We start from the raw sequence: 144,179 nt of genomic DNA on the forward strand, positions 1-144,179 counted from the left end.
GTAGCTTATTGGATAAACATTATTCAAGTCTTTTCAAATATGTGGAAGTAATCGCGATTGGGTTTCAAGGAACTTGAGCGTGGATGGATAGAACATCGAGGCAGTCAAAGGTAGAGGGAAGAATCTTCTTCAACGTGATAGAAGTGGTCATTCTTTAGCATTTACCACTATACCCATCAACATTTATCTGTCTTGTATGTGTTCTTTTTCTTTAGAGGACACCTATTATATTATAGTGTGTCCTTTTGTAGACACTATATTTTGGCTCCCCAATGGAGGTTGCTTATATTTGCCCTTTCTATGGTAATCGATACTATTTCATTCTAAAATAAATAAATGTTATCATTCTCATGAAATAAAGTAAAATCATAATCTATGTTGTTTTATTATTGTTGTCTTATTCTTGCTGCTTCTTGAAGTTTACCCAAAACTCAATTTCAAAAAGGCCTCTTGGCCTCAATAGACATGTGGGTGTGCAATTGGATCAAACAATGTAAGTTTGGCCCAAATGTGTGCTTGGCCAAGTGGACTTTGTTGTGTCTTATGACATTACTTCTTGCCCCTAATTAGCCCCTTCCTAGTGATTAGCAAGTTTCTCTATAATGAACACAAGTACACCCCATTAGCCACACATCTATACAAAAAATCAGTTGAGCCAAGAAGAACAAGTATTGTGTAAACAAAGAAAGCTCAAAGAAAGGCAACCACTTGAACTAGGCTTCAACAAGATTGAGCCCCAAATAGTTGTTCCCAATAAGTAAAAGAGAAAAAAGATGATTTGGAAAAATATTAGGCGATCTTGACCCCCCCTCCCCCCAAAAAAAAAAACTATTAGGCATCCTTGATTTGTTGGGAAGCAATATTTGGGGCATGAAGAGACATTCCCCAAAAACAAAATTGAAAAAAAATGGCCAGATGGCCCTAGGTGTGAGTAGGCATGACTTTTGGCCAGACGGGATCCCTGCTCACACCTAGGGCCATCTAGCCATTTTTTTTCAATTTTGTTTTTGGGGAATGTCTCTCCATGCCCCAAACATTGTTCGGGAACAGTATTTGGGTTCCCCAACAGTGTTTGGGGCATGGAGAGACATTCCCCCAAAAGAATTTTGAAAAAAAAAGGCCAGATGGCCCTAGGTGTGAGCAGGCACGACTTTTGGCCAGACGGGGACCAAAGTCGCGCCTGCTCACGCATAGGGCCATCTGGCCATTTTTTTTAAATTTTTTTTTTGGGGAATGTCTCTCCATGCCCCAAATACTAGTCCCCACTAGTATTTGGGACATCGAGAGACATTCCTCCAAGAACATTTTGAAGAAAAATGGCCAGATGGCCCTAGATGTGAGCAAGCATGACTTTTGGCCAGACGGGGACCCCGTTTGGCCAAAAGCGGTGCCTGCTCAACCTGAGGCCATTTGGCCATTTTTTTTCAAAATGTTTTTGGGGGAATGTCTCTCCATGCCCCAAACACTGTTGGGAATAGTGTTTGGGGCATGGAGAGACATTCCCCCAAAAAAAATTTGTAGAAAAATGGCCAGATGGCCCTAGGTGTGAGCAGGCACAACTTTTGGCATCCATTAGGTGGTGTATTTTGGCACCATTGGGATTTATTAAGTAAATAAAGACTCATATCTAACTGAACCTACATAATCTCTAAATTCAAAGATCATATACCTGTTGATTTAAAATCCCAAACACAACATGTACATCTATACCTCATCCACAAGATCCCAAAGACAACCTACTACCTTTTAAAGGAATTCATTCTAAAGGAATCCATGCCCCATCAGTTGTTTTCAAGATTTACATCTACACCTCATTGACAAGATCCCACAAACAACCTAGCTACTCTCATCCATGCACAACCTATTGTTCTTCATCATTGACTCATGTAGTAATTCAAAGTTGTCCTAGCTAACTAAATACAAAAATTGACCTAAAGTAATACATTTTGAAAGAATTAATATGATAATTTACAGAACAAAATATAGATATCCAATGTGGTATAAAAAATTTCTTGGTATATTCAATCAAATCATTTTTAGCCAATGTACATGAATGCTTCCATTCAATGAAAGATAGTATTACATACATGTGCCTTTCCAATAACTTCTTGATCTATAAAAGAAAATAATAATCATTGTAAGGCATGCCCCATTGTTGTCATGAATTCACTTCTCATAGATATTATAGTAGCGGTGCTTGGCATGTCCCTAAATGGTCAATTTTGATGCATCCTGACAATTGCAATAAGTAAATCATTAGTATTTCTTTAATTTAATCATTAACTTAGTATAGAAACCAGAATATCTACAAAATAACTTCAAATCAAACAAAGCCTAGGAATCAAATCAAATCTTTATTATGTCCACTACATCATGATCCATAGGAATCCATTGGCTTTTCTCTCTCTCTCTCTCTCTCTCTCTCTCTCTCTTTCTCTCTCACACACACACACACACACACACACACATAGCATGGGAATCCATCTCTCCCTCTCTCCCTCTCTCTCTCTCTCTCTCTCTCTTACACACACACACACACACACACACACACACACACACACACACACACACACATACACACACACATACACACACACAAACCCACAATGCATGGGAATCCATATCTCTCTCTCTCTCTCACACACACACTCTCTCTCTGTCTCTCTCACCTCTCTCCCTCTCTCTCTCTCTCTCCTCTCTCCACAAGAGTCCTCTTACCCTCGTTCCCATACAAGCCCCTTTTGAGCAATCCCAAAATGAAGTACTCCTTCAAAATGTGTCTTACATCTGGTCTAGGGGAAGAGGAGCGCTTTACAAATATGGAAAGAATGGGAGAAAGAAAAGAGGAAGGCATTGGGAGGACAAGGCTAAGAGCAAGAAGAGGTTGTGAGGATGATGAGAGGAGGCTAAGGATATTGAGAGGGGGAGGATGAGTGGAGGTTGAGAGGAGGAAGAGGTTGAGAGGAGGAGGTTGAGGGGAGGTTGAAAGGAGGAGGAGGAGGCTGAGAGGAGGTTGAGAGGAGGAGGAGGAGACTGAGAGGAGAAAGAGGCTAGGAGGAAGGTCGGGAGTCAATGGGGATAGTCTGGGGGGCCTTTTGGGAGGTGTTTGGGGAGTTAGGGACACTTTTCAAAATTTTTGATTTTTTGGAGGGAAAAAAACTTGTGATTTTGGGGGCACACAAAGTGAGGGAGGAGGGTAGGGGGACCATGAAAAAGTCAAGGGGGGGAGTAAATACCCCAAGAGGTGGTGGGGGAAAGAGGAGGCAAGTGGGAGCCTAGTGGGGACCAAGGGAAGTCTCTCCACCAATGAGAGGCCAATATGGAATCCTCCATTCTTTTAATGCCCAAGCCTTCCCATTGGTTGGTTTACTAATCACAAATCTTAAGGGACTAATCCAAGAGGCCCTTTTTGAGTCCAAAATTCCCCTAATGATTAGCCACATTCTAGATCCTCTTCTTCATAAGAATAAATTTAGTTTTAGTCTACCAAGTATGAAAACCCTCTCCTTCAAACTGATCTATCTTATTTTTGGAGGCCATAGGAAAGGTCTTACCAAGACTAGTATCCCTTTACAATTCAAAAAGAACCATCACCATATCTAGATGCATGTTACAAGCAATGAAATCTGAAAAGCCAAGATCCTTTGGATATTGATAATAGTAAGGGACTTGGGATTTGAGTTAGAGTTTAGTGACCTTCCTATTGGTATATCTAGGAGTCTTCTTCTTTATCTTCCTAACACATGGAGTGTTGCTAGAACCACAAGAAGAAGGCATGTTAAAAAACTCTCTTTCCATGAATACAAAGCTATCAATACAACAAGTACAATGTTTGTACACAACATTGCTTTGGCTTCGCTCACACATATGTAGCCTTATTTTCAAAATTTACGGACCGTATCACCCTTGACTCTATCTTTTTATACTAACTCCCTTCTTGACATTTGCCATTGATGATACCTACAACATTTACAAGCCTTGTCCTACTCATGTTAGGTTCATTGGGATGACTCCTTTGTGACTGTGATTCTTATCCGATTGGTTGACATGCCTATAAGTGGATGTTACAGCACATTATTTTGGTCCTACAACCATCCTTTCACTGTCCTATGCCACACCCTTTAGGTGCAACACAGTGTGTTGCGGTTTGGGTTCACACTGCTTCCCACTTCACCAAGTCCTTTGGCCGCCATCTCCTCTCATCAGTCTTCATAGGGCTCAGTTATTTTCCTTTGGTTTGAGTTTGAGCCTTGAAGTGTTTGTTCCAAGGTTCAACACTTGCCTTGGCTCTATATCAAGTCACATCCTCATGGCTTTACTCTATTGATCAATTTGGCATTGCTTCCTCGATTTATTGCCAGGGGGGAGGCAAACCCTAATCCTAACCCTAAGGGGTATTCATGTATATATTCATGTTTATGCTCAATACAACATAGTGTACAAGTAGCTATATCGTGTGCACTCCTCTCTCTCTCCCATAGTATTAGAGACGATGGTGCTCCCACTCCTTTCATGAGTGTCAAGCCCTCCTTCTATGAGGCATCTTCCATTGAGACAGTTTTCCATTTGAGAGAGTACACAATCCCTTTCTCTGTCAAGGTGGTAAGCCCTCCTTTAGAGGAACCTTTGTTACTTCTCTATCTCTCATCGTAGAGCTCTTCTCCATCCCAGATTTGCTTCAAAAAGCTCGCCATTCCAAGCCATGAAGAGAGAGTTAGGCTTCTTCTAGTCTTCCTCCCATTTGAGTTCTTATATGAGATTCCTTTTCAAATTCTTGAGAGAAATTCTCAATTTCCTTGAAAGAATTCAATAGTGTTGGTAAACTAAAGGTTCTGTAAGGCTTCTTCAGAGGAATTTAGTGGGTTTGAGTGTTTTGGTGGAAGGTTCATTCTCTGTGTTCTGGTTCGAGGCAACCAAGGTGGATTTAGCACCACCAAATGAATCTCCAGATGCTTCACAAGCAGCTGATCACAGCCAGCGAGCTCCAAAGCCCTCAAGAGGCTACCACCAGCTCTCGGGCTATCCAAAGAAGCAACAACGGCACCTCTATCTACATCGAGCTCCGTCAACAGCTAGCCCACGGGCTACTAACAACAACGGGTAGCAGCAGCTAGCTGGCCAGCCTCCATGCAAAACAACGTCCTCCATAGCCAAGCTTCAACAGCAGCTCCTAAAGCGCTCAAGCAGCTCCCGCGACCTATAGACTCGATTCTACAACCGGACAGCAAGGCAGCCTACAAGCGACTCAAACCTCTATCTACATCGAGCTCCGTCAACCGCTAGCCCACGGGCTACTAACAACAACGGGTAGCAGCGGCTAGCCGGCCAGCCTCCATGCAAAACAACGTCCTGCATAGCCAAGCTTCAACAGCAGCTCCCACGACTTATAGACTCGATTCTACAACCGGACGCCAAGGCAGCCTACAAGCAACTCAAATTTCTGACTCCACAAACCTCAAGCGGCCAATCTCTGCAAGCAAACAACCCGCGATAGCTGATGCAACTTACACTACAGCCTTCAACGGCTTTCAAGCAACGTCAACCAACACCAGCGCCAGCATGCAAGCAAACAAGATGCCAGTCTCCAGCAACTACCTACGGTGCACAACCAATGCACAGGCTCCCGGCAAACAAAAAAAGGCCAGCAAAATGAGGCAAGCGACTCAACTCTATAGCAACAGGCTATAATGGACGGCCGAGCTCAAGGAGAGGCTTCCTAGCTCCCATGTCCAATGTCCGTGGCTGCCATCGACAGTAGAAGCAGACCTCCACGGCCACGGACATCAACAGATGGGGCAACGAAGCCCACAACTCTAGCAACTTTCAACCAAGCTCTACGAGGTGCCCAGCAGACAATGAGCCCAAGCCTCCACATAGCCAAAGTGCCCATGCGCTCTCTACCACCCGGCCTACAACGAACGCAGTAGCACCTAATGGAAGAGAGCATTCCATTGACGACCATCAATCTCGCAACCCAATGCTCTCTCGCAACCCGATTTCATCGGGATCAAAGTTTGGCCATCCTTCCGGGAGCCATAACTTTTGATCCAGGTGGAATTTCGCGGTGATACAAAAAGTAAAAAAAGATTGCCAGATTGTGCTCTACGCATTGAGCACCTCACATCTTCCTTTTGGCTTTTCCATAGTTCAGATTCATTAAATCCTCATCATCGGAACCACCTCTGGATCCATTGGAGTGTACCCAGCAGTGCATAAAAATGAACAAAACTAAATTCATTTTGTTGCATTTGCGCTTCGACGTGTAGTCTAGCTGTAGACTCATTTCCATAGAGAAGATCCAACTCCACCAAGCTAAGTAAGCCATTGGTGCATTACCCAACTAGTTCCCATCGACGTCAGTCCCATCGGATCTATCATCGGGTACACACACACATCTGACACCAGTTCATTTCTCTTGGCATTTGGCAGTTCATCACAATTGGTGTCACTTGGCAGAGTTATCCCTTCTCTGATTTAGGATTGTTGCACATTTTCACGCACACATACCAACCATGTACAGTCATTCATTGACTATTTTCTGGCATTGGTTCCTCCACACTTATACATTAGCCTTGTACAACCTCTTGGCTACTCCCGACATGTAGTTGTCATCATTTCACTATAGGCTTGATCCTTGGCACACTAATACATGCCACGGCACATTGAGCACGGAGAAATATTGGTAGTGAAACTCAAGATTACATTAACAAATTTTGCTTCTTATTATCCCTACTATAATGGATTTGTAGATAGTGTTAATGGGGATGTTATGTAGAGCTCCTAGGAAGATGGTTTCCTCTCATATGAGGAGGGAGCTATCAATTACTTTATGGCCCTATGGTACATCCTTCAACGACATTACCTTTCTTAGTCAACAACATTTGTGACAGATTTGGAGTGCCTTTGGAGGTACTCATGGATGGAGGGACAAGCTTTAGAATGAAGTGATGGAAGCTTGGATGGCCAACCAAATTAATACATTTTACTATATTCCTAGTATAATGGATTGGAGAAAGCTTTAATGGGACGTTATTCAAAGCTCTTAAAAAGATGATTTCATCTCATATCAAGAGGGAGGTAGGGAACTACAATTTCTTTATGGGCCCATCAGACATCTCTAAGTTTTCATAAGTCACATCCCATTTCAAATGGTGTATGGAATAGAAGCCCTTTTCCATATTGAATTGGAAATCAAACTTTGAGAATGCATTGTCACAAGGAGAGAGACCAAGAAGGAAAAATTATGGCAGCTAGAGATGATGCAAGAGGATTAAAAATGAACATTGCAAAACTTGAAGACTTATCATCAATAGAGGTTAGCTTGGCTATAGCAAAGGACCCGGAAGAAAGAAGAGATCAAGCAAGGGACTTGGGCTTGAAATTCAACATCTTGATAGTGGGCAACGAGTTTGTTCCATGGTGGGAAGAAGACTTGCAAGTTCAAGAAATATCCAACCAACACATATAAGTGAAGGGACTTGGAGGGACAACTCCTAGGGTGGGAACGATGTGTGTGAAAATTTTGTTGTTGGGCACATGTCCTCATGCAAGGATTATTATTGTATGTGTAGGCCATTGGTGCTAAAGAGTGGTAAGACATGCACAACTATGTTAGGTAGAAATTGGGCAAGCAAATAAGGCTAGTAATAGATTGCCTCTTATTTGCCTTATTTGGCCAGCTAATCTTTTTGGAAGGTCCTAGTTTTGGAAAGACCTTGGGGAATACTTCTTTCTGTAGTGCCCGATTTTGAATGTGGGATGCTTGATCTAAAGGGCCATCTTGGTAAAAAGTTGATTGTAAAAGCATGTGGACTCCCTCTAATAAAAGTGGGAGGTGTATGAGTTTGGAGAAACACATGCAAGCAATAGTAGGAGCACTCTTGAAGTATTCATGTTTATGTTGAAAACATCTCATCCTCTCTCTTGTTGTTGAGAGCCTCTCCCATGATTCTTCTTCTCTTGCATTGTCCATTGAGTATTTCACATTGAGAGAGAGAGAGAGAGATTGACATCCTCTCAAGAGGCCTCATGGGCCTATGAAACAAATACAACCAAAAGAAGTAACCACTACATCTAAGTAACCACAGCGTTAAGGGAGTGCACAAGGCATTCCAGTGAGTACATATAGCATGGAGCATATGATTCTTGGGAAGACAATTGACGTCCATTCAGCATATAGCATCTAGCATATGATTCTTGGGAATGCATATAGCATCTCCACAATTATTATCGATGAAGATAATCAACCTTCCGTTTAGCATATAGCATCTAGCATATGATTCTCGGGAATGCATATAGCATCTCCGCAATTATTCTAGGTGAAGATAATCGACTTTACATAAGTTTAAGATGAAGAGTCTTTAAGTCTAGACTTGAAGCCTCTATTTACCACATTTCCATCTCTATAAATATCCCATTTCCTTCCTTTTGAGCATCATTCACTTTTGTCTTGGTGCCTCTCATATTGTTAGATTGCTCGAGAACCTTGCTCTTTCCTATCTTGTTGTTGAAAATTACTCATGCTTATGCCCCCTTTTCAGTGACATAAGACATACCTTTCTTATTTTTTCCTTGATATAGTAACCTTTTCTCCCAAGCTCTCATCTCGACACACTCGCCCTCAAGCAGTCCCCCTACACATAGAATCTAGGTATTGGCAACCCTGGTTTCATGTTCCTTTACCTACCCATACACCTCCCATGTGCTGATTTTGTTGTCTATTTGCTGTTGTAATTTCTTTTCTTAATCAAGGTGGTAACCATATCTTGTACCTTGTTTAGAAGTTGTGATGCAGGGTAGTGTTGCATTGCATTTCTACATTAGCTCTTGGATTACTTCCTATTTTCCATGGCAAACAGTTTCTGGCCTCTCTAAGCTCTTCTTGTAAAAAGTAAATCTGCTCCTATGTGAGCTTCCATGGTTTATTTGCTAGAGTGGAGGTGGAGGGAGCAGTTACAAAGATAACCAAAAAGGGGAACCTTAAGTAAGCCTGAGTGGCGGCAATCGTAGAGTGGCGCTGGGGGGGGTTTATGACAAATTTTTTTGCAACGAGTTTAAGAGCTTTTCTACCTTGTTTAGAGTCATATACATACTAGGTGATATCAATTGCAACCATCAAACTTATAATCCATAGTCTATTGCGATGAATAGTTTAAAGAAGGTTACAAGGGACCTCCCTTTGGTGTGCTTGCAATGCAATGTTCAAATAAACTTCATGATCTTTCATACCCTACCATAAGGTTCTTCAATCAAGAAACGTAGTAATCTTAAGGAGTATAAGTTTTGATAGATACAATCCTATGTATTGCCAAGAAGACATCAGCTATACCTTGTTCAATAATGTCAAAACTTTTGCATTCTACTCACCTCAACTAGTGTTGGAAGTTAGAGGCCCATCTCAATTGTCAAAGAATATTACTCTAGCTGTAGATGTTGTAGGTCCTCTTCTGAGATGCACCACATGTTAATGACTATCATGAATCTCAACACCTTCCCTCAAGATCAACATCATGAAGTAGGCCTTCCCTCAAGATGATGATTCTAGGGAATCGAAGAAGGACTTAGCATTACATTCCATCACACCCCTTTAATGGGAATGTCCTTCCTCCGCAGGTCGGAATGGGATCGGGTGTTTTACGTCTTACTAGAGTGCCCGGACTGTGGTAGAAAATCTTTCAATTCCGTCGTCTCCCGGAAATTCTCAGTACATATGGCGGAAAACGCTTTTCACAGCATCAAACCAAAGAGCTAGTCGGTGTTTCTCGAATAGCTCTTTACCGAGTAGTTTGGTAAAGATGTTTGCAACATTCTCTTTGCTATCACAATGCTACAGTGTGATGTCACCAAATAACACTCTTTCTCTAATGAAGTGCTCTCTGACATCAATGTGCGAGGGGCACTCTGTATGGTGGGTCCACTGGTACTCATCTTCGTGTTCTTGGATCTTTGCGTAAAGTGTGTCTTGGTAATTTTCCTTGTAGCACCTATACAATGCCAATATGCTCTAGACCCCAAGCTTCAACATTACAATCTTTCTCAAATTGAGATAGAAGACCATCACAAGTTCTCTCTTGCTATACAAGCACGTAAAGTCAACTCCTTACTTGCAAGCCATTACTTCACTAAAATTTTCCCTCTCAAAAAATGGCCATGTGAGTAAGTTTGTCCATTCGAACCAATGACACAAAACCCCAACAACCTTGAAAACGTCATTGATCCTCAAAGAGAGAAACTACTCAAACATGCAATGTCAAAAACTTCAATACTCAAAACATACACATAAAATTGTGTAGGCTGAGGAGAGAAGCTTTAGCCAAAAATTCGGATGACCAAACACAAAATCATACAAAATGAGATGGTTACTCATCTCGCTTGCATTCACATCAAAATATTGAATAGCCTACTCAATTTGTGTGCATGTTCTATGTTGCAATGGTCTCGTGATTTCTTAGCATGTGATTTCATGTATTATTTCTTAGCATGAGATATCATGTATTACTCTGTGATGAGATATGTATTATTCTTAGCACGAGATATCATGTATTTCTTTGTGTGATGAGGATGAACTTGGTGACTCCCTTTGGGTGTGGAGCACCGCACATAGTTGAGGAGTGCCTTCAAAATGAGACACAAGCATCCCATGAGACAACCCCTTTCTACCATGTGCAATGCCGCACATAGTTAAAGATCTTGCACATAGTGGAATTCTAAATAGTGTGGAATCCATATGGTCCTCAGAGCTCTAGGAAGCTAGAGCTGATAAGCTATTAATAACCTATCTCTATTTGATTCTGGTTTGGTGAAGTGTTTCAAATATAGCATCTAAAGACACTTCGTAGATCATTGAGGTCGTGAAGGTGAATCCATGATCCATGCCTATCATTGAGGTCGTGAAGTTGCATCCATGGTGCTAGCCCGTTGGGAGTTCATGTAATTACACCTTTCCCAGCTAGGTTTCTTTTCTTTCACTAGTTAATCAAAATCTTTATTTTTTCCGTGAGAAAATTAAAACAAGTTGAACACATTCAAGAGGCCTACCTGGCAAATTGAAAGATGAGCCGGAGTAGCAAAAGAAGAGGAGAGAGAGAGAGAGAGAGAGGAAGAAAATGATGGGGCCATAAATGGAAATTTAGCTTCTTAGAGAAAATGCCATCAATGAGCACAATGCCGAAAGGCAAATGTCCTATTTTCATGACTCCCTTCTACCGTGTGCGGTGCCGCCTACACCGAAGGGGCAAGGTTGGAGGTCAGTAGTAGTCAAATGCGCATTCAATGTAGCCCTCTATGAGGGAATGCATTGCACCCCGCACGCCCATCTACGTGCACGAAGAACAACTGAAATCATAGCAAACTAAGAAAGTGTCAACAATACACAACAAACAGCAGGGTCATCGCCTCTAGCTGGAAGAGTGTCCACAGATGCCAGAGAGAAAGAGTGTTGCAATTCTTTTGGAAGACAGCTTTCATCCTACCGAGTTCATGGCGTGTCCAGTGCACTATCAAAAGAGAATTGGCATGGATTTTGAGAAATAGAAGAAGGCAGTGCGGAGCACAGGCGGCAGTGAGAAAGAAAAGGAAGCAATAGTGAGGGGAGAGGAAGGCACTAAGGAAGGAAGAGCTCTCTCACGGTTGCAGGTTGTGAAGGAGACAAAGGAGAGCGATCGATGATGCGTTGCGTGAACGGAGAGCAACTTGGGAGGATGAGATTGAGCTGAGACTAAGAAACCATTCGACCTCTATCTTTTCCAACTCGCCCTTTCATTGTGTGCGTACATCTTGTTGCTACGACTATCATACAAGGAGGGCGGCCTCTCTAGCGTGTGCAAAGACCCTTCAGCAGGCTGTGTGAGTGTGCACCAACAAACAAAAGTAAGGAGGGTGTCTGACATAAGAACGAGAGTTCTGTTTGGATGTAAATGTCCTCTGTTGATCTTGCCTTTCTTCAAGGCAGTCAACTTTTCCTTTCTTGTACAGTTCTTTTTTCTTTTAATACAATTTTGAATTCCCCCCGCAAAAAGAAAAAAAGTTAAAAGGCTCAAGCCCACCATGGTAATCTGGATATACGTGTGCTATCTCAAACCCAAATGCCACGTGAAAGATGCTGATTCATGTCAACTTTGAACCGATTGGCTTGCAAACACTCCAACATAATTAGGACACAAGGGTCAAGAAAGAACTCTATCACAAAGGGCCGTCTCTCTGTAGTGTGTGGCACCACACACAACTGAATGGCCTATAGTGTGCAGCGCCACTCACATTGGAGGGATTAATGGAGGGACAAATGGAGGATCAAGGAGGGATGGAAGGAGGCGGCACCACAGTCTTGCTCTTCACATGCTAGCCCTCCTTGTTTGGACCTCTACATTGTAGCTCCTCTACCACAACTCCTTTGTATTGCTTCCTCTTAGGCTTGCCTTGCTAGCTTCACTTTCAAGCAAGCTTTTCTTTCTTTTAACATCTATGTGTCAACCTCCTGTTGGAGCCTATGTTTGTCGACATTGTTTGTGTTCTCTGAGATGCAAATATGAGACTTAGCTATGTGCAGCTTCAAGGTTGACCTCCACTAAGCCCCTTCCGGAGCTTTGTTGCTCTGTGAGTCTCCCTCTCTTGTGTGAACTTCTTCCCGTCACCCTTCCACATTCAATTGAGCTCTCAAGATCTTTTAGTTTGGCCTTCTCCACATGCCTCAATCGGTCACTGAATCTCCTCTTCAGATGCTACACCAGCAATGACACGCCTCTCATCTTTCTCCCCCCCCCAATGACACCCATCTCACCTTTCTCCCCCCCTCCCCCCTTTCCCTTGTTATTGTATCAAAAGTTCCCCAGAACACAGTACCTCCATTAGGCCAAATGCATACTTTATGAAACATCTCTAATTCTTTCATTTAGAGTCATTAGACATGAAGCTTTGCACCCTGTGAATGGTGACATCCATTGCAATTTTATTCGGCATGACAAGGATGAAGGGGTTGATTGTAGCTTTGTTGTAAACTAGGTTGGCATGTTCCATTGGGAGGTGTTGAAAAGAGTGAACTTAATGACTCGAATTCAACTCTCTTAAAGATACTTCTTTTGGTAAAATTTATGGATTGATGCTTTTTTATGCTTCCATACCACCAAGAACTTGGCAAATATTGCTTATGCATGCTCTCATGCTATTTTGTGAGGTGAAGTGAACAAAGTGTGCTTGATCTTTCCATTAAGGTAAGTAGCAATTCTTGTGCATATCAAGGGATTTTGAAGACAGCCAAGATGCATGATCTTGTTTTGGAGCTGGGTAAATGGCTAGGAAAAGAGTCTCATGTTGTGAAAGATGCTCGCTACAAAAAGGTCCCCTTTTCTTGAGGTGATGCTACATCCTCATGAAGACGACATGCCTCCATAAGACGTTGGAAGTAAATCACATAGAGAGAACCTGGAAAGCATGGGTGCTTTGGATGATCTTGATGATGACTAGTGCATTATCTGCTTGTGTTGATTTTGAAATTTAACTGGCATTTGGTTTTGGGTTCAAGGGAGCCTTCATCTTGTCCTCATGCATGCACTACTTTGATGTGCAACATATTGCTAATTTATGCAAACTAATTGCAAGGGTGTCTTGAAACATCACATATTATCCTTGACCCCAACGGCGTTGAACGATGAGCTAGTGGTTTGAGCGAGTGCTAAACGACAACCTACTGAAGCAGGTGTTGACTGATCGACGAGCTGTTGGATGGGTGGACACTACACGACGAGCTACTAAAGCCGGTGCTGAACGACAAGCTACTGGAGAGAGAGAGAGAGAGAGAGAGAGAGAGAGAGAGAGTATTAATGTCCACGGGAGACCAACAGGTCTATGGGACAGCAAAAAACCATCTAGTACATCTACTTTAGGGAGGGCACATGGCAGCTCCCAGGAGGGAGAGAGAGAGAGAGAGAGAGAGAGAGAGAGAGAGAGAGAGAGCTGAAGCTCATGTTGTTGTGCTAAGGGCACGCACATATCGATTGATACACAAGTGGTGTTTTGTTGCTCTTGGTTTTGGGCATTGAGGACATGCTTCTTTCCTTCCTGCTTCATTTACTCTTGATCCTAAAGGCCCAACAAGGCTTACTACGGATGTATGCTTCACGATCCATCTTTTCCCTCACAATATCTATTTCAGGCAAGTGTTGAGATGCTGTCCTTAGCAATTGAGGAATTGAATACATTGTCTTGTAGATCACAATTATAATGCTTACATCTACACAGTATTTCTTAAGTCTGATAAACTATTGTGTCGTTCTATTTTTCTAAATAAAACTAAACACAGAGAAGATTGGAAAAGGTGCTGTATAGTGAAAAATGTGTAAAATTTGCAAAACCACCGGTATTGGTCAAATTTAAAGAAGCAATGAAGATGGGGAAAAGTGCTCTATAGTGAAGAATGCGTAAGTTGCAAAACCACAAGTATTGGTCAAATTTAAAGAAGAGTTCGATTCGGAGGATAACCTTAGAATACCAAATATACCCATGTCCTTAACACCACAACTATTAAAAGCTGCCCTAAATCAGTTACCCTTTAAAGAATCTTGATTGAATCTCAGCTCTTCAAGAAGCCTTCCAAACCAGCTCTGGCCTGCTTTGGATCCTTCCCTACTCCTTAGAATATCTTGCAGCCTGCCGTAGGAAGGTTTCTCCTTCTCGACAGCAACACAGTCACTGCTTCCAACCGAATCCACCACAAAGACCTGCCAAATTTGACATTCAAGCACCCCGAGAACCACCAAATGCTGAAAATATAAACTACAACCCAATGTATGTTCACAAATAGAAATCTTATTGACCACTAAAGGAAGTCACCAACAGAAACATTGCTATGCAATTCCATGCTAAATTTCCTTTATAATCGAAGAAGATGAATCTCCTACTTACACATGTAAATTCTGTTTACATTGCCAATAGATAAGGCGAGTTTCTAGATTTGGATGCTTTAGAGGGAAAGCAAATTGTACCACAAAAGGATCCATATGCAAACTTAAATAGAAGAATTTCACTTCTGCATACCCGTGGAAAGATTTGCATGATCTAAGGGAAGAAATACACAAGATGCACCATGGTAAGTGCCCCATCTGATCCAGCTATAAATAATTCAAATATTGGACTTTATAAGAGTAAACTCTTGCACATGTATGAAAAATGAAACCAGACATGGGAACAGCAGATCATGCTCACCCCTACAACTTCCACATCACTACATTTTAAGGATTGGAGCTTCACAAATCAATTTTGTGCCTATATAATTCCACATGAAAATGTACATGTGCATCAAAGTATTGAATTGAAGATTCATCCCGAATACCAATAATAACCTCAATACAAAGCTTGACAGCAGCTGCAACGTTTGCGAGATTCCTCTACAGCTGAATATTTCTTAGGTATGAACATTGGTTCCTCAGCTCCAGGGAAAAAAACTGCATTCACACTGATCGCAAAGCATACAGAAGCTTCAGGCCTGAACAATTAAGCAGTTTACATCCAGTGGACCCTGGCGAGTGGATATCAATGCCTTCTACATCTTGGGAATATATGACATTGATTGGCCACCAAATTGAGCTCTAGGCCATCTTACATGATCCCCGTTGGAAGGCTCTGAAAAGGATAAGGTGCTTGATTGGCATGAAGGAAGGCTGTGGCAGCCCTATTTTAGAAAAATGCAGTAGCTATGGGCAGAAGAATGCCGTATGCCAAGGCATACAAAATGCTGGGTGCATAATTTGGCACACAGAATAAGGCTGAATCTGAAAATTCAGAAATCCAAAACCAATCAAGGTCCATCATGACATTAAAGAGGGCCCATTTATGCTTTGAATGTAGTGACAACTGGGCCCCTGAGCATAAGAATGTATGCAAGATGAGAAGCATTGGGACATCCAAGGTTATTATCATAAAAGAGCTGTCAGGTAAAGAGGAGCAGCGTATGGATGCCCCTGCGATCCTTCTTGCAACTCATCATGAGGCAAACAATGCCTGACATGGAAGACACTCTTCAAGTTACTTTATGCTGCACAGAAGCTCCACAAGCAATGGGCCATCATCTATAGGTCCCTTGGTACATAGCACTTGCCAAGTCCACCTCTCCTCATCTATCGGCTACGAGCCAATGGGCAATTTTTGTGACCAACAAGCTAGAAGAAGTATGAAATATTCTTTGGGTGGCGGCTAGTTCATAGACGGGACCAAAACCTTGTAAGGACCTCATGCAACACCAGCTGCTCAAACTAGTGACACTCCCATGATGATCTCCAAGACAAGGCATCCAATTGTAACCGCCTGCCACTACGGGTGGCGTAGGAGAAGAAGGGCATCTCTATTATCACTCTGATTGCCCATTTTGGGATGGCCAAAGCCACTCACCTGGGTCCGACTAGGTGCCTCTCAGACGCTTGTCCTCTCAAAATGATAAGCACCATTGAGAGTACTCCTCTCTATACCATAGCGCCACTGAGAGTACTCTCTATAAGGCCTGTGGTCAACGGGCCATCTCCATCCTCGACCAATCACTCTAATCGACTATCATGCAATGGAGTCCGAGACCAATCTCCATCCTTGACCAATCAACGGGCCATCTCCATCATCGACCAATCACTCTAATCCTCTACCATACAATGGAATCCAAGACCCATCATCCCTAAGATCTCTGTCCTCGGGCTCAGACTCCAGTTGAAGCAAACCTTCAAGGCCAATACTCAAGGAGACAATAGACATAAACATGTGAGAAGAAGCCTAGACACCTAGCTAGTTTCTCCATGCAGTGGAAATAGAAATAGATATGGTGTATGCAACGGAAGATTCTTGAGAACATAGAAGGGAATGCTTTATCCAACTTCACACTTTTATGTGTCCACAAGAGAGAGCTCACAAGCACAGTCCTGGAATCTAGACAAAGAATGCTTCTTACAGAGAGCTCCCACAAATATCCCAAAATCTGCAGCAATCCGCTGCCCTGGATGCTCTGTGGTAATCACATGTACTGCTCCTACCAATGCCCTTGCCTTCTTAGGTTGTGTGCTCCTCCGTGAGCTTCAGCAATGACCATATGTCATGGGAGTTCCTCTGATTGCACCCTCTTGCATAGAATGCTCTTCTAATGGATGTAGGTATGCACTTGTTGATGCTACACAATGGGTAAGGGCTTCCTTGAGACTAAATTGTTGAATTGCCGCTAGATGGGGCCTTTTATAGGGCTGGAAAGACAAGCCCTTCCACCGACTCACTGACCCGGTATGTGAGTCTATAGATCGAGCAGAGTGTTGTACAACTGACTTGCTGCCTACAACTTGTGAGAAAACAAGAGAGAGCAAGAGAGCAACCAAACGTCTGAATAGAAGAGATAAGAACAATGTACAAGCCTAAGGTTTTGTCTTAGTGACAAAACCTTATCCTAACTACTAACTGTAGTAAGGTGTCCTGACTGTGGTTAGGGGAGGGGAAAAAACCTCTAATGAGGGGAAAGTGCCCCTAACTCACTTATTGGTCGTACATTGGTCACTACCATGAATTATGGCGATAATTCCAACACCCCCTTGCAGTGCCAATGTGATGATGTACAAGGCAAGAATCAATCACCAAAAGGAGAGAAGTTTAGGGCACTACGAAATGTCTCAAACTTCTCATGTGGAAGTGCTTTGGCGAAGATGTGCAATATTGTCATGTGTGGAGACATAGATCATACTAATCTCCCCTGCATGTAACTTGTCTCTGACATAATGATAATGAACCTTAATGTGCTTCGTGCGAGCATGAAACACAGGATTCTTTGCAACTACTATAGCACTCTGACTATCAGTGAGAATTGGAGAAGGACCCTCCAATGATAGATGAAGATCAGCAAACAAGCGGGGTAGCCACACACACTCAACCGTTGCTGTGAAAGCCGCCCTGTACTCAGCTTCACATGAGGAAGTAGCCACAAAAGATTGTTTCTTACTAAGCCAAGAAATGCAAGCATGTCCCAAGAAGAAATAATTACCACTTGTGTATTGCCTAGTGTCATAATCTCCAGACCAATCTAATTCACTGTAAGCATGCATCTGCAATTCACCCCCCCTGAGGAACATCAAGCCATAAGACTTTGTGCCTTGCAAGTAATGGAAGATGTGTTTTACAGCTTGCTAATGTGCTGTCTTTGGGCTGTGCATATACCTGCTCACCTGTGATTCTGTAAACTAAATATCAGGCCATGTATTGCACAAATAAATGAGGCATCCAACAACCTGACTGTAGAGTGTGGCATCTACTGATTCACCTAGATCATACATAGTAAGCTTCAGCCTTGGCTCCATGGGAGTGGCTATAGGCTTGTAATCTTGCATGTTGAAACAATGCAAGAGCTTTCTCACATACTTGGATTGAGACATAATAATGCCACGTCTCTCTTGTATAAAGTGGATCCCCAAATAAAAATGTAACATGCCCAAATCTGACATGTCAAATGTAGCTTTCAATTCAGCTTTGAAATCTACAATTTTTTCTTCATGTGACCCTGTGAGCAGCATGTCATCTACATAAAGAATGATGACCAAAATATCCCCACCATACTTCTTGATGTATAGGGTACTTTCAGTTGGACTATTATGAAGTCCCTTGCTGGTCAAAAAGGGATCAATCTTGGAGTATTTTGCACGTGGGGCTTGTTTCAACCCATACAAAGCTTTATTCAGCTTGCAAACTTTATGTGCATTACCCGAAATTTCAAAGCCAGGACGTTGTTTGACATAAACCTCTTCCAATAAGTCTCCATTAAGAAAAGTTGTTTTTATATCCAACTAATGAACATTCCAATCAAAATATGCAACCATAGCAATAACTGATTTGATAGTGGTCATCCTGGAAGTAGGAGCAAATGGCTCCTCATAATCAATGCCTTTCTTCTGAGCATAGCCTTTTGCAACCAATCGTGCCTTGTACCTGTCAATGGACCCATTTGACTTTCTTTTTACTTTGAAAACCCATTTGATACCTATGGCATTCTTTCCTGGTGGCAAATCCAAAAAGTTCCGATCCAAGTCTGATTTTTCTCAATGGACTGTAACTCATCTTGCATGGCATTCTCCAATGCACATTATCCTTAGCTTCTTCAAAAGTATCAGGCTCTTCCTCAGCAAGAAGAGTATCTGCATAAGAAGGTTCTCTGCCTGGAGTAGTACTCCAAAAAGAATGTTATGGGTGTTTTAGTCTTTATAGTCTTTTTGAAGTAGTACTCCAAAAAGAATGTTATGTGTGTTTTAGTCTTTATAGTCTTTTTGTAAATCACCTCTGGTCACCATATGATGTAGGCCATGTGATATGTGTTTGGTCTATCCCATTTTTTGTAAACCTTGACCCTTGGGCACCCTTGCTAGCATGAGATCCTAGCCATAGATTTATCCTTGACCACCATGAGATGGCATGAGAAACTATGTGACTAGATGTATCCTTGACATAGCAAGAGGCAAACCCTTGAGGGGGGGTATGTTGGGATAAATGTGATCAAGGGCTTGCTCTTAGGTGCATGTGTGCATCTAGGGGAGTCACATGTGTGTTCAACAGAAAGAGCCCCCCCTTCGTGTCTTGTTGCACTATGAGTTCTGCCAGGCAAAGGGGCATCAAGTTTACTCTCCTTGAGAGTTTGAAGCAGCCAATCGGAAACAAATTTGACTGCATGTATTTCTATAATATCTTGCCTAAAAAATCTTCCATTGCCTGTGGAGGAACTAAATCAGTCGGTGGCTGAATCGAGGCATGTGGAACATGAGGAGCTTGCTTCAAATTCTAATGTTCAGCAGGGATGTCAGATGCGGAACCCAAAGCAACAAGTATTAATCCCTCAAAAACATCATCTAATGTAGAAGAAGTTGGCACATTAAATTCAGCTTATGTATGTGCTGAATTTTCTGAAAAGATTACATCTCTGTTGACAAAATTCTTGAGTGAAGCAGGATTGTAGAGACGGTAACCTTTGCTCTCCTTACTATACCCAACAAATATGCATTTAATTGCCTTGTCTGAAACTCAACAGACACATGGGCATATGCAACACATCCAAAGATACGAAAATGTTCCATTGAAGGCTTTCTCACATGCCAAACTTCATAAGAAGTCTTTGTTTTCAAAGCCTTAGTGGGAGCCTGATTCAAGACATAGTTGGCACACGTGAGACCCTCAAGTCAAAACCTGTGAGGCAACTTTTTGCTTGTGAGCATGCATCTATCCATCTCCAGAGAGTTCTATTCTTCCGCTCAGCATTGCCATTTTGCTGAGGGGTAAGCCTCACTGTAAGCTGATGTGTGATGCCTTTCTCTTTCAAATAAGCCTCAAATTCATGAGACATATACTCCCTCCCTCTATCTGTGCGTAGAATCTGAACTGTGAGGCCTGTTTCATTCTCAACCTTTGCTACAAAGTGTCGAAAATGCTTAAACACATCTGATTTTTTCTTTAAACCATAGATCCAAGTGTAGTTTGAGTAGTCATCAATAAATGTGACATAATTGAGATAACCACCCAATGCAGGAGTCCTCACGGGACCGCAGATATCACTATAAATGAGCTGTAATTTCTGAACAGCTCGTACTGCACCATCTTTCTTGAAGGAAAACCTGTGAATCTTCCCAAGTATGCACCCTTCACAGGCATGAGGAGGAGGTGACTTTAAAGGAGGCAAAGCATCAATCATAGAATGTTTTTGAAGTGTCATCAAGCTGCCAGAACTCATATGCCCCATATCTAGCATGCCATAACTCCGCATTTTGCATAACAGCAATGGGAGTAGAAATTGCAAGTGCATCATCTGATCTTTTCTCAACTGGAAGTGATATGTTTGGTGGCACCACTATCAAAGTAACAATTTTTCAATGTCTCATTGACATTGAAAGCACATGAATCCTTAGAAGGATCATAACTAGAAGTCAGAAAAACATAAGAGTCATCCTCAAATGTGTCTGTAATATCTCGAGCAACCACCTGAAAATCATGAGTGCAAGTCAAAAAGGCATACTCTTCTTCCACTAAGTTGGCTGAAGCATCACCATCATCATGTGCATGAGGAGCTGAATCTGTGACAGCCATACTTGAATCCTTTTTCTTTTCCTTGGCAATTCTTTTCTTGCACTCTCCTATGTAGTGACCCGGCTTCTTGCAATAATGACAAACACCCCTTCTCTTGGGCTTCTTTGCATCATTCTTAGCCTTGTGAGAAGGCTGTCCAGAATCAGCTTTATGCTAATGTGAAGGATGACATGCTGCTTATGCTGCCCCTTCCCTTTGGGCTTGAATTTCGAAAGCATGGCATGCTCACCAACCCGTGAAGCCATGTTCTTTCTGGTTTGTTTTTCCTGCAACAAAAGCCCTATCTACTCATGAAAGGTGAGAGGGTTTCCACCCCTCCTCAAAGACAAGTTCAATGAGGTGTGAAAACCAAGATAAGACTCAAAGAGAGAATTCAAAGTGGTAGTGGCCATCTCTGAATCTGGAATGATCTCATCAATATTCAACAATTGCTCTCTCAAATCTTGAAGTTTAGTGAGGTGCTCAGACGTAGAGTCACCCTCATCCATATGAGTATGAGTCAACTCTCTCTTCAGGAAAGAGACCTTGGCATCGTTGCGGGCTGAAAACATACTTTCCAAAATATCCCAAGCTGCCTTTGAGATCTTGCATGACCGAATGTGCGGAATAATAAACCTTTTGACAAAAAGGGAGATAGCTGAAAGTGCTTGTGCATCAAGTGAATCCCACCTTTTGTGTTTCTGTGTGGGAGCCAACACTACAGTAGCTGCTGCACCTAGCACTTGTCCTACACCCTGAACTTGACCTCTACCCCTTCCTCCACCTTGTTGAGGAGTGCCACGTGCAACCACATTCTCTGGCCGTGTCTCATCCCCATTGACATAATCCCATAAGTGTTTGCCAACTAAAATATTGTGTACCATAAAACTCCATAAGGAGTAGTTGGCACCATCCAACTTATCCTCCTATGTGAGGACACCAAACACTTCATTGGGATTGTTTTGGGCCATAACTGCCAAAGAAAACAAAATGCAGCAAATGTGACAAAAGTGCCAAGAAAGCCAATCAAAGGCTCAAAATGCACCCCAAATGTCCTGCAAATGACTAAAAACTACAAAAATTGCAAATGTCTGCAATGTCACTCAAACTGAGTCCAAAACTGCTTGCAATTACCTTAAACACTAAGAAATTGGAGCCCAATCACAAAAGCCCCAATTTCTTGAGGAAATTGCAACCAGAAGAGGGCAAATTGACTAAAAGCCCTAAATGTTGCCAAAATTGCACTTTGCCTACAAAAGCCCCAAATTTTCTCAACACCTACAAACTAAATGCAGTATTTGCCCATGAATACAAAATGCCCCAAAATTCTGTAGCAATTTCTTGCTAGAATGGCATTTGATTTCAAGTGCTTCTTCAATCCTGAATAGGCTTCCTGACAAGTACGCGGGTACAGGTGACGGCTCTCGTGCGAGCTAGCAAGAAGTACGGATAGGCAGCCCGTACAATGTACGGCTATACGGAGCTCAAGGAGCAGGTGGTATGCAGCAACAAGCTGTGGACAAACGGTCCATACAGTGTACAGATTGTACGGCGTATCTACTCTACGGCATGGCGACACGTACATACAATGTGCTGGAGATCAACTGCAGGCACGACAACGCATACAGACGATGCACGTCGTCTGTACGCACACGTCTGCCCGCATGTACGGAGGCCTGCTATATGGATCTGGTGTAGATGGCCTAGGTGGCGTGACTATACGGGCAACGTAACCTTACGATGGACTTGTACGGGAGCAGTACGGAACAACAGTAGCAACGACCTTCGCACGTGTGGGTAGGAGTAGTATGGCCGACAAGCGTTTGTACGAAACAACAGGAGGAGCTCAAGTAGCTCGACGTGCAACAAGAGCTTGACCAACAAGTACCAATGCAGGAGCTTAGCAAGGCTCTAATACCAAATGTGAGAAAACAAGAGAGAGCAAGAAAGCAACCAAACATCTGAATAGAAGAGATAAAAAAAAAGTACAAGCCTAAGGTTTTGTCTTAGTGACAAAACTTTATCCTAACTACTAACTGTAGTTGGGTGTCCTAACTGTGATTACCGAAAAAAACCTAGGTGGTTTATGCCTATTTGGAGATTGGTACCCTAAAAATAGGGCACGCGAGCCAGATTTAGATCTCATGTGAATTTTGGACTGCATGTAAGGTGGATGCAGTCTGCATGAAAAGAGTGCATACAAGGGATTGCATGAAAAGTGCATCCAAGGCGTGCGATCTATTGACAGTCTCTATAGATTGCGTCAGTTTTCATGCATGCAAACTTATTTTTTATTTTTTATTTTTTATTCAATGAAAGGACTTCTATAAAAGGCATGCAAATGTTGCAGCAGTCCTTGTGTGTAAACCATGAAAGTGAATTGCATGGATCAAAAATTGCAAGTATTGCAAGTAATGCCATATTTTAGAAAAGTGAGAATTATGCTCACATTTTTCTTTTAGGGACACAAGGAGGAATTGAGTAAAAATCAATTCACTAACCACGGGTATTTGCCTTAGGGAATCTATCCCTCCTTCCGACACACACATGCGCGCGCGTATGTGTGTGTGTATGTGTGTGTGTGTGTGTGTAGACACACACAAAATTTTTTTTTAAAAAGTGAAAATTGAGTTACTTTATATTACAAAATCATCATCCCAGAATAGGACGAAATACATCAAGAGAAAACCTCAATAAAAGACAAATAGACACACACACACATATTCTCTTGTATTAATTCAGCCCATCTACCCTTTCTTCCACTAATAATGCCCATACCTAGCATGAAAAGATGTTTTGGGTACATGTTCTTTTCTAACTCATACTTAGTGATATACAGAATTTAGTAAAATATTTAGCACCTTGCAATTGATCAAAGAGTTCATAAATGTGGGGCATAGGATATTTGTCATTTTGTTTAAATCTCAGTAATCTATGCATAAGCGTATAGTACCATCCTTGTTCTTTACCAATAAACTCGTAAAGACTTAGTTGAATTCGACCATTTCTAAGATATTCAACTAGCTACCTTTCTATCTCATAGTCCTACGTTTGACTAAGGGTTTGCAAACATGGGTAGATCCAGCAAATATCTATATTTTATTATCTACTTCTCTTTCATGGAGTAAACCATCAAAGCAAGTCAAATGGAAACATCTTTAAATTCAACCATTAAATCATTAAAAGAAACTTTATGCTTTTCAACTACACCAAGTAAAATTTTACTCTTTTCAACTAAAGAAATTGAATTATCAACAAAAATAAAAAAACTAATGTATACCCCGCATTCTTCTTGATATAGAAGTTGTTTCAATTCCTTTGAACAAATACGTGATGATAAAATCAAGTTCATTTGCTTCACACACAGGCCCAAATTACTGCAGTACATAAAATGGAACATAAAATGACAAATATGGAAAAAGAGGCAATGTAGTCATTCCTCAAAACACTTATATATTAACTAAACTTTCAAATATATAGGACTTTAGACTTCTTGCTCACGCAACCACGTCGCGCCTCAAAACCACTACTAGGACTTCCTACCAGTAGCTGCTCACACCAAACTACCAGAAGAAAGGAAGCACACAAGTGACTCTCATTGAGATTAATAGATTTCACCACATGCTTGCCACCTAGAAAACCGCCTTTGTAGAAGCCGCCTAAGACAAAAACACATGGAGCCTACGTGCCAAATGGTTGCCATGCACCGCCATGTCTTTCCAACCAATCAAAACCCATGCAACACGTGAATCATGCACCAATCAACCTTCAAGAACCACTACTAGGACCTCCTATGAGTAGCTGCTCACACCAAACTACCAAAAGAAAGTGAGCACACAAGTGACTCTCATTGAGACTAATAGATTTCACTCGCCGCCTGAAAAAAGAAGAAAGGAAACTACCTACTCTCCATCTTTGTAGAAGCTTTCTAAGCCAAAGACCACGTCGAACCTCTGTGCCAAATGGTCACCATGTATCACCACGTATTTCTAGTCAATGAAAACCCATGCAACATGTGAATCGCACCAATCAGCCTTCCACGTCATCCTCCGATCAGCCACTTCATGCTGCCAATGATCAACTGATTTTCCTAACCCGTCCAAAACCTTAGCTAAGAAAGAGCCCCCCACCCAGATATAGTAGCTACACTTTTTGGCGGTATTTTGTCTCATAGGCCTCCTGAAGATGTTAATATATTTTTCTTCCTTCCTTTCCCAATCCAGAGGTACATGCTTCAATTTGATGTGGAGGAGTTGGTGATATGCTTTTTGTCTCATAGGCCCATGAGGCCTCCTAAAGACATTAATATATTTTTCTTCCTTCCTTTCCCAATCGAGAGGTACATGCTTCAATTTGATGTGGAGGAGTTGGTGATATGCCTCTAGGAGTTGCAGATTGAGAATCTGATAATTTTGAAACTGCTTCAATTAGAGTCTTTAATGAATCATTGACAGACTCTAGCTAAGTTTCTATATTAAGAGTACGGTTTTCTAGTTTTGTGGACTCGGAATAAAGTCGCCATTATCTACTTCCTCCAATCCATAGAGTCCTCATGGATATCTTCTATAAAAAAAACAGATTTCCTTTCCTCACTTTTCACATTTAGCCTTTCTTGGTCTGGACTCACCATGGTATGAAATTTTTTTTTAATAAATAAAGAAAAGGCTTTTATCTAGACAGAAAAATGCAGTATCTACTTCCTTGTTATTTGTTTGTCTCTCGAAATTCAAATTCGGAGCCAAAATCGATACTCTAATGATATACGACCTTCCCTCTCAATCCCGCTCTCAAAGTCAATCCTTTTGATCTCGAACTCTCATCCTTTCTTCGAGGTCAAATCCTGAAATCCACCTGATCGAACTTTGCCTTGGAATAAAAGAGTTCAAGATACAAGAGATATGTGTTTTTTGCGACGAAAAGGGAGAGGGGGAGAAAAAAGGCTTTATGATGTGGCTTCTTATATTAAAAAACTAAGGTCTACTTTGTTATGACGTGGCTTCTTTTTGTCTTCCTTCGTAAACCTTTCTCACTAGCAGCACATCAAAACTACACCTACTTAAATCTCGTTTCCTCCTCCCCTTTGATTAAGTAATGAAGGATTGGTTATAGCAGATGGGTGATTCAACTCTGCAATTTCCCATCGCCAACCTTGTCTTCAGACTTCCTGGGTGATGGTGGAGGCAATCGGACAACATGGGTTATTAGTTTGGCCAATACTTTATCTACCTTCCACTAGAAAGGCGTGCTTGCTGAATACTAATTTTACTGTGTGCTCATTTGGCTACTTTGCGTGCCGGAAGCATCATCGTCCTTGTTGTCGGCAACCCTATTGAAACCTATCATGCTATGTAGGAGCTCTAGAGAACTTGAGAGTGTGTTATGCTGGCAGTCGCAATCCTTCCACTCTCATTGGCAGTCACATTCCTTCTACTCTCATTGGCAATAAAAGATATATTGTTTGCAGGAAAAGAAAAAGCGATGCAAACCATAGAGGGCTTCTTTTTTTTAGTTCCACCCAGCAACAAATCCCAATGCTCCCTTTAGTGTCATCCTTTCTCTTAGTATTCACACATGGTTTCCTGTCTCGAGACCTTTCCTTTTGGAGCTCTCTCTAGAATTCTCTCCCATGCCCCAGTGCTTGCCGGTTTGCTTGCTTCTTTGGTGCCATGTGTCGTACAAGGGAACCCTTCCATAAACACCCTCTCATGTCTTTTTATTGCACCTCCTCATTAATGCTTAGGCCTAGGATTAACCCTACACCCTAGCCCTCCAATTTCTATTGATGCAAGAACTAACAAGCCCTCATGGTTTCCCCCTATACTGTGGCCTTGCTATTATAGTTCACCAAACAAATGTAGAGTGCATCCAATATTTGATGCTCGTTATTCGAAAAAGTGACTACGTAAAGGAGGTCTAGTAGGAAAAGAACTTCATATTGATTAAATTGAGCCCCATTGCATCCACATGAACTAGAAAGAATTCTTGACACTAAAGAAAAGAATATATGTCATATGTTATTCAAGAATATTTAGTAAAGCGGAAAGATAGTAAAGTGGACAAATGTTCAACAAAAATGTTACATGGAAAGTTGTAAGCAAACTCAAGAAACAGTTTCCTAACATTGTTGTTGAGGACATCAACTCCTCTTAAGAGGGAGAAAATGTTACATCAATGATAGTATGATGTAACATTACCCATAGAAGAGAAGCCTTAGGTTAGAAAGATAGGAGTTAGACAGTGGTCATTGGTTAGTGGTGACCTTAAGACCTAGTAGTGACTCAATAATTACCAAGGAATGTTGTTCCTTTCATAGTAAACTTGGGAATGCCCTTCTGCTCCAAATGACTATTGGGAATGCCTTGGGAATGCCAAGCATATGAAACGGCCAAGAACGTCTAAGGGACATCTAGGGATTGCCTAGGAAGTGTTCCCTAGGTCATTCCATAGAGATCAGCCACTAAATGATAGTTTTCACTTTGTAGGGTCCAAGGAGTTCTTTCTTCTTGTGTACAACTTGATAATTGCTTGCCTTTGATGACCTTGTTTTTTGTATGTCATTTGGCAATCCATCATCATTATTTCATATATATTCTCAAGCCTCTTTCACCCTCTCTACCATCGGTAATTGAGATATTCCCATTTCCGACCCCTTGGAGTCCCATTCCTCTTCCTGAGGGGGTCGGTGTTCTAAAAAATGTTCCCTTTCTAGCTAGTTATGGTTAGGACAGCTAGGACCGTTATCACTAGTCCTAGGTCCTAGCTGCACTAAGTGTCCTAAGTGGACTAGTACAAGAAGGTGGCCTCTTGCATTAGGAATGCCAGTTGGTGCATCAAGCAGTTTCCAAGCATGGGCTCCTACTTCATTAGCCATGGCTGGGAGAGTCTCCTATGGTGTTGCTGAGTGATGCATAGTTGCATGTGCTCCAATAACTATCAGCAACTGCTACCACTCAATGATGGTTTCTTGCATAAATTCTATATATGCACTTTTCAATTGGGTGTGAGGTTACTCTTTGTGATATTGAGTTGCCAGGGTAGATTGGATTTTAGGTTAGGCTGTGTATGTGAGTATGATGATCTTGTAAGCTCTACAAGGATGGTCAGCCTTGCGAGCATCTGATAAGTATACAAATCTCTCGTTCTCATCTATCAAAGTTTATATTTTTCATAATAACACCCTTCAAGATTGATAAAACACGGAAATTTAATGCCAGAGACAGAATTCAAAGAGTGAAACAAAAAATCTGTTCATGTGGTTGAGAGACTATGAGTTGAATATATAGAAATCTTGTATTTTAAGAATAACGCTATAAACTTTGTTGCTCACTACGTCTAAGCTCAAATAGAAATTCCAAATTTCTGTTAAGAGAGTGCATATACATAGAAAGACCACCTTTTCAAGCTAAAAAGCACATGAAATGGTGAAAGGTACATAAAGAAAACAATCATCTCATAATGGATTGTTTTGCCTGAAACATGGGTCGGCAAAACAATCCATCAACTTTCCAAAATGCCTTAATACCTCCTTGAATTTGCTTTAGGTCAATGATATCCTGAGACTAAGTTGCATATAAGAGTGTTGAACTAACCTGCCAATGTCCAGGGTAGCACTTCAAGAGGCGCACATCTTCTCCTAATATTCGCAGTCGCTTTAAGTAATATACGATTGAGAAGCTCCCAACAAGCTCTTCCCTTAGTCTCCGCTGTTCTCCAAATCCAAAATCTGACACCACCTGAACATGCATCATGTGCCCAGTGTCTTAAAGTGTTCAACCCAAATTCAACCCAAATTCGTTAAAGCTTCCATCCGGCCTTAACTGATATCTCATTATGAATGCAGTAAAGTACCGTTCTTTGTCAACGTTGAATTACAGCACCTCTATGTGCTTGAAGAATAAGCTAAAGCCACCCCATGGACAAATGTATCAGCAAAGAGAAGGGCCATGTCAAAAGGGGTTGGTTTTAAGCTTCTTTGAGTTTAACATCACCTTTGTAGTCAAGTCCAAGCCAGCAAAGAAGCCCCTCGCTACCAATGACCAACTCACATGCTCAGTATGAGTGGCGTATGACCCCTAAGTTTATGGCATAGGTCAATACACTATATATATTTTAGCTTTAAATCTTCTGCTTTTGTAAATACCACAACGTTGCACTGTAATTATCACCTCCTTTCCATTTCTAGATACTTTTTTGATGTTACTTAAATCATTTCAAATTAGATCCTGAATCATGCCACAGCTCATAAAGTAAAAGCATTCAGGAAGTGCAGTTGTAAAACTCAGGACGGCCATCTGCAAGGTCAAGCATATCATACTTAGAAGGGATTAGCTGCAGTGACGTGCCCAATAAGGGCCGACAAGAAGTGAAGTAAGTGGGATAGATCAATGTATAAACACAAGATACGAATGTAGGGATGAGCATACATTCTCACACATAGGAGCATACATTTGTGCAAGTGTATTTGTATTGAATATCTGTCAAGACTGTTGCGAGACTGCTGAATTGAGGGGCAGACTCCATCATGATATAGGCTGGCATTTACCAAGAATGCACAAATATGAGTCCTCATTCCTTACTGCATGTGCAGTCAATTTGATGCCACCCAATAAATTTTATGCGAACATGCAGGTGATGTGGCATGAAGACCCACCCCTTATTATCAAAAAGAGGATTAATCATGTTTAGCTGTATAACTTGAACCTCACAAGCTAATTAACAAACAGAACAATACCTGTCCCATTTGCCATTGTGGATTGACTAATAGCAACGTTTGACCTTCAATGCCTGTCAAATCTTTCACCTTCTCAAGGGAGTCTGCAGTTGGAAATAGCACTAAAGCAACCTGCAAAAGAAGTATCTTTTAATCCATGAGAAAGTGGAAAATAAAAAGTGCAGGAAAAGATGATATTATTGCCATTAGTGGAATTTATAATAATACAAAATTTCAGGTAGCAGTACACTTGCATTGGATTGTAAATCCATGACATGATTCCTAATTTTATGATTCACACCTTAGGTCATCATCTGTACACATCCAGTTATTTTCCAATCACACCCGCTGCCCTCCCTCCCCCGCCCCCTCTCCCCCACCCGCCCCCCTCCCCCTCCCTCCCCCGCCCCCCCCTCCCCTTCCCCCTCCCCCGCCCTCCCTCTCCCCCCCCCCCCGCTGCCCCCCCCGCCCCCTTCTCCTCCCCCGCCCCCCCCCTTTCCCCCCTGCCCCCTTTTCCCCCCCCCTCCTCCCTCCCCTCCCCCGCCCCCTCCCTCCCCCGCCCCTTCCCCCACCCTTCCTCTAGGCCCCCCACCCCCTCCCTTCCTAACCTGCCCCCTCCCTTCCTCTCCCCCGCCCACCTTCTCCCTCCCCACCTTCAGCCCCCTTCCTCCCTCCTAACCCGCCCCCTCCCTCCCTCCTAACCCCCCCCCCTTTTCCTCTCCGTCGCCTACCCTCTCCTTCCCCGTCAGCCCTCTCCCTTCTATCCTATCTCAGCTCCCCTCTGCTTCTCCTCTCCGTCCCTTCCCCTCTCTCCTACCCTCTCCTTTTCTCCTCCTTCCTACGCCTGTTTCAGGGCGTCCTGGGCAGTAGTTTCACGGACGGAGCTTTGACAGTGTTGGAATCGGCCTTTTCACTTCGATTGGCGAATGGATCCCCATTCAGCCAATCTCCATCCACTTCCACCGGCCGCAAGAACCGTCATTTTTTCAAAAGACAAGTTGCAGTAGCTCAAGAAAGATGTGGAATTAGAGGGCTCCACATCACTTTTCGCCCGCATCTTTGGGTCACATCCTTCCAAATCACAGGCTAGAGACTGGATGTTGGCGGCGTTACCAGGAGATCTCGCCCCACACCTCAGGGATATTCGACTTCTGGGACGTGGATTCTTCCAAGTGATTTTCGACTCCCACAAGTCCACAGCCCTTGTTCTCAAAGCTAATCCCCTAGCTTTGGGTTCGAGGAGGATTTTTCTTTTGCCCTACACCTTGGGCTTCGATCCGATCGAGGAGGACAGTCAGGTCACATCACTGTTCATCAGGTTTCCTGGTCTTCCTCAGGTTTACCATTGACTTCTTGCTACTATCGGAGCCACTTTCGGAGTGGTCACTGAGATTCCCCCCCTTCCTGGCATGCCTTCTTCCTCGGCAGAGGCAGTCAGAGCGGATGGGGTGCCTTGAGTTAGGGTCATTGTCTCTGACCCTAACATCTCAGATGACCACATCATGATTCAGCGTCCAGATGGCTCTCTCTTTGGACAAAGAATCGAGATTGCAGGTAGACAGGATCAGTGCAGGATTTGCACGACCCTTGGGCACTTTGCTAGAGATTGCCCAAGGAAGAGAAAAAGACCCAAGAGGTCTTCTAGTGCGGCTCCTTCACGTACTACCCCATCTGCACCTCCCCTGCGGCCTGTACCACGCACTCCAGGACTACCAGGAGCAGCAGGGCGCCTTGCTTCACGCACCCCAGGACCACTAGGGGCAGCAGGGCGCCCAAAGCCTGCAGCACTCCTAGTACCACATTGGAGAGTGGTCAGAGTGGCTCCTTTACCTCAGGAGGAGACCCTTGATACGGTTCAGACAGATGCCATCTAGACTCCAGAGGTGGATGCTACTGCAGCCCCAGATACTTCAGTTTCACATCAGGAGGGGACTTCAGATGCACCAGTCCCAGTCATTTTCATTTCTGATCACGAAGGGGCTACCGATACTTCTCCCCCTCAGACTGTTCATGCCACAGCTGAGGGAGTGTTTGCACAAATGAGGACTATAGATCCTTCTTCAGCCCAGCCACAGGCCTCCTCAGCTCCCAGCTCCAGATCTGCTGATAGAGGCCTAGCAGGTCCTTCTCCTCCTTCCTCCACGAGTGCAGGTCTTCTTCGCACTCCTCGGCCAAACTTTCTTCTCGGGAATTCTTTTTCGACACTGGCTGATTCAGCGACTTTCATGGATGATGATGAGTTTGTGCCCTCCACCTTAGGGGTCCCGGTCATTGGGATTCCTTTGACAAGGCCTCCCCCTCAGCAGGTGTAGGGATCCTTTCACTTGTTGAGTTTCCTGCCCTCAGTAGGAGTGTTTCGGCCCAGGGGAAGCTGGTCTCCTCTACTAGGTCGGGTAAGCCTTTCCATCCAGCATCCTCCTGTCGATGAGAATAGTCTGCTGGAATATACAGGGCCTAGGCAAAGTTCCACACCGTTGCCATAGGCAGCTGATCCGGAATCAGCTTCATCCACGTGTCATTGGAGGTGCTATTAATATCCTTTTTATCCAGGAACACAAGTTGGATGCCAATGATTGCTTTAAGTCTAGCAAACTGCTTTCTCGTCATACTTTTTGGTCGCCTGCCTTGGGCACCAAGGGGGGCACTTCTATTTCAGTTTCGCAGTGGGTTCTCCCCTTGGTTGTTGGACACGGAGTCATTATTCCCTCTAGAGCTCAGTGGATTATTCTCTTGATTGGAGGGTGTAAGGTTGGTTTCCTTAACCTATATGCCTCCAACATTAGAGGGGAACGAGTCTTTATGTGGAAGGATTTGCTCTCCTGCGCCCCCATTGCGGATTCATGGGTGATTGGAGGTGACTTTAACATGGTTGAGTTACCGTTAGACAAAAAAGGGGGTAGAGAAGGACTTCACTCTTTGGAGAGAGCAGCTTGGGATGCCTTCCTTTTTCACTACTGTGGCAGAGATAATTTGTTGGACGATGCCTTTCTTATTCAGTCACAGTCCCTCCTGTTCTGTTGGTCGAACAAGAGGCAACAGATGCCTATTCATGCACGTATTGACAGATTCTATGTAGATGATTGGGCACTTGACAGAGGTGGATCGGTATGCATTGTTGCTAGGATTTCCACTTCATACCACTTTCCTGTTGTGCTGGCTATCTCCGAGCCTCACTTGAGAGCCCGATCTGCCAGCATCAGGATTCCAAATGCCTTGTACACAGAGGAGGACCTTATAGAGGCAGCCCTATAGATATGGGTTTCTCATGTCCAGGGTGGGCAGCCATTGCCATCACAGGTAGCTGCTGCCCTTTCTGGTATCAGCGACTTCTACCTCTCAGTTGCTCGTACCAGGAGACGAGATATTCTCAGACGTGAGATTGGTGTTCGCCAGCAGTTGGCAGCTTTGCAGAGGGAAGAGTAGAAACGGCCTTCAGATGCTTGGATTCAGGAGCGCCTTGCTGCAGTAAGGGCTCATCAGCAGGTATTGCTTGATCAGAGAGCAGAGTATGCCTTTCATGCACAAGAGTCCTTCTGGATTCAGATGGGTGGTAGAGTCAATAAACACTTTTTCTCTACTCTTGGCCCTAGACATAGTAGAGAGAGTGTATCCCAACTCTTTGACTCACATGGGGTTTTACAGACAGATGCTGATGATGTCTTGCGCATAGCTTCAGATTTTTATGCCGCCCTTCTTAATGCTGATCCTGAGACACGGGATAGAGAGGATGCTAGACAGGTTATTTGGCAGAGCATCCCTTTGTTGGTGAAACCGGATATGCATGTTTTGCTTGATGCACCTTTCACCAACACAGAGTTCAGGACTGCACTTTCAGCCCTTCACAAGGGCAAGTGCCCAGGTTCGGATGGCCTTACCCCCTCTTTTTTCATTGCATTCTGGGATATGATTGGAGACTACATTACTTCAGCCCTGCAAGGTATTTGGGACTCTGGTGAGATGCCCAGGTCGCTTACAGAAGGTCTCATCCACCTTATCCCGAAAGGAGGTTATAGAAATCTAGTGTCCCAGTGGAGGCCTATCATACTTCTAGGGACTTGTTATAAAATTCTAGCCAAGGCAATCAGCCTCCGATTGCAGCCCCTTCTCCCAGATCTTATTCATGACACTCAGACGTGATTTGTGCATGGCAGGATATAACATTTTCTCTTTCTGAGAACCCTGAGAGTGGGCCATGCAGAGCGGCCAGAATCTAGCCATTCTACTTTTGGATTTTGAGAAAGCTTATGACAGAGTAGATTGGGGTTTTTTGGAGGGCACCCTTCTACGTTTTGGCTTTACTGATGCTTGGATCAAAGGTGTTTCCTCCTTGTACAGATCAGCCCACAGCCAGGTACTTATTGGTGGGGTAAGGGGTGAGAGATTTCAGATTTCCAGATCAGTCCGTCAGGGATGCCCCCTTGCTCCTTTCCTTTTTTTGTTCGTGGCTGAAGCTATGAGTATCTATGTTAGATCTCAAGCTGATATCATTGGGCTGAGACTTCCCATTAGAAGGGAAGAGGAGTTACTTGACAGTGAGTTGGCAAATGACACAGCAGTTTACTTGGATGCCACTCCACAGACATTCACTTCTTTCAGGACAGCATTGGATTTATTTTGCTTGGTGGTGGGGGCGCACATAAATTGGCATAAATTTTGGTCAGTGATGAGGACACTCCAGTTTGGGGGCTTGACATAGGATTCACTTGGGTTCAGAGGGGTGTGCCTGTCAGGTCAGCTTGGGTATTTCTTCCACGCAGCAGTTTGCTCTCGTGTTGGACAGCATCAGGAGGAAGCTCCTTTTTTGGAGCTCAGCCAAGCTGAATCTTGCCTCTAGAGTTGTGGTGGTCAACCAGGTCCTCTTGGCCATGGCCTGGTTTGTTTGTTCTTGCTGGTGCTATTCTAGGGACTGAATCACTCAGCTCAGGAGACCGATCAAAAATTTTCTTTGGAGTGGGCTTGATGGCACAGCAGATACCTTAGCCAGGGTGGCTTGGGAGACCCTCATCCTCCCTACACAAGAAGGGGGTCTCAATATTATTGATCCAAATTTACAGTGCAGAGCTTTACTATGTAAGATGGTGGTGCGGGGACTTATGCCAGGGCAGGAACCGTGGAAGGCCTTTCTTATTAGCAACATACAGAAGTGCGCACCTTCTTCAGGAGGAGACTAGATGAGCAGTATTAGGTCGATCTTCACCACAGAACACCTCAGATCACCTTCGTCCCCTCTCATGGTTGCCATTCTGAAAGCATGGGCCAGTTTCAGGAGCACTCTTCGGAGGATTCCTCCTTCCTCTCGTGAAGAGATTGATAGGCAACCCATCATGTGGAATGACAGTATTTTAGATGATCATGGCCGACCACTTGGTGCCTCACTCTACATGCAATGGTCCAGGTGGGAGAGGGGACCTGCATCATCTTTGGGGTCTTTGAAAGCTTTCCGCAAACTTCCAGAGGAGACCAAGTCTCAGTTGACAGGACATCTCAGAGAGAGTGCAGGGAGGATCTTGCAGATTGAGGCAGCCCTTGCAGAGGAGTGGGTGGACACAGATGATATGCCACTCACTTGCTCCACTTGGGCAGGTACTTTTACGAGAGGCGGTGTTCCGCTTCAGGTTTTGGCCTTTCGAGATGCACAGGAGGATGCTTTAGTTTTTACTATGTAGGATGGTGGCAGATTGCTCACATCCACAGAGGACATCTTGCTTGAGTCTGCTTTTCAACCTATCAGGGTTGTAGGTCTTTTGGTGTAGGGATCACATTCAGAGTGGTTCCTCGACCCAGACCCCCGGCTACTCTTCATCGAGTCTTGGAGGCTTTGGCTCTATGGGGGAGTTCCCATTAGGTATTTGCAGTGGGACCCTGGAGAGTGGGAGTGGATTGACACAGGGCATCGAGAGAAGAGCATCCCCTTCTTTCGTTACACGGTCAGTAATGCCAGGAGATTTCAGCTCAGTAGTAGAGGTTGGAGACCTTCCAGAGTTCCTCATTGGGAGACTTTTGATATCACTGCGGATCTGCAAAGGTGCTTCTGGAGGAGACTCTGGAAATCCCACAGGAATAGAAAGATCACTCTCTTCTTTTGGCTTTCTATCCATGGTGGGATTGCAGTAAACCTTCAACCCTACTTGCCCTCGTTGCCTCTCTGCTTCGGAGACTATTCAGCATTGTTTATGGGGTTGCAGACAGGCGAGGATGATTTGGATGGGGGTAGCCACGATTTTCAGTCACTTTGCCCACTCCCCATTCTTTATGACATGGGGCTCAATGGCTTGGCTTTCTCTTACATGGCCTCAGGTATTCTATGAGAGAGTTGACTCCTCTCGGGCCATTTTGGTTCGACGTCATCAGATTGAGTCCTATTCGTTGGATGTGGTACCACACCTTCCTTTTACAGATGTACATGCCTCTGTGGATACGTCTTGGGAGATCTTAGCGAGCATAGCATCCTAGCATATCTGGAGAGCTAGATGCACATAGGCTATGGAGGGTACTCAGGTTCATCCCTCACACACTTTGGCTAGTATCTGGACACCGTACATACTTTGATGGCCGTATGGATGAGTATACAGGGAGACTCCCGTGCAGCCTCAGCTAGGAAGGCTTCTTTCTTCAAGGAATGGAAGGATTCTCCTTTCTTCTCTGAGACTCCAACAGGGTTGAGGTGGCACTTTCAGCCTTAGCCTTGGTTGTTTTCCACCTCACTTTGAGGGGGTTTTATTTATCCTCATGATTTCATGATGTTGTATTTCTGCTCAGAGCTTGCTCTAGCGAGTTTCTTTCTTACTTAATAGAAGTCTCTTTTTTGCCCCAAAAAAAAAAAAAAAAACCGAACTGTCCTTCATACTTTATAGAAGTCTATTTTGGAAGGAGGGAAAAATCAGAACCATCATGAATAGCATCCACAACAAACAGGTCCAGCACAAAATTATCGAGAGAGAAAGAAAGAAAGAAAAGAAATTTTATTAGAGTCTTCGGAAGACCAATGGGTCTATGAGACTGAAAGAAAACCTGATACAAATCACAGTAAGGGTGGAGCTACTGAAACAAGCATCATCACCCGTGCTAAATTCCTAAGTATGATCATACATAATCAAATTCATATGGATGTAACAATGAAAAGAAAAGGACTGGAGCGGAGCGGAATCCTCCGTATGTCACGTCGCCTTGGCTAGTGCATAGCCGGTGATGGGACGCTGGCGCCCGTCAAGGGGTGCCATGCGTCTCGGTCTCCTGGACAAGGCTCGACGCAAGACCAGAGCCACCGTGACTCCCGTGGGACGTATGCCGGGTCTAAACAATGACGGAAGGTCCTCCGGAGTGATCTGTGTGTCCCCTCGATGTCTCATGTGTCGTTCTGCGATCGTCGGGTCGGGGTCTCTGTCACATCTGCGGCTCGAGACTGGACGATCAATGTCACTCGATGGGAAGAACTATGTGATCCTCCTCTGAGAGATGTCTGATGATGTGGCCAAGCCCCGTCGCCTGAGTAAGTACTCTTTGCGTCGGACGCCCTCGTGAATGAAGGCCGCGATGCATCTCTGATCTGGGTAGGTGAGGAATCTGGAAAGGAGCCCGGAGCCGTCTCTGAAGAGGCAGTGGTAGCGACCTCGGATCTCGTAGTACACTGGGCACCTGAAAATAAAATGCTCCTCCGACTCAACCTCCTGACAGTCGCACAATATATATGAGCGATGCTCCCTAGGAATCCCCTCTGCTCTACCGCTCTCTCTCTATGCAGAGGCGGTGTGATGATACCCGAAACTGTCCGATGGAGATCCGTAGTGAGTGAGGCATATGAAGCTCACTGTACCCCGGTGGTGTGATGAATCCCTCCTCCGAAATACAAAAACAGTAATCTCTGTAGAAACTCAGCTTCACTGGAAGCTCCCTCGGCTCCAACCAGGTCCTAAAGGTGTGCAGTTGCAGGAGATCTTCTCGAATGATCTGGTTGGTGTGTGGCCCGATCGGGATGGTGGGTGGGAGTACAAGAGGGGCATCTAAACTGTACTGAAAAGGAGGTATCCTATCGATGTGAAACCCTAGTCTCACAAATTATCTGTGAGTCCGTGCATACCAGCATCGCTCGTCTCCCTCTGTTGCCAACCTCATGGAGGAATCAAGAGCCAACCATGGCAACCTCTGTCTCCCTGATGTGCAATCCCCATATGATCTAACCCGATGTAGATATGTGATGGTCTGAAAGGCTGCATCTAGCTGGAGTGGAGAAGCACCAAACTCGGCCTGAATGATGTGATGTGGTACAGACAGTTTTCCCCGGATCATCCGTGAGAGCATGAGGATCTGCAAGCGCTCTACCCATGTCCACTCTATCTCTGACATGTCAAGCCCCCAACAAGGGCTGCCATACATACCGGCTGGTCGGACCAAGGAGTCGAAGAGAAGAGCCTTGGTCCGAGGGTCCTGGAAGTGGGAGTGGAAGCATTGTCTCTCTAGCCAAGCCAGTGAGGCGTATCCCCTACTCATTCTAGCCTGCATCGCTGGTCTCATCATGAAGATCGGGCCGGAGAAGATGAACCCCAAGTAAGTGTATGAGGATACGATCTCAACTGGTGACCCATCGAAAGTGAACTGCTTCCGTTGCATGTTTGTTCGAGAGGGGTTAAAGATCATGACCTTAGTCTTGCCAAGGTTGACCTCCAAATCATGGGATAAACAAAAAGCCTGCAGTGCATCCAGGTGTCGCTAGAGCCCCTCGGGTGTGGATGACAAGAGTGCCACGTCATCTGCATAAAGAAGAATCCTGATGATGATCTCGACAAGTGAGCAACCGGTCCCTCCGACAGGAGGTCACAGCCATGCACACTGTCCCAAGTAGTACCCTGGTGGTCGAGGCACAGATTGCGAGCATGCAATCTGCTATTGAGGAGACTTCCAGATGGGTTGACGTGGCCAAACGGGAACCCACAAGGGTAACCTTTTCAGCTACCCTCATGGAGCAGCAGTAGAGAGCCAATAAGACTCTCAACATCCGAGTACGCGGGATCCCACGCACTAAGGCTACACCGATGGTAGATGCGACTACGTTCGTGGCCGCTACCCTGGGTATGGCTGAGCATAGGATAGAGAGGGTATGGCGGGTAGGGAGAGATCCCAACCAAGAGCAACCCCTGATCATACGATTCCATGACACTCAGGCACGACTTTCAGCTCTACAACGTAGGTCCGTCCTTCGAGATCAGCCAGCGATCTCTATGGATGAGGACCTCACACCTCTATAGGTTGAGGAGAGGCGCTCTTTGCTGCAGCAGCGGGATCAGGCCTGGAAGGAGGGGAAGTGGACAGTGGTACGAGAGAGACGACTTCTTACAGGCCCCCGTAGGACACTTGCCCCCTCCGCTACATAGGGAAGCGGGGTCTATAGACTCAGATATCCGAGACCCTATCCTGCAACATTTAGAACTGTAATGGTACCTTATGGTCAGAACCAAGGAACTTCTCGGAATCCTATACAAGCCACGATATAGTCTTCTATACAAAGACACATCAAAGTCCAGAGCACCCTCTTCCAATAGTCAGCGGATATACATGGGAGTCTGCCTACAGAGATAAGACGAGGGGTATAGGAGGAGTTCGAGGTTCAGGTGGAGTTGCAGTCCTTTCAGATCCACACTTCGGGGGATCATTTCAGTAGAGCAGAGAGATACACATTCCATATTTCTTTGGATCCGGATATGACACATGGACAGCCGGGATCTGTTTGTCGCAGTTTGCTACTTCCCCCCGGAGACCTCCCACTTTGCTAGAGATATTCGAGGTGATGATGAGACATCCCCATTTGCTGCCCTCACATCGTTGACTTTTCTAGCCGCAGAGAAGTCCTTCTACTGGGGGACTTCAACGCGAGGACAAGGGCCCGTCAGGTATCACTTCTTGACTTCAGAGATGATTCTACTCTACTGGCAGATGTTGACCTTGAGGAGGCAGGTATGCTACGGGTTTTGGCTGACAGGCGAGGTCCATTCTCATCTTATGGGCAGGCCCTATTAGACCTAGGCAGGATACATGATCTCATTATCTATAATGGTCTTGACACATGGCCCGCTTCAAGTGGTTTCACATGCTTTCCACATGGGGGGCGCTCCAGTGTTGTTGATTACATCATGGGATCCCCTGTCTTCACATCTCGCATTACTAACTTCACTGTAGCACCTCTCCCCCCAGGGGCTGATCATACATACCTTTTCTTTCGCATCTCCACCTCCCTTCGCACAGCATCTTCCACCCCACTCAATGCTTACTCCACCTACCACGATCTACGCTTTGATCGGGATCACTCACCTTCTTACTCTAGCTGTCTGTACATACTTCTCCACTTATATTGACTTCATACCCCTTTTAGAGGATCATGCTGCCCTTGTCACCCGCTCACTACACGAGGCTGCCATTCACGCTTTTCCCCACACCACCCGCTACACCCGCCCACCACCCCCTCGAACCGTACCCTGTAATAGTTGGTACGATGATGAGTGTAAGGCCTTACGCCGTCAACTCAGATTCGGAACCAAAAACAGTCTTCCAAGCACACCAGATATGCTATGTGAATACCGTAGACTAATACGGAGGAAGAAACTAGACTTCATTCGTCGAAACGAGGAGGAGCTACTGAACATTTTGTTTAGTAACAACTCTAAGGACTTCTGGCGGAGATTTCTAGAAGGACGGTCCCCACCGCCACTCACTGACACCCAGATCTGGTTTGATTATGCACGCACACTTTATGACATCCCAAATCAGCCAATCCCTAAACTCTCACACATGCCTCGTCCCACATCCTGCACCCTCTTCACTAGAGGAGGGGTAAAGAATGCCGTAATCAAACTTCATAATGACCGAGCGAAGGATCATGAAGGGCTATGCACTGAGTTCATTGCATATGGGATTAACCTCCTAGCCCTGATCTTAGCAAAGCTTTTTAATGAAGCAATTTGTTTGGGATTTCCACACACTTGGACCATTGACACTATCTTACCCATTCACAAGGCAAGGGATCCCATGAGCCCAGAGAACTACAGGACCATTATGATTGGACATGTCATGTCCAAGATTTATGCATCAGTACTTGACTCCAAGGTTAGCAGACTTGCAAAGTGTCGAGGACTTAGAGCAGCAGGACAGGCCAGATTCCGGCGTGATCATGGAACCATGGACCACATTCTCACGCTCAGATGTATCATCGAGGAGGCGAGGTCACAGAAGCAGAGGGTTTATTGTTGCTTTGTGGATTTCCGCAAGGCATTTGACACGGTCCCGAGAGCCTGCCTCATACGGCGCCTACAGGACTTGGGTTATGATCAGGAGATCATTTGGGCTGTCATGGCACTTTACGAGAGAGTTTCTGGCAAAGTTTGGGCAAGATCCGCGTGGACAGACGAGATCATGAGTACCATCGGGGTCAAACAAGGGTGTCCTTTGACGCCTACCTTGTTTGGCCTCTACATTGACGAGCTTGAGACAGTGATGCAGACACAGGGGGGTGTAGGTTGCTCTCTTGCGGGCACGCTGATCCAGATTTTGCTCTATGTAAATGACCTGGCTCTCTTATCTTCCTCAGCAGAGGGGCTTCAGAGACAGCTAGACACAGTACAGTCCTTTTGTGAGTCCCATGATTTGAAGGTCAACCTGGGTAAAACCAAGGGCATGATCTTCAATACATCTCGAGCCATCATGCGTCAGGAGCAGTTCACATTTGCAGGGTCATCTGTTGAGATAGTTTCATCATACACTTATCTTGGGGTTATCTTCTCCGAACCGAGCTTCGGACCGAGCTTCACTATGAGACCCGCGATGCAGGCACGCTTGAGTAGAGGGTATGCCTCATTGACCAGGCTAGAGAGGCAGTGCCTTCGCTCACACTTTCAAGATCCACGCACCAACGGGTTGCTTTTTGACTCCTTAGCTCGCCAGCAGGAATGTACGGCAGCCCTTGTTGGGGGCCAGACTTGTCAGATACAGAGTGGGCCCGTGTGGAGCAGCTACAGGTTCTCATGTTATCACGGATGATTCATGGTAAGTCATCCGTTCCTCACCAGATCATTCAGGCTGAGTTTGGGTCACCCCCTTTACAGCTAGATGCTGCATTTCAGGTCATCACATATCTGTAGCGAGTTAGGGAATATGGGGATTATACCGCGGGGCGTAGCAGGCTACCATGGATAGCTCTATCCTCTTCTATGGCACTTGCAGCAAGAGGAGATCCGAGGTGCTGGTATGCACGTACTGAGAGATGGTTTGAGCGACTGGGGCTCCACATGGATAGACTACCTCCCTTCTAGTATAGCATGGATGCTCCGTTCTCTCCCCTCTTATCACACAAGGTCAACCAGGTTATCCGTGAGGATCTACTACAGCTACACACTTTTCGGACCTGGTTGGAACCGAGTGAACTCCCAGTGAAGCTTAGCTTCTACAGAGATCACTTCTTACATATCACAGCGGAGGGTTTCATTGACCCACCAAGATACACACAGATTCACCTACCCCACTCGCTGAGGATCTCTCTTAGGCAGTTCCGGGTCTCTTCACACAGACTTCGCATCGAGAGCGGCAGAGCAGAGCAACTACCCAGGGAGCGGCGCATGTGCACACTGTGTGACATACAGGAGGTTGAGACAGAGGAGCATTTCATCTTCAAGTGTCCTGTGTACTATGAGATCAGAGAACGTTTCCACTGCCTCTTCAGGAAAAGTTATGGGATTTTAGCCCGTTTCCTCTCCTACCCAGACCAGCAGTGTTTGGCAGGTTTCATTCATGAGGCACTTAGACACCGCGAGAGGATACTTCGAGTACGGAGACAAGAGCAGACTTCTTCCTCGGTTGATCCCTCTCAGAGCTCTATCATGGAGTTCTTTCAACTAGATCACATGGACCCCAACGAGATGAGGCCTCAACATGACCGTGACCCGGAGCCCGTGACCCGACAGCTCAGACAGAGGGTCGACACATAGATCACACTTGGAGACATTCCCTCCTTGTTTAGAGTCGGAGCCCGACCGACGGGGGTCACAATAGCCCTGGTTAGACGTAGAGCTACAACCAGGAGACGTGCCAGGAACGCACCTCTGAGTGGCCGATAGCACTCTATTGCCGACTTCATGCCTCCACTGCCTCATCCATCCTGATATCTTGCTGTTGCTGGGGATGATGATGATATTGATGATGATGCTGAGATTGATATATAGTCGACCATCGACGTGACTATGTTGTACTTAGGACTTAGTACTACCATTCTGCATTTTTTCAATTTTTGCATTTTGCATTTTGCATTGGTATGGATGCTCGTTTAGTAGATCCACTACCACATCTCGTTGTATCAGGATTTTCACAGTCTCATAGACCCATCGGTCTTCCGAAGACTTTAATAAACTTTCTTTCTTTCTTTCTTTCTTTCTTTCATCGATGTAGAGGCCAAACAGGGTCGGTGATAAGGAACAACCCTGTTTGACCCCTATGGTACTCAAGATCTCATCTGTCCAACCTGCGCCGGTCCGAACTCGGCCTGAGACTCTCTCATAAAGTGCCATGACTGCCCAGATGATCTCCTGATCAAATCCCAGTGTCTGTAGGCGTGTGATGAGACGAGCTCGAGGTACTGTGACAAAAAGAAGAAAGAAAGATTTTGTATTAACATCTTCGGAAAGCCTTGTGGGCCTATGAGACAATGTATAAACAGAAAAAGAACTCATACAAGCCACTATGGGATTAGGAAAAGGGCTCACTAGGGGCCCTTGCTGAGTACTCTACTAAGAAACTCAAAAACTCAAAACTAGAAACTCAAAAACTCAAAACTAGTACTCAAAACACAAAAACTCAAAAATCCTGAGTTGACAACAGATGTGCTCAACTTGTCATCTATGATCCTAGTGCCATATCAGCTCTCCATGGATGAAGGGGTACGAAGGCCAAGAGGTTCCTGTTAGAGATCAATATCCCCACCTGTGAGCCCCCGATTGGAGGCAACAAGAGGGGGCATTAGATCATAGGGGGCGCGAGGGACTGCTGTACAGCAGCAGGGTAAAAAAGAGGCTGTGTGGCAGGGCCTAAAAGTGCAGGAGCAGCAGGAGATATGGGCCCCCTGGCAGACCCTTATATAGGCTGCCGGGGGGGAAGGGGGGTTGGTCGGGGCCAGCAAAGGGCTGACCAGCAGGTCGGGCAGCCAGCAATAAAGGGCTAGCTAAAACCGGCCTGTCCAGATGCCCTGAGGCCTCGTATCTCTGCGCGAGTGCTGACCTCACCATCTAACACTGATGCATAGATCTTGGACATAACATGTCCAATCATGATGGTCCTGTAATTCCCTGGATCCATGGGATCTCCTGCTTTGTGGATGGGTGTGATAGTGTTCAAGGTCCAGGCTCTGGGGAATCCGTGGCAGACAGCTTCATTGAACAACGTTGCCAGGATGGGGGCTAGAGTTTTGATACCAAAGGCGACAAACTCTGTGCATAGGCCCTCATGATCCTTGGCTCGACCGTTGTGAAGCTTGTGCGCTGCGTGGGTGACTGTTATGCTCTAGCCGAGATAGCATGACCTCGGATAGATCGGTGGGCATTTTCTCTTAGATGACCAACTTTTGTAATAATTAATGTGCGTAATTGAAATGGTCAAGAGACGTAACTGCCAAGGTCCTAGGTGAGGGTGAAATGGCATTGACTAGGTAGTTCTGAGTGCTAAGGCCTAGGTGCACCTAAATGTGCAATAATGCCAAGGGGCAAGTGGTCTTAAATGTGCCCAAGAGAGGGGTAAAAAGGTGCACCAAGTGGAGAGGCTAAAATGATGACATTTGGCAAGGAGAACTATCTAGGGAAATGAGGGTCTCATGGATAAGCATGAAAAAAATAACGAATTGATCTGATGATCTGCTATCCATGAGAGTTTGGCTGGGTGGAACAAACGAATGCCATCGCCCGTGATTTGTATCCACGTAGGAATAGAGCTTCGTGAACAAGAGATAGGGTTTATAACATTTGGTATCAGAGCAGCGTGGCTGTAGTTGTGGGCAGAGAAGAATCGATTTCAAATCTTGAAATCGCGACTGGTCGAGGGGGATAAGCAGTCCAAGGAGGTGGAAGATTTCGAGTTTTGAGGCGAAGCAAAATCAGGATCGCTTTCTGCTAAACAGGAGTAGCATGGGGAACTTGACTATCTGTTCACGATGAACAGCTGTTAGCGTGGAAAAACAGTCGCAGGTGACGGGTAAACGAGGTTGTCGACGTCTGCTCGAATTCGACGGGGTCGTTGGAGCAGGTTCGACAGGAAGAGTGAATCGTCGAGCAATCAGTAGCCGAGCAGGGAGTTTGAAGTGAAGAACAACAGTATATCGCGACTGTTTTTTTTGGACTTGAAATCGGGATAGTGAGCAGAATTGCGACGTGCATAATTCAAATTGATGCCAGCACCTGTGTGACTTTGCTGAGAGCATAGGAGAGAGAAAATCTTAGGCTGAGCCTAACATGTGGTATCACGTAAGGCAGCGCAGAGGTGACGTGATCCGTCGAATATTACGAGACCTCCTCTGATCGACGCATATTTCATCTCGCGAGGTTGAGGGGGCTGGCGCAGACCCTTGTAGCAAGTTCTCTTGCAAGATCAACCTAGGCCTCATATCGTCGAATCGTTTGAAGAGGAGAAATCAGGGAGCCCTTTCTTTCCATGCAGTTTTTTTTGTTTTTCATATGGTCCTGTTATTTCTGCACCGTCGAAAAGAAAAAAAAACCAAGAAAGTAGAACAGAAGTGAAGGGTGTATATATTGGTTATTTGGGTTTTAGAAAAGACTGAAAAAAAAAAAAAAAAAAAACCCCATCTTCCATTGTGAATCTATGGAGGCAGAAGGGCAGAATTCAAGGGTGAATCCTAGTGAGTCTAGAGTGCAGTCTACACAACAGATGTCACATCAGGCAGCACCTACTTTGATTGGTAGGATTTCGTTATTAGAAGATGCTTTACAGCAGATTATGAACCAGCAGCTTCAAGTGAATGCTGGTCAAAATGAGATCAGGGAGATGGTGCAAGCCTTGTTGGCTAGACCGTCTAGAATTGATAAGGGCAAAGCTCCAGTAGAGCCAGAGCCCAGTATACATTCCTTAGAGCGCGCAAGGGTCAAAGTGCCTGATATCGCTAATTATAGACCGGAGAAGTACGCTGGTCGGATGACCGAGCGCAGCTCTGATGTGATCGAGGTTTGGTTACACAAGTGGGAAGAAGCCTTCGCCATTTGTGAAATTAGATCCGATCTAAAGAAAATCCGCGAGGCCACACACCTGTTTATTGAGGCAGCGGACAGATGGTGGATAAAGCAACAGAAGGATCAAGTTGCTCCAACCACCTGGGAAGGGTTTAAAGCTGAATTCAAGAAACACTTTCTCCCACCTGATGAAGAATCCCGAGCTTGGGATGCTTATAGAAATCTTCGTCAGAGGAGTCTGTCAGTGGCAGAGTACACTGACAAATTCAGGGAATGTGTCATGAAAATAACAGACCCTCTCCCTATGTCGGTTCAGTTAAAAGACTATATCTATGGACTGAACGACAAGATCAAAATGGAAGTTCGGGCTAAGTATGTGACTACATTAGATGAATCTATCGCAGTAGCCCTGAACTATGAGGATGCCAGAGGCAGATCTGGTGGATTTGTGCAGGCAGGGACTCAGTATGAGTACCCGAAAAAAGGGGGATTTCCGAGGAAATGGGTTTCAAAGACAAGTGTCTCGCAGCCAAGTGGCCAAACCAAGCAGGTGAAGCCGGTTGAGGGACCAGTAAAAACAAGTACCACCGTTGGGGTGAAAAGGAAAATAACTCCAATGGCAGCCCGGGCTTGGTCAAAGTCCTCGTTGACCCCTGAACAAAAAGAGAAAGCTAGAAAAGAAGGATTGTGCTTCGGCTGCCTTCAGCGACATCAGTGGAAGGATTGTCCACTGAATAAAGACCGTCGCACGGCTAATATGATAATATCTGAATGCGACGTAGAAATGCAGGAGAGTCCCAATGCGGAACACATGCAGATGCAATTGGCGGGACCTTCTCAGAGGTTAGTACCTTGTTTGTTATGTGTATCTATTGCTAAGTATTTACAATTTAAGTTGATGATATGGCCTCACTAATGGTCAATGCAATTTGAATCCATCCAAGGTCATACCACATTTATACTGGTTGTGGCAGTAGTGAGGGCTGGGTCTCCCCCAAAAAAGAGCGACATTTTTCTAAGAACGTGACTGAGCCATGTGACCCCTCCTATTGTTTGCTCATGATTTTCTCACTTGATATCAGAGCCAAGCTTGTTAACTAATAAATACAAGGTGCAGGTAACGTCAAAGAGTGGTGCAGTCAAGGTGGCGTCCAAGCACAAGCTCCACACTCTCAGTGACTTCAAAGGCCAATTCCTGGTCCTCATTGCCACTGAACTCTTTTTACGTGGATGGAGCCTCGTCAGATCCATGAACAATCACTGTATTTTCCTGCCTTATTGAAAACTTTGTGTAGCTTTGTTAAATTGATAGAGACCATTAAAAAAAGAAAATGCACCTTCTCAGTTTCCCACACTCCAACTGCATCACCTTCATCGATGATGTATCTCTGAAAAGCAGTATCTTGTGAAAGATCATTCGTATCAGAGAGTCCCTTCAACAATGCTGATACAACTGGAACTGCAGCCTTGAACTGTTGTTGGATTCCACCCTGATAGTGCACAAGGTTATGATGCATTAGAATATCTTTCAAACCAATGATCATTGCAACGTACGTCAGAGGGAATTCTTTTCAGCACAAAGTCTATTTAGCAGCACCCAAAGTCTTGTGAGAATTTATACTGCAATTAAAATAATATTGACACAGCTATATTTTAATGCTTACATACTGGCCAGTCATCAAGGTCGGTGGCTCCAATCAAGGGCAGTAACAGCTCCAATTGCAATCTTCTTAAGCCATCTTTTCTAGCTTGTTTGCATGCAAACTGGGCCTGATTTTGTCAAACCCCAACATCCAGAACAATACAAGTATCAATGGTTGTGACTCTACCGCAGCTGTTATGCTATGGCACATGAGAGTTGATACTAAATATACACTTTGCAGATAAACATCATCAAGGCCTGCATAGTTTCATGAACCACATAAGAATGTGAAACCTAACACGTTCCAGATGCATAAACACCATACTTTGGAGTCTTGAACATATCCATCCAATGAGCCTTGAAAGAATAGATTATGCTGAAACAAAAACCACATGAGTACCTAATTCTATCATTGAACACACTCATGCCCTAGCCTCCAGCAAAATCCTAGATGCCTTGCATTGAGTACATGAAATAGGTGCATCGTCACCCAAGATAATCATATCACTATCACAGACAATTAGAAACAATGTGTTGCTGAAAGCAAACCTGTTCTACACTTTCTTCGATCGTCAAAGGTACTGAGAATTCCCTTTTTCTTACGGATCCTAAACTTCCAGCCTGCAATCAGGACACACATCACATGTAATATAAAAACCAGAGCTGTTGACACTACAAAAACCTGTTCTATACTTTCTTCGATCATCAAAGGCATTGAGAATTCCCTTATTGTTACAAATCCTACACTTCCAGACTGCAATCAGGACACACGTCACCTATATCATAAAAACCATAGCTGTTGACACTAGATATACAAATTTTTTTAAAAGGGAGTGCAAAACTCCTCTGTTCTTGTCCCCTAGCTATTGAAACAAATGCCTTTTAATTCCAGTCATGGATTTCAGCACCAAGGTGACATAAAAACCTGAGTGGCAAAATGATCCATTAGAAGGCAGATGAGGCCATGCTTGGCACACGTAAACAGAGCTCTATGTGGATTCAAACAGGTGCTTAAAGACTGGTTGTTCAGTAGGGACTGCATGAATATGTTGGGTAGAGACTGGTTGTTGGGTAGGGACTGGAGTCATATGTTGGGTAAAGACTGGTTGTCTATAGAGCTAGCCACCTGGAATATTTATACATTCTAATATTGCTGATTTTCGAAAACAATAGTATTAAAGAATCCTTCTCGGATAGCCAAAAGATGTGTCGAACTGCCAAAGCCACTGATTGCGAAAACTAAATCAAAAGAATGGGATGAGAGTGTAGAACGCAAGGTTCTACCCCCAATCTTCATGTACACTGTGAACCATATACTTCCCACGTCAATCTCATCAGTATCTCAATACCACAACCTTGAACTGGTAGAAAAACACTATAGAAACATCGAATCACCATCCATCTCAGGCAGAAACCTCCAATAGATCTATCGACGCTGTGTGTGAAGTCCTATAACAGAGAGCTCACGCAAACACTCAAACATGTGATCAGTAACATGTGCACAAAACTAAAATAAATAAATTAGATGAAAATAAAAATAGATGGAAAAATGTGTCCATAGAAATGAAGACTTGTTACATTCTCTCCCGTTGATAGGACAAAATCTGTATCAAGTTTTTCAGCACTGTATATAGCTGTGGGTAGGCACATAGTTGTACACATCTAGAGTAGGTGTGGGCTTTTGGCATTTGTGGATTTTTCTTTCACAAGCATGATGGACTAATGTATAGTTTTTTGAGACAATAAAGTATGTTTTGTAGGGACTTCATGGGAAATGATGAAATGCAATGTGGTTGTACCACATCTCCAAAGCAAGGGTGTCCAGTGTGTGGTCAAGTAAAAATGTTTTTGGGGTCATGTAAATCAAGTCATGAAGGGTTTCTTTATTTTATTTTCTTGAGTCAATGTGCACTGGTATGTTACAGGAATTTGATATGTTTTGGTGTCCATGTCAAGGGGCTTTTCATGTGTGTGTACAAGGGTGCATGCAAGCCTTAATGTGCATGCTAATGTGTGTGGAAATTGTGTGACTAAAGGTCCAAAATGTGCATTTAATGTGCCTTGGGGGGATATTTGCATTTTTTAAATGGAAGAGTGGTAAATTCTACGTGATGATGTGGCTGGAAAATCTGGAAGGGAATGTATGCATGCAAGGTGGCTACGTGATCAAGGATTGGGGATGCTCTGGCTGACGAGTGGGCTGATAGGTGGGATGGCGGCCACTAGAGAGTGCTGGAAAACATTGATGAGTGAGAGAGATCGAGTTGGGGGGAGAGAGCGGAAAAGGAAGAGAGAGGAAAGGATCTGCTGGTCGATGAACGGATGGTTCATGGGCTTCAAAGTGTTGTACAAAAGCAGTGCGTCAAGGTGTAGAGGGTGGTGACGATCTGAGAGGGCGATTGGGCTGTGTATGGGCTGTCAACAGGGTGTGATGATCTGGGAAAAAAAAAAACCACAAGGCTGATGGACGATTAGCTGAGCAGAGAGCTAATGGGCTGAACGACAAGAAGTACGAGTCGCTTACTTTTTTGGGCTGTGGGTTTGTTACCTTTAATCACGCACAAGTGTGCAGGCTGCATGGGGAGCTTAGCTGGAACAGAAGACAGATTGGGAGTTGTCGCTGCTAGAAGCACTCATGATGTGGCTGCTTACAATTCTGAGTATGACGTACAGCTTCTGTGCAAATGCAATAGTGACTGAACGGAAGTCACGATAGGGACTTTGATCGTTGAGGTTTCATGAATCTAATGACTCGATGGATTAGCATTCTTGGGGGTTCTTTGTGCATGAGGATTCTGTACGAGAAGCATAAGTACGAGCTGTTTTACTTATACAAGCTGCTGGAAGGAGGTGTTGTAGATACATCATGTGTGGTTGATCTGTCGTACAAAGAACGACTGTGTATGAACAACTCTTGGTTGACACAGAGCTACAACAAGGCAAAGCCTTCTTTCCCCTCTTTCAAAGAGTCTGTGTGTTCCTCTGTGTGTGTTCTAGTCAGATTGTGTGGGGGATTGACTTGTTATTTGTCTGCTTTGGATATCTGCTCTGGAACTTGGTTCATAAGCTCATCATCTACGAGCCCACATTGCAGCTGATCCCTATGAAGTCTCAGCTATCTGACGTGGTGAAGTACATAATTCATGGTTGTCTTTCCTTTTTTTTCTTATCATCTTTTTGGCGATCCTGCTGGGGACTGGAGGAGTTTTGAATTAAGATTGGGTACTCAAGACAAAACGGCCCAGAAGATTGGTTGGGGAATGTTGCTTGAATTTCTGTGTGGTTACGGATTGAAACTATGAAGACAAAGCCTCGCATGAGAGTGATTCATTGTGAGTTATGTGGGGAGTGTGGACACAGGAGAGATAGATGCCTTGATGTTGAACTTGGGTGATACGTCTCCGTGGTAAGGTTCAAAAGGCTTTGAAAGTGATTGCTCTTAAGAAGAAGAATTCCAATCAGATGCAGGGTAGTTTTCTTCAGTAGAGTGATTATTTTTGTTTTCTTTCCAGAAGAGGTTGGGTGGTATTTCTGGTTGGAAGTGTGTTTGAGATAAGTTAGTCAAGAGGAGAGATGGCTCATGAATTTCCTCAATTTCACGGGTTGCCCAATGAAGACCCAGAGAGGTTTTTAGAGTGCTTGGAGTTCACAGCTCTTATTAAAGACAGGAATGCTCCAGAAGTCCTTCAGATTCTATCCTTTTGTCTGTTGGGAGAAGCAAGAACTTGGCTGCAAACTTTCTCTGCAAGGATGCGTGATGATCAGGGTGCTCACAAAAACCCGACTTATCCAGAGGTGAGGACAGCTTTACTGGACAAGTTTATGTGTGTTAGGGATCCTGATGGCATTTGGAGAGAGCTATGTTTATTGCAGCAACAGCCGACTCAGTTAGTGGATGAGTATGTCATTAAGTTCACTGTGTTGTGAAATAAATGGCAGGTGGCCTTATTACCTGAAGTTCCTCCCAGAGTCATAAAAAAGGATAGGTTTGCTGCTGGTCTGAAGCCGGAGATTAGGATAAAGATTGAATGCAAAGAGCTGGTCACTTATGAGAATGCTCTCAGGGTAGCAAAAGAGAAGGAGAGGAAGCAGATAAGATTGTCACAAATGATGCAAGAGATGCCAATGGTTCAGCATGTCCCTGAAACTATCTCTCATGTGAAGCCAGAAATACAGAAGTCTGAAGTCAAGGAGGAGGAGAATATAAAAGAAGAAATTCGTGAAATGTCGGAGCTTATGAAGAGTTTGAGTTTGAATTTGATGAACAATAGGGGAAGAGGTAGATCATCGGGTGGTTATGGCAGAGGTAGCATGCCTTCTTCAAATAATTCAGGCCCATGGCAGGCAGGACGAGGTCAAGGGTCATTTGCACCTTGTGTCCAGTGCTTTAATTGTGGAAAGTGGGGACATTACAGCACACAGTGTGATAAGCCTCCTCGTGCTGAAGGTGATGTTCATCCATTGCCAACAGGGTTAAATAATAGGGTGAATGATCATAGTGTAGAAGTAAAAGATGCAGGTCAGCCTAGTGCCTCTGGAATCCGTAAAGCCACTGCAAAAGAGAAAGGGAAAGGTAAGGTAGTTACATTTGGCTTATTCGAGTTCGAGGAAGTTAAAGATGTCATGCCATTAGGGAAAAGAGATAGAGAAGAGGAGGTTGGTCCGAGTGCAAAGAAGGGGAAGCAGTCTGAGGAGATGATGACCTACCAAAAGAAGAAGAGCACGAAGCCCAGAAGGAAGTACAGAACTGCAGATTATCCCATGGGGAAGGAGCACGGAGATCATGATTTGGTGGAAGATCTTTCAGCGAGGAAACCGGACATTACATTTGCCCAAATGATTGGTCTATGCCCAAAGCTTAAAAAAGAATGGAGGCAGGCTGTAAATCCAGCAAAGAGGAACTCTCATAAAGGTACAATTAAACTGATGTTTGTCTCAGAGTTGCCAGATCTTTTACCTGCTGTAGAAGCCTGGCATAAAGGAAAGGGTTTTGCAGAGGCCTATATAGATGGGGGTGCACAGATTTGTGTGATTACCCACGCTTGTGTAGAGAGATTAGGACTGAAGATATCCCGCTCCTCTAGTTATTGCATCAGAATGGCAAACCACTCCAAGGTGAAGACTTTAGGGATAGTACCTAGCCTGGAGGTTGAGGCATTCAGTGTTTCATGTCAAGTGGATTGTCATGTGATGCCTGCGGGGTTGGGAGCCTATCCTTTGATTCTTGGAAGGCCGTGGTTGAGGAAGGTAGGTGCAATTCAGAATTGGCAGAGAGGAATCTTTTCTGTACAAATTGAATTTCGATATGGTAAGCAGGGCTGAAGTTTCAGATTCAGCAAGTGAAGAGGAAGAGAGAAGTGAAACCAGCAGTGAGGATGAGAGCTCGGTGACTTCAGAAAGTGATGAAGGAACAATAGCATTGGTGGATTTGGTAGATGAGGATCAGATTTTGATTGAGCAATCATTGAATCCTGATCTCAATGTTGAGGAGAAAGAAGAATATTTGAAGATGTTGCAAAAATACCCCAATTTGTTTATCACCTCTTATGAGGAGATCAGGGGATTTAAAGGGAAGCCTCTGAGGATTGAGCTGAAGGAAGGTGCCAAACCTGTTTTTCAGAAAATAAGGAGATTAAGCCCGGAACAGAGAGAGGTGTTGAAGGAAGAGGTAGATAAGCTTCTCAAGGCAAGAATAATTTATCCTGTAGTTCACTCTGATTAGATAAGTCCTGTGGTCATAGTGCCAAAAGGTGTAGACAAATGGAGAGTCTGTGTCGATTACAAACCTCTGAATGTAGTGACAAAGAGAAACCACTATCCTCTGCCTTTTTTGGATGATATTCTTGATAAAGTGGCGGGTCATGAAATGTACAGCTTGTGTAACGGATATTCAAGGTACTTCCAGATAGCCATAGCCTAGGAAGATCAAATCAAGACTACTTTCATTACCCCCTGGGGCTGTTTTTGTTACAGGAAAATGCCTTTTGGAGTTACCAACGACCCCTCGCACTATCAGGAGAATTCAAATCTGATTTTAGCACCTTTCCTGGATAAATTTTGTAAAGTGTTTAGTGATGACATCTGTGTCTACAGTGGAAGAAGGGAGCACTGTGGCAAGCTGGATCAGGTATTTTATGAGATTGATAATAATGGTGGTCAATTAAATCCTAAGAAGACTCAGTTAGCTCAGACCAACATTAAAATATTGGGGCATATTGTATCTGAAAATGGGATTGAGCTAGATCCAGGTGAAGTAAAAGCTTTAGTTATGTTGTCCTCTCCTGAGAATACCAAGCAGTTGCATACCTTTCTCCAAAACATGAAGTATTTGTCGAGATTTATTAATATGTTGTCTCAGATTTTGTATCCTCTTCAGCAGGTGGTAAAATCTGAGCCTCTGAAATGGATGACAAAGAGTGAAGAGGTGTTTGAGGCAGTTATGGGATTATTCTAGGACTTTTTATGTGAATCCGTCTATAGGACCAAATGCTATTGGTGCTATTCTTTTGCAGCAGGGAGAGGGTTCCAGATATATGAGGCCAGTCTACTATGCCAGCAGGGTGAAGAGTGAAGTAGAGAGGAAGTATTCAGCGGCTGAATTGGTCCTAGCTAGCCTCTTGTATGCCTATAGGAGATTTCGGTCTTATCTATTGTCCAGGCCTTTTGTGGTTCTCAGTTCACTACTGCCTCATATGTTGAATAGTACAAACATCTCCAGGAGCATGATTAAATGGATAGTAGAGTTACAAGAGTACTCTTTTACCTTCTTGGTTGAGAACTCTACTAGAGCTTCCTTGGCTGATCTCCTCACCTATAAGGAAGGACCTATTTTAGTTAGAGATGTGGAGAAGAACACTAACATGAATGAAGAAAAAGTACTAGAGGATGCAGTTGTTTTACACTTTGATGGATCTTACAAAAAAAGTTTAAATAAAAGTACAGAAGGAATTGTCATTTATGATCCGGGAGGGAAGGAGATTCGGAAAATGGGAATTCAGCTCGAAGCCAGCAGTAATAATGAAGCTGAATATGCAGCCCTCTTCGAAGGTTTGAAAGTATGCATTAGTCTGGGTATTAAGAGACTCATGATTAAGGGAGATGCTCTGTTGGTTGTGAAGCAAATTTTAGGTGTCTGGAAGGTTAAGCATGTTCATTTGAAGAGATAGATAAGCACGGTGAAGAAACTGTTAAATCAATTGGATGCCTGGACACTCCAGCATATTGAAAGAGGTAAGAATGTAAATGCACATGATGCTGCGCAGGAAATTACAGCAGCTTATGTTGATGCAATAGGAGTGCAGGAGTCCTTATACAAAGGAAGGGAGACATTTGCTTGTGAGGAAAGCTTCCTGTTAACTAGTAAAGTGCCTAAAGAAGTCCCGAAACAAAGAAAATACAGATTTATTAAAAGCTGTACTTATTATTGTCTGATAGATGATGTTCTTTACATGAAAGGTGCTGGCCCTCTGGTGCTCAGAAGAATTCCCTGGCATGAGGAAGTTTTTCATATTCTACAAGCTAATCATGAGGGAGTATGTGGAGGACATTTTGCTTTCAAAATCATGCTGAGGAAAATACTTACAGAAGGGTATGTGTGGCCATCCCTCCAGAGAGACATAAGACATTGGTGCAGGTCATGCCTACAGTGTCAGCACCATAAGAATAGAGTAAAAAATGGCTCATATCAACTTGAGGATTTGGATGGTCAGCAGCATAAGAATAGAGTCAATGGCTTCAGACTAAAATAATACTTTCATAGGATCATTAGTGTGGGCAGCTGTGGACCTACTGTGATGAAACCAGACAAGCCGAAAGAACTCACGGATGAGGATATCTCTGAAGAAATGCAAATCTTACATACCCCTATCTGCAAGACATGAATGTCTGCAGACTGGGGGATGGGCAAAATGATAGGACAAAACCTGTATCAAGTTTTCAAGCACTGTATATAGCTGTGGGTAGGCACATAGTTGTACACATCTAGAGTAGGTGTGGGCTTTTGGCATTTGTGGATTTTTCTTTCACAAGCATGATGGACTAATGTATAGTTTTTTGAGACAATAAAGTATGTTTTGTAGGGACTTCATGGGAAATGATGAAATGCAATGTGGTTGTACCAGATCTCCAGAGCAAGGGTGTCCAGTGTGTGGTCAAGTAAAAATGTTGGGGTCATGTAAATCAAGTCATGAAGGGTTATTTTATTTTATTTTCTTGAGTCAATGTGCACTTGCATGTTACAAGAATTTGATATGTTCTAGTGTCCATGTCAAGGGGCTTTTCATGTGTGTGTATGAGGGTGCATGCAAGCCTTAATGTGCATGCTAATGTGTGTGGGAATTGTGTGACTAACGGGCCAAAATGTGCATTGGGGGGATATTTTGCATTTTTTAAATGGAGGAGTGGTAAATTATACGTGATGACGTGGCTGGAAAATCTGGAAGGGAATGTATGCATGCAAGGTGGCTACGTGATCAAGGATTGGGGATGCTCTGGCTGACGAGTGGGCTGATACATGGGATGGCAGCTACTGGAGAGTGCTGGAAAACGTTGATGAGTGAGAGAGATGGAGTTGGGGGGAGAGAGCGGAAAAGGAAGAGAGAGGAAAGGATCTGTTGGTCGATGAATGGATGGTTCATGGGCCTCAAAGTGTTGTACAAAAGCAGTGCGTCAAGGTGTAGAGGGTGGTGACAATCTCAGAGGGCGACTGGGCTGTATACGGGCTGTCAACAGGGTGTGATGATCTAAGAAAAAAAAAACACAAGGCTGATGGATGATTGGCTGAGTAGAGAGCTAATGGGCTGATCGACATGAAGTACGAGCCGCTTATTTTTTTGGGCTGTGGGTTTGTTACCTTTAATCACGCACAAGTGTGCAGGCTGCGTGGGGGAGCTTAGCTGGAACAGAAGACAGATTGGGAGTTGTCGCTGCTGGAAGCACTCGTGATGTGGCTGCTTACAATTCTGAGTATGACGTACAGCTTGTGTGCAGATGCAATAGTGACTGAACGGAAGTCACAATAGGGACTTTGATCGTTGAGGTTTCATGAATCTATAGGTGGAGGGGATGACTCGATGGATTAGCATTCTTGGGGGTTCTTTGTGCATGAGGATTCCGTACGAGAAGCATTAGTATTTGCCGTTTTACTTATACAAGCTGCTGGAAGGAGGTGGTGTAGATACATCATGTGTGGTTGATCTGTTGTACAAAGAACGACTATGTGTATGAACAACTCTTGGTTGACATAGAGCTACAATTTGTCAAAGCCTTCTTTCCCCTCTTTCAAAGAGTCTGTGTGTTCCTGTGTGTGTGTTCTAGTCAGATTGTGTGGGAGATTGACTTGTTATTTGTGTGCTCTGGATATCTGCTCTGGAACTTGGTTCATAAGCTCATCATCTACGAGCCCACATTGCAGCTGATCCCTATGAAGTCTCAGCTTTCTGACGTGGTGAAGTACATAATTCCTGGTTGTCTTTCCTTTTTTTTCCTTATCACTATAACTAAGTAGTTGTCCTCAACTGGAAACTACTAAGTGGAAAGAGTCCACTGAAGTTCCTGTTCATAAAGTTGAATCAAGTGAGGGTACTCAGAAAGATAATGTCGGTCTACACCCTTAGCATTAGTTGTCAGGTAATTCTGAAATTTTAGAAGATACTTGTGTTCATATTGACCAGCTTGGGTACAATTATCTGATGAAAAAGTATATGTTCTAGTACTACAATTTCATCTTCATCAGTAAACTCCGCCTGAGGCTCATCCAAGAAAGAGGCCAGCATAGGTCCCTCATAATACTTTAATGGACTAACATGCAAAGCATTATGGATCCTCTAATAAGGTGGTAAACACAAGCGAACAAAAGCATCATCGATCCTGTGCTCTATCTGAAAAGGACCAAAATAGCATAAAGCAAGCTTAACACTGATAACCCGGGTACTTGCCTTTGATTTAAGCCTTGCTTTATGGGATCTCAGCAATACCATTCACTTACTTTATACAGGTTACAACTAGCAAATTCATTTTTTGAAGGCACTTTTGGAGCAAACTTTAAACTGAGCATTTTTTTGTTGCTCCTGTGAATTTTGGAGCTGTTCAGCTGAGGCATTACTATGCTCTTTTCCAGAGCAGCTTCCTTCAAACGAACATTTAGAAGTATTTTGGCATTGATTTCTCAGCTTGTGAACTTCCACCTCAATGCATCAGGTGTTGGTGCCAAGAACTTGTGGAACATTATTGCAGTATTGAGGTGAGACCTCCGTCACAAGCACCTCCTGCCACTACACCGCCATGATGGGTGGTAGTAATGTTGTTAGCTCTTCATCATCTACCACTCTTGCCACCATGCCTCCTAAGTTTAGATCGCATGGGATGGCAGAGATGCTCAAGCTCCAAGCCTTGATTGCATTGTCGTTAAAGAGGATGATAATCCCTCACATCAAATCTTGCGATACTACAAAGGATGCTTGGGATAAGTTGGCCTCATTGTATCAGATTCACAATGAAGCATGGGTTGCATACTTGCATGAGAATTGGATAATTTGAAGATGGATGAAGGGAAGATGCCTAATTGACTAAGGTCAAGGATATCAAAGAGTAGCTAGCCAACATTGATGAGGTTCTGCCAGAGAGTCAGTTTAGCAAAGTGGACTTCCTAACTCATATAAGAGGTTTGCTACCACATTGAGGTTGGTTGCCATGGGCAATCCCAACCATTAGAGCTTTGACCAGACGGCCACTCTCTTGTTGTAGTAGGAGCAAAGCTGTGCTAGTCAAAATGCTTCTATCTTTGGTGATCAGGCTTTTGCTACCCATCATAAGTGGAATGCAAAAACAACAAAGCCTAGTTGTAAACCCAAGCACAATTGTGGTGGTATTGCGGATGCCACGCTCCATCTATCCCACTTTGGTACCATGACAACCAGGTCATTTGAGAGGATCTCTTACAGCTACACACATTCAAGACCTGGTTGTAGTCGAGCGAGCTTCCAGTAAAGCTCAGCTTCTATAGAGATCACTGCCTTCACATGTTTGAGGAGCGCTTCATTGTCCCCCTAAAGTAGCATTGAGGATCTCCATCGGGTAAATTTGAGTATCATCAAACTAACTTTGTATCGAGAGAGGACGAGCTAAGGTAATACCCAGGGAGTGTCGCTAATGTATGCTTTGCGATCGACAGGAGGTTGAGTCAGAGGAGCAGTTCTTACTCTGATGCCCCGTGTACTACTAGATCCATGGTCGCTATCATTATCTCTTTAGAGATGGCTTTAGTTGCCTCTCTAGACTCCTTTCGTATCTAGACCAGGGATACCTCGCTTCTTTCATTCATGAGGTGGTTTGACATAGAGAGCACTTACTTAGGATACAAAGACATGCCTTGGATACATCTCCCCCAGACAAAGGGCGGCCTTGGCATCATAGATCCAGAACTGCAGAGTCAGGCACTACTTGGCAAGTTAGTCATCCGCGGTCTGACCCCAGGAGGGCAGACGTGGAAGCTCTTGCTTCAGCATGGTCTCAGCGCGTGTACCCCCCAGAGAGGGGGTGATTGGCAGCCATCTATCCAGTGGATCTTCACTTCTGTCCCATTGACTCAGCCCCGCTCCCCCTTCCTCCGTAGCCTCGTCTTGGTCTGGAGGAAGTTGCGACACAGCCTCTCCCAGGTTCCCCCTAGCTGCCGAGAGAAGATAGACAGACAGCCCCTGATCTGGAGCAGCCAGGTGACAGATGATACAGGTCGCCAGCTTGGAGAGAGATCCCATATCCCTTGGGCACTCTGGGCGTGTGGGCCCGCGCGCTCGCTCCGGGTTTGGAGGGACGTCTACAGCCAGCTGAGCCCAGGCGAGCTGGCAGCAGTAGTAGGTACGGCACGTGGGATCCAGGCTCGACGAGCAGAGATCAATGCTGCCATTCCTGCAGGTTGGAGGATTCCCATGGTCACCAAGCAGCTCTTCCCAGGAGATGAGAGGTGGCTAGGACAGTTCACACCCTGGGGCATTCCTTTGGTGGTTGCAGGCTTTTCTCGGACTCCTCGATCCACTTCTTCTCCGTCGCCGACGATAGCCGCCTACAGAGCAGAGAGGCCGTGATCGACCCCAGCTTCCCTAGCAGCGCCTTCGCATCGTAGGGCTGCAAGGGAAAACGCGCATATAGACCCCCTGATTATGCAGGACCAGGACTGGAGACTCTGGATATGGGAGGGCCGTTCCTTGACAGAGGTGGAGTGGGACCCAGGGGAGTGGCGCTGGCCACCATTGGAGACCTCAGAGAACCCTACCCCCTTCTTCTCTTACAGTGCGCGTACTGGTAGGCGTGCTCTTGGGGCTCTCCAGCCCGGGCTACCCACACAGGCACATAGTTGGTATGCCCAAGGGATATCTCTGGTCTTTCTTCGCACATTCTGGAAGACTCTTTGGGCAAGCTGGCGGCCGAGGAAGATCTCTTACTTTCTTTGGATGGTGGCACACAAGGGGCTACTAGTTGGCAGCTGGCTGAGGCAGATGGGGCAGGAGGGTCACTGCCAGATGTGTTTTCAGGAGGAGTCGTCCCTGAAGCACTGCCTTTGGAGCTGCTCGCATGCGCAGACAGTTTGGAAGGGAGTCATGGGGATCTTAGCGAGGGCTGCACTCGAGCTAGGACCAATCACTTGGGGAGCCGTTTGCTGGTGCAGCACCGAGATGGGACATCACTTGGCTTATGAGTTCTCTAGGCAGGATCCAGTCTTCTTCATCACGCAGGCCACCTGGGCATACATGGACAGCTTCCCTTGGCATCTGACAGAGACAGATGCAGGAGCAATGACTCGGCACCCAGTTTGGGAGATCATAGGGAGCATTACAGGCTGGCATATCTGGACTTCCAGATGCGCGCAGACCGTAGGAGATCAGGCTTCTTCTGCTACCCAGACCCTAGCAGACATTTGGAGCACGATCATTCACACGCTCAAGGGTCCGTGGGATCAGATTCAGGGGGACCCGGGCAGGGAAGGAAAAGAGACGGCGCTTCCTTCGCGACTGGGACCACCGGGAGTTGTTCTTCCAGCACTATGCTCAGAGTCTTCAGTGGCATTACGCCCCCCCACCGTGGTTGTTTGTCCACTCTCCGATGATTATGCCCTGAGAGGCTTGTAATTAGCATTTTGGCTCCTCGGGCTGTATCCATTTTGCGATTGCAGCTCGCTGGCCTTTCGGCCCTCTTGTACTCTCGCTTTCAAGTAATATAACTAGCACTACTTTTTGCGCAAAAAAAAAAAAGATACTCATTTGTGGCATAAGCACTTCGGACATTTGAATTTTGGCAGCCTGGTAAGATTGAACAGGATACGGTTGTTGATCTCCCAAAGAAGCATGCATTGTCCAAACATGTTTGTGAGAGATGCCTACTTTGGAAAATGCACCGGTCTTCTATTCCAAAAGACCGGAGTGTTGGTGCATCTCATAAGTTGCATTTGGTTCAGAGTGATGTGTGTGGACTATGTGGACAACATCTATTGGGGTTATTCTTACTGTTACTTTTGTGGATGATTCACCAAGCATACTTGGGTTTACCCATTAAAATCCAAGTCAGATGTCTTTGCTTGGGGCTTCACCTATCTATAATCAATAAGTGAGTTCTAGGTCTCCAATTTGTATAACTTTATTTGCTATTAAGCATATGTATGATTCCAATGTAAGCCTTATCACAAATATTTGTCTTGGCAGGTCTTCTCCAGAATCAGATTGTTGCATGTGCCATTCCTATGGAATTATTGATGATGCCACTACAGAACCTTTTATTTTGAGCATTGTTGGTCGTCACTTCTTCATAGGGCTTTATGCCCTTTTACATTATTGCTATTGCAATTGTAGGTGTGGACCATCGGGGTTTATGCCCTTTTACATTGTTGCAATTGTGGGTGCGTGGACCGTACTAGGAAGTGGGCTCAGAGCATGGTCATTGAAGCAGAGTGTGGCGCCAATTAACCATGATTGCTAGAGGCTGATAGCTACCATTGCCTAACGAACGAATGTCATTATTTGAGCTTTACTCCAATAATCCTTCAGGAGCTGAAATGCCACCTTGTTAATTGCAGATGGCCCTCCTTCAGGTTAGTCTTTGTGTGATGTGTTGGCCACTACAAAACACTGCACCTCGACAAGCTCACTGCTATAGACGCTTAGCCTATCTAGATCTTTATATGATTGCAACACTGCCATGTGAAGAGGTCATTGCCATCAAATACTTTGATGTGTCGACCATATTCTTGTCAATAAGGCATGCCGAACTCTGTTGTGCAAATTGCTACTACATCAATCAGCTTTGGCGGCAGTAAATCATCGCTCCCATCTTTTTTTAAATGTTCACTTACAACAGGTCGCCGCTCTAAACTTTTTGGAGCTACGTTGAGTGCATTAAGCTTCTGTCAATTACAGTACGTCACCGCACTCTAAACTTTTTAGAGCTGATTCGAGTGCTTTGACCTTCTGTTCACATGCCGCTGCACCCAAGGGTAGATCTACCTTAACGTTTGCAACTCAATCACAACATCAATAGCTACTACTGCCAACGATGTCCTTGTATAGCTATTGCTAGAACTTGTACTTGTGGTGTGTATCAACCAGTATGATGTACTCTAGTCGGTCCCATATGCCAAGTTGAGTTCAAATACCTCTTCCTTAAATATGTGTGCACCTAGAAATCTAGAGGACTGCTGAAGAGATTGGTATTCACAGGTCTACTGCTCTCCCTCTCAGGTAGGATAGAAATGCACACACAATTAATGAACTTTGCAAATATCTGGCTACAATGCATGAACTCAAAACGCAGCAACTAAACTGGAAAAACCAAAATGATTCTACATACATAGCACATGCTGAGGGGGTGCCCTTTTACCTCTTTTGCATGCCCAAAATGCAAGCACTCAAAATTGAAGTGTGTCGCTTAGGGGAGCAAGCAAAGCTAAACAGAAAGACGCTCGGCCTAGCAGAACATGTGATCAGCCATCAGCAAAGGTGCTTGAGCAGCTGCTGGTGGAATGACTTAGCCAGCATGCCCTCAGTCCAAAAAAAGCCACTGCCTAATCACGCCTCAACACTTGTTTATAATTCTTTCAAAGATCACCTCGAAATGCGAGCCATTGTAAAAAGTCTGGTTTTAACTGCTGCAGCTGTTCTGCTAAAAAGTGTACAGCACTTGGAACCTGTAGGGATCTGGTCCTAGTACACTAAACATTTCAGGTATCCTCGAGGATTACCTTAATCATTCAGATTTAAAGATACTGTTAAACCTATACAACACTCCAGGATAGCAAACAACATCTATTATTAGCTCGCTCGCCTGCACGTAGACAGGAATCCACAAAGATAGAGCTGCATCCTCCAAATAATGATTTGCTTGAAGGAACACTCATGAGTTAAATCTATTGGCCAAGAGGGTGAAAAACAGAATCCAAGAGGAGAAGAAGAATCGATTGAGAGGTGCCTTAAAGAGGAACAGAAAGCATGGAGCACTGCCTGGAAAGGGAATGATAAGGAAAGCAGTTAGAGACGAGGGTGTGCGCGCATATACGAGGCAAGAAAAACGAGTGGCAAACTAGCTCGCAAGAAAAAGTAAGAGTGACAGTGATTCTTTGGCATGCAAAGGAAGTCGGTTGATCCAATAGAATAGGAAACCAAACGTAGAGATTGGCTTAGGTTACAAGCTTTACTGCATACAAGAGCACAGTCTCACAGCAGCAGCAAGGAGATGCTGACACCCAAGGGAGTCTTTTCTCACGCAAATAAGGTCAGCTAGATGAAGTGAGCGCATAGACAAGACAAAGAGATCTCCTCTTGAGTGGACATGGCAAGAAATGGGATCGAGTCTCTTTGCAAAAAAAGAAATGGGATTGAGTCAGCCCCCATGGGTGGCACCATCTCCGTCACATTGGAGGAAGAGGAAAAGGGTCGACGCATGTCAAAAGAAAGAAAATATTGGTGGAAGGGCCACTAAAAGCATGTCACATGAGCACGCACCTATGACTTTTGTATATTCTATTCTTTGGGTTATGGATCACCACATAGAGCAAGGCTTGGTGCTTGGGGGAAGTAGACAAAGGATAGATGCTCTTTTTTAGTGAAGAAAAATGATTTGTTTATTATGTCATATCAATGGATAAGGTACAGAAGTAACCCAGACTGGGATTCACCCGGAAACCCAAAAATGGTGAACCCAGAGCAAGTGTACTGAAAACCCGGAGTATATAGAATGGGACTTAGATACATTGAACTCGAGACAGATGCACCCGGAACCCAGAACAGATGGACCTGAAACTAGAACAGAAGGACCCTGGACAGATGGACCCGAACAATGAACCTGCAATAGATGTACCCAGAACACTTGGTGAACTTGGAACAGTTGAACCCGGGACAAATGGACCTGGAACACTTGAACCCGAAACAGATGGACCTAGGACTAATGGATCTGGAAAAGTAAAACCTGGAACAAATTGACCCAGAACACTAAGATGAATGGACCTAGAACCCGGAATAGATGGCCCCACAACTCGAAACAGGAATACAGAACAAGTGAAAAAGTGCACCCATTTCCACACCACTAAGAGAAGACATACAGCCCTTAGCAAAAGGTGGATGTAAAAGGGCGCTCAAGTTTTATGGATGAAGATTAAGCCACATATCCTTCTAGCACATCTCCACAAACTTGCTTCTCTTGAAGCCGAAGCTACCTCCATTACATAAGGCACACTCCTGCAGGCTTGTCCTTCGCCTAGGGCAAAAAACCAGCCATAAAAAGAACTCCATCGCTTCTCATGAGCAATGACTCTGAAGGATTTTATTTTACAAATTTTAAATGTAATTCATCCTCATTCAGCTTTTTGGCTGAGCATGCACTCATATCACCTGAGGTTCCCACCCCCCCAGATTCTTAATGGCCAAGCAGATGTCCGCCGCAACTATTTAACACTAGTGCCAAAGTATGTGTAGGAAGCATAATATGCAATCAACTTTTTAAAGCATGTAAATGTTACTATAAATATTAAAATTTTGGCAAGACAATATTACTTCAAATTTTCAATTTAAAGATTCAGAGACATTCAACTTTCACATTGCATTCACATGCTATACATAAACGAAATTTAAAGTTTGAAGAATCCACTTGCATCGACACAGAACTGGATGTAATGAGGCCAACCCCCAATCAGATCTGGTTACATAACTTCTACAGCCCTATTAAAGGAAATAGGAGATACACAAAAGTAAGTAAAACTTATTCTAGTTAACCAAAGTCAACTTTCTTTGACCAAAGTCAATCTAATAAAGATTCCTCTTTATTTCTTGGAAGAAGCACCAATTGGTGACATCCCCTCGGCTTCTCATCAGTTGCCCTCAACTAAAAAGCTTCTTGATACAATTGTAAAACTTGAGGATACTCTGAAAAGAACTCATTCACCCACTTCGCATCGAATGCCGAATAGTTCTTGAACTTGACAAGGTACCTGCGGGTAACCTTGCCTCTAGGGTACCTTTTTCTCTATGTGATATACAATCTATTTTAGTTGGAGGATCTCCCTTTCTTCCACTTCTTGTGGTCCTTCTTGAACTGGTCCTATGAGTTCTGGTCCTTAATACTTCTTTAAAAGACTCATGTGAAAAGCATTGTGAATCTTCCAAGTCTCTAGTAGCTCTAGTCGATATGTGACTTCATCTATGGGCTCACTAAGGAATGGCCCATGTATCTAGGAGACAACTTTGGATATACCTTTTCTTTTCCTTTCATCTTTCTAAGCCTGGCTTTCTCAAACTTGAGGAGTACCCAATCTCCTTCTTAGAGGTTCATCTCCCTCCTATGCTTATCTGCAGCTTTCTTTTGCTTTTGCTGTGACCTTTCAATTGCTGTCCGAACCTAAGAGAAGGCTGTATCGAGGTGTTGGACACATTGATCAGCTGCAAATATCTCGTCCTTGGTCCTAAAAATAGGTGGTAAACCACCTTCCCATATATTACTTTGAAAGGGGCTTTTCCTATAGAGTTGTGAGTGGGGTGTTGTATGCAAATTCCACTAGTGAAAGATACTTTTGCCACTCAGATTTCTGTTCAGAAGCATAACACTTTAAAAGGTCTAGCGCCATGGAATTACCATTCTCTCTTTGACCGTATTTAGGCATCCCATGGTGCTGGAAGATCTGTGCCATAAATAACTTGGCCATATGGTCTGCCTTGATAGTCTTCCTGACTGGAATGAAGTCAGCTTGCTTGCTAAACCTGTCAATTATGGTCCATATGCCATCATTCTTGTTCTTTGATCGTGGAAGATCAAACATAAAATCCATAGCAATAGTCTCCCGTGGCCTCTGTGGTATCAAAAGCGGCATTAGGAGTCCTAGAGTCTTTTGTTTGTCGCACTTAACTTTTTGGCATGTAAGATAATGGGTCACGAACTTGTTGATATCTTTCTGCATTCATGGCCAAACGAAGTACCTCTCAATAGCTTGGGTAGTAGAAGAAATACCACGATGACTTGCATATGGAGGGGCATGACATTCTTCCAAAACTTTGTTTGCATGCTCTTGGTCACACAAAGGTGATCATCTTTCATGAGGTACCCATCCCTAAGTGAATACTGGCTGGATGATTGTCCTTGCTGAATGTTCCTCATGATCTCCCCGAAGTCCGAATCCTACAAATAAAGATCTTTCATTTCCTCGAGGTCCTTGTGATAAGCTATGGTGACATTGTTCACATGGGGTCTTCTAGATAAAGCATCTACTACTCTCGTTTGGACTCCTATAGTGTGGACAATCTGAAAATGAAACATGGACAAGAAGTTTGCCCACCTTATCTGCTTTTCGGAGAGCTTAGTCTGTATCAAGAAGTACCTAAGGCTCTGATGATCCGTCTAGACAGTGAAATCAGCTCCAAGAAGATAATGCTTCCAAATAGTAAGGGCATGAATTACAACCAGCATCTCTTCTCATAAATACACATATACCTCTCAGCATCACACAGTCTCCGACTCTTGTAGGCCAGAACATGACTATCCTCGTGAAGAGCAGCTCACACACTCTCCGCATGCATCACAATCCACATAAAGGGGTTTGTGTAGGTCTAGAACAACAAGGGTCAGCTCAGTTGACACGACCCCGCAGGATCTGACCCTATCACTGACCTAGAATCTCGTCCTCAATACAACCAAAAACATAGCGCAGGTGCCTCGACCCTCCGGACCACCCCCGAGCACGTGGGCTACAGCTCGACTCATCCATAGGCCCGTATCTAACCCAGGCGTCCCATACCACCTGAGCCCGTCCATAAGACCTTCGATACACCACCTATGATCCGCCATGTAGATGGCCACAGTCCCGGCCTGGGTCCAAGTCCCATCCATCAATTGAGGAGCCCTCAACTGATCTCCACAATCGCACTGGCCCTCCCTCTATATAGAAGAAAACCCGCTATAGATAGCACAATGCTATGAATAGCTCCCTCCATATAAAGCAAGCACTATATATGAATCAATCTCTATATATAGCAATCTCGGCTAAAAATAGCCATCAAGTCCTATGCTATCCCGTAACCCATGTTAACCTGCTATCCAACCCTAGGTACACCATGCACATGACATACTCCCCTTCCTCTAAGAACTCACTCCTGAGTTCACCAAAAACCCCGAAAACTCTCTGTGAAGATGAGTCATGCCAATAACTATACTTTGACTATCAGTTTGAGTGTGCTATACTTTCCATGAGATTCAAATCAAAGAAAATCTAAGGCCAAAGCCACAATCTTTGATAACCAACCCAAGGAAACTAAATCTCTCAATCTAAACAAGGTTACGTATCATCGAGTATTCTCCTCGAGAAATCAAGTAACCCTTGAAACCACACAGTTAATTCCGTTGACATATCCGTACACAAGCATGGTAAATCTGTACCTGAAGGTAAATGATTCTATCAACCTTATCTATTGAGTATCCTTGAACTCAAAATCTTAGGTTGAGATCGAGGAATCATTGTTCGAACAACCCCATCAATTAAACCCCTTGAGGTCAATTTTTGGGTTGCAATTTCTATCAACCCTAATGTCCTGAATTACTTATTCAGAGCGATTCCGTATTCAGCGTAATATACGATGCTGATGATCATGCGCATCCATAATGGTTAGTATTCAGAAAATCCCTCAACAGAATACCCTTGTAATTCAAATTCTTGGGTTGAAATACATGACAAACTTTCCATCGCAGAACAATTAGGTATCCGTTCATAACTCATGATGGAAGAATCTTCATGGAAGTATCAATGGGCAAAATCTTGACCAAAGATATGGTCCCCTAATCTATCCTTGGAATGCCCCTACACGAGGATAATCAGTAAAAATTCAATTGGCTATATGCAGTCAATGGTACTATTCTAGACATGTATAGAGTCAACCATCATAGGAGTAAATCCTATGTGATCCCAAGACTACGGAAACATACTATCCGAAATCTCTTAAAACAAGATCCACTAATGAATATCCTGTATAAACTTGTGCACAATAAACCGCTCTGAGCACAGGATCATCCAGTTCTTAGGATCTCTTATCTAGGAACACCAAGTTCCAAGCAAGGCACTGATAGACCATCATCAAAAGATATGTGGTAACCCTCCCTGAGATTCAGTCTAGACTATGGAGCTCCAGGGTTGAGCCCAAAAAATACATGGCTTCTCTCAGGGTAAAGAATCTTAGTCAGCCCTCGTAAAAAATCTGATCAGGTTGCCCCCAATTGAATTCAGCCTACTTGTACTTCACCCTAGAGGTCCTTGGGTATTATTTCATGCTGGATTATACCACCACATCAGAGAATCTTAAATGTAACATACCTTAGTGTCCCATACCACCAAAGTATACTGCAAATAAAAAACTCAGTGGACAATATGAGTAAATCCGGTGGCCAATCCCTCTTCAACTCAGATGATCCCAGATTGAGTCAGGGTGGCAAATCCATTCTCAATCCTTTTCTTAATGTGATTATATCACCCCCTTGTGTTATAATATCCCAACCAATAGGTCAAAGAAGAAAACAGCAGGTAGCATCCCTAACAACTCTTGAATCCTGACTATCCACGACCTTGGGCTAAAAGAGTGAGAATTAGAATGACCCCGCCTTTGGACATGATTCAAAGAAGGTATCCATCAAGACTCATCCTGGTCTAATCAATAAGAACCTTCATACGTAACTCGAAGAAACATCATAACTCACAATCACATCGAGATCAAAACTTCAAATAGAAACCAAACAAGAATCTACGCACCAAGATTCAAAAAAGGGAAATCTAATTGTCTTAGTTAAGTCCAGTTTAAGATGTAACAAAGTCTCAGGCATCCTCAATGTACCATATATCTAAAAAACTGTAAGATATATGGAGTAAAAGTAAACATTATATAATTTGAAAAAACCAATCAAATTATAAAGGCCACTAGTTACAAATCAAACCCAAATTAACCAAAACTTGGTCAATTTAATAACAAGATAATTTACAATTCATACAAAATTGGGAAGCTTCTTGAACCAAACATGGTTCAAAAGATCCAGTCGAGCCAAAAATAATTGGGTGTCGGTCAACACTGAGGATGTCAACCTCTTCATCGCTTCTCAATAGCACGGAAGCGGTATAAAGACTTTAAAACAAGCTATCTACATTTAGAACAGCATGAGCCTTCTTCAATATATTTCTGGTACTGAGGGGTTTTATAGTAGTGAAGAGCTGCCCAGAGTTCATCCATCAAGGAATCCATCTCTCGTAGCAGGTCATGAGGTCTACGAGGAATAACCTCCGATGTAGCCTCATCCTCCATCTCAATAAAACAGTAATCCAACGTAGGTGTCTCATTACTTTGATGTCCTTCCATGGCTGGAAAATATCTCGCACGGGAGAGTGACTAGAAGAAAAACAACAGCGTCCAAACACGTGCTCTTCACACTAGCAAAAGAGAATCTGGTGTTGTGTGGAATCAAGGAAGAAGGCAGGTAGAGGACAGCAAGAAAGATGGCGGAATCTGATAGGCTGATCTCAGACAGAAAGAGGGTGGGGAATTTGCCTTCATCCGTTGAAGTGCTGAAGTGAGAGAGAAACGGGTATATAAATAGCCAGGAAGGGCCATCAAAAGCTAGGCGAATTTAGGGTGGGTGCTTGATTTAGAGCAAGTGCTTTCCTTGCTAAAGAAAAACAAAAAAACAACCTGCTTTTTTAACCAAAAAACAGTCTCGCTTTTAATAGATCCGGACCCGCTTTTCTCCAGCCAGCCAAAAATAGCCAAAACACGCTAAAATCAGGCCATACACTCCTTCCCAAAGAAGCGCCTGCCCCAATCATATCGCCCCTGTCTCTGATGCCCGAATCTCCTACACAAGCCGTTCTCTGGCTTATGAACACCCTCTCTTTCCTCCTACTTCTCAACTGCAACAAATCTAGGTCTCTAGGGTAGGAATCTCATCCTTGAGAACCTAGAGCGAATTCATTCCCTAACCAGCCCACTCTCACGCGTCCCCACACAGCCAATCACATCAACAACCCAAGCGTGGGTAGTTATAGGTCAGAAATGATCCATCCTCATATCTCTTGCTGAAAGCATTAAGTCTTCTCATCGCCTACCCTTCTCAGGGAATCACAATTTCCAAACATGTAGCAACCGAGAGAGAGCACACAGCCTATGGACTTCTATTTCTTCCACAACTCTCCCAAACATGAGCGCACATCATCAGCCAACGATTCAGCCCATACATGAGCGGAAATTCAGTTTTGCAAGAGCAATCTCAAAAAGCGTACCTGGAAGACATCCTTTCTGCATACCTCGCGTTTAATTCAATCGTGATAGGACGGCTGTGATACGAAATGACACCACCCCGCAGGATCTGACCCTATCACTGACCTAGAATCTCGTCCTCAATACAACCAGAAACATAGCGCAGGTGCCTCGACCCTCCCGACCACCCCCGAGCACGTGGGCTACAGCTCGACTCATCCATAGGCCCGTATCTAACCCAGGCATCCCATACCACCTGAGCCCGTCCATAGGACCTTCGATACACCACCTATGATCCGCCATGTAGATGGCCAGAGTCCCGGCCTGAGTCCAAGTCCCATCCATCAGTTGAGGAGCACTCAACTAATCTCCACAATAGCACTGGCCCTCCCTCTATATAGAAGGAAACCCGCTATAGATAGCACAATGCTATGAATAGCTCCCTCCATATAAAGCGAGCACTATATATGAATCAATCTCTATATTTAATAATCTTAGCTAAAAATAGCCATCCAGTATGGCATGCCAGGTATGGGCACATGAGCTATGGCAGCTTAATGACACTTCAGAGGCATGATATGGTTGATGCATTACCTCCTTTGGAGTCACCTCCTCCTCATGCATGTGAAGGTTGCATTCTTGGCAAAATGCATAGGCTTCCCTTCAAGAAGGATGGTACAGTGAAAGCTACAAGAAAATTGTAGCTTATTTACAGTGATGTCTGCGGTCCCATGAGGACACCTACTTTTGGGGGTTATTTCTATTTTGTTACATTCGTAGATGACTTTACCAACTACACTTGGGTCTATGGTCTCAAGGCAAAATCAGAAGTGTTTATGCATTTCAAACACTTTGTGGCTATGGTTGAGAATGAGACAGGACTCAAGGTGCAGACACTTCGTATAGATTGAGGGGGGGAATATATGTCTCATGAATTTGAGACATTTCTGAAAGAAAAAGGCATTATGCATCAGCTTACAGTGAGGCTTACACCTCAACAGAATGGCAAAGCTGAGCGGAAGAATCGCACCGCCATGGAAATGGATAGATGCATGCTCACAAGTAAGAAGTTGCCTCACAGGTTTTGGCTGGAAGGCCTCATGTGTGCCAACTATATTTTAAATCGGGCTCCTACAAAGGCTTTAAAGACAATCACTCCCTATGAGGCATGGCATGGGAGAAAGCCTTCAGTGGACCACATCAGAGTTTTTGGTTGTGTTGCATATGCCCACGTGCCTGTGGAGTTCAGACACAAGTTGTCAGATAAGGCACTATTTTTGTGGGATATAGTTCACAAAGCAAAGGCTATCGTCTCTACAATCCTGCTACATGCAAGATTTTTGTCAGTAGAGATGTCATATTCTCTGAAAATTCTGCACATACAAATGCTGAATTTCAGATTCCGTCCTTTTCAGATGTGTTTGAGGGGATGCTTCCTATAGCATTTGGTTCCCCCACTGAAACTCAGAATTTACAGCAACCTCTGCCAGCTCCACAAGTACAGCTTCAGCCCCCAGCTGAATTGGTACAACCTTAAGGTATGGATAAAGTTGTCAGGCAAGAAATTCAAGAGATACATGCAGCCAAAACAGTCCCGCATTGGTTGCTTCAGACTCTCAGGGAGAGTAGGCTTGAAGCTCCATTGCCTGGCAGAACTCGTAATGCAGTAAGGCACATGGAGGAAGCTCATTCAGTTGAATCAGCTTATGCAGGTACTCTTCTTGATGAGGAGGAGCTTGAGACATTTGAAGAAGCAAAAGATAATGTGCATTGGATGAATGCCATGCACGATGAGTTGCAGTCCATTCATAAAAATCAGACTTGGGATGTTGTGGATTTGCCACCAGGTAAGAATGCCATAGGTACACGGTGGGTTTTCAAAGTCAAAAGAAAGCCAAATGGGTCCATTGATCAGTACAAGGCAAGGCTGGTTGCAAAAGGATATGCTCAGAAAAAAGGCATAGATTATGAGAAGACTTTTGCTCCTACATCCAGGATGACCACCATCACGTCAGTTATAGCCATGGCTGCAAATTTTGAATGGAATGTTCATCCGTTGGACATTAAAACAGCTTTCCTTAATGGAGACTTGTTGGAAGAGGTTCAGGATTTGAAATTTCAGGAAATGCACTTCAGGGATGCAAGCTGAATAAAGCTTTGTATGGGCTGAAACAAGCCCCACATGCATGGTATGCCAAAATTGATGCCTTTCTGACCAGCAAGGGGCTGCACAATAGTTCAACTGAGAGCACCCTCTACATCAAGAAGGATGGGGGGGATATTCTGGTCATCATTCTTTATGTAGATGACATGCTGCTCACCGGATCAAATGAGGAATTGCAGATTTCAAGGCCCAATTGAAAGCTACATTTGATATGTCAGACTTGGGCTTGTTACATTTCTTTTTGGGGATCCAGTTTATTCAAAAGACACGTGGCATTGTTATGTCTCAATCCAAGTATGTTCAAAAGCTCTTGGACATATTCAAGATGCATGATTGCAAGCCTATGTCCACTCCCATGGAGCCGGGGCTGAAGCTTACAATGCATGATGCGGGTGAATCAATTGATGTCACACTCTATAGTCAGGCTGTTGGATGCCTCATTTATCTCTGCAATACACGACCTGATATTCAATTTTCAGTTTCTCAAGTGAGCAGGTATATGCACAGTCCAAAGATTATGCATTGGCACACGGTAAAATGCATCTTCCATTACTTGCAAGGTACAAAGTCTTTTGGCTTGATGTTTCCCAGGGGGGGTGACTTGCAGTCTAGGACATGCTTGCATTTCTTGGTTGAGCAAGAAACAATCTACAGTGGCTACCTCCTCATGTGAAGCTGAGTACAGGGCAGCTTTCATAGCGACAGTTGAATGTGTTTGGCTGCGTCGTTTGTTTGCTGATCTTCATCTTTCATTGAGGGTCCTTCTCCCATTCTCACTGATAGTCAGAGTGCTATAGCAATGGCAAAGAATCCTGTGTTTCATGCTTGCACGAAGCACATTGAGGTTCACTATCACTATGTCAGAGAGAAGTTGCATGCAGGGGAGATCAGTATGATCTATGTGTCAACACATGACAATGTTGCAGACATCTTCACCAAAGCACTTCCACGTGAAAAGTTTGAGGCATTTCGCAGTGCCCTGAACTTATCTCCTTTTGGCAATTGATCATTTCCTTGTACATGACATTAGCACTACAGGGGGGTGTTAGAATTATTATTATAATTTAGCAGTGATCAATATAATGTAATAAGTAGGTAAGGGGCACTCATTCAGAGGTTTTTCCCCTAACCACAGTTAGTTCACTAACTACGGTTAGTGAAGGATAAGGTTTTGTCACTTAGACAAAACCCATCCCACTGTATTGCTCACTTCTTCTATTGCAAGCACTACGTTCAGCTCTCTTGCTCTCACACTCTCTTTTTCTAACACAAAAGCCACTCCCACCCTTATTTCATTGCGCATTGGGCCAGCTCCCATCTTCACCTGTAAGCATTTACCTCCTTGAGATGAGTGGGGCCAATTGGCTGTCTTGGCTCAGCCAAACTTGATTCCATATGGTTTCGGAACATGGCAATTCAGCCACTAGATGGCCCAGTCAGAGGCGTCCGACGATGACCTTGATGAAGATTTTGTAAAGACCAGAATCTAGGAATTGGAAGTTTTGAAGAAGATCCCATGATCTCGGCATCTTTTTGAGGGTCCACACTTGTCTAAACCATGATTGTTCCTAAGGAAGCAAGCGGCACCATTCCCGTAGTCTAATATCTTCCTGGCACTGGCACAATTCAAGAGAAAGAAGAAGGAGCTTAAAGTCCCATGGAAAATGGAGTAAGAAGCATGGCCGAAGATCCCCAAGTCCCAGCCCACCCTCGATCAATGGCTCCTCTTCCTCCTCCTCCTCCTCCTTCTCCTCCTCCTCCTCTTCCTCCTCATCTTCTTCTTCTTCCTCTAGAGAACGTTCCTGTCATGGACGAAAAAGAAGGAGATCCTGATCTAGAAGCAAAGATTTCAAAGAAGCATGGCCGAAGATCCCCAAGTCCCAGCCCGCCCGCCCTCGACCAACGGCTCCTCCTCCTCCTCCTCCTCATCTTCTTCTTCTTCTTCTTCCTCTAAAGAACGTTCCTGTCATGGATGAAAAAGAAGGAGATCCTGATCCAGAAGCAAAGACTTCAAAGAAGGTGGTAAGTCCATCAAGTTTACCACTTTTGATGGAAAGTATGGAGTTAGTGAAAAAGCTTTGTGATTTATCTGCTAGTGATATAGCTTTCAAAACGGGATGCTACCGAGAGAAGTCAAGGTTGAAGATAGTAAGTCTACATCTGACAAACAACGTCAGTGCATGGTGGGGAGCTCTTTTGGTTGTAGATGAAGCACTAAAGAAGTGGAAAGATATCAAGAAATAGTTCTATGAGCACTTCTTGCCTAAAGATTTCTACAATGATGTCCACACAGCTTGGGAAAGTGCGAGTATGACAGCTTCAGATACTATCGAGGCTTATAATCAAAAGTTTTGGATGGCTTATCTTCAAACCACTCCCTTCAAAGATGTCTCAAAAACGACTAAGCTTCGAAAGTATAGGGTTGGCTTACATCCTAGTATCTGTGCCCGACACCTTGTGGTTAGAACTCGAACAACCTCTTGATGTCCGACATATCTTTTAGGGAGAATCAGTACTAGTAACTCCACTTATTGGCAAGCTGAGAATTCATGTGCAGGATTAAGTGGATCAAGAAGATTTCTTTGTTCCACCTTTGGACCGATTCGATGTAGGTTTGGGAATGCCTTGGTTCCATAGAAAGGGTTTCATCTTGTGATGCCAAAGAGAATGCTTGTTTTCAAGCATAGAGACAAAGGAGCATCGGATTGTTGCCAAAGGAAGAGGAGAGACCACTAGCAATAAAAAGTTCTATTTCTGCTTACATGATTTTTGTTAGAGAAAAAGGAGATAAAGTAGAAGCTGAATTTTATTATCACGATAGAGAGAGATTTCAGTTTCTAGATACTTTCAAAGATTTCTTTTCAGATATTTGCCAAGGGAGCTACCTCCAGGGCTGCTCGAGGATCACACCGTTGAGCCCCATTCCAAGAAGTCATCCCCCAAATCGTCCACCCTATCGGGTGAGTGCAGCCCAGAGCAAGGAGATCATGGAACAAGTACAGGATTTGCTGTCCAATGGACTCATCCGACCCAATTCTTCTCCTTTTTGTTTCCCAGTGTTGCTAGTCTAGAAAAAGGATGGGTTATATTGAATGTGTATAGACTATAGAGCTCTCAACAAGATGACCATTAATAACAGGTTCCATATCCCTCGCATGGATAGCATTCTTGATAGATTGAAAGGAGCCACGATCTTCGACAGGATTGATGTGAGTGGGTATCATTCATGCCTTTTGGTTGACAAACGCACCAACCACTTTCAATTGAATGATGGACCGGATTTTCAGGTTCTACAGGCATTTTACAAGTACTTTCTTTGATGACGTTCTAGTATTTTCCAGCTCTGAAGAGGAACATAAGAGGCATATCGCCGCAGTGTTCCTTTCTAAATGGGATCCATTACCTTTGTCATATCATTTCCAAGGAGAGGATTCAGATGGACACACACACACACACATATATATGTATATATATATATATATATATATATATATATGTATGTATGTATGTATGTATGTATGTATGTATGTATGTATGTGTATATATGCATATTTCTAAGATTAAAGCCATTCATCAATGGCCAGAACTCAGTTCAGTACATGAAGTACGCAATTTCTTGGGACTTTGCTCCTATTATAGGCGATTCATCTAACACTTTGCTGATATAGCAGCCCCATCGCATGATTTGACTAAGGAATGCGTAGTCTTCAGGTGGGAAGAACGGTAAAGGACAACTTTTGACACTCTTATGGAAAAGTTAACAACTAATGTCATGTGCATGGTGTACCTAGGGTTGGATAGCAGGTTAACGTGGGTTACGGGATAGCATAGTCCACATTCTGCATCGCAACAGTGGGAGTGCTAACTAATAATGCAAGATGGGATCTTTTTTAATATAAATCAAGCTGAAAAAGACGCCTATACAAAGTGCCAGACAATCTGAAATCATATTCATTTTCTTTGTCTCTGACTGCACACTTGTCATCATCAAAAACAACCTGAAATCCTCCTCTATTGAGTGAGGACACTGAAAGCAAATTCTTCTTTATACTTGGCACATAGAGTACATCTGAAATTCTGAAATCTGTGCCATCAGTGGATGTGAGAATAATGTCTCCCACTCCACACACTGAATAATTATTTGCACAAGTTACCTTCTTCTTGGTGGGTGAAGAATGCAGCGTTACAAACAGATTTTTCTTGGAAGTAATGTGCTTTGAAGCACCACTATCAAAATACCAAGTATGTAGTGTTTCATCAACACTGAAAGAGCATTCATCCTTTGAAGGATCGTAACTGCAAGTCAAAAAAGCATATGGGTCATCATCATTAGTGGCTGTAGTATCTGAGCTACCCATTGAAAAATCTGAAGTGCAAGACAAAAAGGCATAGTGCTCTTCAACCAAGTTGGCTGCAACATCTCCTCCATCATGGCAATGTGGACCTGATGCATCTCATACAGCCATACCAGAATCCCTTTTCTTTTCTTTGGCTATTATAATGACCTGGCTTCTTGCAATAATGACAGATGCCCTTCTTTTTCTGCTTGTTTGTATCACCCTGTGCTTATGTGTGGGCTGATGGGCATGTGGCTTTTGCTGCCCTTTACCTTTGGGCTTGAACTTAGAGAGCATAGCATGCTCGCCAGCCCCGGTTGCCATATTTTTGTGTGTTTGTTCCTCCTGCAACAGAAGTCCTACCAACTCGTGAAAGGAGAGAGGATTGCTGCCCCCCCTCAATGACAAATTTAGTGAGGTGTGGAAACCGAGATAGCACTCGGGAAGAGAGTTCAGAGTGGTGGAGATCATCTCTGAATCCGCGGTTGCCATATTTTTGTGTGTTTGTTCCTCTTGCAACAGAAGTCCTACCAACTCGTGAAAGGAGAGAGGATTGCTGCCCCCCCTCAATGACAAATTTAGTGAGGTGTGGAAACCGAGATAGCACTCGGGAAGAGAGTTCAGAGTGGTGGAGATCATCTCTGAATCCGGAATGACTTCATCAATGTTCAGCAATTGTTCCCTGAGATCCTGAAGCTTTGTGAGGTGAGAATTCATGGAATCTCCCTCCTCCATATGTGTATGGGAAAGTTCTCGCTTCAGAAAGGAAACCCTGGCATCGTTCCTTGCTGCAAACATACTTTCAAGTATTACCCAAGCTGCCATAGATGTCTTGCATGACCGAATATAAGGTATAATGAACCTCTTGACAGAAAGAGAAATTACTGAAAGAGCTTGTGCATCTCTGGAGTCCCATCTTTTCTGCTCTGCTGTGGGAGCTCCTGGATCGGCTGCTCCAATCACCTGTGCTGTATTTGTACCTCTACCCCTGCCTCTAGCTGTAGGAGTGACAGGTATAGGCGTTGTATCTGGTCTTTCTTCATCTCCATTGACATAATCCCAAAGATTTCTACCAACCAAGATATTGCGAACCATGAAACTCCACAAAAAGTAGTTGGTGCCATCCAACTTATCCTCCTGTGTGAGAACCCTGAACACCTCATTTGAGTTGTTTTGAGCCATTTTCACCAGATAATCTCAGAAAAAATACAGCAGACAGACCCGGTGAAATCCCTTCTTGGGATATAAAATGCACAAGTTAAATCTACAAAGAATAATATGCCCACAGTGACAAATACTGTCACAACCTGTCAAAGGCTCAAAATGCACCACACTGCTCTGCTCAATGCCCCAAAAATCTACAAATAGAATCTGCAAAAAGTGGCAAAAGTCTGCAATTTGACTCGTACTGAGTTCTCGTACTGAGTTCATAACTATTTGCAAACTTCCAAAATGCCCTTTTACCAACAAAATTGCAACCCAAATGCAAAAGCCCCAATTTCTTGTGGGAAATTGCATACAAAAGAGGGCAAATGATCTCAAAGCCCCAAATGTCGCACAAATTGAATTATGCCTACAAAAGCCCCAAATTTCACTGCAAAATTGCAGTGTGATTGCAAAAGCCCCAAATTTTGGACAACCTGCAATGTCTGCCAACAAATACAGAATGCCCCAAATTCTCTGCAAGATCTAAGCCAAACAATGGCTATCTGCAGATAATGCCTGCCAGAAAACAACTGCTCGAGTACCTGCAAGAATATAACTTGCACAAAAGTGCGGATGCCAACCAAAAGTACAAAGGCCTGCAAAATGTACGGAAATCCGTACGTACGATGTACAATGTACGAAAGTATGGAAACCTGTACGGTTGTATGGACGATTTGCAAGTGCCACACGTGCAGCGCAAGGCAACGGTATGGAATCGTACGATGGTACGGAGTGTACAGCGACTGTACGAAAACGACTGTACAGACAGCAACGTACAGACGAATACAGATTTGACGCCTGCAATACGAAAGTCAAGCTACTGTACAGACAACGAGCTGCTGACGACGAGCTGTAGTACGGAAGTCCATACGTTGTACGGCACAGGATAGTACAGCTACACGAACGGGATCTACGAGCAGGGAGAGCTTGCGGGCAAGGAGCAGGGAGCAAGGCAGGGAACTAGGAGCAGGGTCTTGCTGCTCTGATACCAAATGTTAGAAAAAGAGAGTGTGAGAGCAAGAGAGCTGAACGTAGTGCTTGCAATAGAAGAAGTGAGTAATACAAGAAGTGGGATGGGTTTTGTCTAAGTGACAAAACTGATTTGTGATCAATCCGAAAGCTCTGGGCTGGGATGTTGGCATCGAAACTCTCTGTTCTCCAAAATTGTTGTTGTCTTCTTGGTCTTGGGACCATTGTCACTACGGAAAGTGACAATTCTAAGCTCTGATACCATTGAAAGGTCAACCGGACCCAGATCGCTTGCAGTAAACAAGCTGCAACTCTTCTAGTTAATTCGTAGTTGTAGAATTCAGATCTCAACAAGAGGAATCAATTCGCAGCACTGGTAGTCAGTTCGCACTTCAGCATAATCATCACTTGGAAGCTAGAAACTCCAAACAACGGCGGTAGAACTCAATAATTGAAGCTGGAACATAATTTACAATGAAGGAAGGGTGTGGGAGATGGAGATGGACCCAAAAATAAGGGCTGGACCCCCCAAAGGACTTTATTATTGCAATCGAATAGCTTTGTACAACTGGCTTGCAGAGAGAGCATGAGGCTCAGTACAATTCTCCCTAAACTCAGAGCTCAAGGGATCTTCTTTTATAATCTAGGTCTACCTTGTGCTTTTCCAAAAGCTAGACCTGCTTTTCTAGCCTGCAGGCTACTTTTTACAAAAGCTAGCCTTTACTACTTTTGTCCATAGAGAAAGCGCTTTCCTCCAAGTGGGCCACCTTTTATGGGCTTTTGATCCTCGTGTGCCCACCATAAAGTGGTGAAACATCGGATTCTTGGTCTTTTGCTCATGGGACCTTTTTTTTGGTATTTCCCCTTGAATTTTGGGCCGTTTTGCTCTCTTCTTGGTCCTACATAGTCAATAAACATTATCCAACAATTTAACCCATTAGTGGTTAGTCAAAAACATGCATTCTAGTTCTTGGACTAATCCTAGTCCCTTGCAGCCATCCCCACAATTCTCTTTTACCAATGCAAAGCAAAGTAAATTAAATTTATTCTAGTTAACCGAAGTCACCTTTCTTTGACCGAAGTCAATCTCATAAAGATTTCTCTTTATTTCCTGGGAGAAGCACCAAATGGTGACAGTAGCAGGTCAATGCGAGGGTATGCTCTTTCATTACCTTAAACTATACTCCTCAGATTATAAATCATGTGAAGCACATGACGGTAGCCAAAGGGATACGGGAACACTTGGCGTCCTTGTATAACAGAAGTTCTCCCATGAAGAGGGATCTCTAGAAGTTCAAATGAGAGTGTTGCATCCCGCAAAGTCGTCATCCATGCGGGAACACATCAACAAGCTCCAGGAGCTTCAGCAAGAGATTTTTTAGATAGGAAAGGAGATGAGGACATGGTCATTATATTGCTTTCCCAATTATCTTCCTAGTACTCCGCATTTTATTCGTCCTTGATCACCAGTGAAGGATGAATCCGTTGACTTGGGAGGAGTTGGTACCTATGGTACTGAAACAGGAGGAGCGTTTTCAGAGTTCTTCCCAAGATAGTAGCTCGGAGGCCTTGGTATCTGGGCAGAAGGGAAGGAACAAGAAGACAGATGCAAAAAAGGAAGCGCTCAAGGCTTCACGTACATGTAATCACTGTGGCCAAAAACGTCACTACTGGCGGAAATGTCCTCAAAGAAAAAGTGAGAACTATCGAGCGGATGGAGAAAGCTAAAGCAGATTCCGAAGCCATCACCTAGATTGTTCATGTCTTCTAACAGCACATGGTCGGATGTGCTACCAACAGACATTTTGGTTTAAGATGGAGGATTGCTTGCTTGTGTGTGGCAACGGTACCTACCGTATGGTGTAGAGATGTAGGAGTTTTATTCGAGGCAAGCTTCTAGGCAAGACCTTGAGCCACATGAGTTTTTTCCTGGCTCAAGTGGCCCTATGTATACCATTTTGTATTTGTTTGGACGTTGTGACATGGCAGACCTAGAGGGGGTTTCCTATTGTTATGCTGAACTATTGTATGATGAGCTGCTAGAAATCCGGATGGGTTGCATGATTGCTAGTGCGAGATTCTAGACACTGCATTTTTTTAATCCTACTAGAGAGCACTTGGATGCCTTGTTGTTTCTGGAGCACATGGTTCATCGATTTGGTGTCAGTCAACCAGATTGGACCTTAGACGGGGCTATATAGCTCAATGATGCAGTGACCATGTAGGAAAGAAGGTCTTACAGCAATTGTAGTATCAATTGGATCGTGATATTAATACTGGACCAGATAAGAGGAGTATGCCATGTACATGTTGCCCTTGGAGCTTGCAATTTTGGATTCCAGCAAGCGGTTCGTGCTGAGAGGGGGACTTCGTCCGATGAGTACCTGCTCTATGGAAGTCTTCGGTAGTGGTGCTTCACACAATGGATCGACATATGCTCCAGTGGCACACCCAACTTCCTGGAGATGATGCTACATCCACGATTGAGAGGGGGTCTTGAGTAAGCATCTCTTGATGTAGAGTAGGAGTGAGGACCCTTGTTGTGGGTGTGCCCGCCCCATGTGAGGTTTGTATAGCAGGGGGTTTGGCTGTGTATCTGGGTATGTGCCCCTCCCAAGGATTCTTGGAGATTCCAGCCTGTTCCAGGCATACGGAGGCTGCTCCATGGAGCTGTCATCATGCAGAGGATGCTAAGGCCTGCGTGCTGTGATTCCTAGGCTGTGCCTAGTTTGGGCCAACGCGGAGGGTCAGCGTGGCTAACCCTCTGTTGTAGACCCAACCTGTTTGGTCAGGTTCCTAGGGCTCATCACCCGGCCCCTGGGTAGGGCTGGACCGACCTGCTGGTCGGTCTCCCTTTGACAGCCTGGTCGGCCTTCGTAGTAGACCGACTAGAGGGGGGTTGGGGATACCTATATAGGCCCCCCCTTCCACCCTTGTATTCATCTCAGGTTTCACCCAGCGGTAGAGGGACTTTTCCTGAGATCCCTTGCAACCTCTCTCTGTCTCCAAGGTGCAGTTCAGTTCTTGTGGTTTGTGGTCTATCTTTTGTTGTTCAGTTTCTGCTGCACTCTCTTTTTTTTTAGTGAAACCATATATTTCTGTGTGGGAAACCCCAGAAGAGGTAAAAACCCACCATGTAGTACAAAAGTAAAAAGTTTTACAAGTAGGCCCCTTGAAAAAGCCACGCGGGTGGTGGTACAGGTCCAGTACCTATTCCTCGGCCTCGTCAGGGGGGTGGTACAGGTCCTTCACCTGCTCCTCGACCCCCACCTCCCTTAGGCACACGCGACGCTTTACAGTGGGTTCCAGTACGTGTGCAGGTCCCTCCTTCAGTTCACGAGGGTACCTTAGTAGACTCTGCTTCACCTCGAGCTGTCCTTCCTGTCTCACCTTGCACAGTCCGAGACGCTGAAGCTTCGACCTCCTCCCCAGTTGCAGCTTCTTCCTTAGATCCAGCACTGCCAGATGTTCCTCTTGAGGACGGAGAGTTTTCCGCGGCTGGGCAGACACCGGGTAGAGAGCCTTCCTCACTCCCTCCCTTGGACAGGGGGAAGGGGATAGCTTACACTGTTGATCCTCTTCCCTCACAAGGGATCCTTCGTACTCCGGTGTCTGGATTGCTCCACAGGAACTCGTTTTCAGCCTTGGCAGAGAGTTCAGATTTCCCAGAGGAGGAGTTTGTGCCCGCTACTTTTGGGGAGCCAGTGGTTGGATTTCCTATTGACAGGGCTTCTTCTTCAGGTGCCAGGATTCTTTCCCCTATTGACTTTCCTCCACTGGGTTCCTTCCCTCCTTCCTCGAGCAGGAGGTCTTCCCCTGTTGAGGGGTTTGTTTCCGCCACTAGGTCGGGTAAGGTGTTCCACTCTACATCCTCCCGTCGATGAGGATTATCAGTTGGAACATACAGGGCCTAGGTGGCGTCCCACATCGCCGCCGTAGACAGCTGATCCGGGATCAGCTTCATCCAGGTGTTACTGGGGGTCCCATTGATATATTATTTATTCAAGAGCACAAGCTGGATTATAGAGATTGTGCCAAGTCAGGCAAGTTGCTTTCAGGACATACTTTTTGGTCGCCTGCATTGGGCACTAGGGGAGGCACTTCTATTTCAGTTTCGCAGTCGGTTCTCCCCTTAGTTGTTGGGCACGGAGTCATTATCCCCTCTAGAGCTCAGTGGATTATTCTTTTGATTGGAGGGCGTAAGGTTGGCTTCCTCAACCTATATGCCTCCAACATTAGAGGGGAACGTGTCCTTATGTGGAAGACTTTGCTCTCCTGGGCCCCCATTGTGGATTCTTGGGTGATTGGAGGTGACTTTAACATGGTCGAGTTACCTTCAGACAAAAAAGGGGGTAGAGAAGGCGGACTTCACTCTTTGGAGAGAGCAGCTTGGGATGCCTTCCTTTTCCATTTCTGTGGCAGAGATACTTGGTGTGATGATGCCTTTCTTATTCAGCCACAGTCCCTCCTGTTCTCTTGGTCGAACAGGAGGCAACAGATGCCTATTCATGCACGCATTGACAGATTTTATGTAGATGACTGGGCACTAGACAGAGGTGGATCGGTATGCATTGCTGCGGGGGTTTCCACCTCAGACCATTTCCCTGTTGTTCTGGCTATCTCAGAGCCTCACTTGAGAGGCCGATCTGCCAGCATCAGGATTCCAGATGCCTTTTACACAGAGGAGGACCTTACAGAGGCAGCCCTACGGATATGGTTTGCTCATGTCCAGGGAGGGCAGCCACATCCTTCACATTTAGCCGCTGCCCTCTCTGGTATTAGCGACTTTTACTGCTCAGTTGCTTCCACCAGAAGACGAGTTATTCTCAGACGTGAGATTGGTGTTCGCCAGCAGTTAGCAGCTTTGCAGAGGGAAGAGCAGAAACGGCCTTCAGATGCTTGGATTCAAGAGCGCCTTGCTGCAGCGAGGGCTCATCTGCAGTTATTGCTTGATCAGAGAGCAGAGTATGCCTTTCATGCACAGGAGTCATTCTGGATTCAGATGGGTGGTAGAGTCAATAAACACTTTTTCTCTACTCTTGGCCCTAGACATAGTAGAGAGAGTGTATCTGAGCTTATTGACTCACATGGGGTTTTACAGACAGAGCCAGATGACGTCTTACGCATAGCTTCAGATTTCTATGCCACCCTCCTTACTGCTGATCCTGAGACACACGATATAGAGGATGCTAGACAGGCTATTTGGCAGAGTATCCCAGTGTTGGTGAATCCAGATATGCATGTTCTACTTGACGCACCTTTCACCAACACAGAGTTCAGGACTGCACTTTCAGCCCTTCACAAGGGCAAGTGCCCAGGTTTAGATGGCCTCACCCCGTCTTTTTTCATTGCATTTTGGGATATGATTGGAGACTATATTACTTCAGCCATGCAGGCCATTTGGGACTCTGGCGAGATGCCTGAATCGCTTACAGAGGGCCTCATCCACCTTATCCCAAAAGGAGGTAGCAGAAATTTATTGTCCCAATGGAGGCCTATCACACTTCTGGGGACTTGTTACAAGATTCTGGCCAAGGCTATCAGCCTCCGATTGCAGCCACTTCTCCCTGATCTTATCCACGACACTCAGACGGGATTTGTGCATGGCAGAAGTATTTTTGATAACATTTTTTCTTTCTGGGAAGCTTCAGAGTGGGCCATGCAGAGTGGCCAGAATCTTGCCATTCTACTGTTGGATTTTGAAAAAGCTTATGACAGAGTAGATTGGAGTTTTTTGGAGGGCACCCTTCTACGCTTTGGATTCACTGATGTTTGGATCAGAGGTGTTTCCTCTTTGTACAGATCAGCCCATAGCCAGGTACTTATTGGTGGGGTAAGGGGTGAGAGATTTCAGATTTCGAGATCAGTCCGTCAGGGATGCCCCCTTGCTCCTTTCCTTTTTTTATTCGTGGCCGAAGCTATGAGCATCTATGTTAGATCTCAAGCTGACATCTTTGGGATGAGACTTCCTATCAGAAGAGAAGAGGAGCTGCTTGACAGTGAGTTGGCTGATGACACAGCGATTTATTTGGATGCCTCTCCACAGACATTGACTTCTTTCAGGACAGCATTGGATTTATTTTGCTTGGCGGCAGGGGCGCAGATAAATTGGCATAAATCCAATGGCTTTTGGATCAATGATGAGGACACTCCAGTTTGGGGACTTGACATAGGGTTCACTTGGGTTCAGAGGGGTGTGCCTATCAGGTATTTGGGCTGCCAGGTCGGCTTGGGTATTTCTACCACGCAGCAGTTTGCTCCCGTGTTGGAGAGCATCAGAAGGAAGCTTCTCTTTTGGAGCTCAGCCAAGCTGGATCTTGCCTCTAGAGTTGTGGTGGTCAACCAGGTCCTCTTGGCCACGGCCTGGTTTATTTGTTCATGTTGGTGCCGTTCTAGGGACTGCATCATTCAGCTCAGAAGACCGATCAGGAACTTGCCGTTCTAGGGACTGCATCATTCAGCTCAGAAGACCGATCAGGAACTTTCTCTGGAGTGGGCTTGATGGCACAGCAGATGCCTTAGCCAGAGTGGCTTGGGAGACCCTCATCCTCCCTACACAGGATGGGGGTCTCACTATTATTGATCCAGATTTACAGTGCAGAGCCTTACTTTGCAAGATAGTGGTGCGAGGACTTATGCCAGGACAGGAACCGTGGAAGGACTTTCTTATCAGCAGCATACAGAGGTGCACACCTTCCTCAGGAGGAGACTGGATGAGCAGTGTTAGATGGATCTTCACCTCAGCACACCTCAGATCACCTTCATCCCCTCTCATGGTTGCCATTCTGAAAGCTTGGGCTAGTTTCAGAAGCTCTCTTCGGAGGATTCCTCCTTCCTCCCGGGAAGAGATTGATAGGCAGCCCATCATGTGGAACGACAGTATTTTAGATGATCGTGGCAGACCACTGGGTGCCTCACTCTACATGCAGTGGGCCAGGTGGGAGAGGGGACCTGCTTCTTCTTTGGGATCTTGGAAAGCCTTCCGTAGGCTTCCAGAGGAAACCAAGTCAAGATTGACAGGACATCTCAGAGGGAGTGCAGGGAGGATCTTGCAGATTGAGACAGCCCTTCCAGAGGCTTGGATAGACACAGATGATATGCCTCTCACTACCTCCACTTGGGCAGGTACTTTCTCGAAAGGCGGGGTTCCACTTCAGGTCTTAGCCTTCCGAGATGCATAGGAGGATGCTTTGGTTTTCAGTGTCCAGGATGGTGGCAGATTGCTCAGATCTACAGATGATATATTGCTTGAGTCTGCTTTTCAGCCTATCAGGGTCGTAGGCCTTTTGATGCAGGGATCAGATTCAGAGTGGTTCTTAGACCCTGACCCCCAGTTACTCTCCACCGGGTCTTGGAGACTTCGGCTCTATGGAGGAGTTCCCATCAGGTATTTACAGTGGGACCCCGGAGAGTGGGAGTGGATTGACGCGGGGCATCGAGAGAAGACCATCCCCTTCTTTCGTTACACGGTCAGTAATGCCAGGAGATTTCAGCTCAGTAGTAGAGGCTGGAGACCCTCCAGAGTTCCTCATTGGGAGACTTTTGGTATTACTGCGGATCAGCAGAGGTACTTCTGGAGGAGGCTCTGGAAATCCCACAGGAATAGAAAGATCACTATCTTCTTTTGGCTTTCTATTCATGGAGGGATTGCAGTGAACCTTTGGAGGTCCAGATTCGGAGCCGACCCTACTTGCCCTCGTTGCCTTTCTGCTTCGGAGTCTATTCAGCATTGCTTATGGGATTGCAGACAGGCGAGATTGATTTGGATGGGGATAGCCAGGATCTTCAGTCACTTTGCCCATTCCCCACTCTTTATGACTTGGGGCTCGGTGGCTTGGCTTTTTCTTACAGGACCTCAGGTTTTATATGAGGGACTTGACTCCTCCCGGGCCATTTCGGTTCGACGTCATCGGGTTGAGCTCTGCTCGTTGGATGTGGTTCCACACCGTCCTTTTACAGCTGTACATGCCTCTGTGGATACTTCTTGGGAGATTATAGCGAGCATAGCAGCCTGGCATATCTGGAGATCCAGATGCACAGAGGCTATGGAGGGTACTCAGGTTCATCCCTCGCACACATTGGCTAGTATCTGGACAGACATCGTACACACTCTGATGGCCGTATGGACGGGTATGCAGGGGGGCTCCCGTGCAGCCTCAGCTAGGAGGGCTTCTTTCTTCAGGGAATGGAAGGATTCTCCTTTCTTCTCTGAATCTACTACAGGGTTGAGATGGCACTTTCAGCCTCAGCCTTGGTTTCTTTCCACCTCACTCTGAGGGGTTTTTTTTTATTATCCTCATGATTTCATGATGTATTCTGCTTTGAGCTTGCTCTCGCGGGTTTTTGTTCTTACTTAATAGAAGTCCTTTTCATGGAAAAAAAAAAAGCCACGCGGGTAACCGAAAACTGGAAAAGTGAAAATAATCACAAATCACCAGGGGAGGCATCTAGTCACCACTGGGGAGGCATCTAGTCACCACTGTGAGATTATTTGCTTGCAAAAACTGTTGTAAAGGTACCACATCTCCATCAATAAAATGAAGGTATTTTTTACCCTTGTGATTCTTCTTGAGATAAGCAGGCACTCGAAATTTTTGAATCACAGAGTTAAAAACCTGCCGCAACCAGGGATGGAAAGAGTCCAAAGAAAAAGTAGACGCAGGCACCAGATTCATCATGGATGAGGGAGTAGTATCCAGTCCAAGAGAAGTATCCATATTAACAACCACAGTCTGAGTAGCTTGCTCTTGCAAATCCACAGTTGGTTCCACAAGGGCATCATGAGCTCGATCCGAAGAAGAAAGATCCACCTGTTTATGTTGCTCTGACAAATCTGTATTCTCATCACCTGCATTATGTATATCTGAAGGAGATATATCCACATGTAACTCAAAAGATTGTAATTCAGAGACCGGAGAAGGCGGGCGAGACTCCACTCCTTCAAAATGAGACTGCTGAATTGAAACAGGCGGGCGAGACTCCACTCCTTTAAAATGAGACTGCTGAATTGAAACTCTCTCTGGAGGGTTAGCAACATGAAAGGGAGGAGATACTGAGAGAGAAGCTTTCCCTTGAGGATGGACCCGTTGCCATTCCTTTTTGTGTTTATTAACTGCTGTGAGATTGAGGTAAGAGCAAGGGGCAGCACCGAGCGAAGTGGCCGAGCTGCCTACATTTATAACAGGCATTCGGGAAAGAAGCAAACTGCAAAGGAATGCGGAAAGGATGCACCATACCAAAATCAATATCCAAGCAGGAAGGTATAGGTTGCTCCATATCCCAAAGTATGCAAACACAGATATCTCTGCTCAAAACTAGGAAATCTTGCTTCGGGAGATGTAAAACCTTCCCCAACAAGGCTGCAATAGAGGAAATATGTAGGAGAAGAGGTATTGGCAATGCTTTGAAAGTAACCCAGACTGGGCAGTAATGCATGAGGTTCTTTGCCGGGTCAAAAAGAGGGTCCCATGGCATAACATAAGCAAAAAAGCCTACACCATGGACCCCTGCCTGATTTACCAAACTATACACTGTCTCCACATCAACACAGCGAGCAAAGTAGAAACCTTTGCCCAAAAAAACAAAAGAAATAATTCGATCAAGCCCAACTGCTGCAGAAGACCACGCACGCAACTGAGAAGGAGAGAGGATACGTCCCATGAAGTAGATGCAAATTCCAAATCACTGCGCTTCAGAGAGGCTCTCAATAAGCGAACCTGGAGATAGAGCCCGATTTAGTAACAGACCTGAATTGACCGTCTCTGAAACTGAGTCTTCACACAGCCGTCGAAGCAAGTCCCATTGCAAGGAAGTAGAAGAACTGTGCCCGTTATGAAGCTTAGGAGTTTTATCAGGCTGAGAAGATACAGAGAAAGAAATGTGTTTCTTTCTTGCGACAGAAGCAGGACTTGACCGAAAAACAAACGGAGCGGCGGCGGCTGGCGATGGGTTTACGGGACCAAATGGAGCTTGCGAAGTAGAAGCAGAAGGCTGCCAAGGAACATCTGAAGGTTGCGAAGTAGAAGCAGCAAGCTGCAAAGGAACGGAGGTGGTCTAGCGTGAGGCAAAGGAAGACGAAAAGGACGCAGGCAACGAAGGGGAGGAAACGTCGAGTTCCATCTCTCCCTCACACACACACACACACACACACCGTTTCCGCTGCACTCTCACAAGGACAAGAGTGCTAGAAACCCTGACTCCAAACAAAACAATGGATAATAGATATCCAATGTTCCAAATAACATATCGCTAAATCTAGAGAGCACTAATAAGAAGGAGAATGCAATCTGCTTTTCAAAGCATGTGATCCTACTTCAAAATTTCCATTAAAGACAAAGCAACATTCAACAAACATTCAGAGTTCTTCAAATTCTATATCGCGTGTGTGTATAGCATGCGAATGCTATGACTAGAAAAGGACACCAGCTGGATGTAATGAGACAAACCCCAGAGCGGTCTGGTTACCTAATATATTTACATTCCCCTATTAAAGGAAATGGGAGATAGACAAGGGGGAAACCCGTGACCTTTGCTAGAAACTAACTCCAAAGCGGGTTTACAAAATATTGGATATCCAGAGAAAAGAATATAGAAAAATCTCCAAAGAAGGGTGTCCAAACATGATGGAGAGCATGGCTGAAGGACTGAAAACCCCAGAATGCTACTGAATGTCTGGCAACATCACATTTTTCCTCAAAAGGTATGCAATACATGAATGCGACAAAGTTTGAAATGGCAATGTAGATGGCACTAAATCCTGTCATTTCAACCCGAAACAAATTCAGCCCATGGGATCCTCAGGCAAATCATCAAAGTTTTAGGTCCAAAAAGGTAGCTCGTAAGCAAACCACATTGAAAAGAGCAGTCTAGGAACAGCCAGCAGGAAGTGACAGCCAAAAGCATGGTTAAGACAGCTAGCAAGAAGAGCGCAGAACTGGTTTGTCAACTGCGGATAAGCCTGATCACTAATTAGGATTAAATTACTAGGGTTACTTATGTTATGTTTTAGGTGTCAACCATGGTTAAAGGTTTAGTTAATTTTTAACATACCTTCAAAATGTTTTTTAGGCTCCTCTACTCAATTAATTGTCTACTCATCCCCGTGTTTTACATATAGTGCACGTGGATTGGACCCTGAACACTAGTTACGCTTGTCACTATTGACCAAAACTATAATGAAAACATTAAACCAATGAGGGCTTTGTCCCAACCCGTGGGTGGCACAGGCATCGCTGACTACTTGGAGTCGTGTACATACCAAAACATCGACAAGAGGCGTTCGTATTAAAGAAGTTGTGTGTATAGTGGAGGCGAGTAGTTAACTTTTGTGCATTGCAATTTTCGTTAATTGACATTGTTTGTAGCAGTGTTCTATACGAGTTATTTGCCAAACTAAAGGAAATCCGTAAGTCCTATAAACGGATTGAATTAGTTCAGGGGATGATTGTCCAATCAAGAACGGATTAAAAATGAGGATTTTGTTTTGAAATAATAATTAGGAATTGCCCAACAACGGTAAGCGAATGATGCTACTAATCTCTACTAATCTCGTGGATACAACAAGATCTTCGTGGAGAACGCACGATTTGACAAATTCGGAAGTCGTTAGTCGCAACTCTTGAGTCGCTATCTTGAGCTTTGGAATGGAATAGGGCCTGATGTTTAATAAAGGTCATCAGCAAGCTCTGGCACTTCACGAGTCTGACGGAAGGCAAGACACCCATCTCAATTCTTCAGTTAAAGCGGCTGATTGTTTCAGCAACAACTGGCTACCAAGCTCGTAGTACAGGAATGAAATGAGCCGCATGCATGGATCACATCATACCAATCTCGTTATCGGGTTGGGAGTTCAACAACGAAGCCGACCATACCTGGCGATCATCATCGTCTAGCTTTTCTCTCGAAATGCTAAAGGAGATGGAGAAGGGGCGGTTATGGGTAGAAGAGAGATTCAAAGGTGGAGAAGAAGTAGGTGCTGCATGGAATGTAGGAGAAAAGAGGGAAGGCAATGTGTGCGACAATCTCCAAGGTGAGGAAACACGTAGAGAATGAGTCGTAACTGAGATGGGAGGATACGAGGTGTTCATGGTGGCCAATTGTAGTCACAAATTCCACTTCATATATAAGTAGTAGTGTCTTCTCATTTTGGATTGGATTTCCTATTAGGCTCTTCACACACTTGCCACCCGCCCCACCGACCACGACAGGAGCGTCTTGCCTCATGGCAAGATGTGATTAATTCATACTGCCTCCCCAAACCAAGACCCCTTGCCGAACGGCTTGGGCCGCGGGTTTCTTCTTCAAAAGAATTTTATGCAAGCTCAACTGGCTGCTGCTGGGGCTTGAACACACGACCATTCGCCACATGCTCCAGACTCTCTCCACCAACCCATGGCGGTGTGTATGCACCCCTGCTCGCCAAGGGCCTTATCATTCAAGCTTGGGCTGGTGGGGCTTTAGTGTGTAAACACCCTTAGCTAATGAGTCCCATGTAGACTTCTCGAGCCATGAGGCATAATTAAGTCGATTTTTGACTACCTTAGTATGGCAAAACTTGGCCGGCTAGCTAAGTCGAAAATCGACTAGCCAATCAGCCCCAAGCATTAATGGAGACTCTTGACTCCAAAAGTTTGTGCGGGACTCTGCAACAAGCGGTGTCTTGGGTTCAAGCCCTCAAGGCTTTATCTTGGAAACCCCATCACTCTCAATTTCAACACAACATAAGAGAGAGAGAGAGAGAGAGAGAGAGAGAGAGAGAGAGAGAGAGGATTGGATTTCCACGATTCACTATTCCAAGTTTGGATTCCAAACCCATAGAGCACTGATGCATGCCATTCTCAGAGTTGGAATAGAATTCATGTGATCCTGACCAACTGTGTGTCTTTCCTGATCTTGGACAATCATTCGAATGGGAATCATGTGTAGGTTCTTTTTCTTTACAATGCACTTGGTTCAATGTGAGGGTCGATGTCTCTTACTAGTTCATTTGTGCAAAGTGTGTGTGTTGTGATTCTTGTAATTTTGTAACATACCTTCATTCCAAAAACAATAAATGGGGACATGTCTAAACATAATCAAAAAGGTCAAGAAGGACCTGAAAAACATATATTGGATCTTTTTCCTATTTTCATTTATGGGTATATATATACCATGTCTACCTTATAGGACTTTAAGATCATTGTTACCTTGGAAAAAGGATTAGTAAATGTTTGAATTTTGATGATGAATGTTTGCATCTATCTAGTTATAGTTTGATGTTAGAAAATTGATCAAATGAATCTAATTCCAAAGATGAGAAGTGTATGGTTGCAAGGAAGAAACGATGATCAAGGTTGTGATAAGTTCAAAGAGAGTGCTAAATGGACTTTTGCTACTATCACTACTTGATCTTGGGGTGCAGGTACATGGGGATGAACGAAGATGTACTAATGAATGCCTAACAAAAGTATTATGACATGAAGTCTATTCTATGATACTACTCATGAGTAAAACTTGTGAATAAATGATCTGATCATGATGTATTCAGCATAAGTTGATTCCCTTGTGCGCTTTCTCATTTGTAAGGAGATATTCACAGTTGAGGTGTTTGAGACCTAGTCTTGGGAGAGAGAGTGCTTTGAGGATATTGCGAGTATTTATGGAATTGGTTGGTCACCAACATCTACATTACTATACAGATAAGTACCTTTGGGAATGACTTGATTCATGTACATGCATTGTCATTTGATTGTCGATTTACATAATGCATTAATTTGGTTACCAAGTGTTCAAAAAGTACATTGAATTCATGGTTGCACGGTTGGCTATGGATTAAGACAAAGAGAAAGAAGAAATCGGTATGTTTTCCTTCTTGAAGCATGATAGCCCTCTTAAACCTTAGAGGTTGATTTGACTAAAGCTTTTGGGATCCCCAAAAAGGCCTCAAGGTGATGAAAATTTTGGTTAACCTAGCTATGCATTTAATATTTCACTTGCTTTTAGTCTTAGCCTTTGGTTGGACTTAGAAAGGCATTGCGCCATGTTAGCATAGAGCTAGAGTTGGAATGAATCATTTTCTCATTGCTAAATGACAAAGAATCTCAAGGTAAGTGAAGATTAGTTGTTCTTTGGATAAGAGGAGTTAATAGCATGAAACATGTGGATTTTAGTACTAATGAGATTTGGATTTCAATACTAATGAGATTTGGATTTTGTACTAACTTGTAGAGGAGTCTTTGGAATCACTATCACACTCAAGGGCCTTTTGTGTTTTTGTTTTGTAGGAGTTCTTATCATATAACACTTTGTGAAAAGACACTAGTTCTTTTGTACAGATGTGGGTTTTGTACTCAGCTAAGGTGGGGATTTCTTGGTCGATTACATTTTGGTATCAGAGCCTAGGTTACAAACAAGGAAGAGAGATAAAAAATGGAAACTAAGTGATTCAAGAGGGCATTGATTGATTTGCCCCATTCTTGAAAATTTTCTAGAAAAAAATCTACTTTTGTTCTTGTGGAAAGAACATTGAGCTTTAAGAAATAGAACAAGAACATGAGTTTTATGATTACAGTATATACATAAGCATATAGTGGAAATGTGGGATCAAGCTATACCTATGATAGATAGCTAGAGATTAGCTATCCATAAGGTCAAGTAACTTGGAGAATAGTTACCCATAAGATCCTCAACTTGAAGCGTAAAAGGTGACCTAATGAATTTAAGTAAAACATAGCACGTGAATTGGAAAAGCCCTATGTATAGGGGCACGGGGTCTTGGGAGTAAGGGACCACTTGGTTGATCACAAGGGATTTTATAAAAAGAAGCGTTGTGGGTTAATTAAGGTCGATCATTATGAAGACATTCATAGTAGGGGGATAAGAGTCAGAAGCATCTAAGAAGTGTGCAAATCATACAAATATTAAATCCTTATTAAATCCATCTAATTTCCTCTCATGAAAGTATAAATATTCAACTTATGCAAAATTACCTCAAACAAAAACAAATTTACGTTGTCTTGAGTGACCCCTCTTCTTGAAGCTTTACCCCCGACATGTGATCATGGTTGTAAATGAAAGTCTAAGTGTGATGTTTTCACTAGTTGTCCATTTTTCTTGAGAATACAAAGTTTGGTTAAGTTTCATTGATTAAAAGAGATTCTCATTCCTTGCATCCCTTGAGGAGGTACTAGAAAGATGAGGACATTTTCATTGATTAAAAGAGATTCTCATTCCCTGCATCCCTTGAGGAGATACTAGAAAGATGAGGACATTTTCATTTCTAAGAAGCGAAGATTCTAACATATCTTAGTTCCAAAACCAATAAATTGTGACATGCCTAAACATAATGGGAAAAGACTTGAAAATAATTAATTGTGGACTTTTTCAATTTTCATGTATGGGTATATATTTACCATGTCTACCTTTTAGGACTTTGAGCTTATTGTTTCTTTGGAAAAATCATTAGTAAATAGGTAAACTTTGATGATGATTGTTTTCATAGGTAGGATACATGATCTTATCATAGGTAATGGCACATAAGCACCTTGAAAATGACTTGCTTCATTTGCATATTCTCATGCATCGTCATTTGATGTTGATTTGCATGATGCATTGATTTGTCTACCAAGTATTCAAAAGTACATTGAATTCATGATTGCATGGTTAGCAATACGTTTTATGGACAAAGAACCCTATGCATGAAGTGCGTGAACGAGTTTGATTCACTTTTTCCCATGTTTATTTGTATAGCTAGTTGGTTCCATGTATTGTAAATTATTATGGTAGAAGAGGTGACTATTGGAGATGTAATACGATTAATTGGGAGGCATCAAGTGACCTAGACGGGAGATTTTGCATTGGTTCCTCATTGTTGGAAAAGATCCCACAAACATGCCACTGTTGGTTGCTTCTTGCTAATCCAAGAGAACACTCCTGAACCAAGTGAGAAACAATATCCAGAAACTGACTTTCTAGAATCACAATCTCCCGCCCAATCTGAGTCACAGTAACCCGCCAAGGTCTTCCCTGCTCTGTAGGTAATGCCATACTCCAGTGTACCTTTCACGTACTTTAGCACACGCATCCCTGCTTTCCAATGGTTCTCTCGAGGTTGATTTGAGAACCTACTAAGTACACCAACTGCAAAGCTGATATCAGGTCTAGTGTTGCACAGAAAAATGAGACTCCCCACAAGTTTCCTGTACTCCTTGATGTCGACAAGTGGTGATGCATCCTCCACTGAGAGCTTACCATTCACCTCCATGGGAGAGACCACGTCCTTACACTCGGTCATATCGAATGCCTTCAAGATCTCGCGAGCATATCTCTGCTGAGAGATGAAAATCCTGCCAGGTTTTTGCCAAACCTCAATGCCGAGGCAAAAGTGCATGAGCCCCAAATCTGTCATTTCAAACTCGGAACTCAACGACTCCCTCAACTGTTGCAGCATCTTCTCATGATCTCCTGTGATGATCAAGTCATCCACGTAAAGGACTATTACCACATACTTGCCATCCTGCTTACAAACATACAGGTTAGCATCAGAAGCACTTTTTGAGAAACCAATAGATATGAGAAAGCTATCAATCCGTTGGTACCATGCCCTTGGGGCCTGTTTCAGCCCGTACAATGCCTTCTTTAGTTTGCAAACCTTGTTCTCTGAATTGGGCACCTCAAATCCTGGTGGCTGGAACACATATACCTCCTCCTTGAGATGTCCATTCAAGAACGCAGATTTCACGTCCATTTGAAACACCGGCCACTGCTTATGAGCAGCCAAGGCAAGTACCACCCGAATAGTTGTCATCCTTGCTGTAGGAGCAAAGGAATCCTCAAAATCAAAGCCTTCAACTTGAGAGTATCCTTGTGCAACAAGCCTAGCCTTGTACTTTTCCAAAGATCCATCAGATTTGTACTTGGCCTTCCATACCCATTTGGTACCAATGATCTTCCTTTTTTCTGGACGATCAACCAATTCCCAAGTCTGATTCTTCATGATGCTGTCATACTCCTCTTGCATGGCAGCTTTCCAATTTGGATCGTCCATTGCCTCATCCAAATTCGTAGGCTCTTGAACTTTCATAATCTCAGCCATCAAGGCCATATTGACTATGTGTTCAGAAGCCCTTTTCTGCTCCTCTATCCTCTTTGATCGTCGAAGTCCATCTGCAGATGACTCCGCCAAGTCTGGAACCGGATTCTTCTCATCAAAGAGCTGCCTTGCCCACTTTGGAAGTGGCTTACCTTGTGGAGCCAAGGCATGTTGTGGTGTTGGTGGAGTCTGTTCCTCGAAGTACTCCTCCTCATTCTGCAACTCTGCTTTAGATACGGGCACAAGGTGAGTTACTTTTACGGCTGATGATAAAGTGGAAGGGCATACCTCCTCCTCCACTGTATGTGGCTGTTCCCAAAACACCACATCACGACTGACCACGATCTTCTTTGCCTCTGGATCATATAGCCGGTACGCCTTTGACTCCTGGCTATAGCCCATGAAGATACACTTTCTGCTCTTTGGATCTAATTTCTTTCTGGTGCTATCTGGAACATGAACAAAGCACTCACATCCAAATGTTCTGAAATGAGAAGCGGAAGGCTTTTTACCTGAGTAGGCCTCCAAAGGTGTTTTGCCCATCAAGGCCTTTGTGAAGCTTCGATTGACGATGTACGTGCGAAGCTTCTTTACCTTCAGCCTGCTTTCGTTTTCCACCATCTTTTGCCACTGTTTGAATTTTCCAAGAGCTTCAGCCTTATCTCGTAAAAAATACACCCACATGTATCTACTGTAGTCGTCGACGATAAGCATATAGTAGTTACATCCCCCCAAAGCTTGAGTCGGAGCTTTCCCACTGAGATCAGCATGAACCAATTCTAGAGGAGCCTTTGCCCGATAGCCGCTCTCATGTGAAAAAGCCTTCCTTTGTTGCTTGCCCATCATACAAGCTTCACAAGGTTCCTGCACCTTTGAGAGTGCAGGCAAGTGTGCAACCATCCCTGTTTTCTGCATTTCCAAAAGAATAGGATAACTAAGATGACCAAATCTTTCATGCCATACCTTACTGATGCCCACTCCTGAAGAGACTGTTAGTGCCGTCAGCTCGTACAGATTGTTCTTCCTTACTGCCTTGCCGACCACCTTGCCCGCTGCATTAAGGATTTCTGCTCCGGTCCTCTTGAAACGCACCTCCAAGTTGCGATCAGTTATCGCAGCAACCGAAAGCAAGTTCTTCTTTAGCTGAGGAACTAGTAATACATCAGAAAGCTCTTTAGTTTCACCCTCTTGAATGGAAAGAGAGATAGTACCTGTACCTTCCACAGGGCATTTTGCATTATTACCGACCGTCACGTTCATGGGCTCTTGTAGAGGCTTGAAAGAGCTATACCAGTCCTTCTTTCTGGTCATGTGACGGGACGCTCCACTATCAAGGAGCCACGAATCATTCGTTGTTGAAACTTCTGTTGAGGAGCATATTTCTTCAATTGCAACCCATAGCTCCAACTCAGTTTCAACTGTGTTGGCAGATTCCTTGCCTTTCGAAGAAGACTGTGTAGTGCCATTCTTTTCGTCCTGCTGCTTCTTTCTGCAATCCTTGATCATGTGACCGCTTTTGTTGCAGTAGTGGCACTTACCTGAAAACTTCTTCTTCTTACCATTCTTCTTCTCTCCACCCTTCCCTTTGGATGTGGTTGAGAATGCTGCATCACTTCCGCCATCGCGGGTCTTCATTCGCATCTCCTCCTCTAGAAGCATCGCGCTGAACTCTTCAAAAGTGAGGGGTGGATTTCTTACCTGCGTGTTGAGTGTCGTGACCAACGCATCGTACTTTTGTGGAAGGATCCGAATGCACCTTCTGGCCAACTCTTCACTGGTCTTTGTAATCCCAACCGCCGCCATCTGATCACGTAGATTCTTGATCCGTGTGATGAATGTCTCAGCTGATTCTCCATCAGAGCACCTCTCTGCAGCAAGCATATTCTCCAGATTTTGAATTCTGGTCTGATTCCGCGTTTCATACTGACCTTTCAGTATGTTCCAAGCCTCACTTGCCTTGTCTGTGTGCTGAATCAGAGTCAAAACAGAATCACTTGAACTGGTAACAAGAGCGCAGAGTGCATCTGCGTTCCTTCGTTTCCATGCCCGAAGAAGATCTGCATTCGGTGGCGTTATGACGTTGGGGTTGTTTGGATTTGGTGATCCAACCGGTTCTGGATCCAATCCCAGAACAGTATCCAGAAGCTCATATGAATCCAAGATCGCGCTGATCTTGAATTTCCACAAAGTATAATTCGTCCCATCGAGCTTGCCTTCATTGAAGGCAGGTGGACGAATTCGCAACGGGGTTGGTGCAGCCATCACTCCTAGTAGCCTTTGCTAACAAAGCTCGTTGAACTTGCAATAAAGTCGTTACTCAGATAGCCTGAGCTCTGATACCATGTAAGAAAATAGTATGCAGCAGAAGATAACAACAAAACGCAAGTACACGATGGAAAGCTGGAGAGAATACAAAAATTCTGATATACCAAACTGCTGATACAACTGATGGTTGGCTGTCCACCCGTGCGCTCTACAGACAGAGCTTCGATGGTGATCTAGACAGATGCTGGACGGAGGACTATGAGCGTGAAGAACTGGTGATCTGATGATAGGGGGTGGCCACTTATATAGTGTAAGTGGTTGACGGTCGGCCCTGTAATAGGCAGTCGGCCTAATAGACAGTCGGCCTGGAAGACCACCGACCCTTCAGAAAACATGCCGGCGGGCAGATGAAGGATCGCGCATAGGTCATACCGTCGGGCCTGGGGCTACCGACAGCCCCCGGACCCTGCCGCTGGGGGCTTTGCCCCTAGACCCCCACCGGGGGCCTGCGCCCCCCGGACCCCCTGCTATCGGGGGGGGCTATCGCCCCCCCGAACCCCCCCTTTGTGCAGACGGGTATCTACTCTTGGCTCCTAAGCCGTCTCATAACCATCTGGTCTACTCTAAGACCCCTTCCAGTGTCTAAACTGGGGATCCCTCCCAATATCTGATACCCATCATGGCTTCTCCTCATATGGGGGCCTTACAACATTGGGTACACAGAATATTGGTGGGTTACATGAGAGGTGGACATTTGAGCTAACTCTAACATATTTGTATAGCTAGTTGGTTCCATGTATTGTAAATTATTATGGTAGAAGAGGTGACTATTGGAGATGTAATACGATTAATTGGGAGGCATCAAGTGACCTAGACGGGAGATTTTGCATTGGTTCCTCATTGTTGGAAAAGATCCCACAAACATTCCTTTTTGAGAGAGACGACATGCAGTAGTGAGAAGATGCTTGAGTGAAGGCATGAATACTAGGTAGAGTGATCCTCCCTCCATCGAGAAATGATACCACTTATTCCATGTTATGAGGAGGGCAACTTTGCACATGCTCCATCAGCTATCATTGGGATGCTTGTGGAAGATGATGGCTGTATCATTAGACCAAGTAGACAAAGGGTGTGGCTTGAGTGAAAAGATCCCACAAATCTTCCTTTTTGAGGGAGGTTACATGTAGCAATGAGAAGATGCTTGAGTGAAGGCATGAATACTAGGTGGAGTGATCCTCCTTGCATCAAGCAACACTACCATATTTCCATGTTATGAGGAGGGCAACTTTGTAGATGCTGCATCAGCTATCATTGGGCTACTTATGGAAGTTGATGGCCGTATCATTGGACCAAGTAGACAAGGGGTGTGGCTAGGATGCCATGGTCCATTTTGGACTTGCATGGTGATCAACTACTTCATCGAGGAAGGTGTGGGCTTGATCGAGTGCTAGACTCTAGGTAGAATGCTCTAAAAGCTAAGTGGTTGGTTGCACGTGTGACGAGAGTGGGAGAGAAGTAAGGAGTCTCACTTGTAGCTTTCTCACATACATAATAGAGGAATACACACAAAGGTGGAGGCTGAAAACAGTTTTCCTCTTCTTAGTTGTGAAAGCCAAAAGAACTCTCTCTTAGTACAAAAGGAATAGATGAACCCTATATGTGGGTCTCAAACCAAACTCAGCTAACCTAGGTGGCATACTAACTGATTCACTAACTAGAGTACATAAAGATAGCTATCATCTAGCTATTATTCATGGGTGGTGTACCAACTGCATCTGCAGCTAATAACTCGGTGATATAAATGCACAACGGTCACCCTAGCATATCACAAGTGGAGCTCAATATCTCAACACTCCCCCTCGAGCTCAATCCCAATTCCTGCACACCAAGCAGGTCTCTGAACTTGCGCAGCTTCTCTGCACCCAATGCCTTCGTGAATATTTCAACTACCTGATCCTCTGTGCTGACATAAACCAGATCAATAAAACCTACTAGAACCTTCTCCCGCACATAGTGATAATGCACCTCAATGTGCTTTGTTCTAGCATGATAGACTAGGTTATTTGCCAAGTGTATACTGCTCATGTTGTCATAATAAATGACAACTGGCCCATATGTAGATTGATGCATATCATAAAGTAGCTTACACAACCAAGCTATTTCACATGCAGCCATTGCTGCACCCCTGTACTCAACCTCTGTGCTCGACAAGGCAACTGTAGGCTGTTTCTTGCTGCTCCAAGTGACTGCAACACTCCCAAAAGAGAACACATATCCACTGGTAGATCGTCTATCAGAAATACTACCAGCCCAATCAACATCAATGTATCCATGCAACTATATCTGAACCCCAGTCTCATAAAATAGTCCATACTACAATGTGGACTTCACATACCTCAGTTTCCTTGGAGCCTGCATAAATTGACTTACAAACCCCATAGCATAGCTCAAATCTAGCCTAGTAATAGTCATATAAATCAAACTTCCTACTATGCGTCTGTACATAGTAGGGTCTTCCAGAAGCTCACCTACATCTGCGCTCAACTTCACATTCTGCTCCAAAGGAACTGAAATAGGCTTATAGCCTGTCATCCCATATTTGGATAGCATCTCCAATCCATACTTCCTCTACAAGAGCCATATCCCACGTGGATCTAATCACCTCAATGCCCAAGAAGTAACGCAGCTCTCCCAAATCCTTCATCTCAAACTTCTACTTCAATAGCATTTTGACATGAAGGATATCTTCATCACTATCACCTGTGATGATCAAATCATCAACATAAATGACAAGTAGCATAATGCCTTTCTCTGTTTTTTTCACATAAAGTGAGAAATCTGCCGTGGAAATCTGAAAGCCAATAGTGACAAGATACTGTCCTATCTTGTCAGACCATGCTTTGGGTGCTTGCTTCAAGCCATACAAGGATTTCTTCAACTTGCAAACAAACTCAGGATGAACAGCATGCACATAACTTGGTGGCTGCTCCATATAGACCTCTTCCTGCAAATCACCATGCAAGAAGGCATTCTTTAAATCCATTTGATGTAAAGACCATCCCTTTGATGCAGCCATAGCAATGACTGCTCTTACAGTTACCATCCTTGCAACCGGAGTGAATGTTTCTTCATACTCAATGCCATATGTCTGTGCATACCCCTTGAAAACTAATGTTTCTTCATACTCAATGCCATATGCTCACAGAACCATCTGCATTGTGCTTCACCTTATAGACCCACTTGCAGCAAATTGCATTCTTGTCTTTAGGCAAAGGCACCAATTCCCATGTAGCATTTGCTTCCAAGGCATCCATTTCTTCATCCATGGATTTCTCCCATTTTTCTTTTCCCATGGCTTGCTCAAAAGAAGTGGGTTCTGGTTCATGTATCACTTTGACCATATAGGCATAGTGAATGGTTGTAAATCCATCATATTTCAGCGTATCCAGAGGATACTTAACTCTGGTAGACCTGCGCAAAATAGGCTCACTACCAGGTGCTCTGAAAACATCTCTTGTCTTCCTTACTCCAGGTGTAACAATAAAAGGAATACCCAACTCATCATTAAGGCTCTGTTCTAAGCCACTGGATTCACCATCCACATAAGAGTGACCTGCATTCACATCAACCATGGGCTAATCTACTTTCTCTTTTCCCTTTCGTGATACTTGCATACCACTATCTGCATTGCTTTGAGGAGATTCTCCTGATCTCAATCGGCCTGTCCATGGTGAAGTATATGAACCACTGCTAGAGGACACTATAGGTCTACTAATATTTTGTGATTGATGCTGTGAATTCTGTGCAGCATTACCATTTTGTGCATCTACATCATCAATCACATTTACTGGTTTATACCAGCTGCTCATCTTATCAAAAACAACATCTTGCTCACTGTAAACTTATGAGTAGAAGGGTTATAGCATCTATACCCTTTCTGCTGCAGAGAATAACCAATAAAGATGCACTTCTCAGCTTTTGGATCCAACTTGGATCTCAACTCATTTGGCACATGAACATAGGCAATGCAACCAAAAACTTTCAAATGAGAAATATCTGGTTTCCTACCAGTATACCTCTCCTCTGGCGTCATGCCATGTATTGTTGTAGCGGGAGTCCTATTCATTATGTAGACTGCTGTAGCAACTGCTTCAGCCCAATAATAATCTGGTAGGTCTTTTTCATTGAGCATGGCACAAGATACCTCTCCAATATGCTTGTTTTTCCTTTCTGCAAGTCCATTTTCCTGTGGGGTATGACTGCATGAATATTGCTGCTTTATGCCATGCTCCTGCAGGAACCTTGCAAACTCATTTGAGAGGTACTCTCCCCCTCCATCTGACCTTAGGCATTTTATTTGCAGGCATGTTCCTTTTCAACCATCGCTTTAAAAGCTTTGAAATGCACAAACACTTCACTTTTCTTTTTCATAAAATACACTGAAACTTTTCTGCTATAGTCATCAATAAAAGTGACAAAATAATGACAACCTCTAATAAATGCAGCTTTAGTAGTCCACACATCAGAGTGGATTAATTCCAATGGCCTTTTACTCTCTTGAACATGTCTAGGAAATGGTTTCCTTACCTGTTTTCCAAATTGACAGGCTTCACATACCTTATGCATTTTTGCAACCTTGAACTTAGGCAATCCTGCAACAATATTTTGGGCCTGCATCAATTTAAGTCACTGTACATTAACATGACCAATGCGTTTATGCCAGATATCAATATCTGCAACTACACCAGTCCCATGTGCAAACATTGCTGCACTCCCGCATCCAATGTAAACATCCCGCCCTTCTTCTTCCCTTTTGCTATCAAGTGACCTTTATTTTTCATATCCTCAACAAAGCATCCATGAGGATTAAATCTGACTTGCAAGCCCTGCTCAACCATTTGACCAATAGAAACCAGGTTCTTGGAGATATTTGGGACATGAAATACATCAAACACGTATTTCTTTTTCCCATCCTACATAGACAAAGGAATTTTACCAATTTGCACAATAGGATGTGCAGTATCATCACTAGTCTCCACAAATCCCGGTCTTTCCATTTTCCTTGCATCCTGCATCCATTCTACATGACTTGTCATGTGGTTTGATGCACCTGAGTCAACATACCACACATCATTGCCTTCTTATGCACTTGTCATAGAATTGGTCATGTGATGCACCATAAATAAATTCTTATTTCTGTCATCACCCTGTCTACTAGAGGATGCATAATTGCCTTGCTGCAATTTTCCATTCATGATGTCATTCTGCTTTTTGTAGCAGTCTTTAGCCATATGACCCATTTTACCACAGTAGTAGCATTCAACATTGCTGTTTGCATTTTGAACTCTTTGCCATCCACCACAACCTCTTTGGCTCCCCCTGCCTCTAAGGTTATCACGTCCTCCTCCATAGGACTAGTTTTCTTGAATTTGCTACATATTCTGATTTCTGCCACGGCCTCCAGATCGGCTTGCTCTACCTCTTCCAGCATTTGAGTAGAAGATAACTTCTTTTAAAGTTCCTTGTGAAGAAGACGCACCACCATTTCTCTGCTCTTTAGAAATTAGAAGAGCAATCAACTCCCCAAAATTTGGAAAATTCTCACGGATGGCAATGGATGTCCGGAACTGTGCATAATCCTTTCCTAGGCCATTCAAGGTCAAAGAAACTAAATCATTATCTTCCACTGGCGACCCAATGGAAGCAAGTGCATTTGCAATCTTCTTCACCTTCATGTGGTAGTCATTGATGCTCATATTTTCCCCCTGCACATTATGCAACTCCTGCTTGAGCTGCATTTTCCTGGCCTGCGTATTTGTGCTATACATTTTTGTCAAAGTATCCCATGCCTCCTTCAGCGTGCTTGCATCCTGAATATACACAATCATAGAATCTGAAATATTGATAGACAGCGTGTACATAACTTTCCTGGCTCTCTCATGCCAGCCTTTAGCTGCCTGCAACTCCTGTTGATTGGGAACATTAGGACTTGTTCAGCTCCAATAATGAACTCCCAATAGCCTTTTTCCTTAAGGAAATTCGTCATTCTAAACTTCCATGCGTGGAAGTTGTTCTTGTCAAGCTTTTTAGAGACTAAACTGACGAAAGTGGTATTTGACCACACATTCACTTCCTAGTGACGATTTTGCATCAATAGGCAATAAGAATGATTTTGTCACTCCCAATATCTCTGTGCATAGGCATATGATGCGATTTTTGCGGCAACTTTTCACCGACCTACGGAACAGTGAGTGCACAGAAAAAACAGAGCACTTTCCTGACTGCTTGCGGAAAACTTCTGCCACCAAAACAGGCCCAGAAATGGCCTCGAATCAAAAAAATAATGTCCTCTCGCCGCACCACGAAGGGCGTCCCAATTTGAGATAGTGCACTCTTGCACTTTCCGGCTGTGCTACTTGCAGAGATTTGCTCCCAAACTCGAAAATGGAAAGTAACATTGATCCAGTTACCAAGACATCGTGAACTTGGTTTGCTTTCTTGAGCTCCTTACCACAAACCGAGCTCTGATACCATGTGAAGAGAGGGAGAGAAGTAAGGAGTCTCACTTATAGCTTTCTCACATACATAATGGGGGAATACACACAAAGGTGGAGACTGAAAACAGTTTTCCTCTTCTTAGTTGTGAAAGCCAAAAGAACTCTCTCTTAGTATAAAAGGTATAGATGAACCCTATATGTGGGTTTCAAACCAAACTCAGCTAACCTAGGTGGCATACTAATTGAGCCACTAACTAGAGTACATAAAGATAGCTGTCATCCAACTATTATTCATGGGCGGTGTACCAACTGCATCTACAGTTAACAAGTCGGTGACATAAATGCACAATGGTCACCCTGGCATATCACGAGTAAAGCTCGATATCTCAACAGCATGTTCTCATCATTTAGTTTTTTTCCTTCTATCCTTGGAATATTTAATTCTTACATATTTTATACCTTCAAATGCTCATTCTATATGGTTAAAGAGAATATGGGATCAAGGGACTATTCTTTCGAGACAATTGTCTTAGATTTGGTTGTGCTAAGTGAGATGCATTTATAAAATCATGTGGGTGGTATACATTTCTAGTAATCTCTCTCTCATTATAGGATTCCTTATTATTATTTAGAAACAATAGAAGAAAACATATGCATTTATTTTGATGTGGGTATTTAATGCCTGTTGGGAAAAGCTATATAATAGTTCACACATAAACCGATTGTACACTGTTGGAATGCATGGAAGTATTCTCTAAGAAAAGAAGGGTAGTGTATGTGCACAAACAAAAACAAGGACCAAGTGTCCAAAAATGTTCCCCCTCAAGTCCACAAACATGATTCTTACAAGTCTTAAAAGTTTTACAGGATGTAAGAAAAAACATACAATGGTTTGGAAGTTTACATTCTCGACTATTTGAATGATAATGGTAGCCTCTATTTACTATTAGAACATGACATGGAAATTTAAGAGACCCCACCCTTTTCATATCAAAAAGAAGAGAAGACTTCAAATTTCATTCTTTGGACTCCCAATACAAAGAGAAAGAAGAAACTACTTTTGTACGTCAAGGATATTTTGCATCTTGAGCCCACACTCTTCCTCTTGAGACTTAGAGGCTGATTTGACTGAAGCCTTTGAAGTCCCCAGTAAGGACTCAAGGTTCTGAAAAGATTGGCTATCCTAGCTATGCATTTAATATTCACTTGTTTTATTCTTAGCCTTTGGTTGGACTTAGAAAGTCATTGTGCCATGTTAGCATAGAGCTGGAGCTGGAATTAATTATTAGTTCTTTGGATAGGATGAGTTAATAGCATGAAACATGTGATTTTAGATACTAGTGAGATTTGAATTTTGTTACCAAGCTACAAAGGTGTCTTTGGACTCGCTATCTCTGCCAAGGGCCTTTGTGGTTTTGTTTTTCAAGAGCTCCCATCATGTGAGGATTTGTTAAAAGGCACAGGTTCTTTTGTTATAGGTTTGGGGTGTGTAATCAACTAAGGTGGGAATTTTTTCTTTGCACATTTTGGTTTGTGTTCTCTATATTTTAGTGTGGGTTTGTTTTGCTCTAAAATTTTGTGTAGTGCATGGATGGTTTGTCCTTTGAGAGCTCCTCATGATGGGGCTCTATTGTCATTTGGAGTGTGTCATTGCTTTTGTAACCATGTTGCTTAGCTCATGTTGTGTTTTTTGAGTTTTTATCATGGTGCTTGACATGATTTTCTGTTGGTTTTTTCATACGTTTTGAAGCTTCATTGTGATGTTGTGTTGCTTGGCAGTTGTATGTGTGAAGGAGGCTTTTGTTCAGTCTTCCTTTGATTTTGTTGTATTGGATGATACCTCAAAATGCATTGAGCATTCTGCAAGTACGATTTTTTTTTACTATGACAATAGGAGTTATGTTTTGGGTGTTTCAAGTGCTACAGTTACAAGATGTGGCTTTGGGAGACCTTGGGATGTGTAGAATCCTAAACTCATGAGTGAACACATTGTCATTTTCATGAGGCATCGTTCTACAGACAAGGATAGTGACTTGATACAATTTCAACCACACCACACTTCCTTCTACAACCAAATTGCTACAAAAGAGAGAAACAACCAAAAGCTTGTGCGCTCATGAATTCAAATATATTCATACTTGATTCATACAAAGACCAAATGGCTACTATCTAACAAGAGTTTATCTTGAGTGTGCTACTCTCACCCAAGCACCAATAGGACCCAACCATTAGCAAGGCAATGGAAGAGGAGTAGGGAAGGGATGTGAGGATAGAAGAGGGGGCTCTAAGTGGAAGGTGGAGCTCAATGATGGAGGTAGATGAGAGAGGGGGAAAGAGGAGGAGTGGAGAGGAGGAATGGGTGGTGTTGGAGGAGGAATAGGGAGAAGAGAGGCAAGCTTCCTAAGAGAAAGGAATAACTAAGAGCTCAAGCTGGAGGGGAGGTGGAAGAGGAGTAGACCTTCTTGATGTCAAATGCAAAGTGATCTCTGTTTTATAGGTCCATCCCACATGGCATCAGCCAATCAAACCTTTCCATTTTTATGGTAGCAAGGACATTGACTTGGATCTCCCTTTGCCTTGGATAATGCATGGGTGACATCTATAGATACATGCGTTCGAGGATCAAGGTGGATTAGCACATGTGCATGGTTGCCACCTCGCTTTTATCTATCCCTACCTATCTCTCTCATGTAACAATTCATTACTCTTAAATATATACACCTTTAACCAAACAAACCATGGTTCAATTTATTCTACTCATCCTTTAAGACTAAGATAATAGAGATTAATCAACTCTCCCCTTATCTTAAGCTCTAGATGCACACTCACACTCAATCCTCAATATTTAAAGATTACGTGATATGTTTTTCTAAATACTTCATAACCTCCGCCCTTTGGCTTCAACTAAAGACACTCATTTGGAATAAAAATCCTTCATTTCCTTAAAGGGCTTTAGGTTGTATGGATTATAGAGCTACTTCATCTTTTTCCCATCAAGCAGGCATAAAGCCATGGCTCTCCTCGGTCTACAATCTTTCAAACCCTACATGATCATTTCTAGTTAGGTAGAATTTTTTTCAAGGTCTTTGTCAATTAATCATCTTCTGGTGATGCTTTATTTTGGTTTGATTATTTCCATGGAGATTTTCCTTTAAAGAGATGAAAACCAAGTAAAATTAGAAATTAAACAATGTAGCGGCTAGGAAACCCCAAAAATGCTCTCAAAGTGTGGAGATTTGCATACAAGGTCCATGGCCAATAGGTCCTCTAGATAGAGATTCATGATGCAGTGTCGCCTTCTCGCATATGATTGATGCCCTCACCTAATGGCACAGTGTTTGGAAGGCGGTATCCAACATCACTACTTGGATCCAACATATGGATTGCATGGTGCGACCAAGTGATGGGAGGTCAACAAATCACTCCATCATCTATCCTTGTTGCCACTCCGAGAGTGTACTCCAGGATCGAGAGTGATTGTCAAAAGATGGGAGCAGTTATGCAAGGCTTGGCCTATAGGTGTCTTCCACAACCTTTCTACATGGGATATCTACTGGATATGTTAACAACCACCATTATTGTTAGCCTTATTCCAGAGATCCCCTAGGCATTGTGTTGGGTTCTCTAGGAAGCATGCTACTTATTTTATGATAGCCAATTGTTTCTCTTGTACTTACTTTCTTAGCACCTTTTGGCAGCTGAGTCGTACGGTGTTTTTAAGGATTAATAGAATATTCCTTTTTGTGGAAAAAAAAGTTGTGGAGATTTTGAGGAGGCACCCAAGTAATAGTCTTTTGTTGTATTAGCTATGATTCCAATAATCAAATGCCATATGTCATGGAAATGTAATATTTGTTGGAATTGAGGCATCCATTAACATCATTCATCATGCCAAGCACAACATTTACTCCTTGTCATGATGGTTAGGTTGGTTGCTATAGATCACGAAATCATCCGTATACACTAGAGCAAATTGACAAAGAGAAGATTTTATTCAAAACGTTTTGAAGAAAGCACGTGCATTTTTAAAGATTAAAGGCCATAATTGGAAAAGAAAATATACCTCAAGGAGTTGCAAAGGTGATATGGAGAACATATTTCAAGGCAATCTTCACTTGGTGGTATCCATAGGACCCCATCCACAAGATGTATACATCTCATGTCCATCATTACAGAAGAATAAGATCTTAAGAGTGTGGGCTTCATTCCATTATGGGATATTTATACAAGTTGGAGAGCTTCTCTCTCTACATGTAGGAAGTGTAACACATTCTCTCTCTACATGTAGAACTTGCATGTAGAACCCGCATGTAGAACTTGCATGTACAAGTCGTATGTAGAACTTACATGTATAACTTGCATGTACAAGTCGTATGTAGAACTTGCATGTAGAACTCGCATGTACAACTCGCATGTAGGAGTTGCATGTAGGAATCGTATGTAGAACTTGCATATAGAACATGCAAATTAGATTTCTAAGAAGGATTATTTCTAGCCTTATGCAAGTACAAGCGGAGCTTTGCTGCTACTCTACACACACATTCTGTTCTACCTAAGTCCATGTTGGCACAAAGACAACAATGAATCCCACCTCAAGTAGTTGTGTCACCTATTTCTTTAGTGCCTCATCTTGGATCACCCCCGATCGTCTTAAGCGTTGCACCACTGGCTTGCTTTCAAGCTTCAATTCAATCTTGTGCTTCACAAGAGAGATTGGTTGAACCTGTGAATAGCTTTTTGCAAAGAGATATGGGAAATCATCTAACATATCCAAGTACTAAATCTTCGATCTTCTTGTACCACCACCTTATTCCCTCCTAACTCATCTCGATCAGCACCAAGACAAAGACCAAAGGCCACTCCTTCCACCTCATCCTCTGAGCTGGTCTCCTCAGAGCTACACCCTGTCTCTTCTTCTTCATCGATTTTGAACTCTCTGATGTTGAATACTCCTCCTTGACAACTTCCTTTTTGGGGCTTCTGATGTGCTTCTAATGTTGTAGCGCACCTTCTTATCATTTTCTTGCAAAATCAATTCTCCAATATCCCACATTTGAACACCTTTCACCTTGCATAGCCAAGGCCTTCCCAAAATCAATGGATAGGGATGTGCATCTGGCTTGGTAGGGATCACCTAAAAACTAGTCGGCACAAAAATTCCACATACATCTACTTCTAGATTCCTCACAACTCCCAAGGTCTTTACCCTAGTGTTGTCAGCCAATTTGATGCGATAAAGAGAGGTAGTACTAGAGTATTTTAAATCAACATCTATCATGGTCTTCTCACTCATGACATTAATCGATGCACCTCCATCAATGTACACATTATTAGAAATCATTTGACCATCATTGATCACATCAACCACAGGTACATCATCTCACCAATATCTATATCTACCTTTTGAATAATAGGAATGGAACTTTTCTTCTTTTTCTTCTTTGACACTCTTGTGCTTGTTAGATTTCCCCATTCTTTCCATAGTTTTGGAGACAAAGCAAGTAATTGACCAAAGGTGATATGAGCCTCCTTTTCTTTTAGGTCAGACAACAAGTCATAGCTTCCAATGCCTTGTCCTAAAGGAAAGTGTGACTGGCTAATTCTCCTTCTAGATGCCTTCTTTTTCTTACCACAGCATCCTCTTCCTGATGTTTCTCATCTACTTCTTCCTTGCTTCCTTCTTCTTCTTTTGCTTTACCACACCCCCGTTTAGCCATCATTACCTCTCTTTCCTCATCCCCTGAATAATCTTCTAACAAGGATACTTGTTTTTCTTCTTTCTTTCTTAATCTAGGACACTCAAGGCGATGGTGACCTTTTTCATTACATTCATAGTAGCAAGTGACCCCACTCTTATCTCGAGGCCTATCTTCACTCTTTGGTGCTCTAGGTTGTCATGTATTGACCAAATGCAATTTTAAATCAGCAAACTCTGCCATCAATTGGGAGATATTATGATCTAACTCAGAGGACTTTGGTACCTGAGGAGTGCCCATTACTTCCACCTTAGAATCTGTTGAAGACACAAAAGAGGATTCGATCTGTAGAGAAGATTCTTTCTTGGTCGTAATGCAAAGTGCCTCCACGTATGTTGTTGGATCTTTACTCATTACTTTTGAGCGAAGACGAGGCTCCAAAGCCATCACAAATTTGCTCATCTTGTCCATCCCTGAAAGACTTTGAGGGGCCGATGATGCAGATGCCACAGCTCGCAAAGCTGCACTTTTATACTTTGTCCATAAAGCTAGGAGAATTCTTAATGCAGGTTACTTTTGGCCACGCCTCCATAAGGATGTATAGGAATGGTGTCGATATTGTAAAGTATGCCAAAATTTTGGAAGGAGATAGTTGATACCTAGGCCCTTGAAGCCTATTCCAGCATATGGACCATTTGAGAGGTGGGGTTGGACTTTGTGGGACCACTCCCTCGCTCATATTAGGGCAAGCATTATTTATTAGTGGCCACAGATTATGCGACTCAGTGGGTAGAGGCCAAGGCACGGTGATACATGGATGCACCAATGCGTATCGCTTTAAATTCTTCTATGCTCGACTACCTTGAGGGCCAGCAGACTCTCTCTGTTATTAGAGAGGATCTGCTTGGGGGGGAAAGATGTGACACTAAAAATTGATATTTTTTATTTGGCATTGGTATTGTTTTTCTCTATGCTTGATAAGAGTTTGAGTATCAAGTGATAGCCTAGCGGCTCTCACTTATTTCTATTTTCTAAGATATTGTATGGGATTGAGAGGATGAGTGGAATGGATCATTGTAAATACCATGTGTACGAATGATAAATACCTTGGTATGGGATGAGAGTTATTTGTGTATGGGATATTATGGGGTTTTTAGAAAATAGGAAGAGTGAGTCATATAAAGAGGTGGGCTCATGTCCATGTGTTCAATTAATATAAGAGAGATAACATGCCAAGCGTGTGGAGGCATGTGGAGGAGTGTGGAGAATTCCTATGTGGAATAAGGAGGATGTGGACATATGGAAAAGAGAGGGTCCCTATGGGCTCCATGTGGGGAGACTCTTGACTTTCTCAATATTTTAAGATGCTCAAGATGGGACAAATGGCAAGAGTAGCAAAAAAGGACATGGATGGTGACATACGGGCTTATGTGATTGATGGGGAAAGGAATCTACATGCAGCAATTGTAAATGGGTGAAGTAGGGTGACAAAATCTCTATAAAAGGAGCCCTCCTAAGGCTCTGTGGGATCTTGTTTGGGATATTATTTGGATCTTGGTGTTTCCCTTTTGTGTTTCATCATCGTGAAGATTCCAGTGTTTCAAGGGACCCAAGGGAAAGACCCAGAGTCTTATCTTTGGGATTTTGTTCGAGGATGCCGGCTTCCTGGATGGTCCATGAAGGATCGAGCAGAGATTTTGCCTGATTTTCTTGAAAGTGAAGCCTTGAGTTGGCATGAGGCCTTGCCGGACTCTACCAAGGAAGACTGGGACCAAGTGGTGGTTGCAAAATGAAGCAAAGATTTGGGGCAGTGGAGTCACCAAATGCTTTGATGTTGCAGTTGGAACGGTTCTATCAAGGAGAGGGTGAGATGGTCTCTGCGTTGGAAATCCGATATGAAACTTTATGGACAAAGTATGAAAGGGAAGCTTTGCGAGCTATGGCATCTGCATCATCAGTCCCTCAAATTCTCGTAGGGATGGAGCACTTAAAGATGAGCAAATTTGTTATGGCTTTGGAGCCTCGTCTTTGCTCAGAAGTAATGAGTAAAGATCCAACAACATACGTGGAGGCACTTCGGATTGCGACCACGAAAGAGGCTTCTCTAAAGATCGAATCCTCTTTTGTGTCTTCAATAGCTTCAACTTCTAAGGTGGAGGTAATGTGTACTCCTCAAGTACCAAAGTCCTCTGAGTTAGATCACAATATCTCCCAATTGATGGCAGAGTTTGCTGATTAAAAATTGCATTTGGTTAATGCACGACAACCTAGAGCACCAAAGAGTGAACATAGGCCTCGAGATAAGAGTGGCATCACGCCTCGAGATAAGAGTGGCGTCACTTGCTATGAATGTAATGAAAAAGGTCACTATCGCCCCGAGTGTCCTAGATTGAGAAAGAAAGAAGAAAACTATGAAAAACTTTAAGGAAAACATTGCACTTAATGCATCAATTAAGCCAGTGACTACTCATGATGCACAATCGAACAATCATCAAGGAAAGTCTAGTCAAGCAAGTTGAAGCAAAAAACCAAATATCTATTTGGATCTATGCCGTGGTGTATCTGCCAACCATGAGTAGCAAAAAAACCTATGAAAAAAGCAAAATAGGGATTATGCCACTCTACCATGATCACTTCCATGCTACAAATAAGGGAATACATAGTCGTTTTAGGGTACTTTTAGGGTTCATTCCCAACCACTAAAAAGAGAGCCAATGCTATCTATTTGTATTCATAAAATCTTTATGAACATTATCATGTTCAATATAAGGATAGGAGCCAGCTCAATGGGTAGTCTTAAACAAATATAAATACTATTCGAATTTTAACCTTATGCAAAAGCTTTTTTTTAAACACAAAGTAAAACTTGATTATACATATAGATGGGGATCAGGTCACCATTGTAAGTATGTATTTAGTAATTAAGTTGAAAATATTCCCTTAGAAAAATAGCTCAATCAACATAGTACCCATATTATATATCCAAAATTTATAAGATCTCATTCATACCATTAGATTGTTTTCATCACTTGTCATGAGTACTAACCTCAATTGGCATTATGTATTTGGGTCAAAATAGTTTTTAGTATAGGATATAATGGAGCAATACATTTATGTAATATCTAGTGATCATAGTTTCTAATATAGGATAAAATGGAGCATAGAGTAATCTTGTCATTCAAAAATGATAATATACCTTCCTTGACCATATACAAGTATCATGCATTCATAAAAAAAGTTAGTCATAAACTGCAATATAATGTGCCCATAATGCATGTACATTAAATCTTCACATGTTAGAATGTGAGAAAGGGAATAATTTAACTATGAAATCAGGGATCAATGTAGGAAATGGTCTTCTATGCACACATATATGCTAAGGGTCCATCTAATACAATATTGGAAATTGATGTGAGTATAAGTGTATGCATCCATCAGTGATGTATATGAGTGTATGCATCCATTTGTGATGTATATTGTTGTACTAATCCATGGTGCTTTACCGCTTGAGTTGTTTGTAGCGCAATTTAATCACAACAATGTTGTATTTTTTAAAAGAAAAATGCCATAAAAATTTCATGCTGCAAAACACACAAAAAAAAATGGCATTTGTAGCATTAATCCAAGCATTTCCTACAAGCAATCTCCATCCCTCCCTTTCCTGCTTACTCTTTTGACCACCTCCACCCTCTTGTTGCCCTTCAAGACTGCCTCTTGCCTCCTCGCCTCCTTGCTTCCTCACCTCCTCACCTCCTTGCTTCTTTGCCTTCTCACCTCCTTGCATCATGCTTGTTGCTGGCAATTCCAAGGCTGTCCCTCCCCTCATTCGCCAGCTCCTCTACTCCTCACGTCATCCTTCTCCTCATTTTGGTGTCTCCAATGAATAGCTTGGGGGTCTTGTTTTTGGAGGGGGGAAGCATAAGAATGGCAACACCTTAATGCGCTGTCATTTTTCGTGCTTTTGTCACCCAAAAACAAGACCTGCAAATCCCTTGCTTAAGCCTCTTGATTTTGGGCGTGTTAAGCCATTTTTGACCATCATACCCCCAAAATCAAGAGGCTCATTCAAGCTTAAGCAAGGGCTTTGCAAGCATTGCAAGTCCAGTAAATGAAATCAATCAGATTAGGAATTGGCAAACTCAATTTGGGAATGGTCAGAAATACTTTGCCTTTGAATAATGCCTCGGATCATGGGATGGGGTCCCATGAACTTGCTACCTGTGATGACGAATGGTTCTGCCCTCGACTAAAGGTGATGTGTGTAGTAGTAAAAGGATAGCCCTCACATGGAATCTCTAAGGGGTCTTGATTTTGGCCATGATTTGCACATTCTAGCACTTGAGCCATACATCAATTTCCAACACTTGAGGCATATAGTGGCTTTGCCCACGCAACGTTTCCAGCTACAATCCAAGCATCAAGCAATCTCATATTCTGTATCCAGAGACATCATGAGGGGTAGAGCCTCTTTTTGGTAGTCTCACTAGCAATATGTATTGAAAAAAAAATGTATTCAATTATTATATTCTTCCTTTCTATATGAATGCTCTTAATGCATCCAAATTGTAGAACTACTTCAATACTACTTCTTAGTTATATTGTATAATAACCTCCATATGTATGCTCGTGAGACAACAAAAAGAGACCTGGCAACCTAAAAATGATAGCGCATTGATGCACTGCCATTTTTGGGCTACCAGGCCTCTTTTTTAATGTCTCCTGAACATAAGAACAAGCACTTGTGTTCCTTACCTTTCTTTCCAATGGGGGTCTTGATTTTGGGGGTGTATGCCAAAAATTGATAAACAACATTATTTGATGCATATACCTTTATTAAATCGATAAAATAGGCATGAAAACATCTAAATTGGCTCTTGCCATTTGATTTGATGTATGACATGACCCCATTTGGATTTGTAATTCCAAAGATACGGGGTCTTACTTTTAGGGCTTGAATGCCTGAAATAGGCAGCGCGTTAATGCGCTGCCTATTTCATACATTTAGGCCTCAAAAGTAGGACCCCATGTAGGACGAAATGAGGTCCTACTTTTGAGGCCTAAATGCATGAAATAGGTAGCACATTGACAAGCTACCTATTTTAGGAATTCAAGCCCTAAAAGTAGGACCCCGTATCTTTGGACTTACAAATCCCAATGGGATCATGTCCTATATCAAATCGAATGGCAAGAGCCAATTTAGATGGTTTTCATGCCTATTTTCTCCATCAATCAAAACTGTATGCATAAATATATACATCAAGATATGCATCAATATATGCATCAATATATACATATGTATGTATGTATATATATATATATACATACATACATACATGTGTGTGTGTATACACACAAACACACACACACACACACACACACACACACACACATATATATATACACATATAGATATATATGTATGTATATACATGTATACATATATACATACTTACATACATACAGCAAAATGGGGGTCTTGATTTTGGGGGGGGGTATGCCAAAAATTGATAAACAACATTATTTGATTAATATAGTTTTAGTTGATGGAGAAAATGGACATGAAAACCATCTAAATTGGATCTTGCCATTCGATTTGATATATGACATGACCCCACTCGGATATACAAGTCCAAAGATACAGGGTGCTACTTTTAGGGCCTGAATGCCTGAAATAGGCGGCGCGTTAACGCGCTGCCTATTTCATGCATTTAGGCCTCAAAAGTAGGACCCCATTGGTGTTGCCAATGGGGTCCTACTTTTGAGGCCTAAATGCATGAAATAGGCAGCGCGTTAACGCGCCGCCTATTTCAGGCATTCAGGCCCTAAAAGTAGGACCCCGTATCTTTGGACTTACAAATCTAAATGGGGTCATGTCATATATCAAATCAAACGACAAGAGCCAATTTAGATGATTTTCATGTCCATTTTCTCCATATATCAAAATTGTATGCATCAATATATACATATATGCATCAACATATACATACATACATACATACATATATATATATATATATATGTATGTATGTATGTATGTATGTATGTATGTATGTACATGCATATATATACATACATACATACATACAAACATCAAAAGTAAGACCCCATTGGTTTCCCATGTCATGCATTTTGTTGTCTCATGAGCATAAGAACAAGCACTTGTGTTCTTTACCTTTCTTTGCAATGGGGGTCTTGATTTTGGGGGGGTATGCTAAAAATTGATCAATAACATTATTTGATTAATATAGTTTTAGTTGATGGAGAAAATGGACATGAAAACCATCTAAAGTGGATCTTGCCGTTCGATTTGATATATGACATGACCCCATTTGGATATGCAAGTCCAAAGATACGGGGTACTACTTTTAGGGCCTGAATGCCTAAAATAGGCAGCGCATTAACGCGCTCCCTATTTCATGCATTTAGGCCTCAAAAGTAGGACCCCATTGTGTTGCCAATGGGGTCCTACTTTTAAGGCCTAAATGCATGAAATAAGCAGCGCGTCGCGCTGCCTATTTCAGGCATTCAGGCCCTAAAAGTAGGACCCCGTATCTTTGGACTTACAAATCCAAATGGGGTCATGTCATATATCAAATCAAACGGTAAGAGCCAGTTTAGATGATTTTCATGTCCATTTTCTCCATATATCAAAATTGTATGCATCAATATATACATATATGCATCAACATATACATACATATATATATATATATATATATATATATATATGTATGTATGTATGTATGTATGTATGTATGTATGTATGTATGTATGTATGTATGTATGTATGTATGTACATGCATATATATACATACATACATACATACAAACATCAAAAGTAAGACCCCATTGGTTTCCCATGTCATGCATTTTGTTGTCTCATGAGCATAAGAACAAGCACTTGTGTTCTTTACCTTTCTTTGCAATGGGGGTCTTGATTTTGGGGGGGTATGCCAAAAATTGATCAACAAAATTATTTGATGAATATAGTTTTAGTTGATGGAGAAAATGGACATGCAAACCATCTAAATTGGATCTTGCCGTTCGATTTGATATATGACATGACCCCATTTGGATATGCAAGTCCAAAGATACGAGGTACTACTTTTAGGGCCTGAATGCCTAAAATAGGCAGCGCGTTAACGCGCTGTCTATTTCATGCATTTAGGCCTCAAAACTAGGACCCCATTGTGTTGCCAATGGGGTCCTACTTTGGAGGCCTAAATGCATGAAATAGGTAGCGCATTAATGCACTGCCTATTTTAGGCATTCAGGCCCTAAAAGTAGGACCCCATATCTTTGGACTTACAAATCCAAATGGGATCATGTCATATATCAAATCGAACGACAAGAGCCAATTTAGATGGTTTTTATGTCCATTTTCTCCATATATCAAAATTGTATGCATCAATATATACATATATGCATCAACATATACATATACATATACATACATATATATATATATATATATATACATACACACACACACACACACACACACACACACACACACACACATATACACATATAGATATATATGTATGTATATACATACATATATACATAATTACATACTTACAGCAAAATTAAGACCCCATTGGTTGCCTATTTCATGCATTTTGTTGTCTCATAAGCATAAGAACAAGCACTTGTGTTCCTTACCTTTCTTTGCAATGGGGGTCTTGATTTTGGGGGAGGTATGCCAAAAATTGATAAACACCATTATTTGATGAATATAGTTTTAGTTGATGGAGAAAATGGACATGAAACCCATCTAAATTGGATCTTGCCATTCGATTTGATATATGACATGACCCCATTCGGATATGCAAGTCCAAATATGCGGGGTGCTACTTTTAGGGCCTAAATGCCTAAAATAGGCAGCGCGTTAACGCGCTCCCTATTTCATGCATTTAGGCCTCAAAAGGAGGACCCCATTGTGTTGCCAATGGGGTCCTACTTTTGAGGCCTAAATGCATGAAATAGGCAGCGCGTTAACGCGCTGCCTATTTCAAGCATTCAGGCCCTAAAAGTAGGACCCCGTATCTTTGGGCTTACAAATCCAAATGGGGTCATGTCATATATCAAATCAAACGGCAAGAGCCAGTTTAGATGATTTTCATGTCCATTTTCTCCATATATCAAAATTGTATGCATCAATATATACATATATGCATCAACATATACATACATATATATATATATATATATATATGCATGTACATGCATATATATACATACATACAAACATCAAAAGTAAGACCCCATTGGTTTCCCATGTCATGCATTTTGTTGTCTCATGAGCATAAGAACAAGCACTTGTGTTCTTTACCTTTCTTTGCAATGGGGGTCTTGATTTTCGGGGGGTATGCCAAAAATTGATCAACAACATTATTTGATGAATATAGTTTTGGTTGATGGAGAAAATGGACATGAAAACCATCTAAATTGGATCTTGCCGTTCGATTTGATATATGACATGACCCCATTTGGATATGCAAGTCCAAAGATACGGGGTACTACTTTTAGGGCCTGAATGCCTAAAATAGGTAGCGCGTTAACACGCTGCCTATTTCATGCATTGGCAACACAATGGGGTCCTACTTTTGAGGCCTAAATGCATGAAATAGACAGCGCGTTAACGCGCTGCCTATTTTAGGCATTCAGGCCCTAAAAGTAGGACCCCATATCTTTGGACTTACAAATCCAAATAGGATCATGTCAAATATCAAATCGAACGACAAGAACCAATTTAGATGGTTTTCATGTCCATTTTCTCCATATATCAAAATTGTATGCATCAATATATACATATATGCATCAACATATACATATACACATATATATACATACATACATACATACATACATACACACACACACACATACATACATACATACATACATACATATATATATATATATACACACACATATATATATATATGTATGCATGTATGTATGTACATACATATATACATACATACATACAAACATCAAAAGTAAGACCCCATTGGTTGCCTATGTCATGCATTTTGTTGTTTCATGAGCATAAGAACAAGCACTTGTGTTCCTTACCTTTCTTTGCAATGGGGGTCTTGATTTTGGTGGGGTATGCCAAAAATTGATCAACAACATTATTTGATGCATATAGTTTTAGTAGTTTTAGTACACATACATACATACATGTGTGTGTGTGTACATACATACATGGATGCATGCATGCATGCATACATACATACATACATACATACATACATATTGATGCATATAGTTTTACTAGATGGGGAAAATAGGCCCCACTCCGATTTTTGTGGAGAGACACAACTAGACAAATAGAGCAAGTCCAAGGGGTTGCTAGGGACACCCCCCCGCAAATGGAGATGCCCGGTATGCAATTTTAGCACCAATTTTGGGATGTAAGCTGCATAGTCATGTCGAAAAAAAGTTGTCAATTCTTGCATTAAATGTAGGGTGGTGAATATATCCTATTCCGTCATGGGGCCGGAGAAGACGGAGGCAATAAATTGAACCTCCAAAAAGACTTCTTTTACTGGTCTATGGGGACCGGCTCTTACTAGTGTTGAGAGTGGACAAGACAGCTACCATTGGTGTGATATGGGAATCTCCCAGTCTGCAATTTTAGCACCAAGTTTGAGATGTAAACTACATAGTCAAGTCCAAAAAAGTTGTCAATTCTTGCATTAAATGTAGGGTGATGAATATATCCTATTTTATCATGGGGCCTGCAGAAGACGGAGGGAAAAAATTGAACCTCCAAAAAGACTTCTTTTACCGATCTATGGGGCCTAGCTCTTACTAGCATTGAGAGTGGACAAGATAGCTACCGCTGGTGTGATATGGGAATCTCCAAGTCTCAAGTTTTGGGGTACATGAAATTAGATCATGCTAACGGTAACTCTAAGAGGTTCCAAAGGCAGGCAACATTCTTCATCATAGCTAACTCAAATGCAAGGCAGTGAAAATGCCAGGAGAGTTACTAGGTAGCATTGATTTTGGGAAGGGATATGATGATACCTTGTTGTGTTATGTAGGATATTAATTTCCATTAAATTTGGGACATGTTAGATATATCTTCATAAAATCCTAAGTCATGAAATTAATACATTACAAGTTCAAGCATAAATAATAGTCGTGAAGTTAATGCATTAAATATTCAAGCCTAAAGAAGAATTAATCAAGACCTAATGCACCGTACCAGAGACTTTGGCCTTACCCTCATTCCATAGACTTGCCAACATAAGGCCAAAATTTTCATTCTTAAGAATATGTGGAAAGACCTTACATTTGGCCCACTTTTGGCGAAAAAATTTCATTCTAAAGAATAGGTGGAGTGAAATTGTGTTTGATAAATACAAATCAATGCTCAAGTTTGGACATAAATAAAGGTATCCTTTTGAAGATATTGGAACACTTGAGAGAAATAATATTGAAGATACATGAATTTTTAGACATACTATTAAAGACAAATGAACATATAATGGATGAAATCCTATTGATGATACATGAATTTTCAATAGAACTGTTATTCAAAGATTTGATGGATTGAATGTAGCTTTAATACATTATCCCTTTTACAAGGGTGTTTGATTTTGAGGCTTGAAACATAAGAATGAATCTGTGTTGAAGCCTAGTGGTTTGTTAAGGATATGTGAAACTTAAAGTAAAAGTACTTACAATGGAAGGGATTATATCAAGATCCTATTAAGGACATGTGAACATATAGTAGAATAATTCTACATAAAATCAATGGATCAAACTTAATGGCTCAAAAGCAAAAAAGGATGATGGTGCAACCTAGGGGCTACTCTACGGCACTATGGCAGCAATCTTTGTAGTTACTATCAAAGGTAGTGTAACTTTTTTGTCAAGGAAAGAGACGTGAACCACTCCACATGACCTAGATCTGTATGACCTAGGTTGCACCGACTTGTTTCTTTCATGAATAAAAAGTGACCCTTAGGTGATGCTATAGCACTCCCTTTTTTGGTCCATTATTATAGCACAATTGGGGCCTTTTGACCTAATACTAGCTACCCATCAAATATTTGTTGTAGATGTTAGGGGTAATTACCAAACTACTAGTGGTAGTTTTATCACCACCATTAGTAATTTTATTTGAGTGTTCCTTAATGGTAGTTCTCCTACTACTACATACAATATTACCAATAGTAGTCCTAATCCCAATGATAGTACACATAATATTATTACGACCATCCAACTTTAATCATCATTATATCTATGAATGCATATATATAGGTCTATCTATATCTATACCTATTTATTCCTCATCCAATATGTTTGCATTTATTTTTGGTGCTTTGCTTACTTTGAAACTAAAGATAATGTGATTTCATTATTGTTTGCATTCTTGTCAAACATGAGGAGCTGGAATGCATAAGAGTTGGGAGGCACATTATAATTTCTGTGCAGATTTGAGCCATTGAATAGCCTATTGATTCTGATTGTTTTCTTTCTTATTAAATCCTTAATTTGGTTATTAAATCCTTAATTTGGTTATTTCACACCGAACATCGCCATATCAATTCATATTTTTTTTATTCTAGTAATGTCCTATCGCAGCATAGTCTAGGGTTGATCATACAAGATAAATGGGTGCTCACATTTAATATATTTTTGAGAGTCAGAGGATAGTGGATGTAGACTACAAAATCATCACTTTGAATAAATTTGGCAAGATTCTTCTGATAGAAGGAATAATTTCTATTGCACTAACGATGAAAGAAAATTATCAAAAGGTTGATACAAGGCTCAAAATCACACTGGTGCTACTAGGCTTAATAGTCGTAGGCTAGTAGTAGTACTAGTGTATTTACTAAGTAGTGTGCGTGCCTCTCCTCATTAAAATTCATAGTCTTCAAAAATATATAATACATAAGTCAAAATATTCTAATTAGTTTTATCATCCTAATGTTGAAACTGACTTAAATTCATAGTCTTCAAAAAGGTATAATACATAAGTCAAAATATTCCAATTAGTTTTATTGTCCTCATGTTGAAACTGACTTTCTCTTCCTTCGTCTCCTATGAGCTTCAAACCTTTAATCCATTAATCTCTCAAGTAGTAAGAATGGTCTTGTATTAAGAGGCGATGATATCTAAAGTGATCTACAAATACTAAGAATGGTCTTATATTAAGAGGTGATGATATCTCAAGTGTTATACAAACCGTAAGAATGGTTTTGTATTAAAAGGTGATGATATCTCAAGTGTTCTACAAATAGTAAGAATGGTTCAAGTGTTCTACAAAAGTATTAGGTACCTCTTAGTGGCTAAAGGGAAGGAGTGATGATATCTCAAGTGTTCTACAAATAGTAAGAATGGTCTTGTATTAAGAGGTGATGATATCTCAAGTGTTCTACAAATAGTAATAATGGTTTTGTATTAGGAGGTGATGATATCTCAAGTGTTCTATAAAACTATTAGATACCTCTTAGTGGTTGAAGGGAAGGGGTTGGAAGTATGGGCAAAATCTCTAGGAACTACAGGATGGTTGCAAGAACAATTTTGAATGTCATAAATGACACGGGTTTTTCAACATATGGGTGAACTATTTTTAAACATTTTCTTTCATGGTTGATAACACTTTTAATAAGAAGAACCATTTTGAATGTTATAAGTGTTGATGCAATCCCATGCTATGAAGTCTACAGACAATTTTTTTTCCCCGCATATGGGTGAAGTGATGTTTACGTTACTAAGTTCAACATATCAAGCAACACATTTGTTTTGATTATTGAAGGAGTTTGATAATAAGACCCATTTCAAATGCAAAAGATTTGTTGTATCAGTAATGGAATCCGCTTTGGAGTGGAAATTCGGTTTCTTTCAAACCCACATATTATTGTTGCATAATGTGAGTATGGCTCCAATTGGAAGTTAAGGTAGACTATAATTCGCAATATTGGTATAGTTACACATAGTAACATAAGTTTTATTTTCGAGAATCTTCCCAAATAGTGGTTTCCACAAAGCTATGTTGAGTACCTCGATAAGGAAATTGCAGAAAAGCTCGCCGCTTTTTTGGGCCCGCTCGCTTTTCCTCGCTCGCTCTATCGACTGCCTCTGGATGTGTGTGGAATTTTTGTACTGACTACTTTTCAGGTGATCCCTACCAAGCCAGATGCACGTGCTTATCCATTGATTTTGGGAAGGCCTTGGCTATGCAAGGTGAAGGCTATTCAAAAGTGGGATACTGGAGAATTGATTTTGCAGGGAAATGATATGAAGGTGTGCTACAACATCAAAAGTTGCAAAAATGAAGTTGTCAAGGAGGATTCTTCAACATCAGAGAGTTTGAGCTCTAACTTAACCGAAGAAGAAGAAGAGACAGGGCATAGCTTTGAGGGGTCCAGCTCAGAGGGTGAGGTAGAAGGAGTGGCCTTTGGTCTTTGTCTTGGTGCTGATCGGGATGAGTCAGGAGGCAACAAGGTGGTAGTACAAGAAGATCCTGTAGAGACACTTCATGAGGATGTGGAGCACACTAAACAACGCCAATGCAATGAAGAGCTTTTTGGTGATTCTCTAAGGTAGTGAGAAGCTCCAGTACTTGGATATGTTAGATGATTTTCCATGTCTCTTTGCAACAAGCTATTCACAGGTTTGACCAGTCTTTCTTGTGGAGCACAAGATTGAGTTGAAGCCAGAAAGCAAGCCAGTTGTGCAATGCTTAAGGCGATTGGGGGTGATCCAAGCTGAGGCACTAAAGAAAGAGGTAACACAACTACTTGAGGCGCGATTCATTTTTCCTATTGATGATTCAGAATGGATATCTCCTATAGTTGTGTCACACCAAAGAAAGGAAATAAGTGGCGGGTTTGTGTGAACTTTCGTCCTTTGAATGCATGCACTAAGAGGGATCATTTTCCTTTGCCATTCCAAGATGAAATACTAGACCAAGGAGTAACCCCAGATCCTCCATCGACCGCTACCTATGAAAAACTTTGCCCATTTATGCTCATGGAGATGATTGGTATCCGCATGTCAGTGAGAGGCACTGCTGTAGCTAGCACTGATGCAGCATGAAAGGCATCCACCTTGGGTACCGGTGGCACTAAGTAGACATTGTTGAAAGCATTCATCTCAAAAGTTTGCAAGCCAGATTTCTTTTTACTCTTCCAAGTCATTGTGCCCCTTACGCAATGGTACCCTCGAAGCATTTCTCTTGCACATTGGTTTGTTTCTCACTGTGCATGTCCCACAGACCAAGGTGTGGGTAGGGGCACTATAGGCTTCTTATACTTTAAAGTGGAGAACCATTCCCTATGGGGAGTAACATGGAATGAAGCACCAGAATCCAAAATCCAATCCTGGGAATATGCATCATCTGAAGCGGTAAGCAACTCTACAGATAAACTAGACATGAAGAGAACGTCATTGTCACTATCATGTGTGACTGCATTGATCTCCTCGATCTTCACTTTTCCTTTGTCCTCCCTTGGACTCTCTTCCTTTTGATTTGCACCCCAATTTGCATTGTTTTTCTTATCCTTTTGCTCTCTTTTCAGCTTGTAGCAATCCTTTTTCATATGGCCCTTCTTGCCACAGTGGTAACACTCAATGTTCCGTGCCCTAGATTTGCTACGAGACTTCCCTCTTTCTTGGGACTTCCCCCTGAATTTTGATTTGCCCCTTTGCACATTTAAGGCTGCATCCTGCTTGTTGCCATCCATAGACTTCCGTCTAATCTCCTCGGCCAACAAGTTACCCACAACATCATCAAATTTCAGTACTCCACCAGGTGCAGAGTTACTGATAGCTGTACGGAAGGTATCCCATGAGGATGGCAATGAACATAAGAGAAATATTGCCTTAGTCTTTGCATTAAAATTCATCTTCTGAGCCTGAAGCTCTGGCTGAAAATAATATTGAATTCATTCAAGTGAGAAGCAATGGAGACCCCTTCCTTCATCTGCAGCTCAAACAACCTCTTCATGAGGTAAACTCTATTAGAGGTAGTTTCCTTTTCATAAGTGGCACACAGTTTCTTCCACAAATCTTCCATAGTCTGCTCATTTACTACTGTGAAATAAACTGACTCTGCAAGATGAAGTCTAATAGTAGATTTTGCTAATGCATCCAGCTCATTCCATAAACTTCAGACATATTTGCAGGCTTAGCTTCAATCCTTGCCAAGGGTTTAATCTGCTTCTTTTGAATAAGCACATCCCTTATTTGTTCTTTCCACAAATAAAAGTTTGTCCCATCAAACTTTTTAATGCTAAAAAACTCCTTTTCAGACATGGACGAGGATGCCATGATGCAAATGAAGCAAAAATCCCAAATGCTAGTGCCTACAAGAGAGAATCACACCAAATACCAGGTGCACCCAAATGTGTATGCCACAATAGAGTGAAATATCACCAAAACTCATGTCTCAAAGCATCTAACTCATGTGCATATACTAGGCATCCATATGAGCAAATCTGGCCCAAAAGAAAATGCCAACTGCAATGGCAATCCAAAATGCCAATAAGTGCCAAATGACTCAAGCATAAACACCATCCACTGGCATATGCATTAATAATATCTCATCCAAGAGAGCATAGCACTATCAGTGCATCACCTGCAATGTGTCAAAGCTGTCCCTCAGCATAATATAGCATCCATGTGCAAAGCATCCATAAAAATAGCATCCCACAAGGCAATTTGGGCCTATCAGCGCATCCAATAAGGACTGCAATGCATCCAAATGGCCTATAAATCATCCACTGCAACCCAATGCACACCACAAATGAGTGCACACTGCTCAAACGCAACCAGAGTGATCTGCATAAGGTATGCTCAAGAAATCATAGTCCCATGGTGATGACCGCTACTTAAAATAGAACCTGAGATGCCTCAAAACATGGGCACCATTGCATAATCAGACTCAGCAAGAAAATATGCAAATATCTCTCTTTTGCCGGAACTCCAAAATCCCAACCGATGAGTGAGAAATGGGAGTCAACACTTATCCACTGCCATGTGGCATAAATCTAAGGTTTCAAAACCTTAGAATGAAAAATGCATAACAGAGAGACGAAATCTTTTGCCGGAACTCCAAAATCCCAACCGATGAGTGAGAAATGGGAGTCAACACTTATCCACTGCCATGTGGCATAAATCTAAGGTTTCAAAACCTTAGAATGAAAAATGCATAACAGAGAGACGAAATCGAATACACAGAGATCTATAACTCTGAAAATCCTCCACTGAATCGCATAAGAACTGGCAGGTAGGTCTTTTTGGGCATTCGGAACGCAATGGGATAGACGGTTTTGGAAACCGTGGTCTCAATCACTGGGTCCAACACACAGACTGAAAAAAGTTTTCGGAAACAGAGCTGTTTGCAAACTCCACCAGAGTGCGAATGATGAGCAACATAGAAGTTTTAGGACCTCTTGAGTCCACCGGAACTGATAGATCTGCAAATGGTTGCTCCAAACTTGAGTTCCAACACGCGGGCAGAAAAACATAGAAACTGACACAGTGAGTCAGAAATCCAATGAAATGATCCCAGATTCAAGAATGAAGGTGTTTCCAAGCTCCTAGAGTGAAGTGGACACCAAAAGCAAGCAATAGTTGCCTCTACAAGTCAATACGGAGTCTCTGTCATGAAACGAAACATGAAAAAGCTCAAAAAACGACTTTTTCTTTGAAAAAACTTAACAGACTCTCAAAACCACTTCGCAAAACCAAAGTGACTTTTCCAAAGGTTCCTCCAAGGTCTCTACACACTCGAATGCAAGTCACCCACAAAGCTTCCCACAGAGCTTCTCCTTCCTCCCACAGAGCTACTGAGCTTCAAGCATTCATGCACACTCAGCTAGATCACCCGGGCTCTGATACCAGTTGAGAGTGCTCTCAACGGAAGCAAGAACGGAAGAGGGAGAGAGAGAAACAGAGAGCCACACAAGTTTTGGTGGGTGCAGAACATCCTAATCTTCTTTTTCATCATTTATATATGTGTTTGAGTATTGTACATAACCGGGGTAAAGGCACAGTGACCTTTAACCCCCACACTCACTTCTTTTTCTTTTGCTTTACCATGCCCTCATTTAGCCATCATTACCTCTCTTTCCTCATCCCTTGAAGAAGCTTCTATCAAGGATACTTCCTTTTCCTCTTTCTTTCTCAATCTAGGACACTCAGGGCGATAGTGACATTTTTCATTACATTCATAGACTGCACTCTTATCATCGCGAGGCCTATCCTCACTCTTGGGTGCTCTAGGTTGCCGTGCATTAACCAAATGCAATTTTAAATTAACAAACTTTGCCACCATTAATTGGGAGATATTATTATCTAACTCAAAGGACTATGGCACCTGAGGAGTTCCCATTAGCTCCATCTTAGAAGTCCAAGCTAGTGAAGACACAAAAGACAATTTGATCTATAGAGAAGCTTCTTTCTTGGTCATAATGTGGAGTGCCTCCATGTATGTTATTGGACCTTTACTTATCACTTTTGAGCAAAGACAAGGCTCCAAAGCCATCAAAAATTTGCTCATCTTTAACAGAGAAGTGGTTGAAAAGTTATTGACATTTTATTGGAAGGGGGTGAAAACTATCTTAAAAATAAAAAGTCACACACAAAAACTCATAAATTTTTTGCTTTTCATTTGATACAAAAAACGAAATATATATGATGATGCGTCTTGAAGAGATCTTCAGCCTAATATAAGTTTCATCAAAATCGAATCATTGAGCAAAAAGTTATGAGCCAAACACTGATAGGGGGTCAAACAATCATAAGAAACACCTACTCCTACTGATGTTGACTGGGGAGAATACTCCCTCCATGCTCAAAATTTATCAACATACCAAGTCCCATAGTAGTCACCTAGGAGAGAAGGAAGAGCTCTTTGGAAGAGAGAGAAGAACAAAGCAATAAAAAAAGAAGAGAGACATTCAAGAGAGATAACCAGAAGTGACCTTCATTACCAATAGAGTGAGACTCTACTAAAATGCAACTCAAAATACTACAAACACAAGGGATAAGTGGAGGTTTCATACATACAAGAGGGAGTGGAGCTCCAATACTACTCATAGAAAGAGAATGAACTAGAGAGATATGGACTCAAGAGCCTACATAAGAGGATATCTACAAGAGGGAGATAGAAGGCTCATGGAAGAGGCTTGAGGAGACTAGAGCTACAGTAGCATGAGGCTTAATGGTGGAATATATGTTGAACAAGGGAGAGGAGGTCTCCTTTTATAGAGATTTTGTCACCCTCCTTTGCCCATTTACAATTGCTGCATGTAGATATTTTTCCCCATCAATCACATAAGTCTGTATGTCGCCATCCATGCCCTTTTTGGCTACTCAAAATATGCTCATGAGCCTTAAAATATTGAGACTGTCACGGGTCTTCCCACATGGAGCCCATAGGGACCCTTTGTTTTCCATATGTTTACATCCTCCTTATTCCACATAGAAATTCTAGAAGGATTCCTCTTGACTCCACACTCCTCCACATTGGAATTCTAGAAGAATTCCTCTTGACTCCACACTCCTCCACATGCCTTCCACATGCTTGGCATGTGATCTTCTTACATTATTGGAACACGTGGACATGAGGCCCATCTCTTTATATGACTCACTCTTCCTATTTTCTAAAAACCCCATAATATCCTATACACAAATAACTCTCATCCCATACCAAGGTATTTATCATTCATACACATGGTATTTACAATTATCCATTCCACGCATCCTCTCAATCCCATATAATATCTTAGAAAATGGAAATAAGTCAGAGCCGCTAGGCTATCACTTGATACTCACACTCTTATTAACATAGAGAAAAGCAACACCAATGCCAAATAAAAGATATCAATTTTTGGCACCATAGTGTCCTTAATATGGCTATCTCACCTAAAAGGAAAGAAAAATGGTACTTGTGCATTGATTAAAAATGGACCAATAAGTGAACAAAGAGAGATAACTTCCATGCCCTTTTCTGATTGGAGGCCATTTCGAGGCCCGTTTTGAAGGCAAAAGTTCTTCGCAGGCACTCAGAAAAAGGCCTTGTTTTTGTTGTGCGACCACTGCTCTGCAGGTTGGTGAAAGTTACCGCAAAAATTGCATCATATGCTTGTGCGCAGAGATACTAGGAGTTACAGAATCATCCTTATTGCCTGTTGATGCAAAATTGTCACTAGGAAGTGACTGTGTGGTCAAATACCACTTTCGTCAGTTTTGCAGATTTGCCCGTGTGAGGCAGAAGCTGTGTTTTTTGTAGTGACAGAATATTTTGCAGTGTTTTTTAATGGCATCTAATTCTCTTTCACAGATTGTCACTGAAAAGCTTGACAAGAACAACTTCCAAGCATGGAAGTTTAGAATGACGAATTTTCTTATGGGAAAAGGCTATTGGGAGTTCATTACAGGAAATGAAGAAGAACCAGTTCTTCCTAATGTTCCCAATCAACAGGAAATGCAGGCCTTTAAAGGATGGCATGAGAGAGCCAGAAAAGTTATGTACTGGCTGTCTATCAATATTTTGGATTCTATGATTGTGCATATTCAGGATGCAAGTACGCCAAAGGAGGCATGGGATACTTTGGCAAAAAATGTACAGCACAAATACGCAAGCTAGGAAAATGCAGCTCAAGCAGGAGTTGCACAATGTGCAGAGAGAAAATATGAGCATCAATGACTACCACATGAAGGTGAAGAAAATTGCAGATGAACTTGCTTCCATTGGGTCACCAATGGAAGATGATGATCTAGTTTCTGTGACATTAAATGGTCTAGGAAAGGATTATGCACAGTTCCAGACATCCATTGCCGTCCGTGAAAAATTTCCTGATTTTTAGGAGTTGTTTGCTCTTCTAATTTCTGAAGAGTAGAGAAATGGTGGTGCATCTTCTTTAGGAGGAATTCAAAAGAAACTATCTTCTACTCAAATGCTAGAAGAGGTAGAGGCAGAGGTAGAGGAGGCCGATCTGGAGGCCGTGGTAGAAATTAGAATATGCAGCAAACTCAAGAAAACCAGTCCTATGGAGGAGGACGTGGTAACTCTAGAGGCAGGGGGAGCCAAAGAGGCCGTGGTGGATGGCAGAGAGGTCAAAATGCAAACATCAATGTTGAATGCTACTATTGTGGTAAAATGGGTCATATGGCTAAAGACTGCTACAATAAGCAGAATGACATTATGAATGGAAAATTGCAGCAAGGCAATTATGCATCCTTTAGTAGACAGGGTGATGACAGAAATGAGCATTTGTTTATGATGTAGCACATAACCAATTCTGTGACACATGCAGAAGAAAGTAATGATGTGTGGTATGTTGACTTAGGTGCGTCAAACCGCATGACAGGTCATGCAGAATGGATGCAGGATGCAAGGAAAATGGAAAGACCAGGATTTGTGGAGACTGGTGATGATACTGCACATCCTATTGTGCAGATTGGTGAAATTACTTTGTCTATGCAGGATGGGAAAAAGAAATACTTATCTGATGTATTTCATGTCCCGAACATCACCAAGAACCTGGTTTTTGTTGGTCAAATGGTTGAGCAGGGCTTGCAGGTCAAATTTAATCCTCATGGATGCTTTGTTGAGGAATTGAAAAATAATGGTCGCTTGATAGCAAAAGGAAAGAAGAAGGGCAGGATGTCTACATTGGATGCAGACATGCCTGAATTGAGTGCAGCAATGTTTGCACATGGGACCGGTGTAGTTGCAGATATTGATATCTAGCATAAACACATTGGTTATGTTAATGTACAACGACTTAAATCAATGCAGGCCAAAAATATTGTTGTAGGATTGCCTAAATTCAAGGTTGTAGAAATGCATAAGGTATGTGAAGCCTGTCAATTTGGAAAACAGGCAAGGAAACCATTTCCTAGACATGTTCAAGAGAGTAAGAAGCCATTGGAATTAATCCACTCTGATTTGTAGACTACTAAAGCTACATCTATTGGAGGCTATCATTATTTTGTCACTTTTATTGATGACTACAGCAGAAAAGTTTGGGTGCATTTTATGAAAAAAAAGTGAAGTGTTTGGGCATTTCAAAGCTTTTAAAGCTATGGCTGAAATAGAAACAGGCCTGCAAATAAAATGCCTAAGGTCAGATGCAGGGGGAGAGTACCTCTCAAATGAGTTTGCAAGGTTCCTGCAGGAGCATGGCATAAAGCAGCAATATTCATGCAATCATACCCCATAGCAAAATGGACTTGTAGAAAGGAAAAACAGGCATATTGGAGAGGTATCTAGGGCCATGCTAAATGAAAAAGACCTCCCAGATTATTATTGGGCTGAAGCAGTTGCTACAGCAGTTTACATAATGAACAGGACTCCCACTGCAGCAATACATGGCATGACGCCAGAGGAGATGTATACTGGTAGGAAACCAGATATTTCTCATTTGAAAATTTATTGTTGCATTGCCTATGTTCATGTGCCAGATGAGTTGAGAACCAAGTGGGATCCAAAAGCTTAGAAGTGCATCTTTATTGGTTAGTCTCTATAGTAGAAAGGGTATAGATGCTATAACCCTTCTACTCGTAAGTTTATAGTGAGCAGAGATGTTGTTTTTGATGAGATGAGCAGCTAGTATAAACCAGTAAATGTGATGATTGATGTAGATGCACAAAATGGTAATGCTACATAGAATTCACGGCAGCAATCACAAAATATGAGTGGACCTGTAGTGTCCTCTAGGAGTGGTTCACATACTTTGCCATGGACAGGCAGACTGAGATCAGGAGAATCTCCTCAAAACAATGCAGATAGTGGTACGCAGGTATCACGAAAAGGAAAAGAGAAGGTAGATCAGCCCATGTTTGCACATGGGACCGGTGTAGTTGCAGATATTGATATCTAGCATAAACACATTGGTTATGTTAATGTACAGTGACTTAAATCAATGCAGGCTAAAAATATTGTTGCAAGATTGGCTAAATTCAAGGTTGTAGAAATGCATAAGGTATGTGAAGCCTATCAATTTGGAAAACAGGCAAGGAAACCATTTCCTAGACATGTTCAAGAGAGTAAGAAGCCATTGGAATTAATCCACTCTGATTTGTGGACTACTAAAACTACATCTATTGGAGGCTATCATTATTTTGTCACTTTTATTGATGACTACAGCAGAAAATTTTGGGTGCATTTTATGAAAAAAAAGTGAAGTGTTTGGGCATTTCAAAGCTTTTAAAGCTATGGCTGAATAGAAACAGGCCTACAAATAAAATGCCTAAGGTTAGATGGAGGGGGAGAGTACCTCTCAAATGAGTTTGCAAGGTTCCTGCAGGAGCATGGCATAAAGCAGCAATATTCATGCAGTCGTACCCCATAGCAAAATGGACTTGCAGAAAGGAAAAACAGGCATATTGGAGAGGTATCTCGGGCCATGCTAAATGAAAAAGATCTACTAGATTATTATTGGGCTGAAGCAGTTGCTACAGCAGTTTACATAATGAACAGGACTCCCACTGCAGCAATACATGGCATGATGCAAGAGGAGATGTATACTGGTAGAAAACCAGACATTTCTCATTTGAAAAATTTTGGTTGCATTGCCTATCTTCATGTGCCAGATGAGTTGAGGTCCAAGTTGGATCCAAAAGCTGAGAAGTGCATCTTTATTGGTTATTCTCTACAGCAGAAAGAGTATAGATGCTATAACCCTTCTACTCATAAGTTTACAGTGAGCAGAGATGTTGTTTTTGATGAGATGAGCAGCTGGTATAAACCAGTAAATGTGATGATTGATGTAGATGCACAAAATGGTAATGCTGCACAGAATTCACAACAGCAATCACAAAATATTAGTGGACCTGCAGTGTCCTCTAACAGTGGTTCACATACTTCGCCATGGACAGACAAATTGAGATCAGGAGAATCTCCTCAAAGCAATGCAGATAGTGGTACGCATGTATCACGAAAAGGAAAAGAGAAGGTAGATCAGCCCATGTTTGATGTGAATGCAGGTCACTCTTATGTGGATGGTGAATCCAGTGGCTCAGAACAGAGCATTGATGATGAGTTGGGTATTCCTTCTGTTGTTACACCTGGAGTAAGGAAGACCAGGGATGTTTTGAGAGCACCTGGAAGTGAGCCTATTTTGCGCAGGTCTACCAGAGTCAAGTATCATGTGGATAGGCTGAAATATGATGGATTTACAGCCATTCACTATGCCTATATGGTCAAAGTGATACAGGAACCAGAACCCACTTCTTTTGAGCAAGCCATGGGAAAAGAAAAATGGGAGAAAGCCATGGATGAAGAAATGAATGCCTTGGAAGCAAATGCTACATGTGAATTGGTGCCTTTGCCTGAAGACAAGAATGCAATTGGCTGTAAGTGGGTTTATAAGGTGAAGTGCAATGCAGATGGTTCTGTGAACACATACAAGGCAAGATTAGTTGTCAAGGGGTATGCATAGACATATGGCATTGATTATGAAGAAACATTCAGTCCGGTTGCAAGGATCGCAACCGTAAGAGTAGTCATTGCTATGGCTGCATCAAAGGGATGGTCTTTACATCAGATGGATGTAAAGAATGCCTTCTTGCATGGTGATTTGCAAGAAGAGGTCTTCATGGAGAAGCCACCAGGTTATGTTCATGCTATTCATCCTGAGTTTGTTTGCAGGTTAAAGAAAGCCTTGTATGGCTTGAAGCAAGCACTTAGAGCATGGTCTGACAAGATAGGATAGTATCTTGTCACTATTGGCTTTCAGATTTCCAAGGCAGATTTCTCACTTTATGTGAGAAAAACAGAGAAAGGTATTATGCTGCTTGTTATTTACGTTGATGATTTGATCATCACAGGTGATAGTGATGAAGATATCCTTCATGTGAAAATGCTATTGAAGCAGAAGTTTGAGATGAAGGATTTGGGAGAGCTGCATTATTTCTTGGGCATTGAGGTGATTAGATCACCAAGTGGGATACGGCTCTTGCAGAGGCAGTATGGATTGGACATGCTATCCAAATATGGGATGACAGGTTGTAAGCCTATTTCAGTTCCTTTGGAGCAGAATGTGAAGCTGAGCGCAGATGCAGGTGAGCTTCTGGAAGACCCTACTATGTACAGGCGCATAGTAGGAAGTTTGATTTATATGACTATTACCAGGCCAGATTTGAGCTATGCTATTGGATTGGTAAGTCAGTTTATGCAGGCTTCAAGGAAATTGCATTTGGATGTGGCTAGATGCATACTCATATATGTGAAGTCCACATTGCAGTATGGACTATCTTATGATACAGTTGCATGGATACACTGATGCTGATTGGGCTGGTAGTATTTTTGATAGACGATCTACCAGTGGATATGTGTTCTCTTTTGGGAGTGCTGCAGTCACTTGGAGCAGCAAGAAACAGCCTACAGCTACCTTATCGAGCATAGAGGCTGAGTACAGGGGTGCAACGATGGCTGCAGCTGAGGTAGCTCGGTTGCATAAGCTACTTTATGATATGCATCAATCTATAGATGGGCCAATTGTCATTTATTGTGACAACATGAGCAGTATACACTTGGCAAATAACCTAGTCTATCATGCTAGAACAAAGCACATTGAGGTGCATTATCACTATGTGCGGGAGAAGGTTTTACTAGGTCTTATTGATCTAGTTTATGTTAGCACAGAGGATCAGGTAGCTGACATATTCACGAAGGCATTGGGCGCAGAGAAGCTGCGCAAGTTCAGAGACTTGCTTGGTGTGCAGGAATTGGGATTGAGCTCGAGGGGGAGTATTGAGATATCGAGCTCCACTCGTGATATGCCAGGGTGACCGTTGTGCATTTATGTCACTAACTTGTTAGCTGCAGATGTGGTTGGTACACCGCCCATGGATTCAATTGTAATTAACTTAATTCATTTCTTAATCAAGTCCCTATGAGGCCCTTTTGAGACCCCAATTCTCCCCTAATGATTCTAGTTTTTGCTTTATGGCCACTATGTTTATTGCTCTGCCAATGATAAATATTGGAAGATCATGTTAAGCCACGTCTACATTCACTATGCTGCCTTTGAAACCACGGTGATAAATATGACTCGAGGAGCTCATTTTGGGGCCCTGAGAGATCTAAAATTTCTTCTCTTTTCATGAGTCCGAAATATAGGAAAGTAATGAAATACTTGAGTCGATGAAAGAATAAAGATATTCTTCTATATTCACTCCCATATCTCATGAGAAAACATGAGGAGAGAAGGTTTATAACATATTGACTTATGGTGTGATGGGAAGATTTATCCAAAATGTTTTGTCAGAAGGTCTATCCCACCATTCTCAAATCCGAAAACATTGCTAAACTTTGTGGGCGACGGAACAAAAGGTATGCATGGATACATCATGGCTCAGTATCAAGTTGCACACATATATAAGTCTTTATATGAGCAAGAGGCGAACACAAAAATACAATAGATAGCCAAAACTTCTTGATTGAAAGAGCTATTACATAATGAAATTGAAGAACATACAAAGATGAGGGAGAAGTTATGTAAATCTCCTTCTGCTAGGTCCCTATTCTTGAGGTTGCGGTTGAACCACTTTTTTCATTGGGCCTTTTCTACTCGGAGAGAGTAGGCTGCATGCAACTTGGTCTCTTCTAACTTTTCGAGATCGACTAGCCATTCAGCTAGCATGTTTTTTGTGAGTCTTTCTTTTATGGCAAGACGGAGGCTAGGCACTACATACTCCATTGGCATTACTGCCTCAACCCCAAAGGCTAACTTTAATGGGGTACAATGTGTTGCCACATTGTAGGAGGTCCTGTAGACCCATAACGTTGCTATAAGCTTATGCTCCCAGTTGGTACAATTGGCTTCTACAGTACATGTGATGATCTTACAGCATGTTTTGTTGGAGCTCTTGGCTAAGCCATTTGCTCTAGGGTAGTATGGCATGGACTTCCTATGAATGATCATAAACTCACTCGTCAGGATTGCTATGGTTTCATTGAGGAAGTGAGTTCCTTGGTCACTGACTAACTCCAGCGGTCATCCAAACCACGTAATGACTTGTTCATATAAGAATTTGGCAGTGGATCTTGCATCAGCCTTTATCGTGGCTCTTCCTTCTACCCACGTAGTGAAGTGGTTAGTGGCTGGTATGATGTATCATGCCCCAGTCCCCTTAGCTACTAGGCTTATGGGACCAATGAAATCGATGCCCCATTTTTCGAAGGGTTGGTCACCCAGGGTTCCAGTCAGGGGCATCATGTCTGCCCTGTGCGGGATTTGGATACGCTGGCAGGGGTCACATCATTTGATGACATTAAAAAAATTTTGGACTCAAAGAGGGCCCTGTAAGGGAGCCCTTGGGCTGGTGACATGGAAGAATAAGGTGAATAAAACCCAATAGAATATTGGCTGGTGGAGGGCAATAGAATATTGGAAGTGGCTTGACTTCTCTATTTCTTTATTCAATGGCCCAAACAATGAGGTGGAGCACCCACTTCCTGCCTCAACTCTCCCATCATGTCTTTTAACTATAGCCAAACTGAGAACCCTATTTTCTCAACCAAACTTGAACCATTTGACTCGAAACCAAATCCTCCCATCCAACTACCATTCCCCTTGCTTCTTCCTCATTTCTGAGCACCATTTTGAATTTTTTTTTGCTCCAGCCCTCTTTTCAAATTTCTTGCTAGCTCTTGAATGGGAAGCTTTTTTCTCTATTCTCCCTCTCATGGGATGGACTCTCATGCCAAAATCGCATCACTTCTCTTCTCTACCTGTATTTCCCTCCCATTTCACTCTCATTCTTTCAAAACGTTCAATATTTTTGAATGAGATTCAACCTACCTTCTTCTTTCTCTATTTTGGGCGCTTCTCCTTCAAATCTCGCCACTTCCTCTCTCATCTGAGATTCTCCCATGATCTGAAATTATTTCATCCAGGAAGACAAGGCAATCAATGTTCTGAGCGAGCCATGAATGATGCAAGGTGTTTGTAACTTAAAAGGAGCTATTGGACAAGATTCTTTGAGAAAGGATCAAAGAAGATCGGCTTTTAGGCATTGCAATTGCTGATGCATGAGAATCAATCTTTCTTTTGCCCATCTCTCAATACTAGTTACTTTCCCTACTACAATCTCTAAGGGTGCATGATTTCGAACCATTTGTGAAGGTTTGGGTCCATCCAGATAGCTTGTATGGAGGTTCAGGTGAGATAATCTTTGGAACAATGCAACAAAGTGATTATGACGATATTTGTTTGTTAATGATGTAACTTTGAAGAGACAGTTAGTTCGTAGTTCATTTTGTGTAGTTGTGTTGTTTTGTTTTATTTCATGGTTTGAAAACGTTGAAAAATTTATTTGTTTTATAAGAAATTCCCTGACAAATGAGTCTTTTTCACTCTTACTATCAATGGTTTTCTATAGAATATTACTTGAAATATATTTTAAGATATTTGGGAGCATATAATTTGTTTTGAAGAAAGAACTGTGGGGGTTAAAGGTCACTGTGCCTTTACCCCGGTTATGTACAATACTCAAACACATATATAAATGAATGAAAAAGAAGATTAGCGTGGTTCTGCACCCACCAAAACTTGTGTGGCTCTTTGTTTCTCTCTCTCCCTCTTCCGTTCTTGCTTCCGTTGAGAGCACTCTCAACTGGTATCAGAGCCTGGGTGATCTAGCTGGGTGTCTGTGAATGCTTGAAGCTCAATAGCTCTGTGGGAGGAAGGAGAAGCTCTATGGGAAGCTTTATGGGTGACTTTACTTGCATCCGAGTGTGTAGAGACTTGGAGGAACCTTTGGAAAAGTCACTTTGGTTTTGCGAAGTGGTTTTGAGAGCCTGTTAAGTGTGTTCAAAGAAAAAGTCGTTTTTTGAGCTTTTCCCTGTTCCGTTCGATGACAGAGACTCCATATTGACTTGTAGAGGCAACTATTGCTTGCTTTTGGTGTCCACTTCACTTCAAGAGCTTGGAAACACCTTCATTCTTGAATCTGGGATCATTTCATTGGATTTCTGACTCATTGTGTCAGTTTTTGCGTTTTTCTGCTCGGGTGTTGGAACTCAAGTTTGGAGCAACCATTTGTAGATCTGTCAGTTCCGATGGACTCACGAGGTCCTAAAACTTCTATGTTGCTCATCATTCGCACTCCGGTGGAGTTTACAAACAGCTTTGTTTCCAAAAACGTTTTTCAGTCCATGTGTTGGACCCAGTGATTGAGAACACGGTTTCCAAAACCGTCTGTCCCATTGCATTCTGCACGCCCAAAAACCCCTACCTATTAGTTCTTACGTGATTCAATGGAGGATTTTCAGAGTTAAAGATCTCTGTGTATTCGATTTCGTCTCTTTGTTATGCATTTTTCATTCTAAGGTTTTGAAACCTTAGATTTATGCCACATGGCAGTGGATAAGTGTTGACTCCCATTTCTCACTCATCGGTTGGGATTTTGGAGTTCCGGCAGAAGAGAGATAGTTGTAAATTTTCTTAGTGAGTGCGATTATGTAATGGCACCCATGTTTTGAGGCATCTCAGGTTCTATTTTCAGTAGCGGTCATTATCGTGGGACTATGATTTCTTGAGCATACCTTATGCAGATCACTCTGGTTGCAGTTTGAGCAGTGTGCGCTCATTCGTGGTGTGCATTGGGTTGCAGTGGATGACTTATAGGCCATTTGGATGCATTGCGGTCCTTATTGGATGTGCTGATAGGCCCAAATTGCCTTGTGGGATGCTATTTTTATGGACGCTTTGCACATGGATGCTATTTTATGCTAAGGGGTAGCTTTAACACATTGCAGGTGATGCATTGATAGTGCTATGCTCTCTTGGATGAGATATTATTAATGCATATGCTAGTGGACGGTGTTTATGCTTGAGTCATTTAGCACTTATTGGCATTTTGGATTGCTATTGCAGTTGGCATTTTCTTTTGGGCCATATTTGCTCATATGGATGCATAGTATATGCACATGAGTTAGATGCTTTGAGACATGAGTTTTGGTGATATTTCACTCTATTGTGGCATACACATTTGGGTGCTCCTAGTATTTGGTGTGATTCTCTCTTGTAGGCACTAGCATTTGGGATTTTTGCTTCATTTGCATCATGGCATCCTCTTCCATGTCTGAAAAGGAGTTTTTTAGCATTAAAAAGTTTGATGGGACAAACTTTTCTTTGTGGAAAGAACAAATAAGGGATGTGCTTATTCAAAAGAAGCAAATTAAACCCTTGGCAAGGATTGAAGTTAAGCCTACAAATATGTCTGAGGATGATTGGAATGAGTTGGATGCATTAGCAAAATCTACTATTAGACTTCATCTTGCAGAGTCAGTTTATTTCACAGTAGTAAATGAGCAGACTACAGAAGATTTGTGGAAGAAACTGTGTGCCACTTATGAAAAGGACATTGCCTCTAATAAAGTTTACCTCATGAAGAGGTTGTTTGAGCTGCAGATGAAGGAAGGGGTCTCCATTGCTTCTCACTTGAATGAATTCAATATTATTTTCAGCGAGCTTCAGGCTCAGAAGATGAATTTTGATGTGGAGACTAAGGCAATATTTCTCTTATGTTCATTGCCATCCTCATGGGATACCTTCCGTATAGCTGTTAGTAACTCTGCACCTAGTGGAGTACTAAAATTTGATGATGTTGTGGGTAGCTTGTTGGCCGAGGAGATTAGACGGAAGTCTATGGATGGCAACAAGCAGGATGTAGCCTTAAATGTGCAAAGGGGTAGATCACAGTTCAGGGGGAAGTACCAAGAAAGAGAAAAGTCTCGTAACAAATCCAGGGCACGGAACATTGAGTGTTACCACTGTGGCAAGAAGGGCCATATGAAAAAAGATTGCTACAAGCTAAAAAGAGAGCAAAAGGATAAGAAAAAGAATGCAAATTGGGGTGCAAATCAAAAGGAAGAGAGTCCAAGGGAGGACAAAGGAAAAGTGAAGATCGAGGAGATCAATGCAGTCGCACATGATAGTGACAATGACGTTCTCTTCATGTCTAGTTTATCTGTAGAGTTGCTTACCACTTCAGATGATGCATATTCCCAGGATTGGATTTTGAATTCTGGTGCTTCATTCCATGTTACTCCCCATAGGGAATGGTTCTCCACTTATGACAGTGGAAAGACAGGTTGTGTGCATCTTGGAAATGACTATGCATGTGACATAGTGGGAGTAGGTGACATAAAGTTTTCTTTTGCAAATGGGTCTACATTGATTTTGAAACATGTGAGACATGTGCCTAAGTTGATCAAGAGTCTTATTTCAGTGGGTCAGCTAGATGATGCTGGTTTTCACACCACTTTTGGCTTTCAGAGTTGGAAAATTCAGAAAGGCTCTATGCTTTTGACCAGGGGTGCCAAGTGTGGGACTTTGTATCCCTTACATGTATCAGGGGTATTTGATCATGTTGTTGCAATAACTGAGCAGCCAAGCACTTCTTTGTGGCATTGTAGGTTGGGGCACATGAGCCAGAATGGAATGAAACTCTTATGCCGTTTGGGTTATGTACCGCATTTGAGTTTCTCTGATTTTGAATTTTGTGAGCACTGTCTCTATGGGAAGCAGACTAAATCAGCCCATAAAAGAAGGGGAAAGAAAGAGTTTGAAAAGCTTGATTTGGTGCATTCAAACATATGTGGTCCCATGCCTACACGGTCATTAGGCGGGGCTGAATACTATGTGACATTCATTGATGATGCAACTAGGAAAGTGGGAGTTTTCATTTTTGCTTGGTTTGATACTTTTCTGAAACATGTCATGTTTGTATATTATTTATTGATGTGAATGTAATATTATATTAGGTGGAAAGTGCATGAAATCATGCAAGCCACTCGGAATTAAAAAAAGGTGGATATCCATTTTCAAATAGATGCAGAGAATGCACCATTTTTAAAGAGAAATGAATTCTCCTTAGCAAGTGAAAGTGATTTAGTAGTTCTTCGAAATCAAGAAAAAGCACCTATGGATTTGTGGTTAGAAGGGAAAATATATCCAGTAGATCCACAAACTTGTCAGACTCCTCAATTCCATGGATTGACTAGCTTAATAAAGTTTCTATGTAAGGGTGAGAATGGTTTGTTAGGATATTGTCGAAGGTTGATTGGTCATGGAGCAAGTAGCCTTCATAGCCAATATCAATCTTTGCTTAGTGAAAGAGACAAAAGGATTGCAATGTTGGAGGCTAGGAATCAACATTTGGTATTATCTATGCAAGCTACAAGTGTTCAAATGTGTACATATGATGGCATAGAGAAGAAAAATCAAGAATTACAAGGAAAGGTTCAAACATAAGATGCTCAATTGGGAGAGAGCACTACAAATGCAATTCACTTACAGATGCAAAACACAACTCTCAAGGATGACATCAAGAAGTTAGAGAAAACATTATCATTCATGAAGGATACTCCAATGGGTCCAAGACTATGTACGAGGAAATTGCATCCAATGCATGAAATATCCAAGAAAAGTGGCCACTGGAAGCGTCGAGTGAGAGTTTGTAGGAATGTTTCAAAACTCATGTTTATCCATGATGAACACTATGGTGCTATGCGTGAAGTGTTTACAAAAAAAATGTTGGAGTCTGTTATACAACATCCAAAATTCAAAAGTCTAAAATCAGAGATAACATCTAAGTCAATGAACACAGTTGTGGAGCATTTCAATGCAACTAGTGCACATGGAGTTTGTGATACTGCAGGGATAAGTACAAGGGCATATCGGCTCATATTTAAGAGCTTAAAAATAGCATGTCTTTCTATGGGAGCAAAAGTTAAAGTCGTGCTTCCTAAACCGACTGATGTTGATAAGGCCAAGCATGCACTCAATTTGGGTTTACTTGATTTAGTCAGTGAGCCCCATCATGTATGTAGTACACTAACTTTGAAAACAAAGACTGGAGAGACTAAGGAATTGGAATTGACAGTTAATAATAACTTTGTGACGGATGTTCGAAGAGTTCTGCAAGCCATGGTGAAATTTTATGATATGCCTATGGAAGAATGCAATGGTACTCTGAAGATTGTATTAAAGCTTGATGAAAGTGAGGTGGTCAAAGGTCAAAAATTGGAAAGAGTTAGTTTGACAATGATGGATAGAATACTGGACCTTGAAGTTGAGCTTGATGGTGTAAGACAGTTCAGTGTGCAATCAGAGCAATCAGAATAGGAGATTTGGTGGTTGGCTGCCTTTGAGGTATGATGGAAATTTGTATTTTGATGCAATAATGCAAAAAGACTTAGAATATTTTGAAATAACATGTGAGTTTTTTTTGTAGGTGTCGAAAGAGTCACATTCAATTTTGAAGTGGTTTTTTGACCAAACCGATATCCCAAGTGTGATCAAAGGTCATAACGATGGTGAGCTACTTGAAGTTAAGGGCTATGGATCCTACCGTATAGAATGGCATCTAGCTGCTGACCTCAAGACTATTAAATGTATGTTTAATGTGCCACAACACATGGAGCAAATACAAGCCATCATTGTCCACTATGCATGCAAATGAGAGTACCTGCAAAGGGTGGTAAAAAGAATCAAAAGCAATGGGCCTCTGAACTTGTAGAGATAGATGAATATGACATGAACAACACATACAAAGAACAAATGAAACATGACACCACACTCCTAGCTAATCCATCTACTCTTCAACTAACATTTGAGTACATTGCAAAGCTTAACAGAAGAACAATACCTAAAAACATTACGTTCAAGCATAGGTCAATCTACAATGTTCTTGCAACGTCAACATAAGGACATGTTCACAAATGACTTCAATTGCACTTTGTCAAAGTTGTGGGAAGCAAACATAGACTTACACTTCATTTTGAATCCACATAGGTAAAAAGATCGTCTTGCTCCATGCTATCATCCCTCCCTTTGGATTGATGGACATATAAATCTCGCACCATATCATCAAACACCTCCTCCTCCACGGCCTCATGAGGTAATGGTGGAGGGCTACTATCACCATCACTCCATGCATCTGTAACGGTCCCTCCTTAAGATCCCACCTCATATCGCTGACCCTTCGCCTCCTCATGATGAGCATAGGGCAACATATGTGGGTGTGGCACTACATCATGTATCAAATTAAAATGGGATCATAACTCAAACACATGAACACCCATAAGTATCTCAATTAACCTTAACTCTTTAACACTTATCATATTTATGGTCGCATCCCATTCTCCATACTTTGAGACGTGATTGAGTGTAATTTTGCATGCACGATACATGTTTCCTCGACATCGATCACACATACATTTGATTTTCTGCTCCAACCATATTTTGCGATTGTGGATACAGACAGATTTATCCTCACTGGAGCTACTTGTTGAAGAAGAAGACATCCTACAAATAAACAACCCAAACAATTTGCTCTTGCATGAGTTGTAAATGTTAAAAACTCTATGGCATGTCTAAAAGCAGGTCTATACTATGGTATGCATCTATAGGCATGTCTAAAACATACTGTAGATGCATTGATAGATGCACATTTAGACACCCTTTTAGATGTGCTTTTAGACACGCATATAGACACGCTTTCAGATGTGCAGACTGTGAGCTGATTTTCAAACCTACTTTTAGTGTGCTTGCTTTTCTTCACATACTTTTAATGTCACGCGGCTTGCTTTGCTATTAATAGACATAGCTCTGGGCATCCATA

At 42.8% G+C, this 144,179-nt stretch overlaps 1 protein-coding gene across 4 annotated transcripts; it reads right to left on the reverse strand.

Moving 5' to 3' along the window:
• Positions 1–14,375: 14,375 nt before the first annotated feature.
• LOC147897838 (uncharacterized) lies at positions 14,376–91,145 on the reverse strand. Of its 4 annotated transcripts, none has more exons than XM_087380715.1 (7): positions 90,903–91,145; positions 48,155–48,226; positions 47,632–47,733; positions 47,301–47,453; positions 29,849–29,890; positions 28,638–28,781; positions 14,376–14,711 (listed from the first exon to the last, which is right to left on the reverse strand). In XM_087380715.1, exons 1-7 carry the CDS (start codon positions 91,116–91,118, stop codon positions 14,532–14,534), a joined length of 909 nt encoding a protein of 302 aa, XP_087236841.1. In that variant the 5' UTR covers positions 91,119–91,145; the 3' UTR covers positions 14,376–14,531. The 4 variants fall into 4 exon arrangements, with proteins under 4 accessions (XP_087236841.1, XP_087236840.1, XP_087236842.1 ...); XM_087380714.1 differs by having other exon boundaries at positions 29,780–29,890; XM_087380717.1 differs by having other exon boundaries at positions 14,528–14,711; positions 29,824–29,890.
• Positions 91,146–144,179: the final 53,034 nt, after the last annotated feature.

This window comes from Dipteris shenzhenensis, chromosome 10 (genome assembly GCF_047967505.1).
Source record: "Dipteris shenzhenensis isolate YYH24624 ecotype China chromosome 10, Dip_SZ_1.0, whole genome shotgun sequence".
Taxonomy (NCBI): Eukaryota; Viridiplantae; Streptophyta; class Polypodiopsida; order Gleicheniales; family Dipteridaceae; genus Dipteris; species Dipteris shenzhenensis.

Bases quoted from the DNA above. Each gene is read 5' to 3' on its own strand.
- LOC147897838 (XM_087380714.1), bottom strand. From the start codon at position 91,118: ATGAACACCTCGTATCCTCCCATCTCAGTTACGACTCATTCTCTACGT. The intron at 47,734-48,154 runs GTTTGCTTTCAG...TGACAAAATCAG, and splicing joins TCGAAGAAAGTGTAGAACAG to GCCCAGTTTGCATGCAAACA. The intron at 28,782-29,779 runs GTATTGTTCTGT...ATGCATGTTCAG, and splicing joins CACAATGGCAAATGGGACAG to GTGGTGTCAGATTTTGGATT.